The 124,123-nt window shown below is 40.0% G+C and overlaps 1 protein-coding gene across 1 annotated transcript; it reads left to right on the top strand.

The window, feature by feature from the left end:
- Window positions 1-55,652: 55,652 nt before the first annotated feature.
- On the top strand, window positions 55,653-111,417 carry ZBTB44 (zinc finger and BTB domain containing 44). The gene is made up of 6 exons (XM_028120811.2): window positions 55,653-56,057; window positions 86,516-87,589; window positions 98,836-98,920; window positions 100,050-100,213; window positions 101,761-102,061; window positions 104,011-111,417. Exons 2-6 carry the CDS (start codon window positions 86,572-86,574, stop codon window positions 104,291-104,293), a joined length of 1,851 nt encoding a protein of 616 aa, XP_027976612.1. The 5' UTR covers window positions 55,653-56,057; window positions 86,516-86,571; the 3' UTR covers window positions 104,294-111,417.
- Window positions 111,418-124,123: the final 12,706 nt, after the last annotated feature.

A 124,123-nucleotide genomic window follows, 5' to 3' on the forward strand; every position in this document is an offset into this window, starting at 1 on the left:
CTCTTCATATCAAACTTTATCCCCACCTCACAACTCTTCTGGCCCCAACAACTTGCAAGGGTTCCATTCAGCCCTTTCTTTCTTTTTTTTGTGAGAGAGAATGCATGCACACATGTGCCTATGTGAGCAGGGGGTGGGGGGGGCGGCAGAAGGAGCAGAGGGGGAGAGAGAGAGAATCTCAAGCAGACCCCACGTCCAGTGCAGCATCTGATGTGGGGCTCAATCTTACGACCTTGAGATTATGACCTGAGTGAAATCAAGAGTCGGACACTTAACGGACTGAGCCATCCAGGCTCCCCCCATCAGCCCTTTCTACACAGAACTGCATTCCCCACCTGCCACCTGAAACCTACCTGAGAGCCCCCAAAATCCCATCTTCCACTCCATATCTCCTCACCTCTTCCTGGCTCAGTCTTCCATATGGTCTAGTGTAGAGGAAGCGTAGTCGTTGGTCACAAATGGGTGACATGAAGCAGGCGACCACATCAAGGACTGACATTCTAGTGAAAAGAAGGAACGTATATACATTTACATCTTCCCTTTTTTATCATCTTTGACCCCTTTGTCCTTTTCTTTCACTTTCTCTCAAGACCCCTTCAAATAACTGGTGAGGCTGGGCAGAGAAGTTGCTATATGGAGCCCTGGGGTGAATGATGAAAAGGGGCCCTCTGGGAGGACTGGCCCTGGGGGCACGAGACAAAACAAGGGGGATTTCAGCCCCTACCGTGCCCTCGGCTGGTCACTGCTGGTCACCTCTGTGTGGTGCACACTGTGGCCTTCGACATGGAGTTGGCCACTTTTTCCCTGTCTGCTGACTCGTTAGGGAGTGGGAGGCCAGGCTTACCTAAACATAAACAAGCACACACACAGGCATGTTGAGGATGACTAGTAAAACCAGATTTTTCCTTGCTGTGCACCAGTTTTGTTGAAACTGATGTATGTTTCTGCAACTCTTCATCTACTGTTTCTCATTCTCCCCAAAATAACCAAGGCTAGGAGTGTCCCCCATGAACTGCCCATATCAGTCCAGTGGTGCCATCCCTACTGGCAGAGCGTTTGCCCTGGAGTTCAGCTTGCAGCAGAGCGGCTGATGTGCAAAGCAGAATGGAATCCAGCTTGGCTCTTCCTTGCTGTGTGGGCTCGGCCAGGCTCACAGAATACATACTTGTTTGTGTCTGGAAATTCAACAGCTGCAGTGCAGGGACTCGGCAAATAGATCTGCAGAGAGAGACCACACCATTATTTCCCCTGGCCAACCTCGACCACTCTTTTAGCCCAGAGAAAGGAAGAGTACATTTCCTCTGCTGAGAGTTTGCATTTTCCAGCTAGTACTAGCGTCCCCTAAAGTCCTTAAGGCCCTGACTCGACAGGTAACTGCAGCAGTCATTCATCTGGATCCTCCAAACACCTGCCAGAAATATTTCAGAGGTGGTGCGTTAGCATCAAAGTTCATTTCTTTCATCCTCAGGATCAGTGAATCCTTGCCTGGGGTTTACTCTCTGCCCTTTATTCCCCCGTAGCTGAACAGAAGGATTTGTTCCAAAACTATGCAACATTATTGCTCCCCAGCCCACTTTAGCAAACCATCCCCCTCCCAGGAACATGGTCCAGAGGTGATGGGACCATCTTCCCACGAGCTCCACGCTCCACATCTTGCCCCTCTGATGATGTTCACTAGGTTCTTCGTGTTTGGGCTTTTTAACCAAGTGGGCCTTCATAATAAGGACTGTCCCTCCTCCCAGGGTCTGAGTCTCCCCTGAGTGAAGGAAAAGAGGCTCCTGAGCCCACAGCAATCTCTGCTCCACGTGCTGTGCCTCAGATCACCAAGCCCCTTCGAAAAGCAGCCATGTCCCCTTCACTTCGGGGAATGAGGAATGGTTTGTGAGAGTGAACAAAATATGGAATCTACCAGTGAGAATCAGATGTAGTATTATCCTTAGGTTCCCAGATTTCTGCTGCCACGGCCTTATCCCTTCCTTGTGCCTCTTCGGTCAGTTGAAGCTCAATTACGGGATATAGAGCCAAAACAAAGCATGAGGTAGAGTGAGCATGAGGAAGACAATGAAGGCAACATTTTAGGCAAGGTTAAGCTACCGTCCCCGACACCTGTCCTTCTCCGCCCTGACTCTGCTCTGCTCTATGCAGAGTGAGAGGGAAGGCGCTAAGTAAAGAGAAGCATATCCTCCTCGCCAGCATTCCCCACCCCAAGGCCTCGAGCAGCTGTGCCCATGGACGCCAGGACAGAAGGCAGAGAAGGGGAGGGAGGGAGCCCCACTCCCGCCCTTGAGAACTATGAATGGGTTTGCTCACCTTCGGTGGCCCTTGGCTGCAGGACAGTATGTCTGTGAGAAAGCTCTCTTCTGGCACAGCGTATTTTCCTGTGGTCCTTCAAGAAAGCTACATGTGGAAGGTGAGAGAAAGAAGTCATTCACCTAAGCTGACATTCCTGCTGGTTCCATTTAGATCATCATGAAAGTGATATATTGTGGTCATGTTGGGCTCACATGTGAAAAAATTCTCAGCAAGAGAAAATAACACACTGAAGGGAAGTGAATGTTGGAGCGCTGAGTGAGCAGAGTGCTTGGGTTGTGACCTCCATGCCCTCCCTGCCTCACTGGTACCACATCAGCCCTCACCAGACACCTGTCTGCTTCCTAGGGTAAGCCTTGCCAACAACCTGGCCAGGCTTATCACAATAGATGTGATCCCTTCACAGCTTGGCTCATTCTTCTTCAGGAGGTAGTTGGCCTCCCTTGCTTAAATTTGAGCCCACACCTCTCAAAAACTAAATTAAAGGGCTCCTCACAGACACTGCCCAAGTGTTGGGAAGAGAAAAGTGAGACCAAATGTAGAAGTGTCTTCTGAACCATAGATGCTAGTGCAGGGAGAGAGAAATACAGGAACCTTCAAAGCCACCTGTCTCTTGTAGAACACACTTTCCCTCAGGCCTTGGGCTGAGCGAGGAGACACAGGAAAATCCTGGCTAGTCTTCCATCCCCATGAGCTAACCAGCCTACCCCTGGCAGATACACACTTGCCCCAGGAAAGGAGTGAGTAAAGAAGCCTTCCCCAGACCTCACCGTTCCTCATTCCAAACTTCTTGCAAGTCCCAGGGTCACTGGAAGAGTTTGTCCTTAGCCAAACACAACTTCCTGTTTCTAAGAAAGGGCAGGGGGAAAACAAGTTGAAAGAGGTTTTGGACACTGGAGATTTCGAATTTCAGTAAACGCAAATGAATCAGACACATGTGGAAAAAATTTCTCCGGAAGTAAGAAAAGATGCTGTGAGTTCCCTTTGCTGGACCAGGAAGTGGGAAAAGGGTAGCTGAGGTAGGATGTACAGCAGAGGCTGACAGAAGAGAGAAAAGCCATGTGAACGTTGGATCAGGGAGAGGGTCCCGGTGATGACAAGGGTCAGTGTGGGCCCTCCCAAGGCCACATCCCCCACTTCCTTACTACTCAGAACTTCTCCGCCTCTGAAGTCATAAATTTAAATATCCTGCTACCAACCATGACCTCCTGTCCTTCAAGATCTCTCACTAGCTCCCACTAAATTTATTCTAGGGACCCCCGGATCCTTAACCACCTCCATACATACACACTGCCTGGTCTTTATATCTCCTCGGTCTCCCCTTCGTCTCTCCCTGTGGTGTTTAGACTCCATGTTCCAGAACCTTCACCTCAGTCTTGCCAACAGCCCCAACTTCCTTGTCCCACTGACATTCTGTGGAATTCAACAAGCAGAGCCTCACTCCAGACACCCTCACCTCTTTGCCTCATGCTTATTATCATCATGCTAACAGCCTGGCTTCACACCACTGAGGGAAATCACATAGGTGCCACTATAAAATTATGGTCCCCAGTGGAAAAACTCTGACCCAAGCAGGCTTCTTTAGTCAGCTCTATTGCTTGTTCTCGGAAATTATTATACACTTTCTCCACTATCTTCAAGCTCATGATCCTGCCACATTCCCCTTCCTATGAGTAGATAACCTTACCTCCTACTACCAAGTGGTACCAAACATTACATTTCCCATGATAGAAGGGAGAGAGGCTCAGCGAGGAGAGACAGTCTCACTGTTGCCAGGTCAAGGTACAGACATGAATCTAGAGGAACATTATAATTCTACCTTATTTTGGATTCAAGAGATATATTCCAATTGCTGTCAAGTCCACAGGAGGGTGAAGATACAGGAGATAATTTCTCTACCTTATTAAATCAGTCCCTCAGCTCCGCTGAAGGTCGCAGCACATCAGGTCTAGACACCCAGGGCTCATACATGGCTCAGCTTCCCCATCCTATCATCCTTGTTGACCCCTCTGTTCTCCACAGAGTAAGTGCCTTTTCTACCCAGCGAAATGCCTTTTCTTGGACTTGGCCCCTGACGGGATTTGTCAGTCATTCCGTTCCATGTAGAGGCACTGCTACATGGAGTTGGGTCTTCAGATCTCAAGGGTGGAGGAGGGGAAAAAGGAAAAAGCCCTCACAGGGACAGATCCAAGGACAACATATCTTAAAGACAATAGACTTCCCACCATGCTAACTTCGGCCTCCTGCTAGCCTATCCCTGATGTGTTGTAATGCTGAAAGAATGTGTCCCTCTTCTCCATCTTGAGTTATTTACTACAGGCCCCTTTTGTTTTCTCAGCCTCCAAATGTGCTAGATTTCAGGAAGGGGGATGGGGTGGGGGGGAGGGAGGAAAAAGCTGCCCCACAGGAAAATGAAAGTCATCATACAAGATGCTCAATTTCTTGCTACCAATCCTAGGGTCTTAGCTGTAGCTACACCTATCCTTTTAAAACCCATCCTCTCTTCCTGTTTCTGTTACATGATGAGTTATTTCCCTATCAGAATTAAGCCCTTCTGGACACCACCGCCGTCCACCTTTTCAAGTCCTTCAAGGATCCCTCCCTCTCCTGTAGATTTAGCTTCTCCCTCTCTCGGCTGGCTCCTTCCCATGAGAGTCTGAAGGGCGCTGCCTCATCCTGCCGCTGTCATGTTGTGGCCCTATCTCTTCACACTCCCCTCGCTTGCTAAGCACCTTCTGCTCCTCCAACGTATGCACTCTTTGCTCCCTGTGGACCTCCAAATGCATTCTTCCCTTGCCCTGAAATGTCCTTTTCCCCTTTTCTCCTCTCCTCACTTCAACAAACTCCTATTTATTCACAGGGCCCCAGATTCAAGGTCACTTCCTCAAAGAAACCCCCGGGGTTGGGTTAAACACCCTCATGGCATCGTGCACTTCACGTTTCAAATACGCAGCACACAGTCTTCACTGCAGACCCATAGTCCCTGATAGCCAGACTACATGTTGTGTTCATTTGCATACAGCAGGCACTTCATACATGAAAACACAAATGATCAAGTCTTTTTCTACTTCAGTAGGTTTACACCACCCCCACATTCCTCTCTGCTCCTTCCAAGTCACATTTCAGAAGATTGCTACACCCCTCACCCCCTAACAATCCAGCTCCTTCCAGAACTGCCCACAGAGACTGTCTTGCCAAGGTCGCCAATGACTTTGTGCTAAATCCAGACAGTCCGCTCTCCTACCGCCTGAGTTCTGGCCCTCCTTCCTAGTTGTGGAGATCCTCAGGGATCTACTCAGTCTTCCTGGGTGATCTCATACACTCCCACAGTTTCAGTCTTTTCCACACGCTGATCACTCCCAAATTTAAATCCTGAGGCTGTGTCAGGGGTCCCCAAGACCACGCCGTCATTTGGAGATTCACTGAAGAACTCACAGAACTCAGCATGTAGCTATTCTCATGGCTGAGGTTTATTACAGAGACAGAGACACAGGCAGAGCCTGGAAGAATCCACAGGAGGCTTCCTTGTGCTCTCTTCCTCCCATGAGGGGCCACACAGAGCCCAGTCTTGCTCCAAAACTTGCGTGTGATGTTTCTGCCCAGGGAAGCCCATGAGAGACTCAGTGCCCTATGTTTTAAATGGGGACAGTCAGGTAAGCAGCCTCTGCCTAGCACATACCAAAATTCCAGACTCCCAGAAGGGAAGTAGATGTTCAGCATAAATCATCTTGTCTGCACAAACAGTGCAGGAAACCAGCCTTATCAGTCAACTGTTGACTAGGACACTCTGAGAGCCAAGTTCCCAGACACCACCAGCCAAGGGCCCACCATGCCATCAGGTCTTTCTAAGGACAGCGGTGGCAGGCCGGCTGTGTTGACTCCTTTCTGGCTGGAGCTATCTCCCAAACCACAGGCCCGTGTCTTTCCAATTTCCCACCAGACTCTGTCCTCAAACTCACCCTCTTCCTCCCAGCTGTTGTGACTATGACCTATCTGCCATTTCCCCTTCTTCCCCACCCACCCTACCCCCTGGCTCCCAGATGCAACCACTCCTCTCTACTCCCACTGCTGTTCAGTGTCACCTCCCCCTAGGATGGCTACAGTAGGCCTCTCCCATTCTGCTTGATATCCCTCCAATCTGATGCTCACGTTATTCCGTTAGCTTTTGAACATGAAAATTGGATCACTTCATTTCCCCGCTCAACCCTTATAATGGCTCCCCAGTCCACGAAGAATATAAATCTAAAACTCTTAACGAGACCGACAAGTTCCTAAGTGAACATAACAGCGCCCAGTCTTATTTTATGTCACTCTCTCCCCTCTGGTGACATTTGTGTCTTATCAGTTTCTCACCAAGCCTTTTCTCATCGGAGGGCTTCACACATGCCCTTCCCACGCCTAGGATGCTCTTTCCTCTGCCCACCCCTGGGTCCCCTCAACTCATCCTCAGCGTCCCAAGTTGCGGGTCACGTCCTCAGGAAGCCCTCCCACATTTTCCCTAGTCTAAACGAGGCCCCATTACTCTCTCTTTCATAATTAATAACTATACATATCTTATGTGCATTTTTCATGTCATGCCTCCCTCTCCTCCCCACTAGACTGGAACCTCCATGAGGACAAGAACTCTTTGTTTGCCGCTGGATACCCAGAGCCAAGCTAGAACCAGCCACATGGCTGTGTGTGGGCTCCTTTGGCTCGGGCTGCCCTAATGAAGTATCGTAGTCAGGGTGGCTTAAACTGCAGACATTTCTGGAGCCTGGAAGTCTGAGACCAGGGTGCCGCCATGGTTAGTTCCTGGTGAACACCTACTTCCTGCCTTGCAGACGGCCCCCTTTCCTCGGTTCACACTGATGGGGAGAGAATGAGAACCCAAGCTCTCTGGAATCTCTTCCCATAGGGCCAGAAATCTCATCACCCTCATGACCTCCTCTAAACATACCTCCTCCTCAAGGCCCCATCTCCAAATACTATCGCCCTGGAGGTTAGGGCTACAACACACGAATTCAGGGACAGGATCCAGAGTACGTGCTCTCGGTGTTCAGGGAACAAATGTGTGAATTGCTGACAGAGTGGGATTTCTAAAATGCATATTTAATCTTGTTACTCCTTCACCCAAAGCTCCCTCATGATTCCCTCTGCCTATAGGATAATTTCCTAAGTCCTTGGCACAACCTCTAAGCCTGTGATGACCCAGCCCCTGCCTCTCTGTCCAGTGTCTCTCCCCACGGTGCCCCCTGGAAAGCTCCCCTTTCTCCTTCGGGAGCATGTTGGGTGCTCCTGTCTTCTTCCGCTTCCCTGCCATCTCAGGGCCGCCCTCCTCTCTGTGGTGGCACTGGACCCTGTTCAAAGCTCCTGAAAGCATAAAGCACTAAAGTAGAGGTGGTGCAACTGAGGAGGCCTCGGCACCAGATGTAGCAAAACTGCCAGAAACCTGACCTCATAGGAGCTGAGGAACTCCAGAGAAAAAACACATCCACGGGAGGAAAGAGCCACCCATGTGAGCTTGACCTGAGTCCCTCTTTCCTGGAGGGAGGAGGTTGTGACAAGCATGGTGTCTATCCCCCAGTACTAGGTGTCACCAGTTACACAGCCGCTTGCTACCCTAGGGAACTGTCGCCTGCCTGCTGGGGGGAGCAGAGATAGTCCCACCACCCCAGCACCACCATCACCCCCCGCTGTCGCACCCTGAGAAAACTGGGGCGGCCCTGTCATATCTCTGCATGTGTCCTTCCCCAGGTTGGTGAGTGATTAATGGGTGAGCATGGCACGGCAGACACTTGATCTGCATACATTCTTTGCCTCTCTTCCTGTCCGCCATCTTGCAAGCCCATCCCCCCCCCCCCACTTCCACATTAAACCTGTGCTTTCAGCCCTGGTACTTCTCCCACCATACCTCCTCCTGCTCCCTGGACAACTGGCGTTGCCCTCATCATGTTATGGACTACCCCAGTGTATACTCTATCAATGCAGGAATTAGTCCATAATTCCTCCTGTGTGAATAGCTTCAATCTATCTGCTGACTGAAATGAAATTTGGGGGAGAATTTGCTAGAACTCCAGTCTCCCACCATATTCCAAATTGAAACCTGACTCTGAGGTTACATACCTGGCGAAAGGGTTAGCATGTGTATTAGGAAAGCAGTAGGCGAATCATCAGATGATCTGGCTTCAAGATGTGTATCTGTCCTTCATCAACTAGGTGACCGTGGGCCAGCCACAAAGTCCCTCTGAACCTCAGGTTCTTCATCTAGAAAATGTCCCGCCAACCTCAGAAAATCTGTGTAAGAATCAAAGGAAAGAATGTTATATGAAGTTATTTTGGCAAATTCTAACATTCTACAGAAACGGAGGGAATTCAGTGCCTTAAGGATTAGGAGATTGGGGGCATCACTTGCTGGAAGAGTTTTCCGGTTACAATCAAACCCCTGAATAGGAGGAGGATGTAGGCAGAAGAGAATGAAAAGAATAAAATTACCTAATTTAGTGAACACCGGAACGCACAGCATAATTCGCTGCAGGATGACACATTGGAGAGAATTAGGGAGAACAAAAGGGCGAACCTGGCCGTATTTGACTCATGGTCCAGGACTTCAAATCCAATACCAAGCTTGGCAGGCATGTGGAGCATGGACCACCCTCCTCTCCCCTCTGAGCACTGAGTCTTTGGGAAATAAATACAAGATTTGAGGACCAAAATGTCAACTTTATTTTTTTATGATAGCCTAAGATTGGAAACTACCAGATGCCAATCCAGATGGGACTCATTCAATAAATTATGGAAATTCAGTCAATGAAATACTATGCAGCCATTTAAGAAGGAAAAAACTACAAGGTGTTGAACAAAATACATAGTATGCTACCAATCGTGGGGAATGTATGCGCATATGTATGTGTGTGTTATTTGCTAATGGACTTATGAAGTATGTCCAAAAGGATATATAAGACACTGTCAACACTGATTACCTCTACAGAAGGGACTAAGAAGCCAGGAGAGTAGGAAGCTGGAAGACTTTTCAGTCTCTGCCCTTCTGTGCCGGGACTAAGAAGCCGGGAGAGTAGTAATGCTGGAAGACTTTTCACTCTCTGCCCTTTTGTGCCTTCTGAATTTTGAACTGTATAACGATGAGCCTGCATCACATATGCATATGTGTGTGTGTGTGCGTGTGGTGTTATTGGACTGGATAAACGTCTTGGACCCAAAGTCAGTGGGCTCCCCATCTCCTAATACTTAGGTCCCCACCCTAAGTTCAGACTCCGTGACCCATGTGGGGGGAAACCGAATCCAGACAGCACTGTGAAGGACAGGAACAACAGAACACATGCCATCGGTCTCCAGGCGGGACAGCCACGGGCTATGGACACAGCCCCCTCTTTCCCGGTCTCAGCCGAGGGAAGAGAGGGATTGGAAATTTCTCCAACTGCATGTCCTCTCGCTGCTTTGGTGACAAGCGTCCTCCCTAAGAGTACAAAGAAAGTTAGCATCAGGTGGAGAAATCAAAGATGGGTCATACGTGTAAAACTGTGGGGCTGGGGAGGTGGATGCCCAGAAGGAAGGTGATACGAGGCGACAAGGCTAAGCTGAAGGATTAGGGGGAACAAATAAGTGGTGTCAGGGTTTCGTGGGTCACAAACTTTTGTAAGGGCCAGAAAATGAGAGAATGGCCCTGAAACGGGACCCAAATATTTTATATTGCATCCATTAGGTGAGATTGAAGAGTAAAAAAGATGTAACCTCTGATCTGGCACAATTATCGAGGATGCTGACAAGATGGGTCAATGACAAACCTCACCAGAGCATGATTCAGCCTGGTTCTAAGGAAGCCCCTCCCTTTCCTGATCCCTCGCTGTTCTCCACTGCATTCCCGCCCCCCACATTTAGAAAAGCCTCTTCGTTCAGTGTTCCAATGTTCTGTTTTGCATTTGGTTTTGTTCAGCAGCAGCGTCTGCTTCGCCAATTTCTGCTTAGGAGCCCCAGTGCCAAGAAACGACACAAGAAGAGCAAGGCCTGGGCAGGCTCAGAAAATGCCAGAGATGTTGCCACCAAGCCTCCTCCACCAAGGCTGCCAGGAGAGCTTTGCAAATGGAATCAATCTGAATGTACTGATGGGAAACATCTGAATGAAAGAAGCCAGTACAAACAGAAACTGCCGAGTTTCCCACTGCAGTAGCCTGGTTTCTCCTCGTATACATTTGCTTTTCTATCACAAGGAGGACACATGCTTCTTCTCGGAAAAGTCTCCAGATCATGATGATTAACCATGACCTCACAAATCCCACTTTCCCTCAAGTCCACTCAGTGTGCTGTGCTGTAGTCTGCCCCTTGGCTGTTTGCCCTTGTTGCCTTGATACGTTTTTATACAAGGCAGGTGGGAGGTCAGTTTTGTCCACAGTGTGCTGCCTCTTTTCCCTGGAATTTGAAAAGGTCAGAAAACCTCACCCACTAACCGTGTATGTCCCCCTCACCCCCAAAGAGAAGACCAAGAATACCTTCCAAATGTAGTCAAGGAACCCAGGGCATTCCTCTATAATTCCCAAGCCTACCTGATGTCCAACAAGCAGTGGTGGCATTCACTATAACACGTCTCCGATGAAGTTATGATAAAGGAATGTCATTCTTTCCCTAGAGCTGAGGGAAAAGAGTTAGGTAATAAAACCTGGACAGAGGTTGTCTAGCAACTTCCAAGGAAGGATTCTAACTAATACCTGGCATTGGATCCTAGGCTTCGGCGTCTTCAGAGGGGAAAGTCTGAACTGTCTCAAGAGCTATTAACTTTAGATAGATGTTGTTTTGGCAGGGTCCTGTTTCCTTTTCCTGATCTCATTTTCACCATGCAGCCTTCTCCATTTCAGTTTAGAGCAGTTGGCCAATTCCAGTTGCCCTCACAGATCGTGACCACTATACCTTAGCGTTGTGCTTTGTCAATCTGGTGCTCTTGATGTTTAGCCTGATCTAGGCAAATGCCACATAGGGATCTGGCATCTGTAGAGCTTTGGTTCAGTCCTGGGACCCATGGTGATCAAGAGTGCTGTGATTCAACACTTAGGAAGCGTCGAGCCACCAGTCCAGAAGCAATTAAACCATTGGTCAGGGAGTTGCTCAGCTTCTCAGGTTCTCTGAAGGATAACTTAGCTACGTGTTACTCTGAGCATAAACATTATGCTGACCTTGATCCAGGAATTTAAACAGTGTCATTTAATGTAAACGCTAGCAAATGCCTTCTTGCTGAAGTGGTCTGTTTTCAGGATGGGTTAGGGTTTCTTCTCTACAAAAGCACTTTGGGGCATTGGATTTTAAACTCACAGTCAGATCTGCATTTCTTCTCTCATTTACTTTGCTTGGCCTTGCAAGCATCAATACCAGCTTCTAAGGTTGAGGGAGCCCTCTGCTGATGGCTTGGGTGTAAATTCATAGCACAAGGCAAGGAAAATTGGGCAGTCTTCACAACTCTCCAACCTGAGAGCCATAACGTGTCTCTAGACCTGGAGCAGCCCTCTGCTGTGAAAAGCCAGGTTCTAGAAAGTCCTGAATTGTCTCAGACTACGCACGTTGTTTCAGGTTTTATTCTTTATGGAAGTAGAAGACAAAAAGTCTGCAAAGCGGTTCTCATACTAGGCATCGAAGGAGCTACACTCTTGCAGCGCATGTACGCACACACGCATGCGCACAGCATGCAACGGCTGTGCCACAATCCACGACTGGAAGGTTCTGCCCTGTGTGCGCACGTCCTGGAGTAAAGGAGTGCGAGGTGCCCGGGTATATATAGCATCCCGGAATCATGGGACTGGATTTAGGAACATTCGCCCTTTGTGGTGTGTCCAGATGAAGAACTGTGATGAGACCACAGCTTGAAAGAGGAATTCTTCCCAGCAGCTGTGGCCTTGATGCTGGAGGTTAACAGCTTAACACCAGAGTGTGTTGCCCAATTCCAAACTCTAAAAATTAATGGTGATAAGGGTGGGCTGCCTGCCAAGGCCTGTGGTGTGAATCCCAAGAGAAGTACTTTCTATTTTGAGACCTCTCTCAATGCACGATGTGCTGTCCTGTGCTTTGATGCATGTCCCACCTCTTTGTCTATGTGCCTCTTTCCCCAACTCTTTTATCCCTAAACTTTCTTGAGCTTTCAACCCATAGGCAGTGATGACCCATGTAATTCACCGAAAAGAATAGTCATGTGGTAACAGAAGTCAGAAACCTGACTCAGATGCCAATCGCAAGAACCGATGAGAGAACTCTTGCCTTGCCAAAGGCATCAGAGGAGAGACGAGAAATGGTAAATAGAAAATCAAACTAAACTTTTTTCCAGGCCAAAGGGGACAAAAGCACAGTAAGTATCTTTTCCTTGAGAGAACTCCCCTGAAAAGGAAAAGGAAAAGTGCAACTCGTGCCAGATAATATAACCAACACCGTCCAATAGCTGTACAGACAACAGGAGCCAACTCTGGAAAACAAAAAGATGAATAGATGCTATACTCCTGCTCAAAAATCTTCCGAGACTCCCATTGCCCATATTGTATCTAAACTCTTTAAGAGGATATTCAAGTGTCTTTACATCTCCTGCTGCACCCCAAACCCCTGCGCCTGCCTGCCCCAACACCTGTACACACACCTCACTTTTGCCTTAACTATTAAACCATTCCGCCTCGTGTTTTTCCTGCTGCTATTCCCTCCTTCCTTCCCCATTTGTCAGGCACCTGCCCATCCTTCAAGAAGGAGCTCAAATGTCCCATCCTCCATGAAAGCTTGCCCAGCTCTCCCAGACAGAATAACCTGCTCTCTCCCGTCTGTTCTCAAAGGATTTTACTTATACCCCCCCATTACCATACTTATGTATGGTCCTCGCCATCCAGTCCCTTCTACAATTTATAAATTGAAATCAAGGCCACATATCCATTTCTGCATCCTCCCTTGAATTTCTACTTCCACCACGTCACTCCACACACCCCCCGCCCCGCCCCCCCATGCCACATTCCTCCCGTCAAGGGTCTGTCCTGGCAACACCCACATAAGAGATTCTCAATACGGTGTTTGTTCCATTAAATTACATTCATAACTAAGAGGATTAGGAGGGAATACATTCACTCCAAAGACAGAAGAAAGGCAGTGCCCTGATAACAGGCAAGTGAGATATCACTTCAGGTCCTGCTAAGAACTCTCATTTGTCACTTTCAAGGTGGCTCATCTAGAAGTGGCTCAGGATGTCAAATTCCTCCAATTTAAGGACTCTGCCTTCTAGATGTGACAATAGAGCACGGAGAACAATTTTTAAGCAACTACGGGGGGAAAAACCAAAATCTTTTTTAAGACACTCTACAGCCATCTGTTAGAAATTGGTCATAAAAACTATCCAGATACGCTGTGAACAGGAGTTCAGTGCCGCCCCCTGGAGTTTGTAGTGAGCAGTCCTCAGTGGCGTTAAACTGAGCACATCCAATCGAGTGTTTGTCCTCCAAGATGGTCGTCATAGTGCCGCATGGGCTTTGGAGTCTAAAAAATCCGAGTTGAAATCCAGGTTAACCATTACAACCTTTAGTTTCCATGCCTCTAGGATGGAGCTAATAAAATCCCTCTTCACAGGGCTGCTTTTAGGATTAAATGAGATTTTGAATATCAAATACTTAACGACTCACAACAAATGCTCAGTAAGTGGAAGCTATTATTATTACAGTAATGATTCTATAATTTAATACATTTCTGAATGTTCTCTTTTAAAATTACTTTCAAAGCCTGTCTATAAGCCACATGCAAAAATCATAGATTTTTTCCCGTTTTTTTTTTGTATTCCTTATTTTGTGCTAAAATATCACGATATTTGAGTCTGCATTTTATTAATCAGATTTATCCAAAAATTATATTTAGAAGCTTACAAAAGCCAAAGCCACTATTGAAAGAAAGTTTTGCCACCACTGACTGTTTTGCAGGTACTTATGGAATTTCAAAGGCAGTGTTCAAAACCTAAATTTTGTATAAAAAGCATTCACATCTGATACAAACATCTCAGACATTCTTCACGAGATCTAGTAAAAAGACATACTACTCCTTGCTTAATCAAATCATCAAGTAAGTAGTGATTAATATGAATATGAAGGCTATTATGGGATGACAATCATAAAAATCAGGTCTTCTGAGTTCATAACATAGAATCCCAGGAAACCTAAAACTGTGGAAGCAACCCAACATGGAAGCTGAGTTAAGCTGACATTCTAGATGGCTCCAGGGAACTTCAGTGGAGTGATAGTCTCTGAGCTCCCTACTGGACCTGAGAATAACTTTAATTATTACCTCATATTGCACTGCTTAGCCAGAGAATGTCCTCGAAAGGTTGCTGGATTCACTAATAAATAAAATAAATTAAAAAATCAGAGCCAAAGCTCTGATTTTTCAGTAGGAGATTATTATTCATTCAATCAATAAGTACTTCCTGGCCCGGCTTATGTATATAACATAGTACTTAACACTGTCAGAGTGACAAAGAAGATACTGCCTGACCTCTGACCTCATGGGCTTTCCATCCCAGGGGAGACCAGAATTCTAATCTAAAGTCTGTCAATTCTAATCAGTATATAAGCCTACAAGGAATATATCACAAGTAATACAAATACTCACTGAGTAAATAGTACAAATAAGGCATGCTATGGAGAGAAAGACACCTGTGGATGGGAGTGGTCATGGAGGTCCCAGAATTAAACTCAGCCTGATGGATAGAAAGGCTTTCCACAGTCAAAGAGAAGGGGAACGATTTTAGGGGAGGAGACCAATACAATAACGGCATAGCGGTATAAGTGGCCCAGGAAAACAGAAAGTAAAGCAATCCAGTTAAACAGAAGCTAAAGTAAGGATGCGGTGAGCTATAAGATGGGAACAGTATTTGGAACCAGACTGTAAAGAACCCGAATGGCGGGAATGCATACTTCATCCTGCAGGGGCCAGGAAGGGACGCTCTCCTGGGGCACATTGTAAGAAGTCAGCAGGAGATCTCGAAATGCTGAACTTTCAATGGGCCCTTTTGACATTAGCTCCATTGTCCCAGGGATTCACAGGTGAGTGAGTCTAAATCTTCTGCCTAAAGAAAAATGAAATACAAGATTTGGGGTTTAGCTGTACATCTCCATCTTCCCATGTTCACCCTGGCCTCTCTGCCCAAGGGTCATGAGTAATGGGCGACAGAAGCAGGAAAAGCCAAAGAAACTCAGAGCTGCTGGTGTCTGGAAAGAAATTGTTCCTGGCAGGGAGCTCTGTCCTTTCGATGCCTGGGGTAGAGCAGTGGGATTAGGTGGTTTGCTGGGCCCCACAGCATGGTCTGTGGTGCTGTCAGCAGCCTTTCATCAAAACATGATGGGGTAACACGCAGTGCAGGCTGGTTTATGTTCTGGATATTAAAGGCAGGCTTACGCGTCCCTCTATTTATACATGCACCCAGGCCTGCTGGATGACTGCCATTCCATTCAAGAGAGATCAAATAAAACCGTCCCGTGTAGCACGCCGGGACACACACCACGCGTTCCTGGAAGCAGCAGACAAGAAAGGGGTTGACCTCCAACCACAAAAAGGAATCCAGCAGGGGAAACCACAGTGGCCTACCAGACCACAAAGAGAAATCCATTCTCGGAGTGTGGAAAGCTGGTCTTGGTAAAAGCCGTAGGTGGGATTTTTTAAACAAACCACACCAATTTTGAAGGATGGGGAGGCAAGGCGAGGGGCCCTGGGGGCACCACATGTCTCATTCATATCAGCTTCATTGCCAGACTACAGTCTTGTCAAAACCCTGCCAATGGGAGGGCCCCTAGTTTACTCGAACTTCATCCCCTGATTCATCAGACACATTCTACGACTGCCCTTCCCCCGGAGACTAAGCCAAAGGAGAGCAGATTGCAGAACTCTGTGTAGCTGGTTGGGTGGGGACTGGTTAAACGGAGTTCAAAGGCCCTGAGAGATACAACTGGTGAGCAGCTCCCCCTGACAAAATCCACTGCTGCTACACAGATCTTTAGTTCCATGCCACCAGCCTCTCATTCCTCTCCAGTTCCCCACCCTTGAGCATTTTTCGGACAGACACATATTTTTATTGGCCACTTCCTTCCTAAAGCTTTCCTAGGTTGCGAGACCCGAATGTTCCCTCGATTGAACTTGTTCTAATTTCGTGGTACTTTTTACATATCCTGTTTTATATAATTATTTACATACACAGCTTTCCCTCCCCCAATGAGTTTGTAAACTCCTATAGGCAAGCTATAATTTCCTCCATCCCCCTACACCACCTTAAACATCAGAGACATTCAAGAAAACTCTTAATTGAAACCACGTACAAATTGTAAAACCTCAATTGGTTTTGAATAAATGTTGCTGACTCATTCATTGACTTTTAGAGCAAAATGGCACACTTAAGTAAAGCACAAATACCACCCAAAATGAAGATCACGATGCAAATATTATCGCTGTTTGGCCAGACTCTGACCGTCTCTGAACAGATGACTGGGTATTAAAACCAGGGCTATTCAAATATAAAAATAGAGAGGCAGCAGGCCTTGGAAAGTGACTACCAACCTTGAAGAAAAGAAGCAAATATCAAGATTCTGGCCTCCAGTTCCTTCACTTCCATCCCTTCATACTTTCCTGGCCAAACTCACATCTCCTTCTTCCCTCACCCCTGAGTTCATGCCTTGAATTCAAATGCTCACTAACTATCCCTTGAACGGTGGCACTTGCCTCCTAATTGTTCTTTGACTTGAATAGCTTCGAGAGTTTCCAATTCTTTTCTAGATGCTTTACAGTTTCCCAAACATATCCCATACGTTCCCCTCTCCAGGTCTCTGCTCAGGCTTTTGCTGTGCTTGTGGAATATTTTTCCCCACAACTATCCACATTTTATTTATTCTTCAGTCCAACCACTTCATCCTTCATGGAATCTTCCTTGAAGTTCCCTCCTGGAAGCCATTTCTCTTTTCCCGAACTCTCATAGCATCTGGCACCTTTCTGATGGCATTTAGCATCCTGTACATTATAGTTTTCCGTGCACGTCTTCTCTCTACAATTAAGATGGAAATTCCTGAGAGCAGAACTGTTTATCTCCCATAGTATCATGCATCGTTAATTTCATATACTATGTCCTCAGTGAGTATTTGTTGAGTGAAGGAATGTATGTATGAATGAATGAGGATATAAAGCAATAATAACTCATTGAATGAATGAGAGGCATTGTCAACATTTCCCACATTTAAGGAAAAGGAAAGTCACTCCAGGTATTTATCAGGTTGAACCTCTTGCCTTTACTTAGGTTAGTTATTATTAGTCTCACTTTAAACAGACCAGGCAACCAAGGCCAACATAGACTAAAAGCCTTGTCAAAGTCAGATGGCCCAATGTAGAGCTCTTTCTTCTGTACAATTCTGCTCTATATTAGTATCTGTCTTTTCAATACTGGCAACGTATCGTGGTATTATCTTCACAGATAGCAGAAAAGATACCCCACCTAGTTCTTTTCCTCCTCTTTCCAATAACCCCTTCTTGGTCCCATGCCTTCAGAGAATGTACAGATGAACACTTACTTATAGTAGAATGATGTCCTTCTCATTATAAACAAGGCAGACCTGGTCTACATAAGTCCAGAAAGCAAAAGTCTTTCAAGATCGAAAGTAATTCCCAGATGAGAGTCTGCGGACGTGGCAAGGAAGAAACTTAAATCAAAAGAAATATAATCAAAATGTTCTCCCTGGTAGATGGTTCCCTGGACTTGGTTCAGCGCCTACAAATGGAAATTCTCAGGGCAAGCTTAGTCTTCTTGCTGCTGGCAAACTGCCACAGAAACATTCCAACAGACCCAGGTCCAACCAGAGAAGCAGGCATCAAATCAAAAGAGCAGAGCACCCGCTTCTAGGGACAGAATGGACCCGGCCTAGTAGTGGCCCCAGGCCCCAAGATGTGTGAAGACCACTACAGAGGCTAATTCTGATGTAACAGGAAGAGTTAAGTCTGCTCTTGGGAAATCTCTGGCAAATGTTCTCACAGTTGGATTTGTGAGAACAGCAGTTCCTGATAAAAGCCCAGAAAGAAGATAGTAGCTATTAACACCCTTGGCCTGAGGCCTGCAACTCTTTGGACAGTCTTTCTGCATGTTAGACAAAAGTGCCCAGAAAATTTACAGGCCGGTGGTGGTTAGAGCAGCCTGGCACAAAGAGGGAGTTCTCACTCAGCCTTTGTAAGAGCTAAGTAGGGGCGCCTGGGTGGCTCAGTCGGTTAAGTGTCCGACTCTTGATTTCAGCTCGGGTCATGATCTCAGGGTCGTGAGATCAAGCCCTGTGTCAGGCTCCACGGTGGGTGTGGACCCTGGTTAAGATTCTCTCTCTCCTTCTCTCTCTGCCACTCCCCCACCCTGAGCTAAAAAAAAAGAGAGAGAAATAAAAAGCTAAATGATTCTGTGCCTTTGTTTCTCTTGCTGTAAAATGGGTTTGATCCTGAGTTAGGACTGTTGTGCTTGTTATAAAATACTGAATCTCTGCTCTATGAGTGCAGGTCAAATGTCTCCAGGCCGAATCAGCCTGGAGTGGGAACCCTGACAGAACAATATTCAAGACACCCTTCTCACCTAAGAGGGGACTTCCTCCTCCCCTGCAAGGGGACTTCCTCCTCCCCTGCCTTTCTAGTCCAGGAGCTCTTGGGCATCTGATGTGTGCTCCAGAAGCTCCACTTCCTCCTGGCAGCCCCCACTATACACCCAATGTTCCCAGGACACTGTGCCCTTCTCCTAGCAGCACCGACCCTGTTGGCGCCCCTACTCTGGGCTGAGGGACTGTGCCAGCCCCACAAACCCGGGTGTGGTACCCTAGTACTCTACCCCAACACCACCTCACCAAAGCATGGGAAATCCAGCCCTCTTCATTTGTAATCATCCTTTTCCTACGCTCTCATATCACCGTTTCGACCCTTGAGTGAAGTATTTGAGTGGTTTCCATAATTAAGTTTCCCTAAAAGGTTCGGGTAAAAGACCATTGGAAAGGCATGTATTTCACCATGTTACCCTCTGTCTAAAATGTCCTTATCTTAATGTTGAGGACATTTTATTTTTTTAAAGATTTTATTTATTTATGAGAGAAAGGGAGAGCATGAGTAGGGGGAGGGGCAGAAGGAGAAACAGACTCCCCGCTGAGCAGGGAGCCCGATGCAGTGCTCAACCCCAGGACCCTGGGATCATGACCTGAGCCGAAGTCAGACTGAGCCACCCAGGCGCCCCGAGGACATTTTAAACATAATTACTATACCTTCAACACACTTATCAAAAATAACAATAACTCCTTAATGACCTCTCCTACCAATCCCTATGCATATTTCCTTGATTTTTCTCCAACAGCTCTTTTTCTTGTTGATTTGTTTGAATCAGGATCCAAACAAGGGCCTCACAATGCGTTTGGCTGTTTTCTCTCCTCGGTGTATTTTATCCTATAATAACTCATCCTCCCTTTTTCTCTAATGCCATTCTTGTTGGAGCATAATGCATATTTGGAGAAACCAGGTCACATTTCCCATAGAGTGTCCTCTCTTTGGGATCTAGCCAACCACATCCTTGTCATTCGAGCAGTTCTTCTATCTCTTATATTTCCTGTAAACGAGTAGCAGTTCTAAAGACTCGATTGGAATCAGGTTCAATTTTTTAGGCAAGAAACATCATAAGAAATACTTCCTGGTATCTCATCTCATAAGGCATGTAACATTTAGGCTGTCCAACTTTTCAGGAGGCCAAGATTGATCACAGGGTGTGGGTGGTGTCAGCCTGACCCTTCCATTATAATGTTCCCCATCAACAGTTCAGCTAATAAGTTTTAGCCTCATCAACGAATGTTGCTTAAATCAACTATCTCATTAGAGGTCAAAAATGGTGTGTGTTTTTAAATTCTATCATTCCTTCTGCATTTATTATTTGGAATTCTTCTATATAGGACCTACTTTTATCAAATATCTAGTAACTCTAAACTATAGTTGGCATAGAAAGAATAAAATAAAGGCTTTCTCATTATTTATTCATTTTCAGAATAATTAATTATTATCTAGCAACTTCCAAAGGCAAAGTGTTAGCTGTATTTTGTTTTTGTGGTTGTTTTAGGTATCATTGTGAACTCATGGTTTTTATGTATTTGACAAGTTTTAATCCATTGTAGTTATTATTCTTTTTGATGCAGAAATGACCCCACTTTGGCGAGTGGGAGTCCCTGTGAAGTGGTTCCTGTGTTGATTTGACATGACCTCAAATAGTCTGGAAGAACTTCCTTGCAAAACAAGTTGGCTCGTCATGTACATTTCTTTTTTTTTTTTTTTTTAGATTTCATTTTTTTATTTGAGAGAGAGAGGGAGCATAGAGGGAGAGTGAGAAGGAGAAGCAGACTGAGCACTGAGCCCGATATGGGGCTTGATCACAGTGCCCTGGGATCATGACCTGAGCCAAAGGCAGATGCTTAACTGACTGAGCCACCCAGGCGCCCCTCATCATTTACATTTCTTTCCCAGACCTGGGATCAGCCATTTCTCCAGGTGAAATGGTATTTGGAGACCTGTCTCAGGATTTTTTTTAATTAAACACTTTTCTAATTAAGCATTAATGAATACAGTTGAGACTTCCTATGCAGACATATCCCTGATCTCATTGCCCTTCTTTTTCTGTTGGAGGTAAATACAACCATGAATACATTATTTATCATTCTTGTTCAAGTTTTCATTTTTTAACACATATTTTGTATACATAAATATTAAATAGCATTATTTTACAGTTGTTTAAATCTTACAGAATGCTATTACACTATAAATATCTTACTTCAACCAGTTTTTTTCCTACATGATACTATTTTTTTCATAATTATCCATATCGGTAGATATATTGCTGGTTCATTTTAACTGCTGCATGTTATTTCATGGTATATATTATGACAATTTTTTTCCTGTTAATGAATTCTTAGGTTTTCAAATTTTGCTATTACAAACAACACTGAAATGAATATTCTTGAACACCTCTCCCTGTGCGCAGCATGAACATTTCTCTAGCATATATTTCTAGACATAAAACTGTTGGGTCACAGGATATGAGCACCTTCAAATTTACTAGATATAACCAAATTGCTCTCCAAAAAGTTTGTGCGAATTTATACTTCCACCAGCAGTGTACAAAAGGCTTCATTTTCGAACCATACTCAAATAAAAAAAATTTTAGGGGCACCTGGTTAGCGCAGTCAGGGGAGCATTTGATTCTTTATCTTGGGATTATAAATTCAAGTCCCAAGTTGGGTGTAGAGATTACTTTAAAAAAATAAAACCTTGGGGCGCCTGGGTGGTTCAGTCGGTTAAGAGTCTAACTCTTCACTTGGGCTCAGGTCATGATCTCAGGGTTGTAAGATCGAGCACCACATCAGGTTCCACACTGGGCATGGAGCCTGCTTAAAACTCTCTCTCTCTCCCTCTCCCTCTGCCCACCCCCAAAACAAATAAATAAATTAAATCTTTTTAAATTTTTTAATAAATAAATAAGTACATCTGAAACTAAGATAACACCGCATCGCAACTATACTCAAAATTTTAAATTTTAAATAAATAAAGGGTTTCATTTTCTTCCTACATCCTCACTCAAACTTGGTATTATCAGACTTTTTTTTTTCCCAACTCACGGGTGTGAAATGATTTCTCCTTGATATTTTAATTTGCACCTGTCTGATTGCTAGTGAGATCGAGATTCTTCTTATATGTGTGTTGGCTACTTGGGTTGCTATCTCTATTGAGTATGAGAGCATAGTAGCTTAGACCATAGGAACCCGAGCCAAACTTCTAGGCTCAAACTCCGTCCTACCAGTTACTTGAAGCAAATTATCGAACACTCTCTATGCCTGTTTCTTCATCTATAAAGTGGGGACAATAAATACCTCTCTCATAGGAACACGGTAAAGATGAAATGAGTTAATACATCTCAAGTGCTTAGGACAGTGCCTGGCTATTACCATTATCATCATTATTGGTTTGTAAGGGCTCTTTCTTTATTCTGGATACTTTTTCTCTGTCAGATTTTGCATTTGAAATAGTTTTCCCCAAATGTCTGCATTTTTGTCTTTTTATTTTGTTTACAGTATCTTCGGTTGGTGCAGAAAATTTACTATTAATATAATGTAATAAAACTTATCCTTATTTTTTCCTATATGGTTTGAGGTTTTGGTGTAAACTCTAAGAAATCTTTCTTTCTTTTTCTTTTTTTTAAGTTTATTTATTTATTTAAGTAATCGCTACCCCCAACATATGGCTCGAACTCATAACCCCAAAATCAAGAGCCTCACACTCTTCCAACTGAGCCAGCCAGGTGCCCCTAAGAAATCTTTTCTCAGGGCACCTGGGTGGCTCAGTCGGTTAAGCGTCTGCCTTCGGCTTGCGTCATGATCCCAGGGTCCTGGGATCGAGCCATGCTGCTTCTCCCTCTCCCTCTGCCTGCCACTCTGCCTACTTGTGCTCTCTCTCTCTCTGTCAAATAAATGAATAAAATCTTAAACAAGAAATCTTTTCTCTACACAAAGGCATGAAGACCAATATTTTCTTCTAAAATTTTAAAGTTAGGTTTTTTTTACTTGCAGGACTTTAACCCACCCGTAAGATGAGAGAGGGCTCCAATTTTGTGTGTTTCCATACAGATAATCAATTTCCCAAACACCACTATTGAACAGCCATTATATCTCCAGATTTGTAATTCTACCTTTATCATATACCAAGTCAAGTGTCCATGTATGTGTGAGTGGGTTTCTGGGCTTCCTATCTTTCAATTAATTAATTGAGTTAATCCATCAATTAATTTTCCAAATTCTTGCACTATCCCATGTCCTAATTTTTAAGATGTCTTTAAAAATAAGTCTACATATCTCATAGAACAAGTTCCACCACCTTTTTCAAAATGGCATCTGGGTTTCTTGGATCCTTGCTCTTCCATGAAGTCTCCTAGAACTTGAAAAACAGTGTAGACTGTCTCTAACATCTGAGAAATCTGAACAGGGAGAGACTGGCTGGTAGCTGTTGCGATGCAGCGCAAACAGAGGCATTAGAGAAATCCCACATGCCCAGAATTTATCTGAGCAGAGAATGGAGACAGTTCTCATGGGCCAGTTGTGAGCCGTAAGAGAATATGTGCCTTTGTGGAATCATCTTAGAGTCATGTAAGAGGGCCAGCTTCTATAAAGAACTAGCTTTGCTATGGGTGGAAACTAAGTAGAAAAGGTGCACTCTTCTGCATGAATGAAATTGCAAGTGAGAGATTCCCAGAAATAGAGGGTCTCAAAGAAAACCCACAGAGAGTTCCATGATTAAAAAAAAAATAAAAGTCAGCTTTAAGCTTCTACCCAGTCCGGGGTGTTCGGATGCCAGTTCATAACAGTGCTGGGCAAGTAGGACCTTCTTACTGCTCCCCTCCCTTCCCCTGCTTCAATCCTAGAGGAGTCAGCGACAACTAACAAGTGCATGAGAAGGAGAAGGAAAACCAGTTGTGGGGAACAGATGAGACACATACCTGCTGTCTATTCCCACCACAAGCTTTCCACCTGCTGCAGGCTCAGGCTGGGGCTAAGGATAAGCTTTGACTTTGGGATACTATAAGTTTAACTATTACCGGGGACTATATATCTTAATTCATAAATTGAAACTGTTTTTCATGAGCGAAGGACTTTTTACTTAGAGTGGCCAGAAAAGTCCATGCCTTTTCATTTATTCATAGGCAAGAAAGAACTAGCCCCATAAATCAGCTCATAAGGACAAGAGCAGAAAGAAATAATGCCAGAGCATGGCTGTGTCCCACGGATCCTACTTATTTGAAGTATTCGCTACCTATTATTTTTTAAGTTTTTATTTTCATTCCAGTTAGTTAACATACAGCGTTATATTAGTTGGAGGTGTACACTATAGTGATTCAACACTTCCATACAGCACCCGGTGCTCATCACAACAAGTGCCCTCCTTCAACCTCATCACCTAGCTCACCCATCCCCCATCCACCTCCTCTCTGGTAACCACCAGTTTGTTCTCTACAGTGAAGAGTCTGTTTCTTGATCTGTGTCTCTCTTTTTTTCCAGGTTGCTTGTTTTTTTTCTTAAATTCCACATATGAGTGAGATCATATGGCATTTGTCTTTCTCTGACTGACTTATTTCACTTAGCGTTCACTTATTTCTACCTCCATCCAAGTTGTTGCAAATGGATACCTATTATTTTTATTACACTGCTGAATTAAATTTACCAGCCCTTTATTTAGGAATCCTACATCTACATTCTTAAGTGTGACTAATAGATCAGTTTCTTGTTTTGTCCTTGTCAGTGGTATCAAAGTTATACTAATTCATAGAAAGATCTGGGTAGCTTTCTTCCCTTTTCTATCATCTGAAACAGGTATAATATAATGATTGTATGCTTGTTGATGATTTTGTAACACTTGTCTCAAACCCTCTGAGCCTGGTGACTTTGGGATAATATAATCTGCGATTCCCCTTAGGTACAGATCAGGTCTCAGGGGCCTGGAAACTGCAAAGGATGGGGGCACCATTGTGCATTGTCAGACCACTCGCCTTCCTCCTAAGGCACCTCAGGTACCATACATGTCTCAAAGGTGCCTCAGGAAAAATGCCAGTGTCAATTTGGATATCGACTTCAGTAAAGCTGAATTTCTCTTCTTTTTTAATAAAAATCAAATAGAAATTGAAAAAAAAAAGGATAAATATTTTTTTCCCCAGACACCAGCAGAACCTCTATGCACCCCATCCTTGGAGACCACTGCTCTAGAGAGTGGACTGAGCATAGCCAGCAGCTAAAGCAATTCCCTCAGGTGCTCTGGGAGGAAAGGGAGCGGACAGGAAGCGGAGCTGGCACTGGGCAGCGGTCATTGGCAGGTTTTTTTTAACCTGTGGGAGGCAGCATGATATTGTGCATTTTCAAACTAGTCTAATTATAAGAATCACTGGAGCACGCTTGTTAACAAAAGAGATTCCCAGACTTTAGCCGGGATTTATTGAATCAGAATCTCTGGGGCGGAGCTGGGAGGAGAAGGGAGAGTGTGCCTGAAAACCTGTATAAAACCAATAAAAACTCCAGAAAGTCTTGCCAATGGGTAAGTTTGGGAAACACACAAAAGGGGAGAAGGCATGCCTGTTGGAGTTAGGGCAGGGTTGAATAATGACTCGCTTTTTAATAGTTGTTTGGCTTAGAGCATGTCATTTAATCTCCCTGTGCCTCCATTCCCTTATTCCGAAGAGGGGTTAATCACACCTGCCCGGTAGGGCTAAATGAGAGGATATATGTAAAACCCCACACACAACATCAGACACTCAGTAAACGGTCATCTTTATTATGGAGAAGGTTCTGGAAGAAGACATTAGGCTTGAATTACCAACCTACAAAGCCATTCATCCCTGAAGTGGAGATGAAAGTACAGTACCTCAGTTTTTCAGGTTCAGCCTCCAGTCACATTTTTCTGGTAACTGTGCCTGTTTTTTGTTGGAGAATCACCACCACCTTCTATTACTAGCTCACATGGTTTGGATTGATGGATCTGACCCTGCCTTTCACCCCCAGGGGTGAGCATGATTAAGGCCTGGCCAGTGAACATACTCCATCCCCCCTGGCCATCATAACTGATTCAGAATAAAGACCATGACCCAAGCTGGTCCAGTGAAATTCCATCTTGGGACTTTCACCAGAGATGTGAGCCTGGAGTTAAGCTGCCACCTGCCATCTTGCCAGAGGAGGGGAGGGCCCACCTAAGAATGCAGCGGGAGAGCACAGAAGAGTCGAGACGTGGAGAGCATGGGACCAAAGCTTGAAGATATTTTTGAGCGCTGGAATCTAGACATGCTGAAGCAACCCCGTACTGGGACTTTTCATTTATGTGAGCCAAGGAAAATTTTGACATAGACAGTTTGATTTAGATTTTCTTGTTACTTGCATTCAAAAGGGTCCTGACAATGATCTTAATGCATTTCTTCTATTTTAGTCTCCAGCTTACCATGTAATCGTGCAAGCCTTTTTCTTGTCTGATACATTTCGTAACTTTATTAGGAAGAAGCAATCCCATGGCCTTAGCATTTAGATTTGATGGATATGGAAATTGCTACGGCATGATCACTCTCTGGGGATTAGAAAACTCAAATCCTTTCCATCTAAATGGATTCTTTTCTCTCAGGGTGGGAAGGAGTTGATATTTAGGTAAGTCTCTGTTTTTGTTCTCCAAACTCTGAGAAAGGTTGCCATTAAAGGGCAATACAACAATTAAAAGCTTTTGGATATGGGAATGACAAGCTTGGCTGGTATGCAATACTGTGCAGCTGAGATGATTATTCTCAATTAATGGGCAAACATTACACAATTGTCTCTTTCAAGTCCAGAGTGCTAATATATAATACACAATCAGAGGGCATTGTACATTGGAATATAACTCATTAGCCAGTGCCAATTCTTTACCCTCAGAAATAAAATAGTCCCTTGTTTATGAAAGCTGCAATTTTGAGTCTTTTAAATTTGCAGTTACAGACCAGGTGAGAGATTTCAAATTGGAAAGAATCCAAATGGAATTGGGAGTAGAAATTCCTATTGGAATAAGGGGCTTGGCAGAACAGCCATGGAAGGTAGACTATGGACAACCCCCCCACCCCCCACCCCCCACCCCCCACCAGCCTCCACCGGGAACCAGATTCAAGGACCTTTGGCAAATCTGGCTGAGGCAGCATCTGCCCTGCTGAGGGACATCCCAGAATGGACATGTCCCTGTGTGACTGCCCAGCGAATACCAAACAGATTGGGTCATTTTATTCAAACCTGGAGTACTTGGCTGCTCCGGCACATGCTCTGTGGATGAACTCACTTTTGCTTTAGTCCCGCATGGCTGCTGAAGTCTGAGAAGCTCAGACAGCAAGGGACAGAGGTGAGGAAAACACAGGGCGGGCGATCAGAGAAGTCTAAGGAAGGGGATTGGATTACCGTCAGATCGCAGGGTGTGGGAGACTCTGGGACAGATTCATGGGAGAGCCTAACGAGCTGGCAAGGAGCTGAGAACTGTCACAGTCAGCTGTGCTGAGCCCGCTGCACTGTGGGTACATGCAGAATGCAGGCTAACTGGGAGGAGGAAATCTTAACAGTTACCACAAACACCCTGCGGTCCATCAGCCCACCCGACTGAAAAACAAAGCATGCCTCTTGGACTCCACATCTCACAAACCAAAGAGATAGCTACAAGGTTATCCAGTTTCTTGCTTCATGGGACATGTTGCTACCAGTCTTTCAATGGAGACTTCTAAATGTCAAGGCTGTGCTGGGTGCTAGGGATATGGAGGAAATACGTACAGAACTTTCCTCTCAGGAGCTCGCCACCTAGTCAACAATCACAGAAAAGGGAAAATGCAATAGGAGCTATAGGAGCTGGGACAAAAGAGAGCATGGGTACTGCAGGAGCCCAGGAAACAAGCACCAGATCATGTAAGTTGTGATCTAAAGCTCAAGAATTTGTGAGTTTCTTCAAACATATATAAACTACTCTTCATGTGCCACCCCCAACATTATGCCCACCCAACAGTGTTCTCTCCCCCAAACCTGTCTCATATCTGTGACCTCAGCATGGTAAAAGTATCCCCCGTGAATGTCAAGGTCTAGTAATAATTGAATGTTTTATTCTCCTCTGTGTTCTCTATGTTTTCACATCTTGGTTGCCTTTCTTTTTGAGTGTGTTGTTTACTCTGGTTGGTAGAATCTGATATTAAAAGGTCAGGGCTTTAATTTTATGGGCCATTTAGCTTCATTTGGAATGAGGATAAAGCCCCCACCCCCAGAGGTGTATCCATCAATCAAAGCCAGAGGCCTAGCTAATGTCTGCTGTGACCTTGATTACTGGGGGCCAGAGCAAGAAACCAGAGATGGTTTACTCCATTCAAACCTACCATCATTACCAGATATGCCATCAGTAGGACATAGCCTTTAGTTCGGCGCAGTATATACTCACAAATAAGGGTAAATGTGAGCGAGTGTGCATGTGTGTGTGTGTGCATGTGTAATTTTGCAATCCCCCCGAGGGCAGCAGAAATAATAATTACTATGAATTTATAAGCATAATCCCAGATACTGACAAGCACATCCCCTTATACATTTCATGTCTGTGCTCAATATCACCTCCTCACAAAGTCCTTCCCGGACCAGCACTAGAATGTAAATTCACTGGAATCGCTGTCCATTTTGTTCACTGTCCATAAAATTAAAGCCCTGAGCTTGTAAAATATCAAGTTCCATCGATTACATTAAACAGCACACTCAAAAAGAAAGGCAACCAAGATGTGAAAACATTGACAGAACACATACACAAAGACACAAGCATTAAATTGTCCCTAGACCTGAAGGGCCTGGGAGTTGTTCCTCCCATGCTGAAGTCATGAATATGAGACCAAATGGGATGAGAGAACACTGCTGGGTGGGCATAAGAGAAGATGTGGCATTTCAAGAGTGGTTTATGAGACTGAAGACAACCACTAAACTCTTAGCTTTAGATCACAACTTATATGATCTGGTGCTGTCTTCTGGGAGCAGTTCCTGGGACAGTGCCTGCCACACGGTCACTGCTCAATAACTATTGAGTGTCCGGTGAATCAAAGAACCAGGTGCTCTTTAGTGAAGCTTTTATTTCTTTTCACTTAATTTTGTAAAAAGGTAGTGTGTTGACATAGTTCAACGTTTATTTCAGTGTAAAAAGGATAATACAAAGTCTTTTTTTAAAAAAAGATTTTATTTATTTGACAGAGAGAGAGAGAGCACAAGCAGGGGGAGAGGCAGAGGGAGAGGGAGAAGCAGGCTCCCTGCTGAGCAGGGAGCCCGATGTGGGGCTCGATCCCAGGACTCAAGGATCCTGACCTGAGCTGAAGGCAAATGCTTAACTGACTGAGCCACCTATCAGCCACCCTGATAATACAAAGTCTTGTCCTCACCCTGTTTTCCCCCATCCAGTTCCCACATTCTGCACAGCAAACTCCCCCTATAACCATTTTTATTAGTTTCTTATTTATCCTTCCAGAGTTTGTTTATGCAAATCATATACAACTATATTTTTATTTCATTATGCAAAAGAGAATGTACTATACACTCTGATATCAACCTTGCCTTTTTTCACTTAATAATGTAACCTGATGAATGAACAAAGAAAAAAAAATATATATATATATATAATGGAATACTATTCAGCCATAAAAAAGAAGGAAATCCTACCATTTGGACAACATAGATGGACCCTCGGGGCATTAAGTGAAATGAGTCAGACAGAGAAAGACAAATACTATATGATCTCATTTATATGTGGAATCTAAAAAAGCAAGCAAACAAATTCACAGAAGCAGAGAACAGATCACTGGTTGCCAGAGGCAAGGCGTGGGGGGGATGAGCAAAATGTGTGAAGGTGGTCAAAAGGTACTAACTTCCAGTCAGTCATAAGGTAAACAAGTTCTAGAGATGTAATGTATAGCATGGTGACTATAGTTAACAATACTATATTATATATTTGAAAGTTGCTAAGATCTTACAAGATCTTAAAAGTTCCCATCGCAAGAAAAAAATTGTAACTATATGAGGTGATGGATGTTAACTAAACCTGTTGTGGTGATTATTTGCAATATATACATTTATCAAAGTATTATGTTGTACATCTTAAACAAATACATTGTTACATGTCAATTATATCGCAATAAAACTGAGGGGTAAAATGCAACTTGGAGATTCTTCCAAACTCAACTTGGAGAATGATTTCAATTTTTTTACAGTTCCAGTCCATTCCACTGTATGAATGTGCCACAATTTATTAAACCAGCCCATGTGGATGGGCATTTGTGTTGTTTCCAATCTTTTGCTATTAAAAAACAAAAACACTCTATAGTATATGATAGGATAAATTCCCAGAGACAGGACTGATAAGTCAAATAGTCTAGGTATTAGTAATTATATATATATATTGCCAAATTGCCTTCCAGTTATACCAATTTTATCCTCATCAGCAATGTAAAAGAATGCCTGTTTCCCCACAGCCTTTCCAAAAGAGTTTTATTAAACTTGGATTTTTGCTACTTTAACAGGTAAAAAATAATATCTCAGTATGGTTTTGATTTGCATTTCTCTTCGGACACAGAGCACCTCTTTATTTCTATGAATGGACACTTCATACCTTTCTTATGTTTCTATTAGGGGAATAGTTTTTTATACTTGGCTTACAGGAGCACATTATATAGGGAGATTAGCCCTTTCTCTGTAATATAAATTGCAAAAAGTTTTTTCCAGTGGTGTGTTGGTTAATTTTGAACAATGGTCTCTGGGGAAAATAAACCCTGGTTTATAGCATTTGCCAACTTCCATGATGTAAATGTTCCCACCACAGACAGTCTCAAGCTACCAACATGACATCTCTAAATGTGGAGTTGGAAAGAGATGTGCAGTAGCAGACCATTATATAATATCTCCACGGTAGAGATATAATAAACATAAATAACCCCTAGATCATGGATTACAGTAAAATGTAGTTAAACAATTAGAAAGTGATGAGTTTGGAGTATTTCTTACCTTTGTAATGTTCTGTGTTTAATTATAAGCTTGTCTGACTTAACTTTAAATAATGGCTGTGTTTGATAATCAGCTTTCAGAATTCCTGAAAATTTAATAATCAGCCCCTGGGAGCCAGTGCAGGCCATCTCCAATGCACTGCTGCTATTTATCACATTTGGTTTTTGCCTTTTGACTTCTTCTCAAATGATGTTTTTCACCATACAAATGTTTGATTTTGATGTAGTTTGATTTATCAGTCATATTCTTTGGGTTCAGAATTTTGAATGACTGGAAGACCGTCCCCATTCCAAGATTATAAAAGAGTTTTCTCATGTTTTCTTCTAATACTTTTATGGCTTCATTTTTACATTTAAAGCTTTAATCCATTTGTTATATTTGGGAGGTATGGCTTCTACTTTCATTTTTTCCAGAGGCCTACCCAGTTATCTTGCACCAGGTATTGAATGGCTCATCTTTTCCCATCTTTAATAATAATGAATAATAATAAAGCCATCTTATATAATGCAGCTTTCTTGATTTTGATGATCATGGTATTTATCATCATTTGAATTAAAAGTTTTAATTATGATTGTATTTTATAAACACTTTCCCTGTGTCTGCTCATTTGATTCCATAGTGGTAGGTTTGATAAATTATAATAGCTATAATATTTTTATGCCCAGCATACTTTCCCATCCTCTGCCTTCTGAATCCTTTAGGAAATTCTCCCTCCATGCAATGTGATCCTGAAAAGGCAGTCATCTATGGTATACTGGCCAAATCACTGGTTACACATATGACTTAGGCTGGCCAATCAAAAAATCCCACCACACAGCAATTGGCTAGGGTTTAGACATCTGACCTGAGCAAGGCAATATAATCTTCCTGGGACTGATATCTGAATGAAATTTTCTGTTAGAATTGTTAAGCTGGGATATACATTTTTTAGATCTTCTTAGCTAACACATAAATTAAAACTGTGTGAGGATAAATCCAAACAAAACCAAGCAGAACTAAGAAATAGAGAGTCAGAAAATTCTGAAGGTATTCTTTAGGTCTCTGGATCCAACCTTACCCAAAAGCCAATGCCCCTTAGACATCCAGAATGAAGCCTATAAATTCCCTTTTTCCCCCCATTTAACCTAGTTCAATATGGCTTTGAAATCGAAAGTTCTAACTCTCTTCAAAAGCTATTATTGTTCCCACATTACAGAGGAAGAAACAGAAGCTAAGAGAGGTTAAATGCAATCATGATAATAATGTGTTTCCCACTCTTAGCTCTTACTTCCTGGTACCCATTTTGCTAGCACTGGCAGCTCCCCACTTTATGTACTGTATCCCAATGAAGATTCTCTGATGATGGCTAGGAAGAAAGGCCATATAAAGGTATGAAGGCTGCTTATTATCCTCTAAAATATTCCAGATTCTAAATTAGATCTGTTCTATTACTTCTTAACAGCTTTTCCTGTATCAAGGTGAAAATCTCCTTGACTTGACTTGACTTCTCAATATCATCAAGGCCTTGGCTTTATCCCTGGTGTCTCTCCCTGAAAAAATGTAAAAGGTCATTATCCAATGACATTATACTCAAATCAGCCCCAGAGCTTCATTTCACATTGGGAGGACAAATTTGGTTTTTTAAAGCTCTTTTATAATTTGGTATTTCTTCATGCTATCTGGAGTAGTGAATACCTAGAAAACAGAAAAATATTGAGTTGGCACAAGCTCCTCTAAAAATTCTCTTTCCTGTGGAACAGTTAACACTTAGAGCTTCACAATTAGAAATTTTTTTCTTTTATCTTGAAAGATAGATTTCTGTTAAAATGCAAATAGCCCCTGAAAGTGTTTACACTCAAGTCTTATTCACTATGTACACCTTAATGTGAATTCATTTAGCAGATGATTTCCTTGGAGTATTATTTTTGCTGAGGAGGTAGGGAGCAAAGGAGGATAAGCAGTCAGAGAAGAAGACTGAGAGGAGAGGCAGGGGTATTATTGACCGGGGGTGGGGGGGGGTTGGAAATAGAGAGATGGAGACAATTGTTAAAGGCTTACCTTCCCAAGTTACTTCTGAGATAAGGCTGCGAACCACAGTCAAGGTTGGGACAAACTGATATGACAGCTACCATTAGGAATGAATTGAATCAGACAGGTTCTTTGAGCCCTGAGGGGAGGCTCTAATTTAGCACCAGAACCAGCCATCTCATTATTTTCACATATTCTTCTACTAGATCATTTTTGGCATTGCTCAAAACCCTTCATGAGCTGGAATTAATTTGCATCCAGAAACAGACCCAACCATTTGTAGCATGTAACTGCAGCTGTCCCATATTGTCAGCAAGCACTAGCTCCCTGAGCAATTTACTACCTGGACAGAACATTTCATGAGCTTATCTGTTCTCAACTCATCCAATATCCTAGTGGATTCCTCATCTATAAAACTTTAACTCCCCAAACAAGTTCTTATGCCAAGTTTCTTTATGGTGGCTAAGAGTGTCTTTATTCCCACCATTTTTTTGTGATTGCACACACCTTCATTTAGGTCTCATGCCAAGGCCTCTAATGTCCTTTGGTGAAAGTCCAAGTGAAGGCAAAACTATGCTGAAAAAGAAGACATCAGCAAAATGGCAGCTAGGAAGCTCCAAGCTTTCATTCCCCCTCAGAAACATTTTTTAAAGTCAGAAATTATCTGAACCAATCTTACTGGAGCTCTGGAAAACACTCAAAGGTTTACAGCCACCAAGCAAACACCCAATCAAAAAAAGAAAGCAATCTTCAAACAGTAAGAAAGTTTTGTGGCATTTTTATTCACCCTTGCTCTGCCCCTCCCCAGCATGGCAATGGTTTTGGTCTGAAAGTGATGGCAGCCTCGTTCCCAGTACTATCTCCCAAACTGGAAGCAGCAGAGAAGACCTTGTTTGCAAACTATTGTGTACATCTGTTCGAAATTGTCTGGGGGGATACTTGAAGGACTGATGCAAGGAGCTTGTTACTGTTATGTCTAACTCAGAAATCATATAGGAAAAGCAGTGGGTACTACTCAAATTTGAAATATGACTACAGTCCCACAGACTTCTGGGGCAAGAGATTACAGGTGGAAACACAAGAGTCTATCTAAGGCCCAAAAGAAAAGCTGGGGTGCAAATGAGAAATTAAGTGGAAATTAATATATGGGAGAATTTAGGAAGCAACAAGCACACCCAAGAAAGATGCATGCTTCAAAAAGATCTGAGAAGACCTTAAGCTTTCACCTCAGGCTGATTGCTAGCCTCAGAACAAGCCTAGCTAAGTGTTGCAGGAATGCCCTGGCATAGAACCAATGTGCAAACACTGGAAGAATTCCTGGGATTCACAGAAATCTCTACCAAAGTAAAGGCACAGAGACCTCAGTGATCATATATGACAAGGATTATATTAGCCTCTACAAAAATACTTAGGAAAACACTCAAAAAATACAGACTACTACAGCCTTCAACAACAACAACACACACACACACAAAATCAAACCCTGGGGAAGGGGGAGAATGTGATCTCTAGAGATTACCATATTATAATAGCTAAATTCTAATTTTTAGCAAAAAATCACTAGGTATAGATAAAAACAGAAAACATAGCTTATTCAAAGGAACAAAGTAAATTCACAGAAACCATTCCTGAGAAAGCCCAGAAATCAGACTTACTAGAGAAACTTAAATATATTCACAAACATAAAGGGAAACATGGATAAAGAACTAATGGAAACCAAGGAAATGATGTACAAAAAAATGAAAATATCAACAGAGACATAAATTATAAAAAGGAACCAAATAAATTCTGGAGCTGAAAATTACAATAATTGAAATGAAAAATTCACTAGAGAGCTCCAACAGCAGATTTGAGCAAATACAATTTTAAAAATCAGGAGACCTGAGAATTAGACAATTGAAATTATGGAGTCTGAGGAGGAGAAACAAAAAGGATGAAGAAAAGTGAACAGAAGTGAAGGGACCTGTGGGATACCATGAAACATACCAACATACACATTATGTGAGTCCTAGAAAAGAGAATGGGGGAAAGATTAAAGAAATAATGGTAACACATCCCAAATTTGATGAAATACATGAATCTACAACTGCAAGAATACTTAAGTTTACAACCCCAAGAAGGCCAATGAATTCCAGGTAGGATAATCTGTAAAAAGGGGAAATTTGGAGATGAAGGCAGAGATTGGGGTGATGTTTCTATAAGCCAAAGAACAACAAAGATTATCAGGAGAGCACCAGGAAGTAGGTAAGAGACATGAACAGATTGTCTCTCACAGACTCAGAAGGAAGCAATCCTGCTGACATGTTGATCTTGGACTTCTAGCCTCCAGAGATAACTTCTAGCCTCTGTGAGATAACAAATTTCTCCTATTTAAACCACCCAATTCTGGTAACTTGTTAAAGAGGCACTAGGGAACTAATATAGGCACGTAATATATAAAAATGTAACTTGTTACATCAATAACATAAAGTTGGGTGGGGAGGGGGATACAGCTGTACAGAAGTGGAGTTTTGTATGCTATTGAAATTAAGTTGGTATCAATTCAAATTAGGTAGCTATAACTTCAGAATGTTATATGCAATTATAATTGTAACCACAAAAATATAACTAATGAATGCATACAAAGGAAATAAGAAGAGAATCAAAATATGTCACTACAAAAAATCAAGAAAACAAAAGAAAGCAGTAATGGAGAAAATGAGGAACAAAAAAGCTATAAGACATACAAAAACTAAATAGCAAAATTCCAGAAGTAAGTTCTTACTATCAATAATTACTTTATTTTTTCTTCCAAGTTTATATTTAAATGCCAGTTAGATAATGTACAGTGTAATATTAGTTTCAGGTGTAGGATTTAGTGATCCATCACTTATCAGTAATTACTTTAGATGTAAATGGATTAAACTGTCCAATCAAAAGGCAGAGATTGGCAGAAATGATTTAAAAACATGATCCAACTATATACTGCCTACCAGAGACTCACTAGATCCAAAGACACAAATGAACTGAAAGTGAAAGGGTGGAAGAAGATATCCCAAGCAAACAATAATCAAAAGAGAACTAGGGTGGTTATAACAATATCAGGCAAAGTAGAAATGAAGTTAAAGACTGTTACAAGAGACAAATAAGGACATTATATCTTTTTTAAATTAATTTATTTGAGAGAGTGAGAGAGAGCGTGCACGAGTGGTAGGGGCAGGGGGAGAGAGAATCTCAACCAGACTTCCCACTGAGAGCAGAACCTGACAGGGGCTTGATCCCAGGATGAGATCATGACCTGAGCCAAAACCAAGAGTCAGATGCTTAACTGACAGAGCCACCCAGGTGCCCCAGAACATTATATCTTGATAGAAGGGTCAATTCATCAAAAAGATATTAACAAATATAAGCATAGATGCACTAACCAGCAGAACCAAATATACATATAAATATATATATATTCCAAACAATTCTTAATAAATTTTAAAAAATTGAAATTGTGCAATGCATCTTCTTATCAAAATAGAATGAAACTAGAAATCAAAAACAGAAGGAAAGTTTTAAAAATCAAAAATATGTGGAAATTAAAGAACATACTCTTTTCTTTTTACGATTTATTTATTTGGGGGAGAGAGAGAGAGCAAGTGAGCATGAGTGGGAGGGAGAGAGAATCCCAAGCGGACTCCCCCACTAAGCATGGAGCCCTACATGGGGCTTGATCTCACAACCTGGAGATCATGACCTGAGCTGAAACCAAGAGTGGTATCCTTAACCAATTGCACCACCCAGGCTCCCCTAGCATGGACCCCCACATGGGGCTCAATCTCATGACCCTGAGATCACGACCTGAATGAAACCAAGAGTCAGATGCTTAACCAACTGCAACACCCAGCCTCCCCTAAAGAACATGCTTTTTTTTTAAGATTTTATTTATTTGTCAGAGAGAGCACCAGCAGAGGGATCAGCAGGCAGAGGGAGAAGCAGACTCCCTGCTAAGCAAGGGGCCCGATGCGGGAAGCAATCCCAGGACCCTGGGATCATGACCTGAGCCAAAGGCAGATGCTTAACCGACTGAGCCACCCAGGTGTCCCAAAGAACATACTCTTAAACAACTAATGAGTTAGAGAAGAAATCACAAGTGAAATTAGAAAATACCTTGATAAAAACGAAAATGAAAACACAACATATCAAAATTTATGGGAGGCAGCAAAAGCCGTTCTAACAGGGAAATTTACAACTATAAAAACATATTTTAAAAAAGAAGAATATCAAAATCAATAACCTAACTTTACACCTTAGGAAACTAGAAAAAGACAGAGAAGCCCAACATCAGCAGAAGGAAGGAAATAATAAAGATTGAGGTGGAGATAAATAAAATGGAGAATAGAAAAGCAAAGAAAATCAACTAAACCAAAATTGGCTCTTTGAAAAGCTCAAAAATTTGACAACTCCTTAGCTAGATTGGCTAAGAGAAAACTCAAATTACTAAATAAGAAAAAAAAGTGGGGATATTACTACTGATTTTAAAGAAATAAAATTAATCATGAGAGAATACTATGAATAATTGTATGCCAACATGCTGGATAATCTAGATGAAGTGGACAAATTCCTAGAAACACAAAACCTACCAAAACTGACTCATGAAGAAAGAGAAAAATCTGGATAGACCTAAAACTAGTAAGTGTATTGAGTCAGGACTCAAAAACTCTCAACAACAACAACAACAACAAAAAAAAATCACAGGATCAGAAGGTTCACTGGTGAATTCTAATAAACACTTAGGAAGAATTAACACCAGTCCTTTTTAAATTGTTCAAAAAAGAATTGAAGAGGAGGGAATACTTCCTAACTCATTCTACAAGGCTATCATTACCCTAATACCAAAGCCAAACAAAGATACTACAAGAAAACTACAGACCAACATCCCTTATGAATATTGATGCAAAAATCCTCAACAAACTACTAGCAAGCCAAATTCCACAGGGTTATATACCATGACCAAGGGGGTTTTATTCCCAGGATGTAAGGACAGTTCAACACACAAAAATCAACCAATGTAAAATACAATACTAATATAACTAATAGAATGAAGGGGGGACACACAATTGATGCAAAGAAAGTATGACAAAATTCAATATCCTTTTGTGATAAAAACAATCAATGAACTAGGAATAGAAAAAAATTTCTTCAACATGATAAAGCCCATATATGGAAAAGCCACAGCTAATATACTCAATGTCGAAAGCCTTTCCTCTAAGATCAGGAACAAGACAAGGATGCCTACTTCTTTTTTTTTTTTTCTAAGATTTTATTTATTTATTTGACAGAGAGAGAGACAGCAAGAGAGGGAACACAAGCAGGGGGAGTGGGAGAGGGAGAAGCAGGCTTCCTGCCGAGCAGGGAGCCCGATGCAGGGCTTGATCCCAGGACCCTGGGATCATGACCAGAACCGAAGGCAGTCGCTTAACCAACTGAGCCACCCAGGTGCCCCTAGGATGCCTACTTCTTGCCACTTCTATTCAAAATAGTATTGGAAACTCTAGCCAGAGTAACTAGGCAAAGAAGAAGGTGGGGGGAGGAAGATGAAGAAGAAGAGGAGGAGGGGGAGGGGGATGGGGAGGAAGATGAAGATGAAGAAGGAGGAGGAGGGAGGAAGAGGAAGAAGGAGAAGAAGAAGAGGAGGAGGAAGGGAGAAAGAAAGAAAGAAAGAAAGAAAAAAAGAAAGAAAGAAAGAAAGGAAGGAAGGAAGGAAGGAAGGAAGGAAGGAAGGAAGGAAGGAAGGAAGGAAGAAAGAAAGAAAGAAAGAAAGAAAGGAAGAAAGAAAGGAAGAAAGAAAGGAAGAAAGGAAGAAAAAGGAAGAAAGGAAGAAAGGAAGAAAGAAAGAAAGAAAAGAAAGAAAGAAAGAAAGGAAGAAAGGAAGAAAGGAAGAAAGAAAGAAAGAAAAGAAAGAAAGAAAGAAAGAAAGAAAGAGAAAGAGAAAGAAAGAAAGAAAGGAAGGAAGGAAGGAAGGAAGAAAGGAAGAAGGAAAGAAAGAAGGAGAAAAAAGAAAGGAGGGAGGAAAGATATCCAAATTGGGGAAAAAAAGGTAAAATTATCTGTGTTCACTGACAACATGATCTTATATGAAGAAACATTAAAGATTCTACATATACACACACAGTTAAAACTAATAAACAAATTCAGAAAACTTACAGGATACAAAACCAACACTCACAAAAGGTGCATTTCTATACAATAGCAACAAACAATCTAAAAAGAAAATTCCATTTACAATAGCACCAAAACGAATAAAATGTTTAGAACTAAACTTAACCAAGGAGGCAAAAGAAGTGTGCACTTACAACTATAAAATGTTTCTGAAAGAAATCAAAGGCAGAAATAAATGGAAAGACATCCCACATTAATGGACTGGAAGACTTAATATCATTAAGATGTCAATACTACAGATTCAATGATATTCCTATCGAAGTTCCAATGACATCTTTGCAGAAATAGAAAAATCCATTCTAAAATTCACATAGACTCTCAAGGGAACCCAAACAGCTAAAACAACGTCAAAAAGAAAAAAATGAAGTTGGAAGACTAACACTTCTTGATTTTAAAACTTACTACAAAGCCATAGTAATCAAAACAGTGTGGTACTGGCATAAATACAAACATATAGAATAGAGACCCCAGAAATAAAACCTCACATATATAGTCAAATGATTTTCAACAGGGGTGCCAAGACTATTTCATGGAGAACAGGCAGTCTTTCAACAAATGGTGCTAAGGGGCACCTGGGTGGCTTAGTCATTAAGCGTCTGCCTTCGGCTCAGGTCATGATCCCAGGGTCCTGGGATCGAGCCCTGCATCTGGCTCCCTGCTCAGTGGGAAGCCTGCTTCTCCCTCTCCCACTCCCCCTGTTTGTGTTCCCTCTCTCGCTGTCTCTCTCTGTCAAATAAATAAATAAAATCTTGAAAAAAAACAAATGGTGCGGAGAAAGCTGGATATCCATATGCAAAAGAATGAGGTTGGACCCTTATCTTACATCATATGTGAAAACTAACTCAGATTGGATCAAAGACCTAAACATAAGAGCTGAAACAAAAAAACTTAGAAAGCGATATAGTTTTGAAATTGGATTTGGCAATGATTTCTTGACTAAAACACTAAATACAGGAAACAATAAAAATTAGATAAATTGGACTTCATTACAATTAAAAACTTTTGTGAATCAAAAGACACTATTAAGAGAATGAAAGGGTAACTCCCCAAAAGAGAGAAAATATTTGCTGATCATAATATATCTTATATCCAGAATATATAAAGAACTCCTACAACTCAACAACAAAAACAAACAAACCTATCTAAAAAGAGGCAAAAGACTTGAAAAGACTTTTATCCAAAGAAGATATATAACTGGCCAACAAGCACATGTAAAGTGCTTAATGTCACTAGTCATTTGGGAAATGCAAATCGAAACCACAAGGAGATACTACTTCATACTCAAAAGGAGGACTATTAGGAAGGAAGGAAGGAAGGGAGAGAGGGAGGGAAAGAAAAGAAAAAAAAGAATAGAATAGAATAGAATAGAATAGAATAGAATAGAATAGAATAGAATAGAATAGAAAAAAGAGGGGCGCCTGGGTGGCTCAGTCGTTAAGCGTCTGCCTTCGGTTCAGGTCATGATCTCAGAGTCCTGTGATCAAGCGCGTTAGGGCTCACCCTGCTCAGCAGGGAGCCTGCTTCTCCCTCTGCCTCTGCCCCTCCCCCTGCTTGTGCTCTCTCACTTTCTCTCTGTCAAATAAATAACATCTTAAAAAAAAAAAAAAGGAAAGAAGAAAAGAAAAAAGAAAAAAATATGTGTTGGTGAGGTTGTGAGAAATTGGAACCCTTGTTCATTGCTGGTGGGAATGCAAACTGCAGCCATTTTGTAAAACAGTTATGGTGGTCCCTCACAAAGGTAAAAGTAAACTACACTACCATATGATTCAGAAATTCCACTTCCAGGTATATATGCAAAAGAATTTAAACCAGGGAGTCAAATAGATACTTGTACACCAATATTCATAGCAGCATTATTCACAAGAGTTAAAACATGGAGACACTCCAAGTGTCCATCAACAGATGATGGATAAACAAAATGTAGCATATACACAAAATGGAATGTTTTTTTAGCCTTAAAAATGAAGGAAGTTCTGGTACATGCTACAACATGAATGAGCCTTGAAAACATTATGCTAAGTGAAATAAGCCAGACACAAAAGGACATATATTACATGATTACACTTTTATGAGTTACCCAAGAATAGGCTAATCATAGAAACAGAAAGTAGAATAAAGATTTCCAAGGACTGTGGGCAGAGTAGAACGGGGAGTTATTATTTGATATATACAGAGTTTCTCTCTGGGCTAATGAAAGAGTTCTGGAAAGGGTTAGTGGTAAGGGCTGCAAAACAATTTAATGTCACTGAATTGTATACTTAAAAATGGTTAAAATGGTAATTTCTCTGTCATAGGCATTTTACCACAATAAAAAAAATTTTTAACTATATTGAAGATGAAACATGTTTTCATAGCCCTCCCAAACCACCCATTAAGTGTCATTTAATTTTCTTCCCTTTATTCAACCAAAATTTATTGAATACTAACCAATTGTCAGCTCTCTGGTATGGTAGGTCCTCAGCTTTCAAAGATATACATAAAATAGTCTCTGTCAATAAAGGACTTATAGGCATTCCTATACACCAACAACAAGACAGAAGAGAGACAAATCAAGGAGTCGATCCCATTTACAATTGCACCCAAAACCATTAGATATCTAGGAATAAATTTAACCAAAGAGGCAAAGGATCTGTACTCAGAAAACTATAAAATACTCATGAAAGAAATTGAAGAAGACACAAAGAAATGGAAAAACGTTCCATGCTCATGGATTGGGAGAACCAACATTGTGAAGATGTCAATGCTACCTAGAGCAATCTACACATTCAATGCAATCCCCATCAAAATACCATCCACTTTTTTCAAAGAAATGGAACAAATAATCCTAAAAGTTGTATGGAACCAGAAGAGACCCCGAATAGCCAGAGGAATACTGAAAAAGAAAAGCAAAGCTGGCGGCATCACAATTCCGGACTTCCAGCTCTATGACAAAGCTGTCATCATCAAGACAGTATGGTACTGGCACAAAAAGAGACACATAGATCAATGGAACAGAATCGAGAGCCCAGAAATGGATCCTCAACTCTATGGTCAACTTATCTTTGACAAAGCAGGAAAGAATGTCCAATGGAAAAAAGACAGTCTCTTCAACAAATGGTGTTGGGAAAATTGGACAGCCACATGCAGAAGAATGAAACGGGACCATTTCCTTACACCACACACAAAAATAGACTCCAAATGGTTGAAAGACCTAAACGTGAGACAGGAGTCCATCAAAATCCTAAAGGAGAACACAGGTAGCAACCTCTTCGACCTCAGCCGCAACAACTTCTTCCTAGAAACATCGCCAAAGGCACGGGAAGCCAGGGCAAAAATGAACTATTGGGATTTCATCAAGATAAAAAGCTTTTGCACAGCAAAAGAAACAGTCCACAAAACCAAAAGACAACCGACAGAATGGGAGAAAATATTTGCAAATGACATATCAGATAAAGGGCTAGTATCCAAAATCTATAAAGAACTTATCAAACTCAACACCCAAAGAACAAATAATCCAATCAAGAAATGGGCAGAAGACATGAACAGACATTTTTCCAAAGAAGACATCCAAATGGCCAACAGACACATGAAAAAGTGCTCAACATCGCTCGGCATCAGGGAAATCCAAATCAAAACCTCAATGAGATACCACCTCACACCCGTCAGAATGGCTAAAATTAACAAGTCAGGGAACGACAGATGTTGGCGGGGATGTGGAGAAAGGGGAACCCTCCTACACTGTTGGTGGGAATGCAAGCTGGTGCAACCACTCTGGAAAACAGTATGGAGGTTCCTCAAACAGTTGAAATTAGAGCTACCATTCGATCCAGCAATTGCACAACTGGGTATTTACCACAAAGATACAAATGTAGGGACCCGAAGGGGTACGTGGACCCCAATGTTTATAGCAGCAATGTCCACAATAGCCAAACTGTGGAAAGAGCCAAGATGTCCATCGACAGATGAATGGATAAAGAAGATGTGGTATACAAAGGTACAAATGTAGGGACCCGAAGGGGTACGTGTACCCCAATGTTTATAGCAGCAATGTCCACAATAGCCAAACTGTGGAAAGAGCCAAGATGCCCATCGACAGATGAATGGATAAAGAAGAAGTGGTATATATACACAATGGAATATTATGCAGCCATCAAAAGGAATGAGATCTTGCCATTTGCAACGACGTGGATGGAACTGGAGGGTGTTATGCTGAGTGAAATAAGTCAATCAGAGAAAGACATGTATCACATGACCTCACTGATATGAGGAATTCTTAATCTCAGGAAACAAACTGAGTGTTACTGGAGTGGTTGGGGGTGGGAGGGATGGGGTGGTTGGGTGATAGACATTGGGGAGGGTATGTGCTACGGTGAGCGCTGTGAATTGTCCAAGACTGTTGAATCACAGATCTGTACTTCTGAAACAAATAACGCAACATATTTTAAGAAAAAAGAAAAAGAAGAAGAGAACAGGAGAGGAAGAAAAGGGGAGTATGTCAGAGGGGGAGACGAACCATGAGAGATGATGGACTCTGAAAAACAAACTGAGGGTTCTAGAGGGGAGGGGGTTAGGGGGATGGGTTAGCCTGGTGATGGGTATTGAGGAGGGCACGTTCTGCATGGAGCACTGGGTGTTATGAACAAACAATGAATCATGGAACACTGCACCAAAAACTAATGATGTAATATATGGTGATTAACATAACAATAAAAAATTAAAAAAAAGAAGAAGTGGTATATACACACAATGGAATATTATGCAGCCATCAAAAGGAATGAGATCTTGCTATTTGCAACGACGTGGATGGAACTGGAGGGTGTTATGCTGAGTGAAATAAGTCAATCAGAGAAAGACATGTATCATATGACCTCACTGATATGAGGAATTCTTAATCTCAGGAAACAAACTGAGTGTTACTGGAGTGGTTGGGGGTGGGAGGGATGGGGTGGCTGGGTGATAGACCTTGGGGAGGGTATGTGCTACGGTGAGCGCTGTGAATTGTCCAAGACTGTTGAATCACAGATCTGTACTTCTGAAACAAATAACGCAACATATTTTAAGAAAAAAGAAAAAGAAGAAGATAACAGGAGAGGAAGAATGAAGGGGAGTAAGTCAGAGGGGGAGACGAACCATGAGAGATGATGGACTCTGTAAAACAAACTGAGGGTTCTAGAGGGGAGGAGGGTAGGGGGATGGGTTAGCCTGGTGATGGGTATTGAGGAGGGCACGTTCTGCATGGAGCACTGGGTGTTATGAACAAACAATGAATCATGGAACACTGCACCAAAAACTAATGATGTAATATATGGTGATTAACATAACAATACAAAAATTTAAAAAAAAGACTTATAATCTGCCTGGAAAAGCATGGAAGTAAAATTGATAGATAAAGCCATGTGATAAGTACCATGATATTGGTTAAGTATATGGAATTTATGAAGCACCTAGGTAGGAGCATTTAGCTCAAGCAGGAAATATCTCGAAACATCCTTTCCAAAGGATATTAGTGACAAGCCAAGTCTCAACACATATGAGTTAGCCAGGGGAAAGGGGAAAAGAGTTTCTCAGGCAAGAGAAGCAGTACGTAAAAAGACACAAGTCAGTAAAGAGAATATGAGCAGATTGGGAAAATATGATAACATATGAAATTGGTGATGGTTGGGTAAAGAGAGGAAGAAGAATAGGAGAGCTGAACAAGTTTCAGAAAATGGGTATCTTACATCATATGAGAGTTTATACTTTATCCTAAGGGCAATGAGTAAACATTGTATATCATTTTAGAAAGAAGTCATGTGATCAGTTAGGTCTTTAAATGGCCCTCCCTGGCTACACTGTGGAGAATGGACAGAAGAGGGGATCAAGTCCCCAGTCATATAAGTGAGAACTGGCGAAGGGCCTGAACTAAGGTGCCAGTAATGGCCATGGAGACTAGTAGACAGAGTTAACAAATGTTCACGATAACAAGTCAGGAGACTAGTTACTGGTTAGGTATGGGTGATGGGAAATTTGGTGAATGGTAGTACAATTCATTGAAATGAGAAACTCAGAGGAAGAAATAAGTCTAGGGTAAGACAGATCATTTTTTTATTTGGAAATGTTGCATTTGAAGTGATTGAGGGGCAGGAACAGATAGCTATTTAGTTACAGAGTTCAGGAAAAATGCTTGATGTACAGATATAGACTGGTGATCCCACTAAACAGAAGGGAGAATTTGCCTTAAATTAAAGGAATTGATGTCTAAATGTAGAATCCTATTGTAGAAGGAAGTATACTCTTTCCAACACAGGGTAATTTAAGGAATGGAGCAGCCCCTCTACACATCAAAAGGAAACCATATGAGCAGTTGCCCTCTCAACCTTGATATAATAAGGCTTGTGAGAATAAACCAATTATTGATGAACCTGGAAGCTTTCCAAACTGGTTTTCATTTTGAAATAAGAGGACTTTTAATATATATCTTGCCTAAAGCAAATCAAATCCTAAATCTCTTTTGATATTTGAAATCAATCCTTTGGGAATTTTGTCAACAACCAGAAAAGAGTAACTAACAAAGAAAAATAAAATAAAATAAAAAGTTAGTGTGCTCTATTTTTTTATGGGTATTCATCAATTTTTCTCATTCCCGTTCTTTCCTTCCACTGCTGAGAGAAATTCTTCTTTCTAGCAACTGGATTTTATCTCTAGAAGAGTCCTCGAAAGTGGAAGAGGGAAATGAAATAAATACTGACACATGTTACAACATGAATGAACTGTGAAAACATGCTAAGTGCCAGGCACAGAAGAGTACATATTGTATTATTCCATTTATACCAAATGTCCAGAATAGGCAAATCCATAGAGACAGAACAATTATTGGTGGCCAAGCTTTGGGGGTGGGGAAAAACAAAAGGTGACCCCTAAAAGGTACAGGGTTTCTTTTGGGGGTGATGAAAGTATTTTCTAATTGGTTGTGGTGAAAAATGCACAATTCCATGAATATACTAAAACTGTTGAATTGTACGCTTTAAATGGGTGAATTAGATCTTCAGAAAAACTGTTACTGAAAAAAGTGGAAGAGGGAAACAGAAGATTGGGTCTGGGAACCTGTGACGATAGGAAAATGGTCAGAGAGTTCCTGAGTTTGCTGATAGAAGAAGGAGACCGAGAGCCAGGGAATGCAGTTGGCCTCTGGAAGGTGGAAAAGGCAAGGAGGTGATTCTCCCCTTGAGCTTCCAGAAAGGGACAGCCCCTACACCTTGATCTTAGCCCAGCAAGACCTGTGTCAAGGCCCATAGAACTAAAAGACAATATTTTGTTGTTTTAAGCCACTAAATTTGTGTAATTACTGTTATGGTGGTCATCAATTGTGAGTGGGAGTAGGAAAGAAGGTATTGGGGGTTTGACAGAAAAGATGTTAGGAAATAGTCATCTAGGAGAATAAAACAACAAATGGACAAACAAAATGTAATATGATTACAAGCCTGCATTAGGAAAACACTTAAGGGAATTGGGAACACCTTTTTCCACCATCCAGATGGCTACTGTGGGAATTCTATTTTTGTATTACCCACCACTGGGCAATATTTCATTGATCCAAAGATGACCATCTGTTACAGGTTTGGTAAATCATTATCCTATGCTCCTCACCATAAATGACTTCTAGATTGTGTTATTAACAAACCCACTGTCCCCCAAAATGAAAGCAACAGGCAGCTAACTAAGGTCTTAAAGAAGTACTGACCAGGGGCTCCTGGGTGGCTCAGTTGGTTAAGCATCTCCCTTCAGCTCAGGTCATGATCTTGGGGTCCTGGGATGGAGCCCCGCATCAGACTCCTTGCTCAGCTGGGAGCCTGCTTCTCCCTCTCCCCCTACCCCTCACCCCTGCTCGTGCTGGCTTACTCAAGCTCTCTTTCAAATAAATAAACAAAATCTTAAAAAAAAGAAAAGAAGTATTAACCAAAAACCCCTCAATCCTTGCATGGTAAGCTGTTGATTATTGCTTAACCCTTAAGACAAACGACAGCCCAAATATATTCACCAACAGAGAGTATACCACTAAAACGGTCAAGTCCTCTTCAGAGGAATCACCCCAAGTTCTTTCTCAGGGATGGCCCTGTGGGATATAAGCATGGAAAATTCTCCCAGGAGATGGAACCTGGGGCACACATACTGAACTTATTCCATTATTAAGGAGGTGAGTTAACAAATGAATGCCTGTGAAATTTGCTGGTCCTATGATCTACCTTATCTCATCCAGCAAGATACAAGATCTGTACCAATGACCACTATACATTGCTTTCTCTTTTCTTCTTTCAAAAGGTTTTTAAGTTATGGAAATCCTGTTTGTCTTTCATCACTTTATATTTGTTATACTCTAGAGCAACATACACATGTGTAATTCATGTGAATTCAAGTGAGCTTGAGAGAAAGCAGCATCAGATCATTTCACTCAGCAAGTGACTGCTCAAAGCAGGAGATGGAAGACATGAATGTGTCCTCCGCAGGTCTCAGTTTCGGGCCTCTCACGGTGTGGCCACCTAGCAGTCTGAGTACAAGGCTAGAGTCCCTAAATAGAATCCAACGACTTCCTCTGGTGCTCAGTAGAAGAATGAGCAATCTGTTCCAACATGGGAGGAAAAAATCCACTGTGTTGGACTTTATTGAGAGATAGCATGTCAGCCTCCAATATAGCTCAAAAATACAACACATTTTGCTTTGTGGAGATTTAAGAGATCTTCAAAGGTCATTTTAACTATACATGATTTTTAAATTTGTAATATGCATTTGTTGTATTATTAAGAATTTTGGGGGCACCTCAGTCAGAAGAGTGTGTGACTCTTGATCTCAGAGTCATGAGTTCAAGCCCCATGTTGGGTGTAGAGGTTACTTATAATAAAAAATAAGTAAAAACTTAAATTTTTTTCAATTTTGCTATAGAAAATAAGAAAAACAAAAAATAAGGAGGCTAGATGAAACTGAATACAGAAACAAATGGCACATGGGGTATGTTAAAGAGATATAAAAGTAAGTAGAGCACACATGTTCTGAACTAGAAAGTGAAGGAAGAACCAAGATGTACCAAGTATTCACAATTCACTAAATATACACAAGGTACATTTAGTATTCAACATTTATGAGGTCTTAAATCAGCCATCCATAGATGATACCATTCTTGCCCCACTTGTACTCTGCTCCAGAAATGTAAATCAAATCCATAGCTAATCATCAGGCTAGCTGATGAAACACAGCTATTGATTAGGTAGGTATACTTGACCCTGCAATCTTTCTAATAGACAATTGTGTATGTTGGCTCCACGCAACTTCAGTCTGTTGGACCCCTTGCTCAAATTCAATTCTGATCCTTATTACCTCACCAAAGGTGAGGAAAGCTGACACAGGAGGGGAAAAGAGGAATATGAACATTGTATGATCCATATTCAGGAAGTATGGTTCTTCCATTCCACTTGAACCGTATCAAAGCATATTAATCTACCTTACCTCTTTCCCCCTACTTCTCACTACCGGTGCCCCAAGATAATTTCTCACATGGCAGGAGCAGACTTTAGAACCTTTGCAAAGGTTGTGACTCTACTCTCTTGAGGGTCATTAAGTTTGTCATTTAGCCCATAGATTGCAAAATTGTGTACAACTATATCCAGACTTGATTTTGTTGATTCTGGGAATCAGAGGTAAATGTAGAGCCGGTCATGTCTCTGGATGTTTCTCATTGAGGAGGCAAGCTATCGGTTGTTCTGTGTGATGTAACTGCATTACGTTGGACAAGGGAATTTATGAAATTGGATATATAGGAAGAAATATGTGTGTACTCTACTATGAGATTATCTGCCTGGCATGCCCCATTCTCCTGGAAACTGCTCCTCAGCATCCACATATCTGGCATGAAAGCTACATGCTCTTATAGTGCCCATCGCCTTGATCTAGGTTGATTGGTTTAGGGATAAGTACCTGATCTGAGCTAAACCAATAAGCCCCTTCACTGGTTTTTTGAAATTAGGATTCAAAAAAATTGAGGTCAATTCCTCTCTAATGTAGACATTGTGTAGTGCTTTCCCACAGATTGTAATATATTAGGATTTTAACCTGAATCTAGGGTTCTAGATCAAGATTGTTTAGATTTGAATCCTGACTCTGACATTTACAATCTATGTGAGCTTGGGCAAATGGCTTAACCTCTCTTCTGCTTCCTTATCTGTCAAGTAGAGATAATTATAAAGTCCACTTCATATGGCTGTGGTGAATAGTAGGAGAACTTAGAACAGTACATTGCATTCAGTAAATGTTAGGTATATTTAGTCTTTACAAATAGAGACAAAGTATTTTATTTTTCACAAGTCTGACTTCAATCCAATGTTATTAAATTCAACCTTTACTGTTTGTGCACCTATTGTATTCCAAGCATTAAGTTAAGCTTAGAAAAAAAATACGGTACCCAAAGAGACATGGTCCTTCCCTTCATGGAACTTACAGTTCAGTGGGGGAGGCAAATATAAAAGAAATAGTCACATAAATACAAACTATGAGATGCGCTATGACGGATAAGTAGAAGGTGATATGAGAGGTTAGAATGGGTATATCAGTCTAAACTTCCTTTAAGAAAGCAATGTGGGAGTTAGTATGGAAAGAGGAAGTTGAAGAAAGTTTTCCAGGTAGAGGGGTCATGTGCAAAGGCCCTGAAATGGGAAAGACCTTGAAGATTTAAAAAATTAAAACAGGTCAGTACGGTTTGGAATAGTAAGAAAAGGAGAAGGAAAGAGGCATAAAATGAGACTGGAGAAATAGTCAAGGACCAGATTATTCAGGATCTTGTAAGAAGAGTAGGATAACAAAGATTTAAGATCTTAGAGGTGAGGTTAAAAGGATTTTTGATCAGGATGTTATAGTTGAAAATGAGAGAAGTAGACAGGGTTAAGAGATATTTAGTAAAAGGGAAAAAAGCAAGTATTTATCCTGCTTTCTTATATAAACTGAATCACTAAGTAATCAAATAATTGAAGAGGGGTGGCTTCCCTCTGCAGAAATATTGCAACTAATACATGAAGAATGATGGAATTATATCACCATTTAAAATTCCCAATGAATTGAATTGCTCCAGGCATAACTCAATAGCAGTTACCAAAAAAGAGATTACATTAGAAAAAGAGAAATAAGCACACATTGTATGTCTCCTAATGGAAAACCATACCACCCCCATGAAGATATCTTGCCAAAAAAATTAAACTTGAATCTGAGAAAACATCTAGGGCTTACTACCAATTTATAAAAAATACAGAGGACAAAGGAACATGTTAAAATACACCATGGGGATGCAACTGACAAAATTCAGATTGTGGCCAAAACTACAGGACAAACAACCTAGTTCCTTAAATAAAAATAAAATATTACTGGGGAACAGAGACAAAAATATAGAGGATTTAAAAGATATACCAGGGGCACCTGGGTGGCTCAGTCGGTTAAGCATCTGCCTTCAGTTCAGGTCATGATCCCAGGGTCCTGGGATCAAGACCCTCATCAGGCTCCCTGCTCAGTGGGAAGCCTGCTTCTCCCTCTCCCATTCCCCCTGTTTATATTCCCTTTCTCACTGTCTCTCTCTCTCTCTGTCAAATAAATAAATAAAATCTTTAAAAAAAAAAAAAGATATACCAACCAAAATCAGTATAGTTCTACTCTGAAGCAAATTGTAAATCTATATATACAGTAGCATTTGTGAGTCTATTGGAAATGTAAATATCTTATATTACAAAATCATTGCTATTTTTTAATTATGACAATAGCATTGTGGCATTTTTTTAAGACTATCTCTTTTAGAGATATAGACTAAAATGTTTACATAGAAAATCATATGATAACAGCAATTTGCTTCAAAATAATATGGGGAGGGAAAAATGACTGGGGATATGGATGAGGCACTATTGGTCATGGCTGGATGTGGTGGCTTGGGTGATAGGTACATACTTATATATTTTTTATATTTTTTAACTTTTCTTTCTATGTTTTATATGTGTGAAATTCTCCATGGTAAAAAAAAAAATTTTTTTTTAATTTGGAAAGCAAAATTGATATAAATTAATAATAAATTGGATATTTGGTAAGGGTAAGTATGATGGAGGTGTCAGGGATGATGCTGGGTTTCTGATTTTTGAGTCTAGATCTGAAGTGGTACCCTTCAGTGCCTTAGAAAACAATGAGCAAGAACTATATTGACCAAAAGGCCATTAATCTATTTTGAACATATTGACTCTGAGATGTCTCTGATTAAACCAAGCAAAGTAGAAATAGTAAGCAGTTAGATAGGCAGATTGGGAACTGGGTAGAAAGATCTGGGCTAGTGGTATACATTTAAGAATCAGTAGTTCAGAGTTTATGCAAGTGGATGGGATTGCCTGGGCACTGATTCCCAGACTTGAACATAGATCCAAAATACCAAACACAGATTGCTGGGCCCTAACCCCAGAGCTTCTGATTCATAGGTCTAGGTATGATTTAAGAATTTGCATTTCTAACAATTTGACAGGTGATGCTGATGCTGTATGTAGGCCTGAGTACCACATTTTGAGAACCACTGGCCTAGGAAGATAGTTCTCAACCTTGGACACACACTGAGAATATCAGTGAAGACAAGGAAGAGAGTGCTTCAAGTTGGAAAGAGTGTTCAACAAGACCAAATGCTGCCCCATCCAGTAAAATGATGGTGAAAAATACCCTTTGGATTAGCAACAGCAAAATAACTGGTGACTTTAAGGAGATATTAGTGGATGAAAGGGAAAATCAAATTAGAGGGGTTAAGAAGTAATGAAGAAGGTTCAAAAATGAAGAACAGTTGAGTGTAGATAATAATTTTGAGAAGTTTGGCTGTGAATCATGTGAAAGGGAAAAAATTGTATTGTATCTGGTGGGGAGGTGGGACTGAGTGCAGACGTAAGGATTAAAATTAAATCATTGAGATTAAATCACTACCTACTTCCTTGAATTAAAAAAAAATTAAAACACCAATTCCCCTTCTGAAGATGAGTTGTATTTCAATAGTTGCATCTTAAAGACCTGAAGAATCTTGAAAAATCAAAAGGATGAACTCTGAACTTGGGTATTCTGGTATTTTTATGGAGGAATGGGGATGCTTATTGAAGGGAAAGCTTTTCCCCTGACATCACAGGTCTTGGGAAGCTGCTGTTCTACTGGTTGATAAAACTGGCCTTCACATTCATTTATTTCATTATTGATTCATTTGTCCATTAAATGTGTATCAAATACCTATTATGTGCTAGACACTGTACTAGGCTCTGGGATTAGTGTTGAATTATACACTTTAAATGGGTGAATTGTATGGCATGTGAATCACATCTCAGTAAAGTTCATATATAAATGAGATCTGAATATTGATGGGTATTAGCTAAGGAATAAAGTATCTCTACACAGAGGGAAGAATGTGTGCATTGGCGGAAAGAGTGTGGCATTTTAGGAGATGTGAAAAAAAATTCTGTGACAGGCATGTTCCTTGACAGAGTACAATGACAGATGAAGCTGAAGATCTTGAAAGAACTCGGATTGTATAGTGTTGTAAAAGCCATGCTAAAGGTTTGGGACTTTATCCTAAGAACAATAGGAATCCAGTTGCTGTACAATATAATCACTATGCATTATCACTTTGGCTACTGTGTAGAGAATGCAGGAAAGAAAAGAGTGTATTTGGGAAACCAGAACAGTGATGTTATAATTCTCCAGGCATGAACTATTGATATCTTAGATTAAGATGGTGGCAACAGGATTGGACAAATTCAAGACTTGTTGACAGATTAGAATTGAGATGTAATAGAGTGACGTAGCTGAGATGAGTTGCTCAACTGAGTGGGCAGTGAAATGCGAATAGGAGAAGAGGTGCAAATTTTGGAATGGGGGGCAAGATTAGTTATTTTTAATATAGTTGGGATGATCTAATAAGAGAGCAAGGATGATTTGTGCAGTAATGAGCTCTCCTCCCCTGAGATTATTCAAGTCAGACTAGAGATCTTTCTGTTGAGTAGAAAGCACTTTTGCTCTAAAAGAAGTCATGGACTGAACAACTAAATTTCCATTCGGTTCTAAGGGCCTACTACAAGAAACTGCCATTTGTGCCAGAATCTGGTCCCCAAAACACCTCATGGCTGAAATGAGCTATTTGCTGGAACCTGAATTCCTCAGAACCATCTACACCAGGTTAATAATTAAAGTTCCTTGGGAGGTCTCCATTTGTTTGTTTCACCTGTGTGGAGGATTCTGGTTTCATAAAATCCCACAGCAGTATTATTTAACCTAGTGCCAAAGAAAGGCCTACTTACTCCACCAACCCAAAGGCAAGTCTCTTCTCGCCCCAGAAGAAAAAGGTGGGAGGTTGCAGTAGCCACAGAAACTGACCCTGCCCAAAGCCAAAACACAGAGAGGGCTCCTACAAAATTAATCTCTGTATTTTTTTCTCACACCCTCTCCAAGTCTCCAGCACTGTGCCCTTAGGGCCCAACAGCCAGGCATTTGTTGGTTAACTGATCCTCCAGGCCTGGGGTGAAGATGGGGTGAGAGGACGATGGAGTTTTTAAATGTAAAATTGAAAAGCACAAAAGGGAGGGAAAAGGAGAGGCGAGAATAACGAAGAGCAAGGAAAGTCTTTTGTGTGTGTCTAACCTCCAAAAGAGTTGCTACCTGGGTCCCTTAAGAAACAGTAAAGATTTACCTAATGTCTTTTATTAACTGTCTTACCACATGCCCTAAGAGAGGTAGATGGGATTTGTTTGACTACTTGATTCCCACCCTGATTCTTCTCCAGTTTTTATGTCGTGCTCACAGTCTAACATACACCAAACCAGGGGTTCAAGACCCTGCTCCTTCCGCAGCCTCTCGCCCTGCCGCCACCATCCCTCTCCTCAGGTTAGGGTGCTTTCCGCCTTCTTCTTCTTCCCCTTCTGCAAATCTCGGCACACACTTTCTGGGCCTAATTCACATCTTTCTGACTCTCCCCATCTCTGAAATGGGAATAATAAAAATCATGATGGGAGTAACAGTACAACCTATACAGTATAGTTGCCATGAGGATTAAACATTTTACATACTTGAGAATTTGTTGGAACTGCAAAGGACTATAAAATTAGACGTTGTTTTTATTGCCTTTATTTCTAAAGCCCAGTTCAATTGTTAGAATTAGGGTGCCAGGATGCTTGGCTGCTCATCAAAGGGATTAGGGAAGGGGTTAATGTTAGATATTGCCAAGTGTTTCAGAGAAAAAATCCACTCCACTTGAAGCAGGACGTCAACTCACCTTGCACAAAAAGCCCTTTGGAGGGAAGTCTTTCAGTTTAAAAGCTGGAGGCGTGGGAAAACAAAGTACTCAAAGCAGACAGCGGGAGATGCTCTGGGCCTTCAGGCCCGCACCCCAGTCCGCCTCCACGCACCTGGGGCGCCCTCCGCCTGCGGTGAACGCCCCTCCCACTGCCGGGTCTCAGTCCCGCCAGGCCTGGGGGAAAAAAGGATTAGGGTTCTGGATGTTTTAACATATTACGAGATTCTGCAGTTGACCAAGAACTCTAAAATCCCCCAGGCAGTACCGGTCACTTTGCGGTGCCCCGCACAATACCCGCCCCCCCCCCCCCCCCGCCCCGCAGCGGTAAGGCCCAGGAAAGTGATGGTGTAATAAAATGAGATTCGAGGTTGTGGAAAGAATAGGCATATTTTTTTGGAACAGATCTAGGTGCCCCCGTGTTGGGGAAATTAGATAGATTTGGGTGTTGATTTCTCCAGTCATTTCAGAACCACACTTCCTGCCAGATCGCTCAGGGCAAGGCTAGAAAAATCTTAGGGCATTGAAAGAATGCCAGTTCTAAAGGCGGTTCCAAAATCGGGGATACAGGCCGCGGGCCAGTTGTCTACAAAGAAAGCGACCGCATCCCTCACGTGTTTGGCCACCTGTCTTCGCAGGCCTCAGTTTCCCAGTGTGAAAAATGGGTGGACTACTGGCTAACCTCCCTTACCGAGAGAAAGGGGCTGGGTGTTCCGGTTTCGGCCCGGCTAACACAAACCACTCGAGAAACGAGGAGTTTCTTTCGTTTTCAGTTCAAAGAGAAAAAAATGCAATAAGCGTGAACCATGCCCAGAAACGCTTCTGTTACTGTAAGTGGAGAGCCGGCTGAGAAGACGGCTAGAGGAAGGCCAAATTGGGCAGTACTTCTGCCGCATACGAATGTAAATCCGCACGTGTGCACATACACAAACACGCACAGACGGTGTCAAAACCCACGGGTGTGTAAGGAGACCCAAACACCCACTTGAACCACAGTTCAAGTCCCAAGGACCCCGAGCGGCCTCTTCTGCGCTTGCGCATTAACCGCGTTTTCCCCACCCCCCCACCCTGCTGGCGCCCCGCCCCCGAGCTCGTTGTGCCCCGCCCACCTTCCCTCCCCTTCCCCAGCCCGGCCGCCCGCGCAGAGCATTGTGGGACACAAACAAAGTGCCCCCAAACAGGCTGGAGTGAGCGGAGCGGCAACGGCCGCGGCGCCGGCCCGCACGCGCGCGGCGGCGGCTCCCTCCCAACCTCCCCCTCCCCTCCCCTCAGTCCCCTTCCCCTTCCCCACCCCGCCCCATCGAGAAAACGCGAGCCGTCGCCGCGCTCCCCAAACCGCCGCCTGCCCTCGGCCAACCGCCCCCAACGGCCGCCCGCGCGCGGCTCCCCGGGCCCCCTCGCTCCTCCCCTCAGGCCCCTCCGAGCGCCGCGGGTGCTTCCCTCCGGCCGCTTCGCACTCTCCCACCTCGCAGGCACGCTGCTGGTTGTGCCGCCATGCCCCAGCCACAGGCTGTCCACGGGCCTAGGCGCGGCGGCCCGAGATAGGGTCCCCTCAGCCTCCCGGGGGAGGAGAGAGGCAGCGAGCCGCGCGCTCCGCCCCCTCCCCCCGGGCTGTCGCCGCCGCCGCCGCCGCCACCTCGCCGCCTCAGCCTGGCGGGGAGGAGGAGGAGGAGCACCAGGCCTCCGGGCCCCGGCACCGCCGCCCTCAGGTAATGGGGAGGGGAGGGCGAGCGGGCCGCCTGGCCCCAGTGGGGTCAATGACCAGCCACTCCTCGCCGTCAGTGCCCTCGGGTTGCGCCCGCCGAGGGGCTGACACCACGCGTCCCCCATCTGGGCGCTGGACGGAAAGGAAAGCCTGGTCTTGTCACCCCATCCGCTCAGGGAGACACCCCATAGGGTCCCTTCAATGGCATTTAATCCTTCAGGGAGGAGACTAGCCTTGGGGCCCCCCAGTTAGGAGAAATCACCCCGATCGTCCAGGGTGCTCCCCATCATTTGCATGCCCATTTGCCAAACACCCTAACCCAAAGAAGGTAGACGTGTTACCTCCTCTCACCTGGTCGAGCCCGAGACCTGTCCCCCCCCCCCCCCCCCGCTGCTTTTTCTCTGGTACTGGAAGAAAAGGATGGCACTCTTAAAAAATAACAACACCACCTCTTTTTCTTCCCTACCTGAGGATCACTCTGCATCTAGTCATTTTCTGCTGGCCTAGCCAGAAAAAGGGGTTACCTGCCAGTGAAATGACAAGTACATTAGAACTGATGAAAGGAAATCGCATCCTTGTGAGTTCTATGAATCTTAACCAGAATTTAGAATAAAGACTAGTAATTGTGTACTTTATTGGAACTTAGAGAAATGAAGACAAAAACTTAAGTTTTTTCAACATATAAGTAGATTAAATCTGTTGAGGTCAGGAAAAGATTCTCTTCCACTTATTTTCTTACAGGTTTTTTCAGATACAGACTAATACCATAAGCACACTAAATAATTTGATAGGTGGCAAATAGTTTGGCTAGGTAAAATTTTTGTGATTTCCTTTTGCCTCAGCTTTCAGTTAGAATTATTCTATTAAAAAAGGTATTATATAAATCTTCATTTCCCTCATTACTTCACATTGACTGCCAGTAGATTAATAATATTTAATTGTAACTAATGTAGTTTCCTTATCACGCAATGTGAAAATAATGTTTTCCTGTAGTCTTGTATTTTAGGATGATAACGTTCATTCATTATGGAAACTAGATTTACTTATTTTGTGCAACACAGGCATTTTACATATGTGATCTTATTTAGTCCTCAGAATGACCTAATGACTTAGATACTGTTACTTGAATTTTATAGAGATGAGACAAATCACACAGCTAGAAGTGAAAATTGTACCCAGATATAATTCCAGCGTAGGTATATTTCTACTTTGCCTCTCAGTACAGGAACACTTTTAACTTTATTATGAAAAATTTGTCTTACGAAATTGAGAAATAGTGAATATTCCACTGTGTAGATTCAGTAACATTTATTGTTCCCTCCTCACTTCTCCCTTTCACTGTCTGTGTGTAACCATTTGAAAGTTACAAACATCAGGACCCTCAACTATTTCTGCATGCATTTCCTAAAAATAAAGGACATTCTCCTACTTATCCCCAACATCCTTGTCAACACCTTTCTAAATTAACAATCCATATGGAAATTTCCTGTTTGTTCTAAAATCTCCTTGAGAAATTTGTCCCCTTCTGTATTCAGCCAAGATTAATGTATTGCATTTGATGATTATGCCTTTAGTCCTTTTAAAAAGAATAATACCCGTCTCCTTTTTTTCTGACACTTAATTGACCAAACCAGTTGTCTTATAGAATGCTCCCACATTCTAGACTTGTCTATTTCCTCATAGTGGCATTTAATTTATTCCCCTACCCCCTTGAATTTTCTGTTACTGGAAGTTAGGTCTAAAGAAAAACTTGATTAGCTTGAGGTGAAACTTTCTTTGGCAAGAATATTTGATAGGTGATACTGTGTAGTTCATACTGCTTCATAAACTGGTATGTAATGTCAGATTGCTACACTGTTAGTGATGCCAAATGACCACTGAAGTGGTGACTACCAAATCTATTATAAGGGTGTGGTTTGCTCTTTGTGGTAATACTTTGACACCAAGCAAATATCCTGTTTCTGGCTACCTTTTGCTTAGAGATTTTAACACTCCTTGGTGAGTCTTGATTAAATCAGTTTTACTGGAGATTAAAATGTAAAAAAGATTTCCTTCATTAGGGGTAAACTAAAGTTCCTCCTGAAAATGCAGAGTAAATGCTTAATTTCTTCCCTTTATCAATATTCAAAGAAAGGGTTGGAGAAATAGTTACCCCCAGGGGTGGCATTTTTTTCTTTTTTTGCGAGATACACTATGGACTCATGAGTTTTAATGTATTTATTCATTTTTTTATAACTGTTACAGTCATTTTTCTTTTTGATCAAATTGTCCCAATAGGAACCCTTTCAACCTGGCTCCTGTGTCTTTTTTTTTTTTTTTTTTTTTAAACACTCCTGCTTGCCATTGGAGCATTCTTGGAGTGCTTTCTGGCACAAGATACCCTAGGCTTACCTTGTTACTTTCTTTGCTCTAGATCTGGAATGGGCTGTTTATCTAAGGAGTCTTGGTTCTTTTTGATGAGAAATGGTATGTAGAAACCAAGATCAGGATGTTGACATATTCATTGCTGCTGGAGTGTCATTGCTTCGAGGCCCTTTCAGAGGAGAGAACTAAAAAATGGTTTTTCGCTTGTTTGTTGAATCATAAGTTCATAGTGATATATCCAATTCAAATTTAACATAGCAGACTCTTCCTTAACTTCTTTGATTTTACATTTGTCTCTTAAATGAAAATCTTGGTGCCTAATAAAATTGATATACATTAATCCTATTCTATATACATAAAGTCGTTTCAGAATCACCATAACAGTATTCTACTATCAATAAACTTCCCAGTAAAGTTTAGGAGTTCTTTGCATTTTTTTTGTCCTTAGAATATATTATATAAAGGTGTATAATCAGAGTACTTATGATGTTCAGAAGTCACTTGAATTACTTTTCTGCTTAGTTAAGCTACCAATTTGATACAGTTCATTGATTTTATTATTTTGGCGTTATCTTTATTTTTGAATATGTCAAATATATGGTTTAACAAAAGACAAAATTATTTTTAAAAGTATGGTTAAAGAAGCCTCACCCAAATTAATTTTTAAGATGAAGTATACCCTTTAGTATCTAATATATTCTCATATGTCTTAATTGCAGAAGGCTTAGCAGTATGTTACTTCCTTGAAGTGATATAGGAGTGATTTTAAATTTTGCAATTAGATTCTGATTCCTCTGGCCAGGAGAAAGCATTAAGACTAATCCTTCAAGGTGAGCAGAAAAGTAGATTTCAAGCTTGCTTCTGCAGGCTTTACTTGAAAATCAAGTCTTTAAAGAGGTATGTAGATGGTGGAAGTTTTATGAATCCGTCTACTCGTATGCCACAAACAAAACTGGCATACATGGGGCGCCTGGGTGATTCAGTCGTTAAGCGTCTGCCTTCAGCTCAGGTCATGATCCCAGGGTTCTGGGATCGAGCCCCGCATCCGGCTCCCTGCTCTGCGGGAAGCCTGCTTCTCCCTCTCCCACTCCCCCTGCTTGTGTTCCCTCTCTCGCTGTGTCTCTGTCAAACAATAAATAAAATCCTTAAAAAAAAAAAAACTGACATACATATGTTGTCTGTAGATATAAAAAACATTTGGACATGTGATCAGTGACAACAGCACGTTTTGTTTGGATTGGGCAAAATTTGATAGAAATTATAATTATGTGTTTGAGGGTTTAGGAGGGAGCAGCGGTTGTCTAAAGTGGGCAGAGCACAATTAGTTCAGTTTATCTTAGTCACCTGTCACCCAGTGCTATAAAAAGCAAAAGATGCGCCCAATGTGTTTTCCTCTGCGTATACTATCACTGTTTTTGGTAATGGAATGAACATATATTTCCTTCAGGGAATGGAGTGGGAAAATGGAGAATGCCTGTGCTTTGTACCCATTCACTTATTCTTTCTTTAATCTCAGTAAAATAGATTTCCTAGTAGTATTTGAACACATAAAGTAAGGGGGAAAATGCCACAAACAATTGCATAGGTATGTATAACCACATAACAGGTAGAACCAATTGTGGTAGAACGAATGGGAAAATACACTAACAATAATTGCTAACATTTGTTGAGCCCTTTCAAAAAGCCAGCATTATACTAAACATTGCCTACAGCATCTCATTTAAATTTCACATTAACTCTTTCATATTGCTGCTAATATCTTATTTTGCAAGTAAGGAAACTGATAATACACCTGTCAAACTCAAGTCTGTCTTCAGAATTAGCATTTTACTACTTTGGTACACCTCATAGCTAAATATAATGGGTAATAAAAAATATATTTCATTGACCATGAATTAAAGGAAGTACATGACTGATGTTTGTCCTGTAGCAACACTGAAGATTGTATGCCAACAGCCCCAAGTGCTTGTCCTATCTCTTACACATCCTTAGTATATTAGACTTTGCTTCAGAAACTGCATTTAGATACCGTTTTAATAGGCATTTAAACAGTGGAGCATCAAGGCGCCTGGGTGGCTCATTTGGTTGAGTGCCAGGCTCTTGATTTCACCTCAGGTCATGATCTTGGGGTCATGGAATTGAGCCCCACTTCGGGCTCCGTGCTTGGCAGAGAGTCTACTTGGGATTCTCTCTCTCTCTCTCTCTCTCTGCCCCCCCTCCCCTCCCCCCCACCCCCTACATGGTCTCTCAATAAATGGATAAATCTTTACATAAGTAAATAAATAAGCATCAAAAATCAAGATGGGTTGGTGGATGAATAGATATGTGATAAAACAAGTATAATAACGTTAACAATAGAGTCTAGGTATGGTTATGCATGTATTCACCTGTAAAATTCTTTAAATTTTGCTCCATCTGAGATTTTTCATAATAAAATGTCAGAGGGAGTGATTAACAATATATTGTTATTATAAAACATTATTGATAACTGTGTAAAAACCAGTAACGTGCTATATCCTCCATGCCTACAATGATTCTCTTAAATTTTTAGTAAGTCTTCCTAGCCCTGTAAAGGATAAAAATTGTCACTGAAAATGGTCAAGAGTCAAAGACTGTTGTAAAGGGGTTTACTTCATTAGTTAGGGGGTCCCTAATTAATTAGGCTCCTTCCAGCTATAATTTTTAAGATCTTTATAAGTATTACATATATCAAATGTATATATATACTTTTCCCCCCCTGTGGTTCTGATATTTTGTAGACTACTACCAAGCATACTTTTCATATAAGCTTTATAAAGGGGTGTTTTTACTTTAAATGCCTCACATTGACAACCAGAACAGTTCTCCGTGTACCTAGGAGTGGTTGGGGGAAGTTTATCCCCTGGTTAAACTGAAAGCCACATTAGTTTTCTTTGTTCTTTATATTGGAAATGTGTTGCCCCATTTTAGGCAATGAGCCTAAATTCTTAGTCACAGGATCTAAAATAATGCTTGTGTACATTAGCTTTATATTATACTCCTGCTTGAAGGGCATATTATTACATTAATTCACTAACATTATTAGTGCCAAGGGTGACCTTAGCTAGCACATTTTTACATAACTGATTCTGGAGTAAATCACTTGACTTGTATCATCATGGTATTTCATGTTGATAACTGTCTTAGAATAGTGAAAATTGATAGATGAAACTTATTAATGTCTCACTCTTGGAGAATAGTATCATCCTTGTTTCCACATTGAGTGTTCTATTTTAGTAGTTTTTTGGTATAGCTCTAAAAACTTAAAAATGTTTTATAACTAATCAGTCTGTAATTTCGGTATTCTGTATTGCTATCCTATAACTTTTGAAATGTATGTATTTCTGTATGTTGAGGGAATTTGCTATTCATTTGGTTTCGATTGTTTTTGATGCATTCAGCATAACTACGGATATCTTGGGGTAGCATATAACCATATAACTATGAATCCCTGGGATCAGGATTTTGTGGAACTTCTACCCCTCTGACTTCTGAAACAACTTTAGATAATTCCTTTTTAAATGATTTCCTCTTATTTCAGATCTTAATCTAAGTGTCTGATCCTCACCTACTCTTAGCAAGCATATTTAGTACTAGTATCTATTAAATATTGTATTTCTGCTCTTTGATAAAATTGAGAAATGTTTGGTCTGAACAAAAATAAAATAAAATGTTAGAGTTTTCAGGACTCACTTGCTTCCATTTCGTTTTTCTCTTTTACTTGTGTTATTTACTGAGGGGTGTGTGTGTTGTATATTTCTTCTACTTTTATCTTTTTCTCCTTTTTACGTTTTGACTACCTCTATTTCCCCCCTTTTTTTGTCTCTTTGCTTCTCTCCTTTCTGCTTTGGATCTTCCAACACTGCTCATTTCCTTTTTTGTGGCTTTCTTTTACTCTGTGAGCACAGTTGCTTTTATTTTTGATGCCTTTTACATGCCTTATAAAACTATACAAACCATACCTGTATGAGAATTATTTCTATTTACAGGAATCACTGCCTCTTTGTTTTTTATTGTTTTTCCCTCATTTCTTTCTACTTCCTTCAACTAGGTTTACTTAGCTTTACTTTGAGAGCCAGTACAGCATAGTGTTAAGAGCACAGACTGGGTTCAGACCTCGACTCTTAATACTTGCTGGTTGTGTGGTCTTGGGCCAGTTCCCTTAACTTCTTTGTGCTTTGTTTTCCTTACTGGTAAAATGAAGATACCAGGTGATACCTATCCCAAGATTGTGTGAAAATTAAATTATTTAATATATAAAAAGTACCTAGAACAATGGCATATATTGAGTACTATATATAAGTACTAAGTAATGATTATGCTTTTAAAAAAAAAAGCTAGTTCAAAGCCATTGATTATTTTTTGGCAGTTTATTGAGATAAAACTCAAAAGCCGTAATTATTGCCACTACAAATTTGTGGTCTTCCAATTTTATTTGGGTCTTCAATACCTCCTAGCCATCCTTCTGGGGTTTTTTTCTCCACACTTTTCTCATGTTTCATTTTCCTCAAAATTGTACTTTATCTCCTCTCTTCTCAGCAGTCTACCTCTACCTGTAGTTTCAAAGAGAAATGACATAAAAGCCAAAGCTATCAGACAAGAACTCTCACTACTTGTCACCACCCACCTATAAACTTAACTGTAACTGCACCCTTCTTTTTCTCTTTTTTCCAATCACTGGGTCTCCTTCTGTTTTAAGGCTAATTTTTTTACGCATGCACTGAATCCAGTTTCTCCCTATCCAGGGACCTTGTGCTGTCTATTATCGGTTTCCTCTGTCTTTAACTTTTCCTTCTTTTAGTCTTTTCCAACCACTGTCAAAACATTCTCACTATATTTTACTATAATAAAAACAATATATCTGGGGGAAAAACATTCTCTAGTTTCTCCCATTCTATAAAAATACCAGTATCCTCCCTTGAGCCCTTATTTCCCTCCAGCTAACTCCCTTGCTCTATCTTTAGAAACAGACTTCTTCAGATTGAATTGCCTCTACTTACAGTTTTCACTTCTCATTTCTCTACACTCTTTATCTTTGTCTGTTGCAGTCTGACTCTACTATGTGCTATTATAAGGTCATCAGTAATTCCTTGTGGCTAAATCGAATAGACTGGTTTATATCTTACTTGACCTATCAGCAGCATTTGACACTGACAACCACTCCTTGAAATACTCTTCACTCTTGGTTTCTGGAACATTCTACCATCCTGATCCTTCTGAATATCTTTTTTCCAGATTTTATTTTTGCTGCCTCCCACCCTCTTTTTCCTCCTCTTGTTTTCCTTGAAAGTTTATCAATTTTGCATTCTAGCTGAAGATTCTCTTTAAAGGACCGTTTGGGCTTTAATTTGTTCTGTGGTCTGTTTCCTATTCACTTTATGTCTGTGCTTTATTTCCTTCTATTTGTTTTGAGTATGCCTTGCACTCTCTCTGGCTTCTTCAAGGAGAAGCCTAGGCCATTGATTTTTTTTTTTTTACTACCTTAACTATTTTTAAGTTTACAGTTCAGTGGCATAAAATACATTCACACTCTTATGCAGTCATCACTGCCATTCATCTCTAGAACTCTTTTCATCTTGCAAAACTGTAACTGTACCCATTATACAGTAACTCCCCATTCTGCTCTCTTCCCAAGCCCCTGGTAAGCCACCCTTCTACTTTGTTTTCTATGAATTTGACTCCAGAAACCTCGTATTCATATTAGAAAATGTCCTTTTGTGACTGGTTTATTTCATTTAGCATAGTTGTCCTCAGGATTTATCCATATTGTAGTGCATATCAGAATCTCCTTCATTTTTTTTAAGATTTTATTTATTTTTTGACAGACAGTGAGAGAGGGAACACAAGCAGGGGGAGTGGGAGAGGGAGAGCAGGCTTCCCACTGAGCAGGGCGCCCAATGCAGGGCTCCATCCCAGGACCCTGGGATCATGACCTGAGCTAAAGGCAGATGCTTAACAACTGAGCCACCCAGGTGCCCCAAGAATTTCCTTCATTTTTAAAGCTAAATAATATTCCATTATATGTGTATACCACATTTTGTTTATCTTCTGTTGATGGACACTTGGAGTATCTCTACCTTTTGGCTATTGTGAATAATGGTCCTGTGGATATTTGTGTACAAATATATGTTCATGTGCCTGCTTTCAGTTCTTTGGGGTATATACCCAGAGGTAGAATTGCTGGATCATATGATATTCTATTTTTTTTTTTACGTTTTTGAGGAACCCCCGTACTGTGTTCCACAATGCCTACACTTAATATTACCACCAACAGTGCACAAGGATTTTTTTCTTCCACATCCTCACCAACACTTGCTATTTTTTGTGTGTTTTATTGTTTTTTGTTTTATTTAATAAGAGCCATCCTGATGGGTAGGAGGTGGTAAGTGTGTTATAGGCCATTGATTTTTAGACATTCTTTTCTAATAGGTATATTGAAAACTATAAATTTTACCCTAAGCGCTGCTTTAGCAATATCCCACAAATGTTAATAATATATTTTAATTATTACTCAGTTAAAAACACTTTCCAGTTTCCTTTGTTGATTCCTTCAGTCAACATGTGGATTATTTAATATTTCTGAATATTTGGGATTTTCTTGATAACTCATTGATTTCTAATTGTGTGTGTGAGAGAGAGAGAACATTTTCTGTGTGCGTTCATTCCTTTAAAATTTGTTAAGATTTGTCTTAATGGCCCAGCAGAGCTGTCTTAATGAGCATACTGTGTTGTACTTAAAAAGAATGTGTATTCTACGCTATAAATATCAGGTCAAGGTGGTCGATAGTATTGTTCAGATCTTTTATGTCGTTAGTGACTTTGGGCTGGGGACTAGTTCTATCAGCTCTTGAGAGGGATATTAAAAGTTCCAAATATTATTGTGTGTTGTCTTTCTCCATAATTCTGTCAGTGTTTACTGCTTGTATTTTAAAGCATTGTTATTAGGTGCATACACGTTTCTTACTGTTATACACCGCTGTATCTCCAGTAATATTTTTGTCTTGAAGTCTGTCTGATGTTAAAAATAGGGAACTCCAGCCTGCCTATCTTTATTGTTTGCATGGTATATCTTCTAACATACCTGTGTCCTCTTATTTCTTTAAAAAAGCATACAGTTGGGCTACTTTTTTATTCCTATTCTGTCTTTTAGTTGAAATGTTGAGTCCATTAAAATTTAGTGTAGTTAAATCACGTCCAAAATCAAATTGTTGGCAGGGTTGATTCCTTCTGAGGGAAGGAACCTATGAGGGAAGGATCTATTCTCTGTCATTCTCTTTGCTTCTGTTAGTGCCATGGCTTGTGGCAGTGGGTCTCCAATCTTCACTTGGTGTTCTCCCTGTGTGTGTGTCTTCAAGTATCCCCTTTATGTAAGGATATCGTAATTACTCAGTTTTTTAAATGATTTTTTTTATTTGAGAGCGAGAGAGAGAGAGAGAGAAAGAATAAGCTGGGGACAGGGGCAGAGGGAGGAGAAGCTGAGTCCACCGCGGGGCTCGCTCCCCAGACCCAGGATCAAGACCTGAGCTGAAGGCAGATGCTTAACCGACTGAGCCACTCAGGCATCCCCCTAATTACCTCATTTTAACTTGATTATCTTTGTAAAGAGCCTGTTTCCAAATAAGGTAACAGTTTCAGGTACTGGGTGTTAATACTTCAACATATTGGGGTGAGGGGGAGACGTGGTTCAATACATAATAAGACACGTTTAAAGTAGACAGCAGTGCAGAGACCTGTTGAGTAAAGCCACTGTAGTTGTGTACATATTCCAAGGGAAACACATTGGAACTCTTGAGTACTTGATGTGAGTGCTTAAAAACTCCTTAGGGAAGAAAAAAAAACTCTTTAAATGCTAATTGGCTAAAACTGACTTGAATTTAACTTGCTCATGTAAGGATCTGAAAGAGTGAATCAGATCTGTCCTTTCTTCAGGCTTGCTTTCTAGTAATAATGAATTGATAATTAACAGCTGATATTCCTTATGTACTGTGATTGAATCCTTATGAATGATAACATGATGGGATAGGGAGAAAAGACTAGGAATTTGAATTTTATAGTCAAATAGACCTCTCAAATCCCAATTTTATTATATATAGGACAAAGGGTAAGTTAATTTAACCTTTGATTTCCTCACTTATAACTGGATTTTAAAAACCCCTTTCTTAGAATTATGAGCCCAGAGTAAGGTAAAGATACCTGGTGAATTACTCAATATATATTAACTAATCTTTCCTTAATGTAGAAAATAACAATCAGCATGACTCTGTGGCCACCAGCAATGAGAGGAAATTCTAATAGTTCAGTTACTGGTTTAACTGATTTATTAAATCCAGGTAAATCTCAGTCTGTTCCTTAACCTCTGAACTAGAAGGGACTTCTTTATGTAGTAAAATGATTAAAAAATCTTTGTTTGATTAAAAGATGGCTAGTTATAAAAGTTAAATGATTTTTTTTTTATAGCTCAGATACAGCAATCCATTTGAAATTCTGCCTGAAAACTTAATAAACACTAAAGGAAGAACTGTGGGAAATAAAGCATTGTCATATTAAAGATCACATATACTTTTATTAGTGTTTAGAGAAAGTGAAAGCATATTCTCAAATAGGAGTACTCAACGTGAATCTATTCTAAAAAGTGTACTTCCTTTCATAGAAAAATACAGGTATTTGTTTTTTGCTTTAGAACAAAATTTTAAATTGTACTATAATATTTGTAAAGAAAAATTGATTCTAAAAAAAATAGTGAAAAATATCTTATTTTAACTTTCTAGAGAGAAGTAATTGAGTTGCAATTTTTACTAGTTCACTCATACACATTTTCTGTGTAGTTTTAACATGAAATTTTTATTTTTAGTTATGGCTCTTTGTTCTTAAACCAGTTATATTAACAGGTTTTCTATAAAATATCTGTATATTGTATATGTTAAACTCTTCATATATTTTTTCCAAGTTTTATTCATCATTTGCAATTACATTTTATTAATAATGTAATTCAATATAAAAGAATATGCTTATTCCAGAAATAAGCACTATAAACCACAAACATTTATTCAGCATTTTTTAAATGCCTTCTCTGTGTTAGGCAGAATATACACAATGCACACAGCCTCAGCCTCTTAAGTAGCATGTGGATCTATAAGACCACAGATCTGTAAACAATTGGTTGCCTATTATAAATAAACTACTGAGGTAGAGCAGTGGTCCTTTTGTGGCCATAAATGAATGCCCAATGAGAATCACTGCACTGTAATAACCAGCGTTACTAATAAGATATAATAGGTAAATGGTGTAGAAGCAGAAATTACTAAGAACCTCCCTGTGTATCCAAATGAAGATTTTACATAGGGCGCCTGGGTGGCTCAGATGGTTAAGCGTCTGCCTTCGGCTCAGGTCATGATCCCAGAGTCCTGGGATCGAGTCCCGCATCGGGCTCCCTGCTCCTTGGGAGCCTGCTTCTCCCTCTGCTTCTCTCTCTCTCTCTCTCTCTCCCTCTCTCTCTACCTGTCTCTCATGAATAAATAAAATATTTTTTAAAAAAAGATTTTACATAAATGTTCATAGCAGCTTTATTTGTAATAGCCTCAAACCGGAAATAACTCGAAAGTCTGTCAACAGTTAAATGATAAACAGATCCTGGTATATCTATAAAAAGGAATAAAAATTCTTGAGCCCAACAATGTGGATGAATCTCAGAATAATTATATCCAGTGAAAGAACCCAGATAAGTAGGAAAGTCTGTACTGTATAATTTTATTATATAAAATTCTAGAAAATGCAGCTAATCTAAAATGAAAAGCAAATCATTAGTTGCTAGAGAGGGGTAGGAGGGAGAAATTGCAAAAAGACACAAAGAAACTTCAGGGGTCATAGAAATTTTCCATATCTTGATTGTGGTGATGATGTATATGTTAAAACTGACTTGATTGTACACTTTATATGCATTTATTGTACATCAATTATATCTCAAGTACTTATAAAATGAGTTTTATGGGGCGCCTGGGTGGCTCAGTCGTTGAGCGTCTGCCTTCAGCTCAGGTCATGATCTCAGGGGCCTGGGATCGAGTCCCGCATCAGGCTCCCTGCTCTGCGGGAAGCCTGCTTCTCCCTCTCCCACTCCCCTTGCTTGTGTTCCCTCTCTCACTATGTCTCTCTCTGTCAAAAAATAGATAAAATCTTAAAAAAAAAATGAGTTTTTAAAGAACACAGGTATGACTGATTTCAGAAATATATTGGAATTGTCCCCGGAGAGATAGGGAATAAGCCCTGGTAATCCTAAATTGGTATTATATCAAATGCCAAATTAGGGGCAAGACAGAAAATACTGTAGAAGTTAGGTGAAGGGAAGGCAGCATTTATTAATATAGAGTGAGGACAGGATTTAAAGTCAGAGTTGCTGATTTGGAGCCCCTGTTAGCCTACTTATTTTCTCTGATATTATTTTTCTTCATCTCCAAAGGGTTTTTCTCATCTATTTCACAAGGTTTTTAAGATCCAAAGAAAATATATTTGAAAACACATTATAATCTAAAAAGTACCATACAAATGAGAGGTATTGCTGACATCTAGGGTAGAAGGAAGAACAAGTATTGTATTTGACCTGTTGAGAATGATAAGGAGGGGATTCTAAGAAGGGATCAGAGGTAGGGAAAGTGGAAATGTGTATGATATATTTGGAGAAAAATAAAAATCAGTTTGGAGCAAAGAGTTGATGTTGGAGAGTAGAGAGGGAAAGACAGCCTAAAGCATCTAAAAAATGTAATAGAGTGGAGAGAATACGAGACAGAAAGATTAGCATCAGGATATAAATTGTTATTTACTAGCCATGATTTTGGATAAGTCATTTATTCTCTCTGCTTCAGTTTCCTCATCAGCATAATGGGAGAAGGATAATCCGCCTTACCTCAAGGATTTTATATTTTGAAATCAATATCAAATGTATATAAAAGTGTTGAATAAAGTGTACCGTTTAGGAGTTGTTTCCTGTGATAAGGCATGAGGTAGTAAGTGTTGGACTCAGATGATTATATTTTAGAGAATATTTGAATAATGGTGAAGGATTTATTCAGGGTTGGTGAGACTAAAGGCAAGGAGACCAGTCAGGATATTTAAGTAGTCCAAAGCAATGGTTAATGGAGAAAGGAATAGGTGGATATGAGATAGGTCTTAGAGACCAAGGCTGTGTTAGGAAGAAAAGAGAAAGATAGAAGTTGTATGTGTTTCCTGTGGCTTTTGTGTAATAAATACCATGAGCTGGATGGCTTAAAACAAAAACGTATTCTCTCAGGATTTTGGAGGCCAGAAGTTCAAAGTCAGTATCATTGCCTTGAAATCAAGGTATTGGCAGGTACCCACTCCTTGTGAGTGGCTTCCATAAAGCTCTAGGGGAGAATCCATTCCTTGTCTCTTCCAGCTCCCGGTGGCTGCAGGTATTGTATGGTTTGTGGCCACATCACTCTGATTGCTGCTCCATCTTCACATCACCTTCTCTGATATGGGTGTCAGATTTCCTTTTACTTCTCTCTTGTAGGATGCTAATGTTTGTATTTAGGGCCTACCTGGGTATTCCAGGCAATCTCCCTATTTCAAGATACTTAATCATACCTGCAGTCTTTGTCATAAAGGTAACATTTGCAAACTCCAGGGACACATTTGGGGGGAGTGCGCTTTTTAAGTTTATTGCAGAAGTCGTAGATGACTCCCAGGTTTTTTGCTTTTTGGATTGGTGGTATCATTGGCCACAGAACTTCAAGAGGAAGAGTACAAAGGTGAGGAATGATGATGAATTCAGTTGGACCTGTTGAAGTACCTATGGGACATCTGTATGTGGCTATTCATTTTGTGTTTCAGAAAACCTTGAATCACGTGACTTAAACATTAAAGACATTTATTATTTCACACAAAAACAAAACAAATCCTGGAGTAAGGTAGCTTCAGAGTTGGTTATTCAGCAATTGAGTGACATCATCAAGAACCCAAGTTCTCAACTTTTTGCTTTGCCATCCGTAGATGTCTCCTTATGGTTCCAAGATGGCCCCCATAATTCTAGGCTTATGTGCTTGTTTTTTGTGGTTTCTTTGCTTGTTTAAATCAGCTAGGAAACCTAACTCTAATCCCTGGGGCTCCCAGCAGGTTCCATTCCTGTTAGCCAGGTAAAACTTTTTCTTGACTGTCTTTTACCTAAATAGAACTATTATGTCTACATTGCAGATTTGTTGAAGCAGGTCCTCCCAATCCTCCCCTCCACACACACATGACATATGACACTCCTTTATGATTATCTTAAGTGACCGTGGATTTTACTACTTTTCATGTGCAGATTTGAAGATAAGGAAGCATCTTTTTCTGGTCTGGGTCAGAAGTTTAATCAGCGGACTCACCTTGCTTAGCCTTTAAGTTCTGGTCTACACATTTCTAACCATCTCTTGATTTAACATTAAACATTAAAATAGTGGTTAATGTGGTGTGGGGACTCTCCTGGCAGTCCCCAGAATCTTTCAGAGGGTCTACAAGGTCAAAACAATTTTATAACAGTATTAAAATATTTGTATTTTCGTTCTTATTCTCACAGTATGCAGTGGAGTTTCCAGAAGTTGCTTGATATGTGAGATCACAACAGACTGAATGCAGATGCAGAAATAAGAATTCAGTTTATCTTATAAACCAGATTTTAAGATATTTACAAAATCAATGCCACTCTTGCTTTTTCTTTTTTTGGTCTGAGAAATGTAGTTTTTAGAAAAATATGTTGTGTCAACATTTAATGGGCTTATTATTTTTAAATGAATCAGTAATTATTTTTTACGTATCTAACTTCTGATTTATAATATGATAAACATGAACAAAAGCTATTTGGGATTCAAGGGAGTCCTGAGACTGAAGAGTTTGAAACCTTGCCCTCTAGTGTTGATGTTACTTTAGCCATATACTCAAAAGTTTTTCCATTTGTCCAGTCACATTTTCTTGTCACTTGCTGAGTATTATCAATTAATCACATGGATATAGCATCTTCATATGTTACAGGATTTTTTGTGGCTATTTCAGAATCATTCATACTGTTCAGTGATTTATCCCATTCATGGGGGCAGCATGCTTTCTCATTCTTTATTAATATGTTTAGCTTGGCATTTTATTTCCACCATAATCAATACCTCTGTTTATAATTTTTTAAAAGATTTTATTATTTTTTAAGTAACATCTACACCCATTGTGGGGCTCAGACTTACAACCCCAAGATCAAGAGTCACATGCTCTACCAACTGAGACAGCCAGGTGCCCCACATACCTCTATTTATTAGTATACTTTCAGCATTTTTCTGCTTTTTGTGCTTATTGACCGTGCTGGATTTAATAGTATCCATAACCACCTCAAAATTAAGCACAGAGAGAGCAAACTAAAGGAGATGAGAGAGCAAAGACTTAAATGGCCATGCCAAGACCATTTTTCATCATCTTAGGAAGTGGGCACAGTTAGCACTCCTGCTCTGGAGTATGACTTTGATTTATCAATAAATGTTCATAAGTAGAAAGTTTCTGTAATTTTTCTAAATTTGCCTGTGAAGGGACAGTAGCTGAGAGATTTCCAGGTTTTGACAGGAGGTGAGATGAGTCAAAAATGAGTACTAGATTTTAAGTGCTGGGTGACTAGGCAATTGAAAGTATCCATCATTAACAAAATTAGAAATTTTGCAGTGGGGTGTCAGTTGAGATACTAAGTTCAGAGGGAATTGTCTAGCACTCTAGCTGGTCCTTAGAGGCCCAGAATTGAAGTTCGGGAAGGATGATGGAGTTAGAGATGAAGATTAGTTCAACCAGAGTTGATAGAGTCCGAGATCTATCAATAAGGATAGCTCATCTATTACTTAGTTCTGTACATACTGTAATAATACTGTGTGCTAGGCATTGGATGCATTCCATATTTTTAATCTCATTTAACCGTGATTAAGATCTAGATCTGTCTGAACTACAAAGCTTCCTAGTATACATGCTGTCTCCAGGCAACATTAACATATTAATTGGTAACAATTAAATATAGTGAAATAAAGCTTAATTATATATGAGGTGGAGAAATTTGTTTAATTATATATGAGGTGGAGAAATTTGTTACTGGGTTTGGGCAATGTGAAAACCTATAATTCTTTTAATTAATTAACGCATAGTACTATGTCAAAAGACTCAACATACATCTTTTTTTTTAAGATTTTATTTATTTATTTTGACAGAGAGACAGAGGGAACACAAATAGGGGGAGTGGGGGAGGGAGAAGCAGGCTTCCCACTGAGCAGAGAGCCTGATGTGGGACTTGATCCCAGGATCCTGGGATCATGACCTGAGCCAAAGGCAGCCACCTAACGACTGAGCCACCCAGGTGCCCCTCAACATATATCCTTATAGCAATCTTCTGTAGTTCAAAGAGACAGGGGTATTAAGAGTATTTATGACATATCTAGAATTAAAAACCTCAATAGAAATTGAGTTAACGGGACACTTGGGTGGCTCAGTTGGTTAAGCATCTACCTTCAGCTCAGGTCATGATCCCAGGGTCCTGGGATCAAGTCCCACATCAGGCTCTCTGCTCAGCAGGGAGTCTTCTTCTCCCTCTCCCTCTCCCTCTGTGCTCCCTCCCCTCAAATAAATAAATAAAATCTTTAAAAAATATATTTTAAAAAAATTTAGTTAGGATATGATATATATATGTTTACATATACATATGTATATGTATATATGTGTGTGTGTATATATATGGTTCATTAGGAAGATTTGAGCTAGTAAGTTTATTAAAAAATTCAAATTAGTGTTTTTAAAAGGCTTTATTGTAGATTTTTGTATTTATAGATTGAAAGTTGTAACTATAGACATATTTTCCTGAGACCTTCAGATCATCAGAATAGGCTGATGTTGGGTATTTTCACAGTTACTTTTTTCTCTTTAGGTGGTTTTACAGCAAATAGTACAACTAAGATTCAGCTTTCAAAATTCTGGCTCAGTAGCAATTTCTTTTTTTCAGACATCATTTTGTTATAGAATTTGTCTGCCTTTGTATCAGTTGACAATTTAGAAAGGTATTTACTGCAACAAGTCTTAACTTTTTCCCACCCCAGTCTGGTTTTTTTAGTTGTATAAAAGCAGCTTGTCACTTTCAGGGTAGTTGATTACTAATTTGGACAGATCGAATATGAGTTCTAGAAGTAGTAAGATAAAAATTTTATTCTAAGAACAATTGTTCTTACACTTTTATTCTTAAACTATTAATCAAATCAGTGGAAAGAGTACTTGTCGTAATTTAGTAGTACTGGCTCCCGGTCCTGTTTTTAAATGTGATTTTTGTACAAAGCAGTGGACTCCCAAGAATCAAGTAATGTGGGCTCTACTCCCATCTTCCCTTAGGTTATTGACTTGGTTAATCTTTCTGGACTTTTTTTAAAAGGACAGTATCTGGCACCTGATAAATGTTTTGAACTAAAAAACTTAAGCTACAGATAATCTAATATCCCTTTCATATGCAAAATTCAAATTCTTTCATTATATTTCTGAGGGTTTTTTCTCGGCTGAGGGGAAAAAATGGCCTCATCTCAATCTATTCCTCCATCTTTTATCTCTTTAACTTCTAAGATAACGTTCAGGCCACGAATAATATCTGTTATTATAGATATTATATATTATATATAACATATGTTATGTTATAGTATAAGAGAATGTATCTATAGTGTAGTATCAGTCCCAGAGTCAAACCTCTGTCTGGCATATGGTTCCTCTGTAGACAATAATAGTAGTCACTATATCAAAACACAGTATTTCTCCATAGTCTATCTACAAAGACTGGTAATGTCCAGAGTTGCTATATGAAGTCCTGTTCTTGACCAGCTATAGTCAGGGTCCTCAAAGGAGCAGATCTTACCAGAGGTTTTGTGCTTGTTAACTCTATCAGTTGTGAGTTAAAGCTAGAGCTTAAGGAATTGGGGGGGGGGGGCCTTCCATGGCTTAATTGCCCCATCCTATGTAAAGAACTTTTACTAAGGTATAGTAGCATTAATAGTTGTGACAATTATGAATTATCAGTTTGTGATTATTACAGTTACTTTAACTTTATTTTATCTAAATTTTTAATGAGAAGGATGAGTGAGCAAAGTATGAGCTGTACATCCCTATTGCCTATAAGCAAGAATGATACAATGAAAAAATTTGCAGTAACATAACATACAGTGTAATTCTATAAATTTTATCTACCTATGTGCTTGCCTTTTAAATGTCTATGGAGAGAGTCAAAAAAAAAATCAAGATTTCTTAGTGTCAGAGCTTAGTTTTTATAAGTGAGATTGAACATACTCATTTTCTTTATATAAAAATGAAATTTTTAAAAATATATTTAAATAGATGAACTTATTTCTTTCACACTTTATAAAATCTGTTTGGGAATATCCTCCCAAAATTAAGTCTTTGATGCTATTTGCCTTTGTTCCCTGCAGTTCTTTTGAGTGTCATCAAAATCTGGCCTTGCCACAGAAAAAGTTTTGGAAATAATGTGGTTGCACTTCAGCACATATGTGAGGATTCCATTTATGTGTGGATTTACTTAATGCCACTGAACTGTACACTTAAAAATGGTTAGAAGGGCAGGGGCACCTGGGTGACTCAGATGGTTAAGCATCTGCCTTCAGCTCGGATTGTGATCCCAGGGTCCTGGGATTGAGTCCCACATCAGGCTCTGCTCTGTGCTCAGCGGGGAGCCTGCTTCTCCCTCTCCCTCTCCCTCTCCCCCTGCTTGTGCTCTCTCTTTCTCTGTATCTCTGTGTCTCAAATGAATAAATAAAATCTTTTTTAAAAAAATAGAAGGGCAAATTTTGTTAATATATATATACTTTGTACACAATATTTTTTAAAAATCTGGCCTTGCCCCTGGAGGTATATCACACATATGAACATTTGTCATGTGTGTCACAGTTACATAAATATTGATGATAATTGCCAACTTGGAAAAAGAAACATGAACAGTTTAAAACAGTAGCCACCCTTACTCAAAATGATACAGTGAAATACCAGAACTTCATGGTTGTGACAGCGTCCATCAAATGATTTAAGTATTAGAAGACTCTAGAACTAGATGACCTCCAAGATTCCTCTCTACCTGGAGATTGTTTGAATTTGGAGATAAACATTGGTTTCTTTAGTTAAATAGAGATTTAAAACCCATGGAAACAAACCAAATGTCCATCAACAGGTGAATAAACAAAATGTATATACATACAATGGAATATTATACAACCTTTAAAAAGGAAGTAAATTGATACATGCTACAACATGGATGAACCTTAAAGACATTGTGCTAAGCGAAATAAGCCAGTCTCATAAGGACAGATATTGGATGATTCCATTTATATGAGGTACCTAGAGTAGTCAGATTCATGGAGACAGAAAGTAGAAGGGTGGTTACCAGGAGCTGGATAGAGAATGAGGAGTTATTGTTTAATGAATACAGACTTATAGTATGGGATGATGAAAAAGTTCTAGAGGTGGGTAGTGATGATAGTTGCACAACAGCATAAGTGTACTTAATGCCACTGAGCTGTACACTTAAAAACGGTTAAAATAGTAAATTTTATGTGTATTTTTCATAATAAAAAGAAACCTTAATTTACTGCTGTTAATTAAATAGCTTAGATGATCTAGGCATTTTATTTTATAGTAGAGTTCTAGAAAACTTTCTAAAGAGAGTAATATGGGTACATTACCAATACAGTGAAACTGCTTTTTGATATACAGATACTACTTGAAATGTGGCAGGCAAATGAGCTTGTATTTAATTTTATTTGATTTTTATTTAATTTGAATTAAGATAACCACATGTGGCTAATGACTACTTCATAAAAGTATAGTTTTATATTTTCTCATCCTTTTACTTTCAGCCTGCCTATATCATTATATTTGAAGTGAGTTTCTTATGGATAGCATGTAGTTGACTTATTTTTTTAATATCAACTCTGCCAAATCTGTGTCTTTTAATTGGTTTTATTTGGACTTTTTACATTCAGTGAAATTACTGGTAAGTTCAGACTTAACACTGCCATCTTATTTTTTGTTTTTGTTTGTTCCATCTCTTTTTGTTTCCCTGTTTTCTTTTTTCTCCCTTCCTGTATATTACTTTTACCTTTTTTGAGAATTTCCCTTTGATTTATCCAGTGTTTTGAGTATCTCTCTTTGTATAGATTATTTTGAATTTGCCCTAGGAATTACATCATACATGAATAAACGTCTTATAGTGTACTGATGTCAACATTTTACCAGTTGGAATGAAGTATAGAAAGCTTACCTCCTTTTAAAGTCCCGTTACCCTCCCCTGTTTAATAGTTGTCTTAAATATTTTCTCTACATACTTGGAGAACCACTCAAACAGTGTTATAATTTTTGATTCAGTTGTGTCGAACATAATGTAGAAAAGTCAGAAGAGAGGAAAGATTCTTGCCTATATTTTTTTCTATCATTCTTCCTTCCATTTCAAGAACAATCTGTACCCATTCTTTTGTAGTAGATTTGTTGGCAACAGATTCTCTAGTTTTCATTCCATCTGCGAGTATCTTGATTTCCCCTTTATTCCTGAAGGATCTTTTCACTGGATATAGAATTCTTGAGTGGCGGTTTCTTTGAACACTTACAAAGGTGTTGTGCCACTTCCATCTGGGCTCATGAGTTTTTATGAGAAATCATCTGTTACTTGAATTGTTTTCCCCTTATAAGTAAAGAGGCATTTCTGTCTTGCTGCTTTTAAGATTTTCCTTTTGTCTTTAGTTTCCAACAGTTTGATTGTGATGTATCTAGGCATGGATCTTTGGATTTATCTTCTTTGGGGTTTGTTGAGCTTCTCAGATCTCTAGGTTTGGGTTTTTTTGCCAAATTTGGAAAGTTTTCGACCTCTTGTTGAGGGAGAGGAATAGTTTTTCAGCTCTACCCTCTCTCTCCTCTCCTCTCAGGACTCTGAGGATATGAATGTTAGTCTTTTCTATAGTTCCTAGGCCCCTGAGTTTCTCTTCATACTTTTAGTCTATTTTCTTTGTTATCCAAATTGAGTAATTTTAATTTTTTCTTCAAGTTTACTGATTCTTTCACCTGTCCTCTCCATTCTTCTGTTCAATTCTTCAACTCATCTCTTGAGTTTTTCATTTTAATTATATTTTGTAATGGCTTTAAAATTAGCATACTGTACATGCTATTCACCCATTTAAAATGTACAATTCAGTGACTTTTTAGTATATTCACTGATTTGTGCATCCACCGCCACAATCAATTTTAGAATATTTTCATTACTCCCAAAAAACTTGAACCCTTTCGCTGTCACCCCAAATTTCCCCCACCCCCCCCAGCCCTCAACAACCACTAATCTACTTCTGTTTCTAGATTTGCCTATTAGATTTCCTGTTACCTATTGATACTATATCAAAATACAATTGACTTTCTTATGTTGACCTTGTATCCAGTCACTTATTCTAGGAGGCTTTTTTTATTTTTTCTAATTCCTTGGTTGTAGGTAATCATATCCAAATAGGAACAGTTTTATTTTTTGCTTTCATACACACACAGACACATACCTTTTGGTTCTTTTTCTTGGCCTTTTTTCTGATCTTAGGGGGAAAGTATCCAATCTTTATCTGGTAAATATGTTATTACCGATAGGGTTTTTTTTTTTTAAGATTTTATTTATTTGAGAGAGAATGAGAGATAGAGAGCACAAGAGGGAAGAGGGTCAGAGGGAGAAGCTGCGGGACTCGATCCTGGGACTCCAGGATCATGATCTGATCCGAAGGCAGTCGCTTAACCAACTGAGCCACCCAGGCGCCCTACCTATAGGGTTTTTAACCTCTCTACCAGGTTAAAGAAGTTCCCTTTTATTCTTAGTTAAGAGTTTATCATGAAGGGATGCTGAGTTTTTTTCAAAACTTTTTCAGCATCAATCGAAATTATCATGTGGCATTTCTTCTTTAGACTGTGAATATGGTGGATTAAATTGACTGGTTTTTTTAATGCTGACCAGCATTGTAATCCTGAAATAAACCCCTCTTGATTGTGGTATTATTTTCTTTTTATTTTTGTAGTGCTAGAATTGATTTGCTAATACTTTGTTAAGGGTTTACATCTGTGTTCACAAAGGATATTGTTCTGGGGTTTGTTTTTACAGACTTTGGCCTTTGGTATCAGAGTAATGCTGTACTTAAAAAATGAGAGGTGTTCTCTCTTTGATTCTCTGGAAGACATTATATGATTGACATTACTTCAAATGTTTCATAGAATTCTCTAATGAAACCATCTGGACCTGAAGATTTCTTTAGAATGATTTTAATTATCAGTTCAATGTCTGTAACAGTTATAAGATTGTTCGGGTTATCTGTTTCATCTTGGTTGAATTTTGTGCGTAGTTATATCTCAGGAATTGGTCCATTTTGTTTTTGTTATTGAATTTATGTGTACAGTTATTCATAGTATTCTTTTTTTTTTGTAGTGTGTTAAAGGAAAAAAATCCAGTAATCATAAATTTTGAAAAGATCTGGTTGGCTTTATTCAGCAATTCATGAAATGGGCAGCATCTCTTATAGAGTGGAACTCCAAAGAATTATACTAAAATGTGTAAGAATAAGGAATTTATACTAGGCATTTGTTGATTGGTTAAAGCAGGATTCCTTTCCTCATATGGAGCAAAAGAAAGTCTTGGAGGCAGGTTGTGCTGAGCAGGCAAATGCTGATTGGTTAGCGTAGGCTTTACTTTTCTGGAAGAGCCAAGCACAAAAACTTAGTTAAGTTCTAGTTTGCTAACATGGGGCTTAGCATAAGCAACTCCATTTTGGGCCTGGTCTGGACAACTGATACCCTTTTTTTCTTCCTGATATCAGTAATTCATTTTATCTTTTTTTTTTTTTGGTCAGTCTTACTAGAGCTTTATGAATTTTATTGATCTTTATAAAGAACATGTATTTGGTTTTATTGATTTTTCTCTGTATTTTCATTTTCTTTTTTTTAAGATTTTATTTATTTGAGAGAGAGAGAGCACATGCACTGAGCGGGGTGGGAGGGGGGAAGGGGCAGGTGGACTCCACGCTGAGCAGGATCCCACAACCCGAGCAGAAACCAGCTCAGCTACCCAGGTGCCTCCAACTGTATTGATTTCTGCTCTATTAATTTCTTCCTTCTACCTGCGCTTTGTTTTTATTTTGTTCTTTTCTAGATTTTCAAGGTAGAAGCTCTAGATTACTGATTTTTGAAACCTTGCTCATTTTCTGATATAAGCTTTTAACAGTATGAATTTCCCTCTAAGGGGTTCTGCACCCATTTCCAATGTGGTGGATGGTAGAGGGGTCCCACACCAACAAGCACTTCTCTTAACACGAACTGGGTATCCTACAATTTAACTCCATTCTGACACTCTCTACCCAGAAATAGTGTCATATCTCACCAGTTAAGGGGTCAATACTATAAGATTTCCCCTCTTCCTCACTCTGCAAGTTTAGATGGCAGTCACAAGCCTTCTATATCACCTGTGCTTCTGACTAACCAGTTATAGATTGGAAGTTCCAAAAAAACCTCTTTTGGGGTTTAATTTGCTAGAGCAGCTCACAGATCTCAGAGAAACATTTTACTTACGAGATTACCAATTTATTATAAAAGGATATATAATTCAGGAACAACCAGATGGAAAAGATGCATAAGGCAAAATTACAGGGAAAGGATGCAGAGCTTCCATGCCCTCTCCAAATATACCACTTTGCCTAAATCTTCCACATATTCAACAACCCAGAACCCCCATACCTCTTTTGGAGTTATGTGTAGGCTTGATTCCATAAGCCTGATAGAGTCAGCCTCCAGGCCTTTTTCCCAGAGGTCAGAGGAGTAAGACTGAAAGTTCCGTCCCTCCAAACCACATGGTTGGTTCTCCTGGCAACTAGTCCCCATCCTTAGGTATGGTCTAAAAGTTAGGTCACTAACAAGACACACCTTTGCTGCCCTCATCACTTAGGAAATTCCAAGGTTATAGGGGCTCTGTACCAGAAACTGGGAAAAAGAACAAATATTTTTTAATATAAACCAGAGTATCACACTCTCTAAACACTATTTTAGCTGCATCCCATTAATTCTTATATGTTCGATTTTTGTTCAGTTCAGCATATTGTCTAACTTCCCTTGAGTCTTGCTCTTTGACCCATGGATTAGTTAGTAGAACTGTGTTTAATTTCCAAGTGTTTGGGGATTTTTTTTTTCTTGTTAATTCCATTAGGATCAGAGAACATGCTTTGGAAACAATACGTACTCTGTTGTTATCAGGTAGAATGTTCCTCCTTTTTTTTTTAAGATTTTATTTATTTATTTGACAGAGAGAGACACAGCAAGAGAGGGAACACAAGCAGGGGGAGTGGGAGAGGGAGAAGCAGGCTTCCCACGGAGCAGGGAGCCCGATGCGGGGCTCGATCCCAGGACCCTGGGATCATGACCTGAGCCGAAGGCAGACACTTAATAACTGAGCCACCCAGGCGCCCTAGAATGTTCTATAAATGTCAGTTTTATCCAGTTGGTTGATGGTGTTGTTCATTTCCATATCTTATGCCTATTTTCTGTCTACTAGTTCCATTGATGGCTGAGGCAGGAGTGTTAAAATCTCCAAATAAAATTGAGGGACCTGTCTGTTTCTCTTTTCATTTCCCTGTTTTCGCTTTGTGTATTTTGAAACTCTTTTTTAAGGTGTTTACACATTTAGAATTGCTTTACTCCTGATGAATTGACTGATTACAGCTTTCTTTTGATTAGTGTTTGATTGGTGTATGTTTTATCCAGCCTTCTTTTAACCCACCTAAAATATGCTTGAAATGAATTTCTTGTATACATTATATATTTGTTTTTTTTTTTAAAGATTTTATTTATTTATTTCAGAGAGAGAGAGAATGAGAGATAGAGAGCACGAGAGGGAAGAGGGTCAGAGGGAGAAGCAGACTCCCTGCTGAGCAGGAAGCCCGATGTGGGACTCAATCCCGGGACTCCAGGATCATGACCTGAGCCGAAGGCAGTCGCCCAACCAACTGAGCCACCCAGGCGCCCTACATTATATATTTGGATAATTTTCTCTCTGTCTCTTTAATCCAATCTGACAGTTTATTTTAATTGGTGTGTTTAGCCATTTACAATGACTGTAACAATGAGTGAGGTTGGTAAGTTGGGCCTCCCTTCTTTTACCCATTCCCCACTTATGGTACCTCTGGTACAGCTCACTGAGAATACTGGGAACCCAGTCATCCTTGCCCCAGCTCATGAAGTGATGGTTCCGTGCCAGAGACGTAAAACCTAGAGGACCTCCAGTTACTGTCCCCTCCACCAAGCACTCAGCTTCTAGAGCCGAGGTGTTGCTGGGAGAGGAGCTTACCTTTATCTCCATCCTCTGCTCCAGAACTCTGACTCAGAGATTTTGCCTGGGAGGAGAAGCAGACCATAAAACAAATAGCTCCTAATCTCTTCTCAAAACAACTGACTTCATTTGTAACTTTTTCTTTACCTTTAAACCCTGATAATATATATAGGCATTTTATATTTATATATATATATATATGCACCAAACCAGATAGAAATTTTATGATGTATATTTATCCATTCACATATTTCACAACCTTTTTTGTGTCTATCGTGCTAGATACTGACAGGATCAAAAGATAAATTAAGGGCACCTGGGTGGTTCAGTCGGTTGGGCATCTGCCTTTGGCTCAGGTCATGATCCCAGGCTCCTGGGATCGAGCCCCGCGTTGGGCTCTCTGCTCAGTGGGGAGCCTGCTTTCCCCCTCTCTTCCCCTCTCACTATCTCTGTCTCTCTCTCAAATAAATAAATAGGGGCGCCTGGGTGGCTCAGTCGTTAAGTGTCTGCCTTCGGCTCAGGTCATGATCCCAGATCCTGGGATCCAGCCCCGCATCGGACTCCCTGCTCTGCGGGAAGCCTTCTCCCTCTCCCACTCCCCGCTGCTTGTATTCCCTCTCTCACTGTCTCTCTCTCTGTCAAATTAAAAAAAAAAAAATCTTCAAATAAAATCTTCAAAAAAAGGAAAGAGAAAGAAAGCATGGGAAAACAAAAGATTTTAAAAATAATAATAATAAATTAGATGCCAAAAAGTGTTTTCACTGAATCCTTTTGCTCTGCCTGCTCTCTGAGCTTCTCACAACTTGCCTTCACATTCTTCCCTATACGTTCTTTAGTTGTCTTTAGTTCTGACAAAATCAACAGAATGAGATTTATCAGTGACTTATGTAAGATCCAGTATTTAGATCCACCCCTAACCTCTTCCCTGAACTCCACATCCAAATGGGCAACTTCAGGGGTACCTGGGTGGCTCAGTCGTTAGGTGTCTGCCTTCGGCTCAGGCCCCATATCAGGCTCCCCTCTCGGTGGGGAGCCTGCTTCTCCCTCTGCCTGCTGCCCCTCCTGCTTGTGCTCACTCTCTGTCAAAGAAATAAATTCTTTTTTTTAAAAAATGGGCAACATATATAAATTTACACAAACATTCCTCTTTAGTTTTTCTAATTTAGTATGCCTAAAACCAAAATATTCTTTCTCTTCATCATTAACCCCTACCAAAATCCTTCCTCTTTCATTCTCTTATTTGGTGAAAACACCATCCACTCAGTCCCCCACATTAGAAACCTCGGGTCACATTCTTCTCTCCTAGCTACTCCCTGACCCCATCCCTGATAGAAAGTGGTTTTACCTCCTAAATATTTCTTAAATGTATTTTCTCTATCCTCAGTGCCACTTAGTTTGATTTTATTTTATCATATACTGTTGTAATAGCCACCCTCAAATCTACCCTCTATATTGCCATCAGAATAACCTTTTTAAAATGTAGATAAGACTGTACTACTCCCCAGTGGCTACTCGTACTTACTGAATAAGATTTCATTAGGTCCTTATGAGTTCATACTAAGACTTTAAATGATGGTTATCTTGTACTTCTGATACTCCATTTATTTGCCAGAACATTTCCTCCTTTTCATCTCATTCCTGTGAGAGAATCAGCAAACACATTAAACAGTGGTTTTGCTTAGACCCATTTTAGCTGCCTATTGTATTGTGATTACTTGTCTTTGGGAAGGGTATATGAAGTAGATTTATATTTGAACTCATCTCTGATAACAATCAAGATAATGATTTCAGTGGCCTTACCTGGCTGTCTTGGCACAGGGCTTTATGCCTTTTATCCATTCTATTGTGTTATCCCAGGCTGATCATTTTGTCTTCCCATATTAGAATATTCAGTGACCTTATTCAGCTAGAAATCTTAAGGTTTTTTTTTCTTTTTTCCCCTTTACATACACATTTATCTGCATAGTACATTCAAAGGGATTTTTATCTAATGGATTGTTTAATGTTTAAACTGACACCACCCTCTGCATGCTCACATTTTCTTTTACCCTTTTTTTTTTAAGATTTTATTTATTTTGAGAGAAAGCACTAGAGACAGTGAGCATGAGTGGGGGGAGGGGGAGATGGGGAAGGCAGGGGGAGATGGGGAGGACAGAGGGAGAGGGAGAAGCAGATTCCCCACTGAGTGGGGAGCCCGACACAGGTCTCTATCCCAGGGCCGCAGGATCATGACCTGACCCAAAGGCAGACACTTAACCGACTGAGCCATATAGGTGCCCTTTATTTTTTTTTTTAATTTTTTAGTTTAATTTCCAGTATAGTTAGCATACAATGTTATATTAGTTTCAGGTGCATGCTCACATTTAGAATGTTGTACCGTGCCTATTAATAATTTGTCAGTATATACATTGCACAGGGAAGCACATCAGGATGGTGAACACTCACTGAGATCATGTGTGATCCCATGATAGCGTGGAACTCCTTTCTGCTTTATCACCTGGCAGAATTCTACTTTCATTAGGCCCTATCCTCTGTGATGCCTCTTCTCCCTTGTACATTCAGAATTAATTACCTTTTCATTGCTTTCACATAGCACGGCTGCATACCTTTGTAGTCTCAGTTAAGAACATGTCTTTTTCATAAGGACTGTAAGCTCAGTGAGGTCGAGGATAATGTTTTATTTGTACTTAAGTTTTTCCCTTCACATAATAAAGTGTCTCACATTTGGTGAATTCTCTACTGAGAAAATCAGTTATAATTTGACTGTTAGAATACCTGATTCAGTCTTACTAATATTTGTGCCCAAAACAAGGGAGGTAAAAATAGTAAAGTTATGCTCAGTTTTAATACTGCCATACCTACCATATTTGCATGCAGTTCTGGGGACCATTATTAAAGGAACATTGAAAAGTGGAGATGGTTGAGAACAAGGATGTTAATCAAATTTTAAGGAGCACTTAAAGGCATTAGGATGTTTAGTTTAAAGAAGAGAAACCATAGGAAAGAGTGGCATGTGACTGCCATCTTCAGTTTTTGAAGGCCTTTTTCAGGGAAAAGAAAAAGTAGACCTACTGTGTATGACTTCAGAGTTTGAACGAAGAAGACCTGAAACCCCAGTTTTGTAGCAGTATGCTGGGGTTTTAAAGAAAAAATTTGATAACTGTGCAAAAAAAAAAAAAAAAAGAATAAATACCCATACTCCTACCAGTGATTCCCTTGAATATGATGAAAGCTCTTGTACATACCTGCAGACATTATTCTGTATACAGTTTCAGAAGGATCGTGGCTCCCTTAGGGAATCCACAAATCTCAGGTTAAGACCTCATGTTCTCTTGTTCTGTGTCTGTGATGTGGATACAAATACTCTTTCATCACATTTTTCACCAAATATATAGTAATATGTACTACTGAGTGTCCACTATATATCAGTAATTGTTCATTCATTTTAATACTCAGAACCAAACATTTTTCCAGGTCCATTAAAGACTCATCATCTTTAGCATCTTTTAAAATTGATGGCTGTATTTTTGAAGTATTTGAAATCTTTTTTAACCAATTTCCAAAGTGGCTTTGTTTTATATTTATTTCAGTACTAACAATAAAAAAGTTATTTATAACAGATAAAATAATTAATGTACATAGTTGTATTTTTTTTTACACTGGAAAAGTACTGTGATCTAAGAGTCAAAAGACCCAGACTGTAGCTTTGTTTGTCATTTGTTAGTCACGTAACTTTTCTGAGCATTAGCTTTCTTGTCTTTATCAAGAGGCCTCCCTGACTTCACATAGAGGGTGTAAAAAGAGGTTAGGGAAAAATACTATAAAAACTGAAGCATTATTAGATGTGCTAAATTAAAACTATTTGAGAATGTCAGTTTTTTGTATTTTTAGTAAATGTGAAATCGAATAAAGGCAAACTAACTTCTTTTTAAGGGAAAATCCAATCAATTGATTACTAGCCATTTTTTTATAAATTTATTTCCAGAAAGTGTGTTTCATTGTATTAGGAACATAAACAATAAAAATAACTGCTTTCATTTGTTGAGCATTCACAAAGCACCAAGTACTGTGCTAAGCATTACTATATATATTGTTTCATTTACAGGTAACAGGTTGTTACAGGTAACAACCATGGAGGAATTGTTGAGGAAAGAATCCAGGCCTATCACATTCTAAAACTTGAAGTCTTAACCCCCTATATTTAATCACTTTATATCCTAAAAGAGGCAGTATATAGCGTTAAGGTTAAGAGGGAAGCTGTAGAGCCAGCCTGTCTGGATTTGAACCTTTGGTCTGCCACTTAGGAACTTTCTAATTTAGCAAAATAGTTAACCCTTTTCTGTTAAACAGGACTAATAATGTCCTTATTGATAGATAGGACAGTCAACTAAAATATCAATTATGAAGCATTTAGAACAGTGTTTGGCACAGAGAGAACTCTATAATTGTAAATCTGTATAATTGTCTTATATACAAACTTATTATTTAAAACTATTCAGCTCATTAAAACATTAGCTTATAGACTCCACTGATTGGAGAGTTTGGGGGGATGGTAAGGAGAATGTATTTTAATATATTCCCTACCTTGAACTTTCTCTCTACCATCCTTAAGCTTTTTTTATTTAGCACAGTGGCCACATGAAAATAATGTAAATCACCTTCTATTTCAATCACTACACTGTCAATTAATGCTTATTTTATGTGTTTTTTAGGACATTTCTGATTCATTTGCATCCTTGAAGAGCATCTGTAGAAGAGGAAGGAAAAGATGGGTGTGAAAACATTTACTCATAGCTCCTCTTCCCACAGCCAGGAAATGCTTGGAAAGCTTAATATGCTGCGGAATGATGGACATTTTTGTGATATCACAATTCGTGTCCAGGACAAAATCTTCCGGGCACATAAGGTGGTACTAGCAGCTTGCAGTGATTTCTTTCGCACCAAACTTGTAGGCCAAGCAGAGGATGAGAACAAGAATGTGTTGGATTTGCATCATGTTACAGTGACTGGCTTTATACCCCTTTTAGAATATGCTTACACAGCCACTCTGTCAATTAACACAGAAAATATCATTGATGTTCTAGCTGCAGCCAGCTATATGCAAATGTTTAGTGTTGCTAGCACCTGCTCAGAGTTCATGAAATCAAGCATTTTATGGAATACACCCAACAGCCAACCAGAAAAGGGTCTAGATGCTGGACAAGAAAATAACTCTAACTGCAATTTTACTTCTCGAGATGGAAGTATTTCGCCTGTGTCTTCAGAGTGCAGTGTGGTAGAAAGAACCATTCCTGTCTGCCGAGAGTCCCGGAGAAAGCGCAAAAGCTACATTGTTATGTCTCCTGAAAGTCCTGTAAAGTGTAGCACGCAAACAAGTTCTCCCCAAGTATTGAATTCTTCAGCTTCCTACTCAGAAAATAGAAATCAACCAGTTGACTCTTCTTTAGCTTTTCCCTGGACTTTTCCTTTTGGAATTGATCGAAGGATTCAGCCTGATAAGGTTAAGCAGGCAGAAAATAACCGGACTTTAGAATTACCTGGCCCATCTGAGACAGGGAGAAGAATGACTGATTATGTGACTTGTGAGAGCACAAAAACTACCTTGCCTCTGGGTACTGAAGAAGATGTCCGGGTCAAAGTAGAAAGGTTAAGTGATGAGGAGGTCCATGAGGAAGTGTCTCAGCCTGTCAGTGCATCTCAGAGTTCACTGAGTGATCAGCAGACAGTACCAGGAAGTGAACAAGTCCAAGAAGACCTTCTGATTAGCCCACAGTCTTCCTCCATAGGTACACTGTCTTCTGTGTTTTTTCATGATATTGTAAAGTCACCTTGAGTATTTTTTTTTCAATTTGAGCATTTTTAAGTACCTTTTAGATAAAAGTTGTGTGCTGGATCCTGTAGGAATCATGAAAAAGAATAAAACACAGTAACTGGGATTTTTTAGATACTATTAGTACTATTTTTTTTTTTTTACAAGTTATGCATTGAGAAAGAAAATAGCTAAACAATTTCTGACGGGTCAGAGACAGATTATGTTATATGTGAATTGTGAATTATTTTCAATACAAAATATACCAGTTTTTAAAAATCCGGTTAGTGTTTTATTCTTTGTCAAAATATTTACTGAAAACTTAACCCTGTGCCAAACATTGGGGATATATGATAAAAAAGACATAGTGCCTCCATCTGAGGGTTTAATAGTCTAATTGAGGAAGCAGAGGTGTAAATCAGTGATTAGTACTAGGCTAGAGATAGGAACAAAGTGTTAAGGGTCACAAAGGAAAGAGCAAGTTAGCACTATATATTTGAACTGGATCTTAGTAAGTATGAGTTTGCCCAGGAGAGGGAATGACTTACCTTTGAAAATGAATAAAAGCCCAGAGAAGTGGAAAACCATTGCGTGTTTGGGAAGCGGCAAATTCAGTTTAAAATGATGTGAATAAACTATGGAAGCCTGCAAGTATTGGAAATAATGAGAGATAAGACAAAATGAGCAGTTGAGAGCATATCATGAAGAATCTTAAACACTAGTTTCACTTAGGATTTCACTTGCATTTAACTACATATAACAGATCCCATCAAAGTGGCTTAGACCAAACCGGGTTTTATTTTTATCACATAAAATGTTCAGAAGTATGAAGTCCAGGACTGGTATGGTGGCTTTACAGTGTAATCAGTCTGGCCTGTGTCCCTTGTATATTTATAATCCACCATCCTTAGTTTGTCAGTTTCATTGATATGCTTATTGCTTCTTAGTTACAAGATGCTTGCTTCATCTTTAGCCTCATATTCTAGCAAGGGGCAGTGCTTATATCAAGAAAGCACAGATGTTCCCAGAAATCCTTAAAAAAGCTGCCAGATTATGTCATTTGGTCTTTCCTAGCTGTAAGGGAATCTGAGAAGATATGTATATTAGTTGGATATATAGCTGCCTCAAACAGGATTGGAGGGGCATGGATACCATGTGCAACTAGCAGTGTCTGCCACAGTTAGACCACATAAGCTTGAATGTTATCCTCATGGTAATAAGGAGTCTACCTTAAAGGGAATAAAAATAAGACACAGATACTTAGGAAAATTAATTTGATATTAGTATGCAGGGGAGTTTGGGCAGAGAGACAGAAACTAGTTACAGGAGAATTGTTTTTGTATGAATGAAGATGCTTAGAGTAAAACTATAAAGAAATAAAAGACTTCATAAAGGAAGAATCATTACTACCTAATGATATTGAATATGTGAATGGAGGGATTGGGAGGGGTTAGAGAACTTTAGATGACTAGAAAAATAGTGATAACATCTTATTCACTGATTCTGTCATTTTTCATATTTAAATAGAGATATGTCTTACAATTTTCTACAGTAGCTTTTTCTTAATGTTACAAAAAATAATGGTAATTATATAACAGATAGAAGTCTGTTAAATTCAGTTACTATAAATATGAAAATCAATGGAAGAAGATGGGAACCTAGTTTTAAGAGTAAGTCAATAAGGTCAAGTCTGTGAATTATGCTTGGGTGATGACCAAGTAATGTCATGCTGCAAAGCAGTTGAAAAAGCAAGATTGGTGAAATCAAGACTAAAGATTACCGGTTTAGGGCTTTTCTTTTAGCAGTGACAGATTGAATCTCAACAGGAAAATATATATATAAGCTAAAACCAAAGGACTGATCCTTGAGAAATATCTATATTCAGGGAGAGAAGAAGTGCCAGGAAAGAATAATAAGGAGTTCTCCAAAAGATTGGAGAACCAGGAATGCCATATTAACTTCTAACTTTGTTGATTTCTTGAATTTTGACCCACTGTATGAGTTTATCAGTGTTGTCACTACAAAGTGTACTACAAACTGGATGATACAAAACAATAGTTTATTCTCTCATCGTTCAGAAGGTCAGAACTCTGAAATCAAAGTGTTGGCAGGGCCATGTTCCCTCAGAAGGTTGTAGAAAAGGATTCTTTCTTGCCTCTTCCTCGCTTTTGGCAGTTACGAGTACTCCTTGCTGTTCCTCAACTTGTAGTTGCATCCCTCTGATTTCTACCTCCATCTTCATGTGGCCTTCCTGTGTTTCTGGCTCCAAATCTCCCTTATCTTATAAGGACACTAGTCCTTGGATCAGCGCCCGCCCTACTCAGGATGACCTCATCTAACTTGATTACATCTGCAAAGACAGTATTTCCAAATAGGGTCACATTCCTACGTATCAGGGGTTAGGACTTGAATATGGCTTTTGGGGAGACATAGTTCTACTCACAGCACCAACTAAAGATCATATTTAAGTCTTTGGGTCAAGATTTTTGTTTGTTTAAATTTTAATTCCAGTATAATTAACATACAGTGTTAATATTAGTTACAGGTGTACAATATAATGATGCAACAATTCTGTACATTACTCAGTGCTCATCATGATAAGTGTGCTCTTAATCCCTCTTGCCTATTTCAGACACCTCCCCTGTGGTAATCATTAGTTCTCTATATTTATAGAGTCTGTTTTTTGATTTTGTCTTTTTTCCTTTATTTGTTTTGTTTCTTAAATTCCACATATGAGTGAAATCATATGGTATTTGTCTTTCTCTGACTGACTTATTTCATATAGCATTATACCTTCTAGATCCATCCATGATATTGCAGATGGCAAGATTTCATTCTTTTTTATGGCTGAGCAATATTCCTCTGTGTGTGTGTGTGTGTGTGTACATGTGTACATACCACATCTTTAACAATATTCATCTATCGATGGACATGGGTCAGGATACTTTTGAAGAATTCCAGTGACCACACATTCAATAATATATTTAATGTTAGCTATTTGTTCATATGACCAAGTTTTTGTTAAATTACTAATCTTTAATCCTCAAAACACCTTCTGAATAATGAACTCTTTAATGAATATTGCTATTTTAATCATTTTATCTGAGAACTTAGAAACCAAATATTAATCTAACTCATTATCTTGCTAACTAGGCATGTGAAATAGTCTGATTTTACCACTCTCAGGTATATCTAATCAGTTGAGATTTTGCCTATCTTACTAACATGATTAAATAGAGAAGATAGGAACTTAAATAGAATAAACCTATCAGTTACATAAGTATGATTTATTTCCTCTATATTATCAAATATGTAGATTCTGTTATAAAGCTGACATGTGAATAACTATGATCTGAATATCATATAATCAAATAATCCAAAGGAGTTGTTTTCCTTGCCTTCAAAGTAAATATACTAATCACTGTCAGTTAACCTATCTTAGCTCCAAATCTATACAATAAAACAAAACTTTACAATAAAGTTAAATTCCTGGAGTATAGTATAGTAAGCAGTCAAAAAATGTGGGCAGGAGAAAGGAAAAATATGTACGGTACCTTTTTTCTGTATTCTATAAGAGTACTTCAGAAGAGTACTTAATTTTACTACTAACTTACTAAAGAAGATCTCTAAAAGGTAGTTTGTCTTTCCTAGGGACTGAGAATCTAATATTTAACACATTCATTATTACAAAAAAAATTTTTTAAAGATTTTATTTATTTGAGTGAGAGCACGAGCAGGGAGGAGAGGGAGAGGCAGACTCCCCACTGAGCAGGGACCCCAAAGTGGGGCTCCATCCCAGGACTCTGAGATCATGACCTGAGCTGAAGGCAGACGCTTAACAACTGAGCTACCCAGGCACCCATTATTACAAAATTCTAAAATAATAATTTGATTATCCACGAAGTTATTCAGATAGGAGTTTACCTGTTCTTTTAAGTTCCTTTTGTTGCCAGTTTGCCCAGCAGGGGGTTGTAAAATCTGACATCCCCAGTTTAGGGCAAATAGAAGCAATAAATACAGCAAATTTAAAAGAGAAAAAAAGTCTGCCAAGTTTCGTTGGGTTTTGGTACTCAAAAAGATGGTCATCAATATCTGGTATAGTTTTAAGAAAAAATACTGTTAAGTGAGAAAGACTTCATGATATGGCTTTATTATTTGTCCTGAAGTATTCAATTATCTTTAGGCACTAAAGCAATTATCTTTAGCAGCACTAAAGACAAAATAAATAGTTCTAGATAATCCACAGTTTACTATGTTAAAGGAATTCAGTTTTTTCTAAACTTTAAAATCTGCCATCAAAAGTAAAGCAATTGTTACAGGGGTCAGTTATAGTAAGAGATAATTTGACAGTTTTCTCAGTACCAGTAGTGAATAGATAATTTGTTGAGGTGGGCAGCTAGAATAATGGTGGAATTACAACATTGATCATATGGAGAAGGTATAACTGCAGGCAGAATCCCTGTAGTATAGAAAGGAAACGCCATTTTCCTAATTTAACAAGCATCACTATATCTCAAGAAAAGTAATACTGTTTGTGTATCCTGCTATTAAATTGGTTTAAATTCCAATTCATATGATTACTTGTGTTATTGGCAAAAACCATCACCTTGGTAAAAAATTTACAAGATTTTTATCAATAGTTGCATAAGTGATGTAACACTATTTATGTGTTATAATGTCCACAGTACAGAGAGAATTCTTAAAGTGTGCTTTTTTAACTTTTAATTTAACTTGGAGTAGTTTTTATTTTTAGCTTTTGGTGCATTAATAACCATGGGCAAGAGGAGAATGTTGTTTTAAGAGGGGCCATCTGCTAGGGTATCTTATACTCCATTTTAGTTATTTTTTGACCAGCTTTTTAAGCAAACTCTTGACGATGCTAGGATCAGTCCAAAGCAGAGTGGTTTTTATTTCCACCTCACCAAGACTCCACCCCGCCCCCGCTAGAAGTAGTGTGGTCTGATCGTGAGGAGCAAATGTCAGTTAGATCAGTCTTCCTGACTTGCTCTAGTCACACCTCCAGTCCTTTTTTTGCAGGTCTTTGCCTGTAAGCTTTAATATTGCCTGCACTCTGAATAGCTGCAGAATCCTGCTATAAAGTAGATTTTTGTGTGTGTCCATGGTGACCAGGTCCAAATACTGGGATTTTTCCAGTTTTTATCCTAGGACAGATTGAAATGTTAGTGTTTAGTTCCCTTCTCTTTAAGGAAAAAAATGAGAATGGGGAAGGAAATGTTGACAAGTGAACAGTTCTTTCTTAAACAAAATCAGCAGTATCTGGCCCCCCAATCTGTATTAAAAACAAATCAGAAGGATTGGAAAAAAGTTGGATAAGTAGGTATGAGGAAGAACATAAATGTCTTCTGACAGTAAGGGAAAGAGAAAATGAAAGGCACACACAAAAATGCTAAACACACACCAGTAAGAATGAGGTTGGGGGGTGTGAGGTATGCAGGAAGAATACAAATGCAATTGGGGATGAATGTAAATGCACATAGTCCTGTGTCCTTTCAAAAGTCTTGTCCCTGTATTAGAACATAGTATAATAATCGGTGTCCTTGATGATTACCATGAGTCATCAAGAAACAAAATTATATTTAGTATTCTTTATTTAAGAAGTCAAGGCAAAATGTCACAAATTTTCTAGCACAAATGACTTAATAAAGTAAGTTTGGATGCCTTAAAAGGGATTAGGTTTTTTTGTTTGTTTTTTTGGAAAATTTTACTTAAGTGGAAAATGTATTCATTTCTTAATGTCAGCTAATTCAAGTGTTCCAAAGGGGAAAACTGAAGTACTGGATTCTAAGTTTTCATCAGAAGGAAATTTCATTCTACAGGTCCAATAACAGATGATATTTATTAAATATCCACATGTATTTGGTATTTTGCAAACTGTTACAATTAGTTTATTTTAGCTTTCATTAAAATATTGCAACCAAAAGCATGCTTGCTGTTAAAGTGAACTACACAACCTCAATTCAGATGTGTTCATTTGGTAAAGCACAGCTTATTTGCATACAATAAATACATTGGCAAAGTTCAGTCTCTGGTGAGAACGGGCTAGGTCGTTCGGCTCTCCCTCCCACTAAAAACAACAATGTGGGGTTTTTTTTAAGTTACCTTTAAAGTGTTTGAAAGATAGTCGGGGAGGGGCACCTGGGTGGCTCAGTCGGTTAAGCATCTGCCTTCAGCTCAGGTCATGATCCCGGGGTCCTGGGATCGAGCCCCACATCGGGCTTCCTGCTCAGTGAAGAACCTGCTTCTCCCTGTCTCTCTCTGCTGCTCCCCCTGCTTTTGTGTTCTCTCTCTCTCTCTGTCAAATAAATAAATAAAATCTTAAAAAAAAAAAAAAAGATGGGGAACTGCCAGATTAAACGAGGTAAGGGGAGCCCGTAAATGGATATCCAAGCACTAAAACCAGTTGTTTCCTGTGATTGCCAGAACACAAATGGGCTTTGGTTCATCAACTCAAAGAACAGGGCAAACAAGCAGTTAAGGCCCAGAGTATGTGAAAGTTGTGAAGTCTTAGAGACTTTGCTCTACACTAAGTAGGGACCCCCAGAGGACTTCCCCACTACAACTAAATCAGCTCCCCTTCCTCCAGACTCCAGAGAACTGTAGAAATAGCTGCCTTGGCAGTGGGCAGAGTAGAAGATGGAAAGGAAAAGGGGTAAAAAACACATCTCTGAGAAGTTGTGGCCACTGACCAGCCCTCTTGCAGATTTTGATCCTGATTATTCCTTGCACAAATAGGCCAGGGAATTTCAGTGAATTTGGTTTAGGTAGTGCCCTCCAGGAACCTAGCAGAAGCAAACATAAAAGCTTCTCTGGAAGATGGCATATCCATCCTAAGCAAATCATTCACTCTACAAATCATTTTCAAGGGCAATAACCACTGAAAAACAACCGGGGCACACAAGAAAACACAGCCGAGAGAGAACCAACAGGAAAACAAAAACAGCCACAGAAATAAATCAGCATAGTTTTCACAGAATAAAATAAATATGCTTACCAAGCTTAATGAAATAAACAAGCTTGAACAATAATTACAGACAACATTATACTGTAAAAAGTTGTAGCAGATTTGAGGGGGAAGGGGAATAGGACTTCTAGAAAAGAAAAAAGTAACCAAAATAAAGAACTCTGTCAACATTTTAGCAGCAGATTGGATTTTGCAGGAAAGAGAATTGGTGAATCAGAAGATAAATTGCCTGTGGGACGCCTGGGTGGCTCAGTGGGTTAAACGTCTGCCTTCAGCTCAGGTCATGATCCCAGGGTCCTGGGATCAAGTCCCATGTCAGGCTCCTTTGCTCAGCAGGGAGCCTGCTTCTCCATCTGCCTGCCGCTCCCCCTGCTTGTGCATGCTCGAGTTCTTGCTCGCTTTCTGACAAATAAAATCTTTAAAAGAAACACCTGAATGCTGCCCAGAGAAAGACTGTATTGTATTAGGGTTCTCCAGAGAAACAGAACCAATGGGATATATATAGGTATATAGAAGGAGATTTCTTAGGATGGATTCACTCATGTTATTATGGAGGATAAGTCTCACAGTCTACTATCTACCCGCTGGAGGCCCTTGAAAGCCAGTGGCGTCATTCCAGTGCAAATCCGAAGGTCCGAAAACTGGAGGGCTGATGGTATAAGTCTTAAGTCCAAAGGCTCAAGAACTGGAAGTGCTGGTGTCCAAGAACAGAAGATGGATATCCCAGTTCAAGCAGAAAGAGAGCAAATTTGCCGTCCTACCTTTTTGTTCTATTCTGGCTGGCCTCAACAGATTGGATGAAACATCCCCCCCCCCACCACACTGACCCGCATTGGTGAGGACAATCTTCTTTACTCAGTCTACTGATTCAAATGCTAATATTTTCCAGAAATGTTCTTACAGACACACCCAGCAATAATGTTTTACCAGGTATCTTGGCATCCTTAGCCCAGTCAAGTTGATACACAAAATTAACCATCACAGGAACAATGGTAGAAACTACTGTGAAGAAGGGGATAAGAGTTATGGACGATACAAACGTAGGTTTCATGAAGCCCTAAGAATAGACGAGAATGGCTGAGAACTTTCTAGAATTGATGAAAAACACCAATCCACAGGTTAGAGGCCAGCAAATCCCAAATAGGAATAATAAAAATACAAACCTAGACACATAGAGAAAATTCAGAAAATAATAAGACAAAACATTACCTTCAGAAGAATGACTTCTGAAACCAGTGGAATAATATCCTCAGTTGCTAAAAGAAAATAACTGCTGACTAGATGTCTACACACAGTGAAAATATCTCTCCAAGAATGAAGGTGAAATAAAGATATTATCAAAGAAACAAAAATAAGTTTATCATCACCAAATCCTCACTAAAGAAAATTCTTAAGGATGGACTTCAGGCAGAAGCAAAGTGAGCACAGATGGAAAGCCTAATATACAAGAAGGAGTGAAGAGCAAAGGACAAAATATATAGACAAATGTAGGTGAACATTGTGTGAAAGAGTAATGATGTTTTGTGGGACTTTATCAAAACAAAGTACAATATCACACTTCATAAGTTGCAAAATAAGAGTGTGTGGAAAATGGAGTGAAACCGTTCTAAGATACTTAATGTTCAAAGGTTTTGTTTAACTTCAGACTTTGGTAATTATGTGTTTAATTTCCAAAGTAACCAGTAAAAATAGAGAAAGATTATATAATTTCCAAACTAAAAGAAGAGGGGAAATAGAATGATTATTATCATTTATGTTTAACAAACTCATTTTAAGATATATAAAGAGATACAAAGGGCCAAGAATAGCCAAGGAGTTCAGGAAGCAAGTGAACAAGGTGAGAAGACTTACTGCTCTATCTGATCATAAAGCTCTGGTAACTGAAGATTGGCATTAATATAAGTTCAGACAAGCAGATGGGACTGATAGAGAACCTGGAAGCAGACCCATACACTTAGAAGCCTGCAGAGAGAGAAGAAAAGACAGACTTTTAGTAAATATATTTGATTATGAAATCAGCTCCAGGTGGATTAAAGAAAAGGCCTAAATGTCAAGGGCAAAACAAAATCTCCTAAGATTACTTGAGGTAGGGAAGGATTTTTATTTTTATTTATTTTTAAAGATTTTATTTATTTATTTATTTGACAGGGAGAGACACAGTGAGAGAGGGAACACAAGCAGGGGGAGTGGGAGAGGGAGAAGCAGGCTTCCCGCGGAGCAGGGAGCCCAATATGGGGCTTGATCCCAGGACCCTGGGTTCATGACCTGAGCCAAAGGCAGACATTAACGACTGAGCCACCCAGGCGCCCCTATTTTTATTTTTTTAGGATTTTTAAAGATTTGAGTTATTTATTTGAGAGAGAGAATGAGATAGCATGAGAAGGGAGAGGGTCAGAGGGAGAAGCAGACTCCCCGCTGAGCAGGGAGCCCGATGCGGGACTCGATCCTGGGACTCCAGGATCATGACCTGAGCCGAAGGCAGTCACTTAACCAACTGAGCCACCCACGCGCCCAAGATTTTATTTTTAAGTAATCTCTACATTGACCATGGGGCTCGAACTCACAACCCTAAGATCAAGAATCATACCGCTGACTGAGCCAGCCAGGCACCCCAGGATTTTTAAAAACAAGACCAAAAAGACACAGCCATGAAGGAAAATACTTATAAATTCAGTTAAATTAAAATTTAATTTTTTGGTTATCTAAAGAGTAAAAAGACAAGCCATGGAAGAGAGAAAAATATTTGTAACATGTATCACTGAAATATGAAAAAACTCATAATAAAAAGCAGACAACTCAATAACAACATTTCACAAAACAAGTGGTTCAATAAATATCTGAAAAGGTGCTCAACCTCATTGGTAATAAGGGAAATAAAACTCAAACCACAATGAAATATTGCTACACACCCACCAGATGGGCAAAACTTAAAAAAACTCAATGATACCAAGTATTGCTAAGGACGTAGAATGACAGAACTCTCATACGTTGCAAGTAGTGATGTAAATTTAGTACCATCACTTTGGAAAAGAGTTTAGCATTTTCTAATAAAGATACACATATCCTGTGATCTAGCAATTTCTTTTTTTAAGATTATTTATTTATTTGAGAGTAACAGAGATAGAAGCGGGAGGAGAGGGAAAGGCAGGCTCCCCTCTGAGCAGGGAGCCCAACATGGGCTCGATCCCAGGACCCTGAGATCATGACCTGAGCTGAAGGCAGATGCTTAACCAACTGAGCCACCCAGGTGCCCCGACGCAACAATTTCACTCCTAAGTATAGATACCCTAAAAAAAAATGCATACGTGCATTAAGTTATGTGTACAAGAATATTCACAGCAGCATTGTTCATAATAGCTTGAAACTGTACATTAAGAATGAAATGGATAGATTATGAATATTACAAACATGTAAACTTTCACCTGTAATAGCATGGATCAGTCCACAATATGGAAGGAAAGAAGACATAGAGTATATACAGTGTAATTCAATTTATATAAAGTTTGCAAGCAGTAATACTAAACTGTACTGTTGATGGTGAGGGTGGCCGATTTACCTTAAAGGGCGTGATAGTATTTTAGGCATAGCTGTCATGTGGTCTCTCTCACAACCACAATGACTCTGCTCTGCTACTGGTGTAAAAGCAGCCCTAGATGGTTCATGGCTGTGTTCCAGCAAGAAGCAACCAATAGTTTATAGGTACATGTGTTGGAAATAAAATTACTTTTAAAAGGAAGAGGGACAGGAAAAAAGGGAAGGAAATGATGACCATAAAAGATAGAAAAGTTTACCTCTTGGAAGGAGGGATTTGTGATCAAGGTAGGGTAAACGGGACTTAATAGGATGCTGACAGTATTTTAGTGGGACTTGTATGGAGGTTGCACAGATACGTATTCACTTTATAGCTGTCTCTTGAATTCTACATAAAAATTCTGTGTACAGTCATTTCTCACAATAAAGTTTTCAAAAATAAAAATAGTGCTTCTTTAAATGATTGTTATAATTTTATGCGAATTTTTTTTACATTTGAATTTATCTGCTTGTTTCTGAAATTTATATCAAAGAAATACTCCTAAAAGAATTTAAGTAGTAATATAAGGCTGTTGTTTTACATATGATTTCTCTTTAAAGATTTCTTTATGTTCTGTGTTTTGGGGGCTTGGAGATACAGATTGCAATTAATATCTTGGCTTATTTATACCACAGTATTGACAGCTGTGCTCTTTTTGTCCTGTTCACAGGCTCAGTAGATGAAGGCGTCACTGAAGGGTTACCTACACTTCAAAGCACTTCTAGCACTAATGCTCATGCAGATGATGACGATCGGTTAGTACCGATGTAGTATGTCATGTTCTTACAAAGGGGTGTGTTTGCAACTATAAATCCAAACATTTTAACTGGGAATTATATAAGAAGTTTATTGTACCTCATTTTATTTTTCAGAGTAAAGAGGTCATTATATCATGAATGAGACCACCTATACAAGGTTTTTTGACATTTTAAAACTGCCCAGGCCCATTACTTGTAAATAGTATCTATATCAGGGATCGGTGCACTGTGAACCACAGGCCAATTCCAGTTCACCCCCTTTATTTGTAAATCAAGTGTTCCAATAAAGCCATGCTCATTTGTTTATGTATTGCCTGTGAATGGCCAAGTTGAGTGGTTGAAACAGAGATCATGTGATGTGCAAAGCCAAAAATATTTATTTTTTGACTTACTACAGAGAACGATTGCCAAATCCTCATCTATATACCCATAATTCCCAAGTCATTATCTTCAGACTGTCCCTCCCTGCTTCATATTTCCGTGTAGATGTATAAGGGGCATTTCAGACTTAACATGGCCAAGACTTCTAACTCCCCACCTAAATCCCACTCATCTAGTCTTACCCATCTCTAAACAGCATCGTCATCAGTTAAATGTACAAAAGCACATCACTGAGAGAGAAATATTAGGAACTGTTTGGTATTTGGTATGTTTGGGGAATATGAGAAGAAATGAGGCTGGAAAAGTACACAGAACCCAGATCATAAGAATCTCCTATGCCTTGCAAAGGGGTTTAGACTTTGAAGGTAACAAGCCATTGCAGGATTTAAGAGGGGGCTGATTTAATCAGATCACTGAAACAGAAAGATGGATTTGGAGGGATGGGGGGCTAAAGAGAGGGAGTTATTCAACTTGTATTAGTGAAGACCTAAATTAAAGCAGTATTAGGAAGGAAAGGATTAGAGAGATTAAGGATGCCTGAGGTAAAATCATTTATGATATGTTACTTAAGATACTGGACATTCTGGACAATAACATTGTTTTTCATATTGCCATAAACGAAACTTTTAATATAACAGTTAAACTCTCAAAAAGTCATTTTTCTTTTGTTCATTTAAAGTTGTGCAGAAATGTTTATTCAACTTAAAAATCAGAATCTGGTTGCCTTCTTTGGTCTGTTTTTTAGATTGGAAAATGTTCAGTATCCCTACCAACTCTACATTGCTCCTTCTACCAGCAGTACAGAACGACCAAGTCCAAATGGTCCAGATAGACCTTTTCAGTGTCCAACTTGTGGGGTACGATTCACCCGTATTCAGAACCTAAAACAGCACATGCTCATCCACTCAGGTAATGTCACCTTCCCTACTGTTGTATAAATGAGTACTTGAAACATATTTAGAAATCCCAGTTAAAAATATAAAACAGCTGTTTTTGAGTTTAAAAAATAGGTTTCTGAGAAATCAGATAAGCCTTTGTTGCTTAAATGGTACAGTGTCAGAAAGCTGTTTGCTTAGCACATTTGCCACAGGCATAAGTATTCAGATTAAAATTTGAAGGGGTATGTGTGTATAATACATACATAAAAAGTATTTGATATTTTAGGTTTGTGTGTATATGTGCAATAGAGAAGCACAAATATGGATGGTAGAGCAAGTAAAATTAAAAGGGTATTTATTAGTGTTCTTTGTACTTTCTTGTAACTTCTCTTTACAGTTGGAATTATTTCCAAATAAGTGTTTTTTAAAATTTAATAACAATAATTTAATTTCAATTCTGTAATCCTAAATTTCTCTGTGCCCTGATTAGTCAACTTTGTAGTATTTTTTAGTATAAAAGATTTTTAATAAATGACGCATAAAACAGATTTGAAATTTAAGTTCAGTGATCATATAAAGGCAACAAAACTCTTGTGGGTAAAACACTGACCTCTGATAGAGTAAGAAATCTTTGCTACTGTTTTCAGCTGAGTTATTGTTTTTATCTTACTTTCCTGTGCCGTAGATAAGCCTAATAGTCCTTGAGTTAACATCAATTCCCTATGACTTTATTAAATCAACAGATTGTATTTTGAAGGTTTTTAAATTTTTTTTGCCAAATCTGTGATAATTAATTGGAAGAGACAATACACTTTAAAATTCACATATTAGTTTCTGCATATTTTTTCTATCACTTTACATTAAATGCCCCAAAACTCAATTCACCAAATAATAGTTCTACCATGATTATTATGTTCAGAGATGTTAGAATTTTCCTTTTTTCTTCTCATTTCTCAGGGAACGAGGAGTAGGTCCTTTTCCATCTTTTCAGTATAAACTGTACTACTTTAATGAAATTGAAATAATGTTTTATGGAGATTTCAATTCTGTTTAAATACTGTGATTAAATTGTTTTGAAGTCTAGAAAATAGATGATTTAGAAGAATATTCAAAAATCAACTTCAGGGGCACCTGGGTGGCTCAGTTGGTTAAGCGACTGCCTTCAGCTCAGGTCATGATCTCAGGGTCCTGGGATCGAGCCCCGCATTGGGCTCCCTGCTCGGCGGGAAGCCTGCTTCTCCCTCTGACCCTCCTCTTGCTTGTGTTCCCTCTCTCGCTGTCTCTCTCTCTCTGTCAATTAAATAAATAAAATCTTTAAAAAAAAAATCAACTTCACTATATATTAACGAGTTTACCTCTCCCTCTAATGCCTTTCTTTATTTTTTTTTTAAGCACTAGTGACTTTTCAAATGTTTTGTACCTTTTCTGAGATGTTGAATTGGAATCCATTTTTGCTGGTGATTTTTGTCTTTTTAAATTACCTATTGCTACAAAATTATAATTCAGAAATTTGTGGGGTTTGTGACCTTTCATTTTATTTTGTTTTTAGATAATACTTTGTTTTGCTTGATTTTGTAGGAATTAAACCATTTCAGTGTGACCGCTGTGGGAAAAAGTTCACCAGGGCTTACTCGCTAAAGATGCATCGCCTAAAGCATGAAGGTAAACGCTGTTTCCGGTGCCAGATATGTAGTGCCACTTTCACTTCCTTCGGGGAATATAAACACCACATGAGGGTTTCCCGGCACATTATCCGCAAGCCTCGGATTTACGAGTGCAAAACATGTGGCGCCATGTTCACCAACTCTGGAAATTTAATCGTGCACCTGAGGAGTCTGAACCATGAAGCGTCAGAGCTAGCAAACTACTTCCAGAGCAGGTGAGGTGCACAACAAAAACGAACCAGGAAAACTGCTGACTAAACTCTCTTTTCCTGCTTTTAGGGCAGCCTGCTGTGTTTTTTATCAGGTTGCCAGCTAATCAGTCACATTCCTTTTAAATTCCCACTGTCCATACTCTGATCTCCTGATCTGATAAAATTTTGCTGAATCTTCTAAGTATATACAATTATAAATATTTTTCTAGTTGGTATTAGAAATTTTTCCCTACAGAAGTAGACTACTTACTTCTTGCTTTGTCTTTTTTGTTTTGTTTTTTGTGTTTTTGTTTTTTCAATGACATAAGGTTAAATTAATATAGACCTTATTGGAAAATTTACCATGCCAGATGATCTTAGTGGTACTGAATTACTTCAGACTCTTTGGATGTCAATAAAATTTTTGACCACTTCTCATTTTTTAAAATTCTATATAAAGGAACATATATTTACCAATAAAGAAAGAATCTTCGACAGCAACTAGGATGGATATGATCATTTAGATCAAATTTCCTTTTTCTCTCAATTTAGAGCTCCATGCTTTTAATATTAATAATTTATTATAATAGAGTTCCTTTCTGATTTATAGAGTATCCAAGGAAATCAGGTTCTAGTTCTGGCTCTACCACACTAACTGCTGTTATGTTTGAACGTGTCACTTTATAAATGAAGAAGTTTGAAACAGAAAGATAAAATGTAAGCTTTAAAGATGATTTCTAAGGTCTCTAGGTATAAAATTCTGTCATCTTTTTTAATATTTTATCAGAACTACAGATCTGTAGGAATCCTTTGTTTTTTATAAAATGAAATCTTCCTAAACTCTTAAATTTTAAACCATCTTCATTTTTTAAATCTTATTTTTCAATAAATTCCAAAGTGTTGCATAGATTTTGTTTTTCTCTCCAAACCTGACATTCATTTTGCTTAATTATGTCTGTCTGGTTGTCCTATTACTAAACCTAAATTCTACATGTCATATCAAACCTTGTTTGTTCAGAAGTGAAATAGCATCTCAGTTAACCACTCCTATTGCCTGTGTCTTCCCTGTGCAGAGCCCTCTGTCGTCCATGCCTCCTATCTAACACCTGAAGACTTTTTAGAAAATACAACATAGGACATTTTAAATTGCTTGCAGATGAACAGATTTTAATTATTTTATTAATACTGGACAATCGAATTATAAAATAACCTTCTTAAATGTATTAGTTACTGACATTCCTAGTAGAATGAACTTTTAGTTCAGCAATATTTAATTAAAGCATCCAAGATTTAAATGTTTATTCTTTTACAAAAAAATGCATATAGAAAATTAGTAAATGTAGGAAAGTATAAAATATAAGAAATTTAAAATTTTTCTGATCTCACCACTCAGGGATAATATCCACTGTTGTTAAAATCTTGGTATATTTTACTGTCCATATTCAAAAATTAAATATTTAATTATTCTAATAGAATATTAAATATTTTCAATACTAATAAATACCTCTCAAATATAATGCCATTTATGCATAAGGACTTAGTTTCTTAACTAACTTATATCCAGGAAGTAATAAAAAGCTAAGTTTATATACCTCTTAATTAGTATATAATCCAAGAAAAGTTAAGCATAAGTATAAATTATCTTTGCTTAAGTGGAGAGCATGCTAATTGCATTTGTTTGTATACAGATACTCTTCTATATAGAACAAGAAAGGCTATTTGGGTGTCTAAAATGACAAGGTGATAATCTTATCTATTGGTGGTAGAGAGAGTTGATGTGCTTTGGTTCTTATGAATGGTTTTGGTTCATATTTAGGAAAGTTTAGAAATTGAAAATCCTGATTTATAATCAGTCACAAATTAGAGAAATGAAAAATCCCAATCTTGCTTTACAAATCAGGTCTTTTTATTGTGGCTAATTTATTACTGGTTTGAAAATTAACTCCCTCTTTCATCCTTTGCCTCTTATCTAGTGATTTCCTAGTACCGGACTACTTAAACCAGGAGCAAGAAGAGACCCTTGTTCAGTATGATCTTGGAGAACACAGTTTTGAAAGCAGCTCCTCTGTTCAAATGCCTGTAATTTCGCAGGTCTCCTCGACCCAGAATTGTGAAAACACTTTCCCCTTGGGGTCTCTTGGTGGGCTGGCAGAAAAAGAGGAAGAAATGCCAGAGCAGCCAAAGACCAGTGCTTGTACTGAGGCAACCAGAGATGACCCCCCAAAATCAGAGCTGTCTTCTATAACCATTGAGTAATTTCATGGTTTGGCTTCATTTTTGGTTTTTGGAAAGTGCCTGTTCTTGGTCTTGTACATTTAAATTTAATTTAATTTTTTAAACAAAAAAGGGTTTGGGAAAGAATTTCCCTTTTTACTTTGTAAGCCCCACAATTGATGTTTTATTTTTCATGACTGAGAGATTGCTTCTGTAAGTGCACAATAACATGATGTTGAAACATAATTGAAACTATGAGACTTAAGGAGAACCAGTTGACTTAAGGCATATATCAGTTTCTTCTTCTATTATTAAAAATAGGCTAACGAGATCATTAGGTAAAAAAGAATTCAGACGATTGTTGACCTTCCTGAGAAGAAAGGGTACACCAGAAACAAATTACTGAACAGAATTTGACAGGTAGCCTGAATAGATGTTTACTCCTATTCACAGGACATTGTACAATATTTTGTAAAGCCTGTTGGTTTTGGAAATATTTACGGTAAGCTTTCTTAAAAATTATTAGGGTAAATACTTCTGAAATCCAATGTACTCTTTTTTTTTTTTTAAGCTTTGCCATTTCTATTATTTTTCACGGTTAAAATTTGGTGTTGGGATAGGCATTCCCTGAACTTTTTTAGTACCACTCCAAATAATCTTTCTTCTGTGAAATCAGAGAAACATGATTGAGAATAGTCAGGCTGTGCATGAAATGACCAGGAGTGGAAAATGAAGTACATAAATCTCAGCTTTATAGGAACTCTTTTAATACTGCTTTTCTGACTAAAATTGTTGTTTACCTGGTCTTTGAATGTTAGTGCCTGGCTAATTAGGTCATTGCCTAAATCATTTTTCCTCTTGCCCCATGAACAATACTTCCTCTTACATATACTGGCATGATATCATATAAAGGAAAAATATTGGAGATACTCTATATTTTATATATAGGTTTATGTAATCTTGGGGATGTTTCTATTGTGCTGATTTGGGCAAAATAAAAGAATTCTCTCTTAAGGCTACGTTCTTAACCCAACTAAGATTGTTTACAAAGTTCCATATGTCGGTGATAATTTGTTTTTTGTTCCAAAATATTTTTAGACATTGCCAAGTTTATTAAAAGGGTTAATGTAGTTTTTACACAATGTAAGCAATAATGTAAAAGATAAGAAGAGGCTTTAATGATCTATGACTCATCAATCTAGGAGAAAAAAGAATCGTTAAGACAAAAAACTAAAAACCTTAAATTAATATCACCTCTTTTGCTGCTAAAAAATGAAACTTCCTGTTTATAGTTGAAATTTATGTGATATTCTAGACTGGAGTATACTTTTCATCTGGTGCCATTAAAGCATCACTGATCTTGATCCTAAATATTCATGAGTCCATGAACAATGAACTTCTGAGTAACTTTTTTTCTTTGTATATACCCAAAGTTTATTATGAAAACACCTGATTAAATTAGAAAAAGAAACTAAATAGTTTCTTATTCAAAACACGAGATCTGAATTTTTTCCGGGTGCTAGACCTTAATAATAAAATTAGTTTTTAAGTTATAGTGATTTTACTTGTTTCATTTTTTTTTAATTGGCTTAATTCTGTGATTGATTTTCCTCCCACAACTGTAAAGGAAGGGAAAGTAAATGCATTGAAGATTTTTTTTTTTTCAGGTAACATTCTTTTCTAGATTCTGCTGTTTTTAACTTGTTTCTAACTCCTTATCTCCGTCTTGAACCTGTTTTCCCCCTTTGCTCCCAAACATAGGTATATTACCTTCAGGAAGAACGACATACACAAGTTATGATGGGCTTCCACCATTTATGCTTCTTTACTAATAGGGTTGAATTACTTTTTTGCCACAGACCGTGATACTTAATTAGTAACAGTACTGCTGTGTCTCAGCTAGAAAGGTCAGGAATTTTTATTTTTAATGTCATACATATTCTTGAAAATTGTTATGCCTACCAATGGGTAAACCTTGGAGTTAATTTTTAAAATCTTATATTGGTAAAACAAAGAATAGGTAAAATTATGACCAGGAATCATTGTTGCCTTCAGTTCTAAGAATTTTTGTGGTGTTTTTGTTGTTGTTGTTGTTGTTGTTTAAGGAAGTAAAAAGGAAGGAAGGAAGAAAAAAAGAGAAATAGGGTTAAAGAAAAGAAAACTGGGGATTTGTATGGTTGAAAGTGTTTAAGCACATCCCCTATCCTGAGAACTCTATGTTAAAAGAGCCCACAATTTTGGCAGCTCTGAAGTGGTCTGTGTTCTCAGAAATGTAGGATTACCACTACTGGCTATTCTTTCCCAAATGGAAACTTTAGAGATTTTCATTGGTAATTATAAATTATTACAATGCACACATTTCCAGGTTTAATGAAAAATTTGAATATATTATGAAAATGTATACTTGGTTTGTTTATTCCCCAAATCTTATCAATACAGGTAGCTAACAAGTATTTAACATAAAATGATATATAAACAAAGGCCTTTTTTCTCTTTTACTGAGGCTCCACATTTTTCCTGATAGACGGTTTAAGGATTTTTAGCTTATGGATCTGTTTTAGGAAACTAAGCTGCAAGGGATAATTGTATATAGTGTTATTTAGGTTTATTTAAAATTCATCAAAGAGGGGGGATACCTGAATGTATAAGTTCTACCAGAATATATGGAAAACATTGCAAAGAGATGAAAGCCAGTTATATTATCCCATCCGTTAGAAATTGCCAGTGAAACTAAATAAAAAATTCCAGTTTAGAATACTTAAGCATAGTTGTCTTTGTTAAGGCCCAAGAGGGTAACTTTGTGATATTTAAAGGGCTTAAATTTTAGGATGCAGGATAAATTGCCTTTTTAAAACCAAGTATTTTATACAAGAAAAGCATTTATTTTCCATTTTTATGCTACCAAAAAGGTGTGATACACTTTAGAAATGAGTAAAGATGCTCGCTGTGATACTGGACGTTACAGCTCCTACAGTCATTCTTTCCATTTTTAGGGGTGTATTCTAACAGGGGAAGCATCTAGCATGACAGTGATTGTAATAATTCAGAAACAAAAGGATTAATATTGTTTTTATTTCAAGTTTTTTATAAATGGATATAGATGGAGATTATCATCCACAAATACACTTAAATGAATTTCTCTTATTTGGAATTTCAAGTAATCTTCTTAATTTATATTTCACATAATTAGTTGCACATTTAGTTACATTGCCAGTTTTTAAAGTTCTCAATTTCAGTGAGTCAAAGTATACTAAATGTTTAAATAGCCTCATTCAGTCTTATATTTTAACCTTTCATCAACCATTCTGGGTTAAGTAGTTTGGTTCCAAGTTATGACACATGCCCTTTGGTTTTAAAAACAAACAGAAAAATTTGCATTTTGTTAAAATATTTTATCAAATGGAATGGACTAGTCAGCATATCTAATGCAGCATCATTAGTAGCTCTGTTACCTTCTGACTCCTGAGCCAGACTCTCCCCATTGTATAAACGATTCCCTGGGAAACTTTGGAAGCTGTATTAACACTTTCAGTCTTTTATTTGATCTCTCACTATTTTTGTACTCAATCTAAATAGAGGCCAATTATTTTGTTTAGCGGCTTTTATTTTGAAGATTCCCTGATGAATTTTAGTCTCTTAGCTTTGTAGTCCCTGAAAAATGCATTACTTTATAAGGTAATGGCAGCTCTGTACAATACCACATGGAGAGAATCATGGTTATTGCTCGATGAATGAACAATCCTGAAACTGTAATATCTTAAAGGAGTTTGAGATTTGATGAGTCGATGAAGAGAACTAAATTCACTCATCTGCAAAATGTGAAGTTATAACTGAAATATACATCCAAGTGAGGGAGAATAGTTTTCTGGATATTAATATTAACTGGGGGGGTTGACTAGTAAAGTTTGCATTTGGAAGTGACCCAAAGTTGCTAAAAGGTAATAAATGTGATTTTCACTATAAGTTATTGACATAAGATACTTTATTTATAATATATTCAGATTTTTAAAGTAACTGAGAGAAGAATATATAGAAACTATGGATTTTTCTTTTCTAAAGCAGTGGAACAAAATTGGGAAGAGTTCTATTATAGTAAACACGTGAGGAATATTTATAGCTAAGAATACTCCTTTAGCTTTAAGCTAAAATGGTCAAAATTTAAATTTATATTTTATTTTGCTTATACCCACTTTTTTAGTGTCATTTTGCTTGACTGAATGTGGTGATATAAGCTGTTTTTATTTGGAAAGTCCTCAGCAGGCTGAATTTGCCAAAAGCAATAATGGTTCAGATTAAACAATGAAGTGGAATTGAACCAATTTCCAGGTTCAACTAAGGAACAGACATTCTGTGGATATTTTTTCGTAGATTATAAATGTATTGAGATTTATTAATGGGGGAGTTAAGCTTAGATTATGGGATGTAGACTCCTAGTAACATCCTAGTTGTACTTTTTTTTTTTTACCTCATACTAATACAGTTAGAGATTTCCACTACATTGTAGTGATTATATTTTTATGATAGAAGAAAACAGTTCCAGGTCTTTACAAATAGTCTCTGCAGAGATGTCAGACGATATTATTGGAATCTCAGTTTGGCAGTATCCAAAATACGAAACTAACTTAAAGTGCTCATACTACTTTAAGTAAGCTTCCTCTGTGCAGGCCCCATGCCAGTTACAACTAATACCAAGGTTCCTGTGTACATAATAGTTTACAAAGAATTTAAAAGTTGAGACCATTGACTGAAAACAAAAACTTAAAAAAAATTTTTTTTGAACTTTAAAACTTTTAATTTCAGTTTGAAGTGCCTGGTTTATAAAATCTAATTCTTTGATTATTGCCTTTCTCTTTTAAATTGACTGATTTTGCTAAGTAAGCTTAAAGCCCTGGGTTCAATTGTGAGGATTTATTGACAAAATCGCTGCTTGATGGTTTGAGGGGCTCGTGTCATGACTTTTATTAAATTATCCTTGTTTTTCCGAATGCTGGTCTAACTATATCCAGATTTCATAATCCAGTTAAACAAGCTAAAAAATCATCCTGTAATTGAATGTTCAGGTTACCAAAGTACATCACCTTCTAAGGAAGGATAAATCTTCCCTATTTTAAGAGGAGCCAGTCATCTCCCCTTAACACATGTTTCCATTGGCATTAGTGGAAGCTGTGTTCATTTAAAGGTGGGAAGCCTTTCGTGCAGTTCCTAGAAACATGTTTTCTAGAGAGAACCCTTTCTATGATTAGGTTATAATATGTTTTCTCTAAACTTTGTTTTATTTCAGTTATCAATTTAATTTTCAAGTTGATAGATGCTATGTAAAGTCTCTCATACTGAGAGTAGTCCATTAAATTACTGAAAGTTGCACTGCTTTTCATCTTTCAGGTGCCTAAAATGAATGCCACCAGGTATTTGGAAGGATTAAGATCATAAACTGTATTCATTTTCTTCCTTATACAGAGGGATGGCTTCTAATGCATATATTTCAAGATAATGAAAAAGAACAAAACAGTCCCTGATAGAGTAAATTTTGGTTTTAATCCAAGTCCCAATAATATATTTGATTTTTCTGTTGTTACTGGTGCCTCCTCTTGCATCAGATAGAGATTGCCTGCCTCTTGTGGCACCTTATGTCCAGTTGGAAGATAGTATATGGCTTCTTTGTGCCTCTACTATCTTTTCAAAAGCCATTTTATAAAAATCCTAGGTAGCCTATTTTAATATTTAAATATATATATTTGTGAGATACTTTTAGAACAGACTTTTTTTTTACTTTGAATTTCCTGAATTCTCATTTTTAAGAGTAAATTAAAATTTTCCAGGACTAGGACTTGTCTTTTTCCATAGCAGCATAATGAGAAAGTCAGATTGAAATTGAAATTGACCATACTTCAGTGATAGAAGAAATTGATGTCTGGTTACAGGAGACAGATACGAAGGAAAAAATGGTTTTGATGTCACAGAAATGAATTTTTAAATAAAATTGTGGTTTTGTTTCTGTAATTTCATATTTGCTGCTACAGTAGCTCAATATTTTACAGAGCTAACATATAAATCTGGCTCCATTTAAAAACTGGAGTACTTTCTAGTACAACCAGCCTGGGAGGAAACTGTGCACCACAGTTTTCCAGATGGGTGACTGACTGCTTTGTTTAGCCGATGCATGCTTAATATTTTCCTATAGGCCAACATCAAGGAAGTCTGGGGGAAACTTTTTTACCTTGCAGCATTATGATTCTTTTTGGGCACTGGCATTTTGTGAAACCCTCGGGGGAGGATAATGCTGGGGGCAGAAATGTGAATTAAAGTATGTTGGTGAGTGTTTTTATGTCTTCTACCCTCTCCTAGAACCAGTACAACTCTTAACTGTGCCAGTCCCCAGTTCACCAGCTTTGTATCCAGTTGTCATCTCATTTAAATATGGCTTTACTTGGTGACAGTGGCCATAGCTAAAGTTACTTGGCATGTTTGACTTTCAATAATAACGAAAATGGTTTTGGATTTTGTTTTCTTTTATTTCCTAAAAATGTATACAATGTCAGAACTTCACATTTTATATACTAGTATCTGGCTATTAGTATTTTACAGGAACCATAGTTCTTGGTGACTTCATATATATATATATATTTTTGTGACTTTTTTGTAAACTAAGTGCCGTTTCAACGTTACAATCATTTTTAGAGTTATTGTAATCAATGTGAATATCATGTTTTTTCAAATCTGTTCTGAGCCTATAGTGTTTGCTTTGTGAACATATGTGTATTGTATATATTCTGTATAGTTACATTGTACTGAAATATTAGCTTGTTTGATATAAGGAAAGTATGTATTGAGTACCTTTTTTGCTAGCCTGGTTGTTTAATCTTTTTTAAAAAGGTTTAAACTTTTTAAAAAAAAATCTTTAAACTGGCCTTTATTACATGGTCACAAATAAAGTTGCAGTTAGAAGGGATGGGCAGGGAAAAACTAGTTTTGAGTGTCTTTGAATAGAAACATAAGACTAAGATTTTTTTCTCATTAAAATATCTTATTAATGCTTTATGGAGTAAAACTTCCTGCTGTTGTTATTTATTGTTGGCTGGAAGGAAGAAATCGGTGGTGCTGGTTGAGGAGTGGATGAGAAAGTCATCAGAATAACGCATCACTTAAATAAACATCCACTGAGTGTACACAGACCAGAGAGTCTTTCATTAGATGGCAAATGCCAGCTTCCTGGGCAAGGAAGAAAAGAGCTGAAAGTGCACAGATTCCATAAGCACTGTACCTAAGATTTTTTTTTTTTTACTTTTTTTTTCCTTAAGATTGTATTTATTTGACAGAGTGAGCACAAGCTGGGGGAGCCCGATGCGGGGCTCAATCCCAGGACCCTGGGATCATGACCTGAGCCGAAGGCAGATGCTAAACGACTGAGCCACCCAGGCGCCCCTGTCCCTAAGATTGAAAGGGATAAAAAGGAAGCTAGTTAGAGAAACTCATCAGATCCTAGAGCTATTGAAGCAGGTTCTTGTGCAAGACTACTTCCTAAGGGGTGGGTTGCATCTTTAGAAGTTGCTTTGAATCTTTCTGAAGTTGTAGTTTATTGATGAGAGACTTGTTGGTAGCATTTCAGTAATATCTTACAACCAGAAAGTAGAAAACCAGTACTTGGCTGGGGTGGGGCCGGGGTGGCAGGTGGCTCATTGCTTAGGTAATGAGCCTACGAGAGCCTAAAGGAAGGGCTTTTCTAACTTTAGATTCATCTTGATGTGGATTCTAATGATAATTGGTCTATATAGAATGAGTAACAGGCAAAGAAAATTATTTCATTGATCCCAGGCTACTAGATCACTTTAGAATTAAGTTCAGAGAGGAAGGGGGTAAATTTTAAGCATTGTCTTTTCCTTCGGTGAGTGGCACATTTTAATAAGTATTGTCTTTTCATTCCCCCCTATGTTTTTTTTAAGAGGAGACAGGCCAGGGGAGGATGCAGAGGGAAAGAGAATTTTAAGCAGACTCCACACCCAGCATGGAGCCCTGTGTGGGGCTCCATCTCACAGCCCCGAGATCATGACCTGAGCTGAAATCCAGACTCGGGCGCTTCAACCAACTGAGCCACCCAGGCACCCCTGTGTTGGGCTCTCAGTAGTCTCTGCCACAGGTGTTAACATATTAATGTAGAATGTAGAAATTAATTACAGTTGACCCTTAAACAATGTGGGAGGTTAGAGGTGCCGACCCCCACACAGTTGAAAATCCTTGTGTAACTTTTGAATCCCCAAAAACTTAACACTAAAAATCTGTTGACTGAAAGTCTTACTGATAACCTAGTCAATTAACACATTTTTTATTTTTTTAATTTTTTTTTAAAGATTTTATTTATTTGAGAGAGAGAGAGAGCACATGAGAGGGGGGAGGGTCAGAGGGAGAAGCAGACTCCCCACTGAGCAGGGAGCCCGACGCGGGACTCGATCCTGGGACTCCAGGATCATGACCTGAGCCGAAGGCAGTCGCTTAACCAACTGAGCCACCCAGGCGCCCAACACATTTTTTAATGTTATATGAATTATGTACCTTATTCTAATAGTAAAGTAAGCTAGAGAAAAGGAAATGTTACTGAGATTCATAAGAAAAAGTACATTTACAGTACTGTACTATAGCAAAAAAAAAAAATTGTATAAGTGGACCAACGCAGTTGAACCCCGTATTGTTTAAGGTTTATCTATATCCTACAGTTTGATTTGCATATGAATTACATACCAGAACAATTCCTTTCAGAGAATGATAACTAAGTGTAATAACCATAGATGTATATCTCCTTACCTGATAGAGTTGAAATTAATAGTTTGGGCATTCTCTTTTGAACAGGAATGTTTGGTCTAAGTACTAAAACTAAGTTAACAAACGAGTTTATGTGTGAGAAACTTCTAGTAAACATCAAATCCCAAAGTTTAGTGTAATGTATTTTTTTATAATAATGGGTAAACTTTTATACAAATGGAAAAACTGACTAGGATAGCCTTATTCAATCTAAAAAAATTCCTCACCAACAGACTGATTTGAACTCAGGTTTGAACACCCTTGGGGACAAAGGGAAAGCTGGTTGTTTTCTTAACCTCTGATTGGTAAATGATACTGCAGAGGCTCTGGGCAGAGTTGGCCTTAGAATTATTTTGCAGGCCTTGCACACCTAATCTCACACCCTTCTTTCTATCCCTGCCTAATTTTTCCCACAGCTGACTGCCTTCAGCTGAAGATCATTTAGTGAATGAGTGGGTCTCTGACCAGAGATCCTGAATAGTTAGGCTTAGCAATACATTCGAACACACTCTCCAGTAAAAGGCTAGCCTCAGATGCATTGCCTTTGACGATTCTTGCTTTCTAGAGACCCTCCATTGGAAAAGTTGCTTTAGAACATTTAATAAAAAAAAAAAATCAAATTAAATTCCTGTAGACCATTTTTTTCCTTTTTCACGTTTTTATTTAAATTAGTTAATATACGGTGTAATATTAGTTTCAGTTGTAGGATTTAGTGGTTCATCATTTACATACAATGCTCAGTGCTCATCACAGGTGCCATCCTTAACACCCCTCACCCACCCACCCCTACCCTGCCACCTCCCTGCCAGCAGCTCTCAGTGTGTTCTCTATAGGTTTGCCTCTCCTTTCCCCACCATGTTCATCTGTTTCATTTCTTAAATTCCGTGTATGAATGAAATCATGGTATTTGTCTTTCTCTGACTTATTTCACTTAGCGTAATACTCTAGCTCCATCCACATCCTTGGCATGTAGGCCATTTTAAATTAGGGACTAAAACAGGTATACTCTCTTTGGCCATCCAAGCATCAATAGTTCGTGGTAGGACTTGTGTGCATGATCACTTTTGTCCAGGAACAGAATTTTTTATTGAATGCAAATTAGTCTACCTTACAAGATAAGTAAAAATTCCTTTTTGGTATGTTTTAAGTCTTATAAATGCTAGCACTTTGGAAGCCTGACTGGTTCAGTCTACATGCAGAGCATGTGACTCATCAGGGTTGCGAGTTTGAGTCCCACGTTGGTGTAGAATTTACTAAAAAATAAAATGCTGGCACCTTTAGTGTTGTTCAAAAACCCATTGAGACAAGCAGGGAAAGTAATAATCTATGGTCCACATAGGTGGTGCGTGCCCTGCCTACCCATTATAGAAAAGCATTAGATGCCCTCAGAAATCTCCAGGGCCGGAGCCTCAGAGGCCTTGAATATACAGAGGCCTGTATATGTGTGGGCTTCCCAGATAGGATGATTGGAAGAGAAACCAGGACTCTTCTCCTACCAGTTCCAGCATTGTGATTTTTTTTTTTTAAGATTTTTTTTATTTGACAGTACGAGTAGGCAGAGCAGCAGGGAGCGGGAGAAGCTGGCTCCCAGGACCCTGGGATCATGACCTGAGCTGAAGGCAGACACTTAACGACTGAGCCACCCAGGCGCCCCTGAATATTAACTTTAATCCTGAGAACAACTGCCACCAGTCGTCAAAATTTCCCCAAATTGTTCTCTAAAACACTGGCCCTGTCATTTTCCTCCCTTTGTCTGGTTTACTCATCAAGTCCATCCCTACATAGGACTTCTTAGAGAAGTTTTCCCAGAGCTTCCCACACTAGATTGGGACTTCCTGAAGTCTGACTTTAGGAGATTATGGCTTATGAAGTAAAAAAAAATAAAAATAACTGATTGCCATGAGAGAAACACCCAATAGTGTGCTTTGCAAATTGAAGGAGGAAAAGACCTGGCTGGAGGGATCAGGGAAGGCAACATGGAGGAAGCGACAGTTGAGCTGGATCTTCCTTGAAAAGAGGTCTAGGACTGGTACAGGCAGAAATGAGAAGAAAAGGGGGCCACTCCAGGAAACAACATTTGAGCCTAGGAGGTAAAATGTCCAGGGAATGAAAGTAGCTTAATTTGCCGAGCATTAAAGATCCCTGAGTGGGAAGAGTGGAAGAAAATGTTACAGACTAGGCCCAGGTCAGAGAAGGCCTTAAGAAGTTGAACCAAATTTGGTAGGAAATAGAGAACCATCTCACATTTTCAGGCAGAGAAACGAGGCTTGCTCTAAAAAGATTAAGAACAATCCAAGTCGATTAGAGGGAAAGCCTACTTAGATCACTTAGGAATTACTTCAGGAGTTTAGAGAAGAGCCCAAAGGAAGGTAACGGGAGTGTGGCTAGAGGGCGGGGTGTGCGGGGTGTGCGTCGGGGTTGGGGAATGGATTTGGTGAGAAGTGGGCCTGTGATTTTAAGACCAGGCCTCATTTTAATAGTGGACGGTGTCCGCTCGATTCCAAGGCCTATTGTACTTGACCTCATCAAATTTTTAGGCGGCCTCCCTTTGTTTTTGAGGGGGGGGATCCCTGTGTCTTAGGGAACATAGGACGAGAGTTAGGAAAAGTTCTCAGCAAGATTCCAGAGTTGAGCTCAGATCAAGGTTGAGGAGAGACGTTTCTCCTCTAGGAATAGTCCTGCCAATAAAGTTATTTAGCTGGGTGGCCCATTGCAGCAGCACTCTGCTTCTGCTGAACCAGGTTGCTGGGGTTGAAAGTTCAGAGACCTTTCTCATATCCTAATTCCCTCTGCTGCTTATAATTCCTCCTCCTACTTCCCTTCAATAAATATAACATATCTGCTACGCCAGACACTGTTCCCGGCACTGCAGGTTGCAGCCTCAAACAGGACAACAGCAGTCTTGCTCTTGTAGAGTTTCTATTCTTGGGAAAGGATTGGGGAGGGGGCGCTGCCCAACAATAAGGTAAACAGAGTGTGTCAGTGGGCAGGTGAGCGATTGGAGGTAGGGTGGTCAGAGTGAGAACGCACCGAAGTCAAGTTCTAAGGAGGGGAGGGAAGAGCAAGGGCTGAGCCAAGTGTGTCCCTGCTTGGCATGTTGACAGCAGGCAACCCACCCACCTGGAGTTTGGTTTGAGGCCTCTGTGGGAAGAAGCCATGGCAGAAGAGGCAATGCTACAGAGACGGAGAAGTGGAACAGAAACCGCATGAAGGAGGTTTGCTTCCAGGCATAAAATCCGTCTTCCGGAGCAAACTCAAGAGCAAGCCAAGAAGCAGGTTGCTCTGAGTTAGGAGCTGAGCTTAAAGCCACACACCAGCAGCAGTTGTAGGTTCTCATTTTTTTATATAGCTGAGCTCCTTCTCTATATCCAAATTTGAGGATTCTTTGTGAGTTTAGGGTGCCCTTTAAAAGACCTCTGTCACATAGGCGTACGCACCCTTTCCTGTAGGAGGACCGACCACACACACTCCCTCTGTGTGCAGATGTACTCCACAAGTATGTGCTCTGCCTTCATCCTGTAAACATCAAGTGGCTTTTCTTAGACTCTCTTCCTCAGGAACTATCTGACAGGTGAAAAGCTGGGCATCTCTGCCCTGGAAGATATTATTAGGCGCCTTTTAAAGAGCCGCAGCAGGGAAGTGTTAGGAAAAGGGTGAGGTCGAAACAGGGAAATGTGCATATGCATAGAAGAGCTAAGCACTGATTGCCCACTGGTGCCCGGTATGGGCCAGGTACATTTGTGCATCATTTCTCTCCAGACTGTGGTCCCACAGCATCCCAGGCCTCTCATGGACATAGCAGGGATTCCCCTGTGGTCCCAGAAGAAAGAGACCAGCCCAGGTTAGCTCTGGGGAAGAGTTCCAACTTTGCCTTGCACGTTGTAAGTGCCCCCAAACATACACACACACTGGAAAGGAGGGGTAACAGGAAAGGGGGACCTCTGTTCAGGCTGAGGGTACCTCTGTAGCTCCGCTCCTCCCTATGTCATTGGAGCGCTTCTGTAACCATCAGTCCTGCCCACTCCGATGCCCCCTCCCCAGGACAGCTACCAGACCCTCCCTCAAGGGGCCACAGGGCTCTGAGCCTCCCCACTGGAGCACTTGGGAAAGAAAGCCCTTTCATGTTCAGTAAAAATGAGTATGACATTCCCCTTCTCACACACGGCCTCTTACTGTCAGCAACGCCACCATCCCAGAGCCAAACAAAATCCAGCCCCTTCTTGCCTCTGTTTGCAGGCACCAGGTGTAGGTTTTCCCCAGCTGGCTGATTCCCTTCCCACCTGGACTCTTTCACTCATAGTCACTGGTTTATCCCAGCTCTTAATGTGCGTCAGTGGATTTTCCAGCTCCTCTCGCACCATAAAGTGTAGGTTGGGAGGCGGGGTGGAGAGGATGAGTGGAGCCAGGAGCAAAGGAAAACCCAGCAGCTCAGTTCTGCCCAGCAACCCCAGTCTCCGGTGGGAACCAGATGCCCCAGCCAACAACTCAACACTCAGCGCTGGAGTTCCTAAACCTTGGAACGCTGGCTGGCGGTCTCCCTGGTTCTCCCCACACACCATTACAACAGGCCATCTTTAAGTATGTTAAATAAGTTGTATAACCTGTCCTCGGTGTAGACAGGACAGTTTGATCCTTGCTTCCCAGAAGTTATCTATAATGCAGCCCATGAATAAGAACAACATAGAAGAGGATCCCTGATCCCAAGAAGAATGAAAAATATCTGGTGAGGCCAAGGCTGAATCCAATTCAGACTCAGTCCCAAATAGTGTTAATCTAGGGTGACAGGAACATGGAACAAATATGCTTACCTTTCCAGAGCCAGAAACTCATCTGTGAGTAGCTGGGCATTGATAAACTTTTTACAGAACATTCACTTCTGCTCCTACCTTTCTAAGGTTCTTTTCTTCCCTCCCGTGATAGGACACACACAGGACAGTGCTGTGTGCGTGCAGAGTCGGAAAACTCTGAGTACAGCATGTGAGCAAGTCACTTAACTTCCCTAAGCCCTGCCTTCCTCCCGAGGTATTCAGAATCATCACGCATATGCCCAGTGCCTAGAACAGGGCTGGCACAGAGTAAGAAGTCAGTAAGTAATCCTTGAATAAATAAATGAGGTATGAATGTACATATCATGGAAATGGGTCCATAAAAATGGCATTCTGGGGGGCGCCTGGGTGGCTCAGTCGGTTAAATGTCTGCCTTCTGCTCAGGTCATGATCCCAAGGTCCTGGGATGGAGCCCCGCATTGGGCTCCCTGCTCAGCGGGGAGTCTGCTTCTCTCTCTGCCCCTTCCCCTGCTTGTGCTCTCTCTCTCTCTCAAATGAATAAATAAAATCTTTTTTTAAAATGGCATTCTGTCAGGTTATAGTTAATTAAAAAAAAGTATAATATCAACTTCAACACACTTCCTACCGCTGACATTTTCACTTTCATTAATGAAGAAACAATCATGAACTAGGCACAGCTTCTGTGGTACTTGATGTGAACATGACTGAAAAGCTAGAAAGTAATGAGGGAAACCTGAAGGGGTTAAAATTATTTAACCTTGGAAGAAAAACTTGAGATGTGAAATGTTTCCAAGTACATTAAATGGGATGAAATCCGTGCTCTGCAATGGTGATCTGGGGAGCTTCTTGGGGCCCCAAGAAGAGAGAAAAGAAGATGCTCAGCTCCCCCCAGCACTGACCGTGATCCCAAATTCCTTTGGCCTCCCATAAACCTGCTCCAGCCCAGGAGTCTGCCAAGGACTCCTGCGTGATTCCAACCCTTCACAGAGTCCAAGGTCATACAAATGAGACTTGCTCCACCTATAGAGATAGGCCATCCAGCTCGGGAGCTCGGGAAATACTTGTGGGACTTAAAAGTGCCTGCCAGTGTCCGTAAAGTACAGTGAGTTGTCCCGCGGTGTGCTGGGGGGCGGGGGGTGGGGGGAACAGCTGACAATCTGCCCTTGCCTGCGGGTCTTCACACCTGGGGGTGAGGGGTCAGCAGCGAGGCCACTGGAAAGCGCCTTCACGGTGGTGTCCAAACCCGGTGTTTCCACACATGGGGACGCAGGAGTTCTACATCTATGCTTCGCCAAGACTCGTCATAAATTGGATGGGAGGGACGCTGTGGAGAGAGGTGAACTGCCCAAAACTTCCTTCCGGACCTCTACTCCTGCTTCTTCAGCGACTAGTCTTAGGAAATGTGATGTGTGAGCGCCCCCTACTGCTCTTGCCGAAGTAAGCCCCGGAGCCTAGGTTCAAAATAATCTCTGCCCTTAACCTAAACTGAACAAAATATTTTTAAAACCAGATTAAAAAGCTTTTGTCTAAAATAAATACCCAGGGCAACAGTCCAAACCGTTAACTCCTTTTTTATTTCTCAAAAGCCTTTGAACTAGAACAAAATGGAATTGTCTTCACAGCTCTGGTTGCTATATTCCCTCAGGTCCTAGTGAAAATCTCTGTCATTGGTGATCCAGGAATATTTTCACCCGCCCCGGGACCACAGGCTCCATTTGTGGGTCTTTGAGATGGAAAACTATGAGCAAGGGAGATTTCCCTGGCTCACCAAGTACACGTTCCACAGTCCAACAGAATTTCTATACATCCTCCTTTCCACTCACTGCTCCAAGCTGAGGTGCCCCCATCACTTTGGGCTTCTGCTGCCCTTCACTTAAGCCTCCCCAAAAGGCAACCAGCATTCAGCAGAAATGCATGGCCTAGGGTGGCAAGATGAGGGGCAGAGGAGGATCCTCCTGAACGGCAGGTCAGAACAAGGAGTTCTGCTGCCCAGGCCTCAAGGAAATGTTTTCTCCCTCCAGTCCACACTGGCCCCAAGCAGGGGAATAAGAAAAAGCAGATGGTCTGGCCCCTGAGAAAGGGAAATGCCCAGGGGCTGAAGGGAAATGGGAACAGGAAAGATTTTGAAATGCTGAAGGAGCCATTTCAGAGTCCAGCTAGTGAAAGTTCCTTTTAGCCTTTTCCACATGGTACCTAAGCCAGTGAGTTTATTACCTAGCAAGGGAGGTCCTGCCTGGACCCAGCATCTCAAAGCTTCAGGTGGAGAGTACCTTGGTTCTAGAAGGCAGTGCAGGATTAATTGCACAGGCTTAGGGGGCCAAGCAACTGGGTTTGCATCCTTCCTCTTCGATCACTGAGGAAACTTGAGCAAGATACAATGCGCCTCCAGGCCTCAGTTTCTGCTCATGTAAACGGGAATGAGAAAATATACTGCACAGGGCCGTGAGGAGGGTGCAGTGGGGTGATCTTTGTGGACACTCAGCACACACTGCTGGTTGTTACTGACACTTCTTATATATTGTTGGAGCAGATGATCTGCCAGAGCCTATCCAGTGCCGACATCCAGCGACGGGAGAGACAGATATCAAGATAACTTGTAACACCGTTTGGCAGGACAGGTGTACGAAGACAGGTGGAGGGACAGCAAGTTCCTAGGCACCGGAAGCCTGTCTCTGCCTTGCTGCAAGTTGGCCTAGATGAACTGTTTTTTTTTTTTATTTGATTGATTGATTTTGAGAGAGAGAGTGCAAGCACGAGAGCAAGTGGGGGGAGGGGCAGAGGGAGCAAGAGAATCTTTTTTTTTTTTTTAGGGAGCAAGTGAATCTTAAGCTGGCTCCATGCCCAGCGCGGAGCCCATCATGACCTGAGCCGAAATCAAGAGTCGGACGCCTAGCCTTGGTGCCCCTGGCTTAGATGTCCTTTAAGGTTCTTTCCAACTGTGAGCCTGAATGGTGGTATTCTCCTGGTTCTGAAAGGGAGCCCCTCAGGACCTTGTTTTCCCAGGAAATGGTTCCCACTGAGCAATTGAAGGTCCTGGCACAAACTGGAAAGCCCCCCCCCCCCCTCGCACCGCGTAGACACGTTTCCCCTGCCCAGGCAGGTAGCCAGGCCCTGTGACCTCACACCTGCAAGGAATGGGAATTCCCTGCAGGCCCTGGACGGCTTCAGGATGTGCTTCCCAAGTGTCTGCCCAGGCTGGGGCCGGAGGAGCCTGAGGTAGGCCCCCCTCCTCCGTCAACTGCCCTTTCCCCAGTCACAAATGGCAGAGTGGTCCCCGGCGAAAGCTTGTTGAATTAATGAATGACTTCTTTCTTCACCCTTTACTCTGGCTGGCTTACATAAATAAGCTTGCTACCACTTTTTGCAAGTCAGAGGTTTCAAAGATGCCAAGTTTTTCTCGTCTGCTTCTGTATATTTCTGCAGTCCTCATAGGCATTTGGACCGTATTTATATTATGAAATTCCAAGAGGTATCCCATACCGTTTATTCTGGGAACTATTCTGAACATACTTCTGCGTGGAGAGAGAGCGTCTCTCCCCTTCTCTCCTGGCCCTCGTCCTCCCCTGCCCCTGCCCCCAGCGTCCGTCTCCCAGCAACCCTCCCACCACCACCACATGCACAGCCACTGTGTTCCCGCAGGTCTCTGGAAAAAGAGCACAGGCTAAGAATTTCCTTTTTGAGTTAAGCAAGTCCATATGAAGTTCCAGAGGAGGGGTCTGGCACAGAGACGGAGTTATTCTGGATCACAAGGGTGTGGGCAGGGAAACAGTGATGACCTCCAAGGTGAAGTACGTGTGCGGTGGAAGGGAGGCCCAGAGAGCCAAGGGGCAGGGAAAGTTAGGTTTACATCCCAGGAAAATACACACATGCCTCCTCCGGGTGGAAGAGCCTGCAACAATGGAACAGACAGACCATGGAATGGATTCCGCCTACGCCTGGAAACAGCTCTGGATGGGGACTTTTGAGGAAACAATCAGAGGTGAGGGGATAGAATAAATACACGGTCTCTAAGCTGCAGACACAGGACGATGGAACTTGGGAGTATACACCCCTCTCAAGAAGAAAAGCAGGGAAACAGAAAAAGGAGAGTGAAACCAGTCGAAATCCTAAAAGTGAGAGGATTTCTTCATCAAAATATGTCATCACTGGGGCCCTATCTGAGCACCAAAGCAGTTCGTGTGATAGACAGGTGCTCATCTGAGAGTCAAAGCTGCTCTTTCTTCAGGGGCCTTCTTTGGGGGGCAGGGAACAGATAATAAATCTAGACCGAGGCCTCCCCTGTATGTTCAGCCAGTGCCTGGGGCCAGCTCACTCCTGCTTTCCTGATACCCCGCGGCAGCTCCCTCCCATCTCCTGTCTCTGCCACCAGCTGAGAAGGGCTCATCCCCGAGGGGAGCCTGTCCCCCCACCACAGGCCCAGAGCAATGGCCACTTGCTCAAAACCTCTCCGACATCCTGTTGTCAATGCCAGTGCTGGTCATCTTGTGGAACGACAGTTTGAACCATCTTCTAGGTCATGCCAAGAGGTAAAAGCAGGTGACAAATATTCCCATTCCTGCTTTGGGGTTTGGTCTCATCACTCTCAGTGGTACTTGGTAGCTTTGCCAGCTTTCTTCCTGATGGTCACCCTGAGGAATGACCCAGTGACCAGAGGCACCTGTCCTGAGACGGTGGTTATCCCCCACCTCTTCCCTCCCTCAACCAACCACTCCTTTTTTTTTAAGTCATTTCTTTTTTTTTTAATTTTTTTTTAAAGATTTTATTCATTTATTTGACAGCGGATAGAAAGAGAGCACAGAGGCAGGCAGAGGGAGAGGGAGAAGCAGGCTCCCCACTGAGCAGGGAGCCCAATGTGGGGCTCGACCCCAGGACCCTGAGATCATGACCTGAGCCGAAGGCAGACGCTTAACCGATTGAGCCACCCAGGCGCCCTTCTCAACCAACCACTCTTACTGGGCAAACTGAGATGGCCTGGCAGCTAGGTGGAGCCCAGGGACCCCATCAGTGGCAACACTCTACCCAGGCTGGCAAAGCCCCAGCCCAGAAAATAGGCCATGTGGCACAAAGGGCTCGTGACCAGGTTCATCAGAATTCCCAAAAGCAACGGGGCCTCATGCAGCCTAATCTTCATTCTCTGTGAATTGTGTTACAATTTCCTTTCTTTACGAAATGATGATGTCTGAACAATACATGGTTCATGGTAGGCCAGTGCCTAAGAGTACGAGCCAGATCACCAGCACTCAAGTCCTAGATCCAATAGGTCCTAAATGTGGGATCTTGGGCAGTGATTTAAACTCTTAGCACCGTGGTTTTCTGTCTGTACAATGGGAATGACCATAGTGAGGTTTAAACTAAATTAAGAACAAGTAAAGCATGTAGAACACTTCGAAGGCGCTCATCAGTAAGTGGGAGATCTGTTGGGCCCATGTACTGTTATGACTTCACAGTTCCAAGAAATTCAAATGTCTGAGAACCACTGACTGAAAGATCCAATTCTCCTTACGTGTGGGTGCAGGTGTGCAAAACACCCACATACATGACACATGCACCCACACATACACCCATGACTCCAAGCCTAGAAAAGTGAAAAGCATCATTTCACCCCCAAAAGGCAGAGTCCCCCTAAATTCAAGCCTGTAGGCACCCCAGAGCCCCTGCGGAGGGAGAGGGAGTCCTGGTGTAACAGCCAGGTCATATTCCTGTGACATATTCTATTTGGGACCTTGGTCCCTAAAACGCACATCCTGCTCCTCCCCGCAAATGTGTGTGTGTGTGTGTGTGTAAGAACATACCTGCCTGTATGTCACAGCTATCTGCCAACTGTGAGTGTGTCATAGGATGATGTTTCACACTTGCTTGCTACTCTCAGTGACAGCATGTACCTCCTACCCACAGAGGTGACCTCTGTTCTCAACTCAGAACTGTCTTTGACTCTGTCCTGGGAATGTCTGTCCTCCAGGTCCCAGTGTCTGAGGGCCAGCGGTCCTGACTGCAGATTAGGGGCGAGAGTACTAAAGGGGCCCCAGACCCCTTAAAAGTGACTGGAAAGCAGCAGAAGGCAGCCTTCTGAGAACAGGTGTACCTGGGGGCCTTCCCCATCCCACCTCACCAGCCGAACCGCAGCCCACCGCCAGGAGGCAGCCGCGGCCCCCTCCCCTGTGACTGCAACAGGCCCGGCCGGGTCCGCCGCCCAGAAGGGAAATCCCGCGCTGCCCCCTAGTGGCTGGACAACTTCCCTTCCGGCTGTATGGGTTCTGGGTTCTGGGCTCTGGGTCTCGGAAGACTTCCAAAC

This window comes from Eumetopias jubatus, unplaced genomic scaffold (assembly GCF_037043125.1).
Source record: "Eumetopias jubatus isolate StellerSeaLion01/CBP00866 unplaced genomic scaffold, mEumJub1_p1.0 scaffold_13, whole genome shotgun sequence".
NCBI classification, from domain to species: Eukaryota; Metazoa; Chordata; class Mammalia; order Carnivora; family Otariidae; genus Eumetopias; species Eumetopias jubatus.

Excerpts from the sequence above, each read along its gene's own strand:
- ZBTB44 (XM_028120811.2), top strand. The coding sequence starts at position 86,572 with ATGGGTGTGAAAACATTTACTCATAGCTCCTCTTCCCACAGCCAGGAA. Across the intron at positions 100,214-101,760 it reads GCACATGCTCATCCACTCAG|GAATTAAACCATTTCAGTGT; the intron begins GTAATGTCACCT and ends TTGATTTTGTAG. Across the intron at positions 102,062-104,010 it reads GCAAACTACTTCCAGAGCAG|TGATTTCCTAGTACCGGACT; the intron begins GTGAGGTGCACA and ends CCTCTTATCTAG.